Source organism: Artemia franciscana, chromosome 16 (assembly GCF_032884065.1).
Source record: "Artemia franciscana chromosome 16, ASM3288406v1, whole genome shotgun sequence".
Lineage (NCBI taxonomy): Eukaryota > Metazoa > Arthropoda > Branchiopoda > Anostraca > Artemiidae > Artemia > Artemia franciscana.
Window position 1 is genome coordinate 11,492,134 of NC_088878.1, and position 115,488 is coordinate 11,607,621.

The 115,488-nt window shown below is 34.6% G+C and overlaps 1 protein-coding gene across 4 annotated transcripts; it reads right to left on the bottom strand.

Moving 5' to 3' along the window:
* Window positions 1-7,279: 7,279 nt before the first annotated feature.
* Window positions 7,280-111,935, bottom strand: LOC136037074 (mediator of RNA polymerase II transcription subunit 15-like). 4 transcript variants are annotated; one of them, XM_065719520.1, is made up of 16 exons: window positions 111,806-111,935; window positions 102,129-102,263; window positions 99,765-99,904; window positions 87,511-87,585; window positions 82,546-82,649; window positions 70,892-71,081; window positions 60,679-60,758; window positions 58,733-58,846; window positions 46,069-46,199; window positions 39,565-39,742; window positions 36,015-36,156; window positions 34,208-34,329; window positions 28,657-28,767; window positions 25,531-25,746; window positions 15,132-15,291; window positions 7,280-7,687 (listed from the first exon to the last, which is right to left on the bottom strand). In XM_065719520.1, exons 2-16 carry the CDS (start codon window positions 102,179-102,181, stop codon window positions 7,506-7,508), a joined length of 1,998 nt encoding a protein of 665 aa, XP_065575592.1. In that variant the 5' UTR covers window positions 102,182-102,263; window positions 111,806-111,935; the 3' UTR covers window positions 7,280-7,505. The 4 variants fall into 4 exon arrangements, with proteins under 4 accessions (XP_065575592.1, XP_065575593.1, XP_065575589.1 ...); XM_065719521.1 differs by having other exon boundaries at window positions 111,826-111,844; XM_065719517.1 differs by having other exon boundaries at window positions 111,763-111,836.
* Between the last annotated feature and the right edge of the window lie 3,553 nt (window positions 111,936-115,488).

Sequence of the window (115,488 nt, forward strand, 5' to 3'; positions counted from 1 at the left end):
CGATTGGGGACAGCCATCACCCCCAGGTCATATTTTCCCCAAATACATCCGATAGAAATTTTGAGATGGCCATATGTTCAAAAATAGTCCAGAGATCATATAACAAGGCCTTTGGGGTTGACAAATCCCTCAGAGTCGAGGAATAAGGGTTGTAAGTTATATCCCACGGGGCATGTAAGGTTTTATGGAAGGGGTGGTCGTGTGAACTTTACAAGAGGCTCATTTGATTGAAAATGTAAAGTTCTAGTTCCCTTTTAAGAGTCAAACATGATGGAGAGCAACTAACCTCCGCCCCCCGACATCCACTTTTCCCGAAACGCATTCAATTGAAATTGTGAGATAGCCATTTTGTTACCAAGATTCCAAAAATTATATGATAATGTCTTTAGGGTGGACACAATCCCCAGAGCCCATGGGCAAAGGTTGTAAGTTATGCCCCGGGGCATATAAGGTTCTTATGGAACGGCTGGTCGCATAAACTTTGGATCCGATGGAGCTCAATCGATTGTAAGTCGGAAGTTTTAGTGCCCTTCTTAAGAGCCAAGTCAATGAAGGGTAGTCAGCCCCCTCCGAAGCCTATCATTCCCCAAAACACACCCGATCAAAATTTGAAGAGAGCTATTTTGTTTAGCGTTGTTGAAAAGTAGGTAATTATGTCTTTGACGATGTCAACCTCCCCACAGTCATCAGGACAAGGGAGACAGGACAAGTCATCAAGGGAGTCTTTCAGAGAATGTTGAGGGGAGTATTGAACTAAATCAAAACACTTTATGTACATACGGATTGTCAAAAGGGTGTAACATAGGAATAACTAAGTATATTAATTTAGAAAATTAAAGAAATGATAAGGGAGATGATCAAAAAGGCAATATTTGCATGCTCACAATAATCCAATTATAGTATTGAGGAGAAATTGGAACTAAATCAAAAGACGCTATGTGCATGCATATTGTCAAAATAGCGTATCTCAAGAATCGATTTGGGTATTAAGTTGGAACTTTCAGATACTGCTTAAAGGGGAAGATCATCTCACCAAAAGGCAATAAGTGCAAACTACTATTAATAATACTGTTACTGCTATAGTTACTACTACTACTGCTACTACTACTACTGCTACTACTACTACTACTAATACTACTACTAATACTAATTCTGTTGCAACTACTTGTAAGGCAAAGAGCATTGAGATAACAATTTCAAGAAGTATATGGACATACAGGTTATCAAAACGATATATCAGCAATGTCATTTCAATGGCTAATCATGTTAGGTTGAAACTTCCAGGACTTGATGAGAGGAATGTTCTACTGACCAAAAGGCAATACATTAACACTAGTAAAAACAGTAGTACTGTCGCTATTTAATACTATCACTATCAATATCAACACTACTACTGTGACAATTATTACAACTAAGCCTAAGGGTATAAAGGTGAAATTTTCAAAGAATTCTGAGGGAGGAAGGTGAACTGAATGACAAAATGCCGTCTGTATGCATTCTCAAGAATATAATTTGCGCTTTACTGATAACAAAGTACGTTTTAAGTGTTATCCCTATTTTTACTTTCATAAATAAAAAAAAATAAAAACTTTAAGGAATACTGCTACTACTAACTACTAACAGCTCACAACAGCATCAAGCCGCCAGAGGCCAACATAGCTACGCACGTGCCTCCCCCATCCCAATCTATTGAAGCTTTCCTTTTTAAACACTCCCAGGAAGTTCCCATTTCCTTTAAATGTTACTTTATGATGTCCTCCCACCCCAGACGAGGACGACCCAATTTCCGTTTAGCCCCAGACGGTTGGCCGAAAAGGACAATCTTCTACAATCTGTCATCCTTCCAGCGAACAACATACCCTAGCCATCTCAATCTTTCATTCATTATAGCCATAGAAAGCGGGATTGAACCACATTTTTCGTACAGCCTACTGTTTGAAATACGGTCAGTCAGCCGGTTACCCAGAACAATCCGTAGGAAAATCCGTCTGGAAAACATCAAGCAAGTCTTCATCCGCTTTTCGGAACACCCATACTTCACAGCCACATTTGATCACTGTAGCTTCTAATATTCTAATCTTGGTTTGCTGACTTGTCTTTCTATTCTTCCAAACTTTTTTTTTAACTGTAAAAAGCACCCTGGGCCTTGGTTTTTCTACTTTAACATCTTTACTGCTCCCATCGTCTTTACTAATAATACTACCAAGGTTAGTGAAGCTGCCCACATGATCAATAGTTTCGTTACCCAGCGTCACCTTTTCAGCTTCACTTCTTCCTAGCCTTAGTGACTTAGTCTTCTTAGCATTAATTTCCAAGCCTATTCTAGCCCACTGAACTCGCAAAACCTCTAAAAGCTCCTTCATTTTGCTCACACTTTCATCTAGGATGCTTAAATCATCAGCATAATACAAATCCAGATGAGTTTTTCCTTCCCATTCGATTCTGTGGTCTCCCATTGCCTTTCCTGCACTCCTTAAGAACAAAATTTATCAAAATGGTCGATATAAAGGGGGATAGAACGCAACCCTGCTGAAGGCCTGATTTAATAAAATAATAAAAAAAAACAGCTGCTAACCCCATTTCCTACCTTAACCGCAGCAGTATTATTCTCGTACAGAGCCCTAATCACTTTAATGTATTTGTCTGGTATACCATACATGGATAAGGCCCTTGCTAAAGGTCTTCTATAAACAGAATCAAACACTTGAAAACACGAACAGAAGAAAACACGCTGACAATCTGTAAAACTGAGTAACTAAGGCACTTCTCAATTATTAACCTAAAAGTGAAAATTTGGTCGACACATTCTCTATCTTTTCTAAAGACCACACTGTTCGTCTCTTAAAACTTTGTCTACAGCAGTTCTTAGGCTAAAAAGCATCGTTTTCCTAAGAAATTTGCTATCTACAGAGACCAGACTAATGCCTCGATAATTACCACACTCACTCTTATTACCTTTCTTATTCAGTGGTTTAATTAAGGTAATCCTAAAATCGTTAGTTACTTCCCCTTTTTCAAAACTCATATTCATCCCAGTAACTTACTTCTAACCCCAGAGCCACCATATTTAAGAAACTCGTTTACCACACAATCAGCGCCAGGAGCCTTCTTATTTTTTAATCCTTTTAATACTGTCGCTAATTCTTCCTCAGAAAACAGATATTCCTTCACATCCAAGGTATCAGAAACTCTTTCGTTTTCCTCTATATGCTGTCCTGCAACTCTATCTCCATTGCAAGTAGTCACAGTTGCTGTTGAAAGTAGTCAGAGTTGCACTCACAAGTAGCAATAGTTGCAAGCAGTCACAGTCACACTTGCAGTTGCAAGTTGTCACAGTCACAAGTAGTTGCAATTCCAAGTAGTCTTGAAAATGAGCAGTCACTCTCATTCAGTCTCTTGACCTGTTAAGGCCGTTTGTACCAGGGGTTGCAAAAGGAATTTCTCTGAAGTTGGATACTTGGAAGTTTCTCATGGATCCCGCTATACGCAATGGAAGTAGACCCTTTATCTAAGTAGGACCTGTTTCTCTGACTAATCCTAATGAAGCATCATAAAATATAATACTTTTAACACAAATCTGGACTATATATGTACACATTAGGGGGAGGGGTAAACTATAGCGGGTCCGCATGCAAAATGTGTTAGGTAAAATTATTATGCATATTATGAAGTAAGAATTGTTTTCTAACACACTGACCAAATACTTTACCTCGCCCCCCTAATGTGCAAATATATAGCCCAAATTGTTTATTTCCCATCTACTCTGTCACTTGCCTTTTTTTGTTTCACGCTAAGCTAAAAGAAACTAACGAAGAAACCGGTTCTAGAGTACGTCAATGGATGAAGAACTTAACATAGGCACTACAACATCTAAGTACAGGAACTAATTAGGTTCTAAGGTAGCATAAAATAAACCAAGTTTGAATTTTGCTTGCTCCTTCCCTACTACCGGCGATTTTTGTACCCTCCTTTCAAGTCTAAGGATTTTAATATGATCTAGTATAAGTTAAAAACCGGAACGATTTTACTGAACGCTGACCTTTTTAAATGGGGAATCTACCCCACCCCACTATGTAGAAAATGCTGTCAGACAGTGGAAACAGACGCTCAACATGTGCTATATAATTGCATCCCAGGAGATAATGATTCCAGGAGACTCAGGAATCACTGCCATCAATTATAGATCCCCTTAACTTTTGATGCTCTAATCAATTGCTCCCTGTCACATGAATTAGAAGCTATTATTTATAGTTTGATGATATCAATCCTCAAAAGACACCATTATTACTAGCAGCACGTTGCTTGTTTGTCAACCGGCAGTTTTTTTCTAGGAATATTGCCAGAAGCTTTCAATAATCAGTGAAGTTTTTCGTGTAATATTTAAGAAGTGAATGGTCGTCATACTGATCCACAGACCTCATAAACATAAGAAGAAGAAAACTACCATTATCGGACAAAATGGAAGTAGGGAATCCAAAAATGTGGCAGTAATTTTAAACTAAAGCACGCAAAACTGTCTGGGTTTTGGCATCAACTATGGCATCTTTTGCTCCCTGTCACATGAATTAGAAGCCATTATTTATAGGCTGATGATATCAATCCTGAAAAGACGCCATTATTACTAGCAGCACGTTGCTTGTTGTCAATCGGCAGATTTTTTTTCTAGGAATATTGCCAGAAGTTTTCAATAATCAGTGAAGGTATTCCTGTAATGTCTAAGAGGTGAATGGACATCATACTGATCCACAGACCTCATAAACATAAGAAGAAGAAGTACTACCAGCTTTAAAAAAAAAGAACGAAAAGTTGATCATGTTTAAAGCACAAACATTGATTTCTAGTATGGATGATTGAACCTACAACAGGGACTTCTGTCCCTTCCAACACCCAACTTCTTAACGTCTACCTTTAGCAGAAAATTAGTCAAGTTGCAATCTATGTAGCTGAGTCACGCAAAAACTTTTAATTTGTATTATTGGCGACGAGATTCGCCCATTTCGTTGTTTCAACATCCCACTCCTCCGAGCACCAACTGTTACCGTAAATTTGGGTATGTTGCATATATTAAGATCAAAATCAGGGAAGGGCTGTTATTCTACTTGGCAAAGGATCCGAAGTACGTCAGTGGCCCTTCCAACACATCCCCAAATACTCTAGTTCACAGTGTGAACACCATTAAGTAAAAGGTTATATGACTAATACCTAAACTCCTTCTCAAGCCTTAACATGGTTGGTTTGATCCACTAATAGTGTAAGGAAAGTGTTTTTGGCAGATCATGGAGGGGTTGGAGCTCCAGAAACTTATACTTAACCACCTAAAGCTGATGAGATAATGATTTAATAGTTATTGTAGTTCTTGAGCTAGCAGGCTTCAACGCTTGTAAGCCGCTTGTAGGACTTCCGTACTGTGAAACTTCTGAGGCTTTCTAGTTTTTAAACCGCATTGAGGAGCGTCTTAAAAAACGTCTCCTGAGCAATTGCCACTGTCAACCAAATACCATATGGTTCAAAAGATAACCTAGGAAGCGGCTTATTCCTCTGAAGCAATACACCCCCTTGGCACACAAAACTTCTCTCATAGACTTAAAGTTCATCTTCGAGATTTCTTGAAAAGGTATGAGAAAAGGAGAAATGAACTCAAGTCCCTCTAGAAAATGTGCATGTCCTAACTTAGTACAGATACCTTGACATTTTCAAACGCCCTAGCATCATAATTTCAACGAAGTTCAACTAGGACAACCAGTCAACCAGTCCTGGTTAAACTTCGCTGAAATTAGGATACTAGGGCTGTTTTAAAGTCTTTTAAAAATATTTTTAGTTTCAAAGTTCGTATTTTAATGTAAGTTTCTTCTTTATATTGTCATTTGTGTTGTGCCGAGGACGGCCCTTGAACGGCCCGGGCCCAAATATTAATTCCCTATTGTCCTACTTGCATTTTGTTGTTTACGATGAAAATCCAGTGTGGTCTTCGTCACTATTTGCCTGAGCGAAGCATTTTCCCGTATTGGTCTTTAACTGAGACAAATGCGAGTACTTTTCCTTCGGATCTTCTCCTTCTTTTTCCTCTTCCCTTCCCTTTTCTCTTTCTTTTTCCAACTTTAGGTTGATTGTTAAGATTAGTGTCTTAAAAATTACTGGCACTAGAGCATAATATAACTTTAAAGCTCTGTATAAGCTATTTTCTTCTTTTTGTGACCGTTCAGATTTCTATCCTTCTGTGTTTTACACACTTTCAAAAATCACAGATTTTCCTTCTATTCACATTCAGCATTTCCCTTTCAGTAAATTTCTTCTTTTTTTACGTAGCTGTCGTATTAGGAGGATATTACGAAAAATTTCAATAGATACGGTCTCGGCAATGCTGTTGTGACGAGAAAAAAGCTGTCAGATATTGCTGTAAATCAATTTCCACCTTTCACAATAATTAATCTTTACCTCTTTCATAAATATTTTTTTCTCTCACTTTTGTATTCCATTGTTTATATTATTATATAAGTTGGCTCGAAGTAAATTATTCTTATTATTCCAGCGAGGATTATTGGAGCCCATTTTTAACGCTCTAGGAAATATTTGTCTAGGTGAAATATAAAAACTGTTAAAATAAAGTAGTTGGGATAAGCATATCGAAGGTTAAAAAATATTTTTGTTTTGTTTTCTTTCTTTTTAAATATAGTGTAAAGACCACAAAACTCAGAAATCAAAAACTATCAAAATCAAACTATCTTCCTCAGAAGTATGAGGCACTCCTCAGTTTAGTTAGGAAGAATTTTAAAAGCAAAACAATAAGAGAAGGATTTTTCATACATTTTAGAGGGGTTAACTGCAACAGAAGATCGCATTTTAAAATTAATCATTTATCTTGCGTAACTTCTTAACAAAATATATAAAAAAATGCAAGAAAGCATTTTCTTTCTTTTTCTCTTATTTTCTTAGGTATCAAGTATAAATTTACTAAATATATAAACATGCTATATCAACTAAGTATATCATTTAAAATAGATACTAAATGGAAAAAATAAAACAAATATGCTGCATATATTTTTTTTGCTATTTCATATATATATATATATATATATATATATATATATATATATATATATATATATATATATATATATATATATATATATATATATATATATATATATATATATATATATATATTTAACATACATACATATCTCGGACGGAGGGAACGTCCACATCAAAACATTTCCTCGGTTTCGTGTCACTGCAGTTTTTCGTACTTACAACTAGTAAAATTGAGCAACTACTCAAATAAGCTGTTAAAGAGTATATTTCACATTAACAAGGTTGACCAGAGAAAAACAACACTTGAAAAATAATTACGACTTGAAAATAAAGGAAAATAAAAATAAAATAAAAATTAAATTAAAAACAAAAATAAAATTCTGGAAAAAAATGGAAGAAACCTATGTTCTACATTAAGGTAAATTGTTACTTTGCAAAGTACGTTTATACACCCTATTCCATGCTTAATGCAATTACATCCCAGCGAGTAGGCTCAGCGTCGACGAAATGTGATCTCCGAGATTTGACATGTTGCAAGCTTGTCTAACAGCCGACTCCCAAATGCCTAAGAATTGTGACAATGAAAAGTTGTACTGAATTCGCGATATTCGGGCCTCCATGTTTTGAAGCACTCGTTTTTGAAAAAGATTTGGCTCTGAAAAAGAAGAACAGAATAAAAAGTTGTTTCTTCTTTTCATTTTAAGGTGTAAAAACACACATATATTAACACACTAGAATGTTATATAAATAAATGTTATAATAAAAGGTTAAATATTTGGTTGAATGGTATATATATATTATAATTTTTATATATTATATAAATAAATGTTATAATAAAAGGTTAAATATTTGGTTAAATGGTATATATATATATATATATATATATATATATATATATATATATATATATATATATATATATATATATATATATATATATATATATTATTTTTGCCCGCTCACAAAAAAAAAGAAAAGCGGAATAATACAATAAAAGAAAAGGAAAAAACAAGAATACTCAGCATCAAAGAACAAGATTAAGTAATAACTTCTCCATTGGCAGTTGTGTCCCTGTGTCCCACCTGTGAATAGAGATAGATATAAATATATGTTTTTAACTACGTAAAACATGCGAATATACAACATTCTTCGCTGTCCCATTGTCTGTGCTTATAAATAGATTGTCAGGTTTACTGACTCTTGAACATGCAACATATAATTGTCCATGGGAAAAACAATCCGTATTCAGATCTATACCTCATTATTCTAATGATGTGTCCCTGTGTCCCGGTCGTCATTTATATTTCCTGTGTCCCGGTCGTCATTTGTGTCCCGGTGTCCCAGTTTGTAATTTCTCCTTTGAGTGTCCCGGTCGTCATTTATATTCCCTGTGTCCCGGTCGTCATTTTTGTCCCGGTGTCCCGGTCTGTAATTTCTATTCGAACAATCCCTGTGTCCCGGTCGTCATTTATATATCCCGCCTGTGCCCCCGGCGTCCCCGTTGTAGTTGTGTCCCTGTGTCCCGGTCATCATTTATATTCCCTGTGTCCCGGTCGTGATTTGTGTCTGGGTGTCCCAGTCTGTAATTTCTCTTTGAGGTTCCCGGTCGTCACTTATATTCCCTCTGTCTCGGTCGTCATTTGTGTCCCGGTCTGTAATTTCTTTTTGAGTGTTTTTTCTTTTTAGTTTTTTTTTAGTTTTTTACCTTTTTTCTTTTTTCAGTTTTCTTTTTCTTCTTTATTTTTCAGCGTCACTATGAAGTACATATCGACGAACCTTTGTTTTTTTAACTTAAATCTGGTAGGCATTGATGACCTTATCCAAGTCAAAATCCCAAACCCAATCATCATCGCTATCATTTTCAGTTTTGATATGTTTTGACTCTCGCTGTCCAGGTGGATTTTCATCTAACTGCGCGGTTTTGCGTTCTTTAGCCGCCAGCCTATTTTCTTGCTGTTCTTGTGATTCCCCGGCACGCTTTCTTTTCTTACTTTCTCTATCAGCTGCAAGCCTGTTTTCTTGCTGTTCTTGTGATTCCTCGGAACGCTTTCTTTTCTTACTTTCTCTATCAGCAGCAAGTTTTTTGGCATAAACTCTTTGAGCAGCTTCCTCAGCTGTTGCCATTGTAGGTTCTTCAGTCATTTTACAATTAAACATTTTTCCGTGAACAGATTTCTTAAATACCGTTAATGACGTCACCGTCATAGCAAAAATGACGACAACTAACTTCCTGACTTCAGCAAGCCTGATTTCTTGCTGTTCTTGTAATTCCTCGGCACGCCTTCTTTTTTCACTTTCTCTTTTAGCAGCAAGTCTGCTTCCGCGTTGCTCTGGTAGTTCCTCGGCACGCTTTCTGTTCTTTCTTTCTCTATCAGCCTCAAGCCTGTTTCCTTGCTGTTCTTTTGATTCCTCGGCACGCTTTCTGTTCTTTCTTTCTCTATCAGCCTCAAGCCTGTTTCCTTGCTGTTCTTTTGATTCCTCGGCACGCTTTCTTTTCTGACTTTCTCTATCAGCAGCAAGTTTTTTGGCATAGACTCTTTGAGCATCTTCATCGGCTTTTGCCAAAGTAAGTTCATCAGTCATTTTAAACTTAAACATTAATAGATTTCTACGTGAACATATGTCTTAAATATCTTGAATGACGTCACCGTCGTAGCAAAAATGACGACAACTAACTTGATGACGTCAGTCAACACAGAAACATGACGTCACCTGACAGACAGACAGACACACAGACAGACAACTTATTTTTATATATATAGATATATATATATATATATATATATATATATATATATATATATATATAAATAAGTTGTATGTATTTTTGTGTTGAGAGTTTGCATATGACATCTGAAAAATAAAGAAGAAAAAGAAAACTGAAACTAAAAATGTAAAAACTGGGAATTGCATAAATATTTCAATATATTTTGACAATAGATTAAACTAATTGAAAACCTTAAAACAGATACTTAAAATTCTGAGGTTTATTATAAATTGTTGAGCTTTAGCATGCTTGGCACATGAAGATTTTTCCAACTATCAACGTTAGAATGAACATTGACATGCCAAAAAGCTTGCGGCTAAAGAACGCAAAACCGCGCAGTTAGATGATAATCAAGCTGGACAGCAAGAATCAAAACGAATCAAAACTGAAAATGATAGTGATGATGATTGGGTGTGGGATTTTGACTTGGATAAGGTCATCAATGCCTACCAAATTTTAGTTAAAAAAACAAAGGTTCAGCGGTATGTATTTCATAGTGACGAAAGACAAGCCAAGGTAAAACAAACCAAACAACTTGAAAGTGATACCGATGATTAAAAAAACAACGGTGAAAGGACTATCAAAATGGCAAAAGAAACAGCTGAGGAAATTTTAGTATAACATACAATGGCAGTAGAAACAGCCGAGGAAGCGACTCAAAGAGTTAATGCCAAAAGAATAAAAGAATAAAAGAATAAAAAAGCTTGCTTTTAGCTTGCGGCTAAAAGAGAAAGTAAGAAAAGAAAGCGTGCCGATGAAGACAGGCTTGAGGCTCAAAGAGAAATTACCAAAAAAAATCATGCCGAGGAATCACAAGAACAACGTGAAAACAGGATTGCGGCTCAAAGAGATAATGCCAAAAGAAAGCGTGCCGAGGAATCACCGCCAGAACCATTGAAGACTCTAAGACGTTACAGACCGGGACACCGGGACACAAGGAATATAAATGACGACCGGGACACTCAAAGAGAAATTACAGACCGGGACACAAATGACGACCGGGACACAGGGAATATAAGTGACGACCGGAACACAGGGACACAACTACAACGGGGACGCCGGAAGGGAACAGGGGGGATATATAAATGACGACGGGGACGCAGGGAACAATCGATTAGCAATCACCATCAACAAAGCTCAAGGGCAATCATTAGAAAAATGCGGTATAGATCTGAATACAGATTTTTTTCCCATGGACAATTATATGTTGCATGTTCAAGAGTCGGTACACCTGACAATCTATTTATATGCACAGACAATGGGACACACAAGAATGTTGTATATTCACAAGTTTTACGTAGTTAAAAACATATATATATATCTATCTATATTCACAGGTGGGACACAGGGACACAACTACAATGGCACGTAACTAATATGGCGCGTAAAGACTTACGCGCACGGGGGGCTTGGGTGGGGCGCGAAGCGCCCCCACCAGCTGGGTGTTGGGGTGGCAAGAAGCACCACCCCAACAGCTAGTATATATATAAATATATATATATATATATATATATATATATATATATATATATATATATATATATATATATATATATATATATATATATATATATATATATATATATATATATATATATATATATATATATATATACTAGCTGTTGGGGTGGCGCTTCGCGCCACCCCAACACCTAGTTTGTGGAGGCGCTTCGCCCTGCCCCACAAGCCCCCCCGCGCGCGTAAGTCGTTACGCGCCATATTAGTTACGCGCCAGTGTAGTAGTGTCCCTGTGTCCCACCTGTGAATATAGATAAATATATATATATATATATATATATATATATAAATATATATATATATATATATATATATATATATATATGTTTTTAACTACGTAAAACTTGCGAATATACAACATTCTTTGCTGTCCCATTGTCTGTGCATATAAATAGATTTTCAGGTTTACCGACTCTTGAACATGCAACATATAATGGTCCATGGGAAAACAATCCGTATTCAGATCTATACCTCATGATTCTAATGATTGCCCTTGAGCTTTGTTGATGGTGATTACTAATCGACTATTCCCTGAGTCGCCATCGTCATTTATATATCCCCCTGTGCACCCCGGCGTCCCCTTTGTAGTTATGTCCCTGTGTCGCGGTCGTCATTTATATTCCCTGTGTCCCGGTCGTCATTTGTGTCCCGGTGTTCCAGTCTGTGATTTCTCTTTGAGTGTCCCGGGCGTCATTTATATTCCTTGTGTCCCGGTGTCCCAGTCGTCATTTATATCCCCCTGTGCCCCCCGGCGTCCCCATTGTAGTTGTGTCCCTGTGTCCCGGTCGTCATTTATATTCCCTGTGTCCCGGTCGTCATTTGTATCCCGGTGTCCCGGTCTGTATATACATTCGTTTTATAGTTTTGTTTTTCTCCTTTATCGTTTTCCTTTTTTCTTTTTTTTCTTTTTTAGTTTATTTAGATTTTTAGATTTTTTAGTTTTTTTATTAGTTTTTAGTTTTTTTGTAGTTTTTACCATTTTTTTAGTTTTTTTAGTTTTTTTTTTTACTTATGTCCTGGTCGTCATTTATACTCCCTGTGTCCCGGTCGTCATTTGTGTCTCGGTGCTTTGTTGATTGCTAATTTATATTATATTTATATTTATATTTTTTATATTTATTAATATTTTTTTAGTTTTCTTTTTCTCTTATTTTTCAGTTTTTTCCTTTTTTTTAGTTTTTTCTTGTTTAGTTTTTTGTTTTTTTTTGTTTTTTACCTTTTTTTAGTTTTTTTAGTTTTTTAGCTTTTTTAGTTTTTTTATTAGTTTTTAGTTTTTTTTTAGTTTTTGCCTTTTTTTAGTTTTTTCAGTTTTTTTTAGTTTTTAGTTTTTTACCTTTTTTTAGTTTTTTTTAGTTTTTTAGCTTTTTTAGTTTTTTTTCTTTTTAGTTTTTTTTTGTAGTTTTTACCTTTTTTAGTTTTTTTTCTTCTTTTGTATTAGTGTGAAATAATTCAGACGTCATATGCGGACAAACACGACGTCACTCGACAGACAGACAGACAGACATAACCCACAAACAACTTATTTTTATATATATTTATTCATATTTTTTTCGTTTTCTTTTTCTCTTTTATTTTTCAGTTTTTTCCTTTTTTTTAGTTTTTTTCTTTTTAGTTTTTAGTTTTTTTTAGTTTTTTACCTTTTTTTAGTTTTTTTTTAGTTTTTTTAGTTTTTTAGCTTTTTTAGTTTTTTTATTAGTTTTTATTTTTTTTGTAGTTTTTGCCTTTTTTTATTTTTTTCATTTTTTTTTTAGTTATTAGATTTTTACCTTTTTTTTAGTTTTTTTTAGTTTTTTAGCTTTTTTAGTTTTTTTTTTCTTTTTAGTTTTTTTTGTAGTTTTTACCTTTTTTAGTTTTTTTCTTCTTTTGTATTAGTGTGAAATAATTTAGTGTGACGTCACCTGATCCACAGATCCACAGATCCACACACAGACAACTTATTTTTATATATATAAATATATGTATATATATATATATATATATATTTCGGGGAAATTGGTATCCCCAGATATTCTCGCATAAAAAATGATCTGGATAGGTCAGAAGTCTCAGAAAATTCGTTATGAGCCTTAATTTTAGTTTTTGGCAAATGAGGTCATATATTATGTTAGTACATCATATAAGCATGTCTTATGACATCATATAAGCATTTTACTATATGATGTCATGCATAGTATAAATTAGATCGTTGATTTTCCAACGCACCAGTTATTTATATAATATAATGTCTGTTGAAAGGCCCAAAAAACGAAAATTTGCAGTTGCAGTTACTATAAATGATGATTCTTCGGAACCAACACCTAAACTATCAAACGTGATAAAATGTAAAAATTGATAATCTGGACCACCAATTGCGACAACGCCAATACAAGCAGCTAAAGCAAAGGCCATTGTTAAATTGTCTGAAGAAATCAAAATCCAAAAACGTGTCAAAATGAAAGTGAAGAGAAAAGACAGAGAAAACAAAATTAGAGCGTGTCAAAAATGAAAATGAACAGACACAGGACACAGACACAGAACAACACAGGAAACAGATAAAATACAGTTCAGTACAACAACACACCCTAAGACAGTACCCTAACACCGTCACCCAATTAGTATTTTAGCCCATTTCAAAGTTATCATTTCATTTATCTGAGGCTTAAGCTGTTCAATTTCTTGAGTAATAGGAGAGGAGATGCTACAAAAATGAATTAGCCAAGCCTCCAGAGTGAAGGAAACTTAAGAGTCGTACGGTACAGACAAAGAGGACGGCCATATTATAGGCTGGCGCAAATGAGACTGAAGGGTTAAAAAGTCCGTGGCTTTTTTCTTATTTAAAATTGCTACTACTACTACTACTAACAACTCACTGCAACAACAAGCCGCCTGAGGCCGGCAGAGCTACAAACGCTCCTACTCTATATCAATCTAATGCAAATGCTGTGTGATTTACTAGACTATAATTTAGTATCAATTTTAAAAATACTTTCACTTAATTTGATCAATTTATTTTGATCATTTTCATTAAATATTGCTTTAATATTATAAATTACTATAAGGGAAAAAGAAACAAAAAAAAAATCATTATTTTTTTAATGCTACGGCAGCATTCGGGCAAGCTTTACTTGCAGACAGAGATATCCGCTGCAGCATTTTTCAGTCCTTTTATGTCCAGGTAATAGAATTCACTGGTTTTTCCAAAATTTTACATCCGAATTTTGATTAATTCGGTTACTTCATTATTATTATTTTTTTGCTTCAAATATTAAAGATTAATTACCACAATTAAAGTGACAAAATGTAAACTACAGATGAGTCTTTTCGCAATGAAAATACCAATTTATTTATTTGTTTATTTGACAATAAATGTCAAATAAACAAACTGCAAAAAAATTTACGACATCTCGTCCTCTAGATTTAAGCCTCCTTCTCTCAAGTTCTCCTTCTCACGTAAAGAGTTAGTTTATTTCTTGAACGATAAAAATAATGAAAAAAAAAGTATTCAGCCACCACCCATTTCTTCCACCAAAAAGGTGGAACTGATACGACAAGGGCGGCTGGGGGGTTTGTCCAATGTTGAAAAAGGAGTAGAGCAGAATGCTGAAGGTAACTGCTTGTAATAACGATGGATTAATAGCACTCTCAAGGTCTCTGAAATCGACTTCACTGTAATTAATTCTAATGAAAAATATACTTTTGATGTCCAAAAATCGATGTCCAGACAAACACTTCTCGTTAAAATGTCACTTATGATGCCAAAAAATGTTCCAGGTAAGCATTAAAAGTTACGAAAAAATATTTAAAAATTGGGGGATATAACCACTGAAAATCTTACCATTACTCGGGTCTGCCAGTTCAAAAGTAGGAGATGAAAATGGGTAGTTCTCTGGTATTAAAACTTCAATATCGGGTAGGCGTGGTAAACATTTATCAACCAATTTGCAAACCACAGGTATCCCTTTTCTACCAATAGATGGCTCATCGAGTAATTCAACCTTATTGAAAAAAATACTCTATAAACTATCTGAATTAAATGAATAATATATGAAAAGTTTACAGTTTATCCAGGAATATTTCAGAAATGAAAATACCTCAATGATTCCTACAGAAATTCTTAAATGTTAAAAATTAAGTAAGGTAAATAGAAAGGCTATACAACGTTTGAAAAAAAAGAAAAATGTTGTTTTAGATGGCAATAGCTGGGTTTTAATCTTATTGCGTTTTAATAAGACCCACCCATTACGTCTATTTGATTTATGCTACTGTAAAGACAAGGGAGCAAAAAAAAATTACCGTCAAAATAGTTGAAAAACTATTAAATAAACTACATAAAACAAATAAACTATCAAATATATTTTAAGTTAAAGTCCAGCAATTTTTTTCTGTTATATCTAAAAAAAAGTTACAGGTGATCCTCTTGATCGAAGTTACAAGTGAACGGCTTTTGTGCTCTTTCTCATGACCACTGTCCGTCAATTGTTCCTTCGAATGTGATTTTTGGGAAACAGTCGAGGACCATTTTTTTAAACAAGATCAAGCCAAAATAGTTGCTGTCATTTGATTTTATCAGGTAGTTTTGATTTATGGCTATAAATATGTTAAAAATAACTCTTAAGTATTTAAAGCGGAATTAGCTTGACTATCAGTCTTCATTTTAAATATTACTTATGTCCTGTCCATCCTTATGGGACATCTTGGGGTCACTCCTTTTGACGAAGCATGGTCGAAGTTACAAGTGGTCCTTTTGATCGAAGTTACAAATGAACGGCTTTTGTGCTCTTTCTCGCGACCACGGTCCGTCAATTGTTCCTGCGAATGTGATTTTTTGGAAACAGTCGAGGGCCTTTTTTTTTTTCTTAACAAGATCAAACCACTTTAGTTGCTGTAGTTTGATTTTAAAAGTTAGTTTTGATTTATAGCTATAAATTTCTTAAAATAAATTCAACTATCCAACCCGAGGAATTAGACTCAGAGTCATAATTGTGTGTGTTCCTTTCCTTCATAAGTTTTGTCAGTATAAGTTGATTGCCAATTGATTAGATTTCTATGTTGATTTTCCCCCATCCTTGCCACGGTCTGATGTTGATTAAGTTCTTGAACATTCCTTAATTTTTCTATATATTTTATATTTTTTCTCCTTTATATGTAGTTGTCATTACAAGTTGATTGCCGCTTGCTTACATTTTTCTGTCTAAAATGTGTATTTCAGTGCTTTTTTTTTATCCATGTTATTCCATTTTCTTTGTTTTGTTTTTCTCTTTCAGAGTTCAAAAAAAGTTCCTACGGGTGTGTGTATTTCTCATGGCTTTTGCTTCACTTCGAGATATGGCCTTGTCCCCTGGAAACTACTAGGTAAGTAATGAGTTCCTATCCTTCATCCCGGGGGCTAATCACTTCGTCGTTGCCAAAAAATTATAACCGGTTAAAAAAGTTAGAGAATTCTTTTTGGATTTAGAGAAAATTTTTGATGAAAAAATAAGTAATGAAGATGATTTGCCGTTATTTAGTGAAAGTAATTATCCTAGAAGTAAATATGTTGATTTAATAGATTTAACCAAGCGGCACTCTGAATCTCAGTTCTCTGTGCTTCAACTTAACTGTCAAGGATTATGTTCGTCGTTTATGGAAATAACTTCAATGTGCCACCAACTGCAACCCAACATAATTGGATTATGTGAGACATTCCTTACAGGACAAACGGATAGCCTCCTAGATATCCCAGGCTATAAATCAAATTTTCTACATAGAAAAGAGGCTCGCAGAGGAGGATTGGCTATTTATGCGAGGAATGAGTATGCTGTGCATATTAACAATCAACTGAGCCGGAATGTTGAAGGCATTTTTGAATCACTTTTCCTTGAGCTATGTGGGCCTTCTAAGAAAAAGATATTGATTGGAGAAATATATCGCTCACCCTCTGGTTCTGTTTCTGCTTTTATGGATATACTAACTCAGATTTTATAGCTGATAGGAAACCAGAGCCAAGATGTGATCATCATGGGTGATTTTAACATTAATCTAGCCTTTCCTCTAAGAAATAGCTCAGTGGATCTTCTCACTATTATATCAGGGTCTAATCTTTTCCCTTCAATTACAATTCCAACCAGAGTAACAGAAAGTACACACTCACTGATTGACAACATTTTTTCTACATTATGTCCGGCGAAGGTATCAGTCATCACCAGCGACACATCTGATCATTATCCTATACACATTGTCTTCAACACGGCGAGGATGCCAACTCCACTCGTAAAAACTAACCAGGGTCTACAAGTAATTAATCTTAAAGAGGAGAATCTTAAACTGTTAAATGATGAGTTAAAAAAATTTTCTTGGGACAGTGTCCTAGCAAATGAAGATGTGAACGAAGGTTTTGAAATTTTCCACAATGCGTTTGTAGCTGCATATAGAGCATGCTGTTTTAAAGAGAAACCAAGAAACCGTGGAAGAAAAAATACCCCAATATGTCCATGGGTTACCGAAAGCTTACTCATATGCATAAATAAGAAAAATAAGTTTTGGGCAAATTACAGAAACCACCCAAACCGAGAAAACCTAGAGAGATATGAGACGTATAAGAAATGCCTTCATTCAGTTCTGAGGAAAGCAAAAATAATTTATGTGAATAATAAAATATCTGAAAGTGGGAAGGATGGACGAAAAGTCTGGAAGGTCATTAATTCGGTTTTGCGACCAAATGATAAGAAAGCAGAATTGCCTTCCAGACTTTTTGTCAACGGGGAGGCTGTTACGGAACCCACTCAGGTTGCAAAAGAACTCAGTACATTTTTTGCAAGGATAGGAGGAATTACATCTAATTCTGCGAAAAATCCCCGCAAACCCTACAAGCATTACCTTGGCTCAGCATGCACCAAATCAATGGCAATAATTCCTGTGACATCAACTGAAGTAGAGCTAATTGTGAAGACCTTGAAAGGCACATCAGCATCTGGATTTGACCGGATACACACGAAAGCCCTGAAAGCAGTCCTCCCTTCTATCCTAGAGCCATTAACTTATTTGACAAACCTGTCTCTAAGAAGTGGTGTTTTTCCTTCGATATTAAAAAAAAGCAAGAATAATCCCTTTGCATAAAGGTGGCCCTCGTGACGATCCATCAAACATCCGACCCATATCCATATTATCTGTTTTTTCAAAAGTTTTTGAAAAACCCTTACAAGATTTTTTAATAGTCGTCAGTTTGGCGTCAGACCTGGTCATTCAACAGAAGATGCTCTGGCATCCTTAAGCTTATTCATCAACAGAGCACTTGATTCAGGTTTCTGCCAGCTGCTATATTGATTGACATCAAGAAAGCATTTGACAGCATGGATCATACAATCTTACTGGGAAAGCTACAACATATTGGAGTGAGAGGGATAGCCCTTCAATGGTTTGAATCTTACCTTCAAAATAGGTGCATCTACATTGGTGACGACCCAAGAAACGACACTACTGTGAAATTTGGTGTGCCCCAAGGATCAATCCTCGGTCCTCTTTTGTTTTTAATCCATGTAAATGACCTAACTCGTATCCTTAATCCGAATCATGACGACCAAAAATGCTGTAACCTATGCTTTGCTCAAACATCTGAGGACATTACTAACGAGCAAGATGAACTTATAGCATTCGCTGACGACACTACAATTACCTGCTGCGGACTTGATATGCCTTCACTCCAGCGGAAGCTTGAAAACATCATAGAAGAGACCTATCTGTGGATGGATGCCAACAAACTTGTCATCAATGTAGAAAAATCTTGCATCCTACTATTTTCTAGGGTAGGAACCCTTCACCCAGAAATAACAGAAATTGTGACGTCTCGTGGAAAGGTTCAACGACCAGTAAATAGATGTGCAAAATATTTAGGAGTAATAGTAGATGAAAACCTTTCTTTCCTTCCTCACATCCATGCTGTAGAATTAAAGCTTTCAAGGAATCTGGGTATCATGAAGAAACTGAAGCAAACATTCCCACGTAAAACCCTTACCCTTCTCTACAATGCACTCATTAGACCCCACTTACAATATTGCGCAATGGTATGGCAATCAACATTCAAATCCCATCTGAAAAAACTGGATTCCATCCACAAGAATGCCTTGAAGATCATCAAACACACAGAAGATTATCTCTCGCTGAAATCGCTGTTTGAGCTTTCCTGCTTGGTTTTTGCTTTCAGATTCCTCTCCGGCTTGCTTCCACCGCCTTTTAGGAATCTATTCAGTTTGGTATCCGAACAGCGTCTTCCAATTACAAGACTATCTGCACAGATCCATATTCGAAATACGCCAACAGTGAGGTCGGATTTTTCGCCTGACATCGTCTGTGCTAAGGCTTACAATACCCTACCGCTTGAACTGAGAGATAGGAGCTCCCTTGGTTCTTTCAAAAAGAGAATAAAAAATTATCTTGTTTTGAATTAGTTTAATTTGAATAAAGAATCTAATTAGAAAAGTGATTTTAGCTATTATTGAGTTTTTTTGTGGGGGTTGGAGTGGTTTGCTCCTGGATGAAGAGGTGGGGACTTGTAAGGATATTTTTTTGGTAGGGGCCATGGTTGTATCGAGAAGTGGAGGGAGAGCCATAGTGCGTATTTATTTTTGAGGTGATATGGGACTCAGCATGCAGTTTTTGCATAGAGATGAGAGATTAAGTATGTTATGACTGTTATAAATTTTTTTTTAATTAACCCGAATGAACTGAACTGATTAATATCTTCATTTTAGATCTTACTTATGTCCTGTTCATCCTTGTGGGACATCTCGGGGCAACTACTTTTGACGGGGCATGATCGAAGTTACAAGTAATCCTTTTGATCGAAGTTAGAAGTGAACCGCAATTGTGCTCTTTCTCGTGACCACTGTCTGTCATTCGTCCCTTCGAATGTGACTATTGGGAAACGATTGGGGGTCATTTTTTAATATGATCAAACCACCATAGTTGCTGCCGTTTGGCTTTGTCGAGTAGTTTCTATTTATAGCTATAAATTTCTTAAAAATTAAATTATTAAGTATTTTAAAGCGGAATTAACTTGATCATTAATGTCTTCATTTTAAATCTTACTTATGGCCTGTCCATCCTTGTTGGACATCTTTGGGTCACTCCTTTTGACGGGCATGAACCAGTGAATGATATGAAGATGTGTCTTGGGTTGTTCTTGGGAGTTGTACAATTTGCAAAAAATGAAAACAATTCTGAGCTGTCATTGGCGGATATTAACAAATAAAATTGCTCACAACAACATTTAGTTGTTCATTTGTATCCGCCGATGGCAGTTCATAATTGTTTGGATTTTGTGCGAAGCGCGGATAGTGGCAAATGACTCACTTTATTGTTGTTAGAGGTTTGGTTTTGATTCTTATAATTTTTTATTTTTTGTTGAATTTTATTTATCTTTAATTTTTTGGCTGTTTTTTCATTGGTTTTTAATCGGTTTTGTTGACTTTCCGCGTTTTTTTTTTGTCTTTGGCATTTTCCATGATTATATTATTTTTTTTCGTACAGTTCTCTTGAAATATTCGCTTTCTGTATGTCTTCAGTATTTTTGTTTCGCCTTTAAAAAACCCAATTTTTGATTGTTATCTTTCTTTATGTTATGGCAGGCCAATGTGGTTTAAAAAATTATCTTCTGAAGTTAGAACTTGCTGGAACTAGGTGATATTTGAAATTGATGGCATGGCAATTTTGAGTAGTTTGGAGGTTCCCAGGTTGATAGAGTGGTCGACTTTCTTTTTGCTATCTAGCCGTCAATGGCTACGGCGAGAAGGTTTTCTAGCTAATTACGAGACATAACCATGACTTTGGTTTTGTTGGCGTTTATATGTATGCCGAACGGTCTCGTTACTTATATGAGGTAGCCCGCCTGTCATTGGAGTTCTGATGACGTTTTAGCCATGTCATTGGTATCATAAGCATATCCAACCTTGTCAATGAGGGTTCACCCATTTCGCTTTGTATTTGGCCCTTACTATCGACCGTATGGCGTGTTGAACAAGATTGAGTATGAGTGGTGACAGAACACATTTGACAGAAGGTGACATAAGGAACAATTGACAGACAGTGGTCACGAGAAAGAGCACTAAAGCCGTTCACTTGTAACTTCGATCAAAAGGATCACTTGTAACTTGACAGGACATAGGTAAGACATTAATGGTCAAGCTTATTCCGCTGTAAAATACTTAAGAATTGATGTTTTCAGAAATGTATTGCTATAAATGTTCATTTTCCCAGAAACTGAACTACTACTACTACTACTACTAATAACTCACTTCAGAAGCAAGCCACCTGAGGCCAACACAGCTACGCACGCTCTTTCTCCAACCTAATCTATTCAAGGCATCCCTCTTTACGCCCTCCCAGGAAGTTCCTATTTCCTTTAAATCTTTATTTGTGAAAGTCTCCCAACCCAGACGAGGACGACCTGCTTTCCGTGTAGCCCCAGACGGTTGGCCAAAAAGGACAATCTTCGGCAATCTGTCATCCTTCATCCGCGAAACGTGGCCCAGCCATCTCAACCTTTCTTTCATTATAGGCCTAGAAAGCGGAATTGAACTACATTTTTCGTACAACCTACTGTTTGAAATACGGTCAGTCAGCCGGGTACCCAGAACAATCCGTAGGCAATTTCTCTGGAAAACATCTAGTAAATTTTCATCTGCTTTTCGGAGCACCCATGCTTCAGAGCCATGTTTACCACTGATCACTGTAGCTTCCAATTTTCTAATCTTGGTTTGCAGACTTATCTTTCTATTCTTCCAAACTTTTTTTAACTGTAAAAAAACACCCTGAACCTTAGCTATTCTACGTTTAACATCTTCACTGCTCCCACCTTCTTTACTAATAATACTACCAAGGTAAGTGAAGCTGCCAACCTGATCAATCTTTTCGTTACCCAACGTCACCTTTTCATCTTCACTTATTCCTAGCCTTAGTGACTTGGTCTTCTTAACATTAATTTTCAAGCCTATTCTAGCACCCTGAACTCGCAAAAACTCTAAAAATTCATTCATTTTGCTCACACTTTCATCTAATATGCTTAAATTATCAGCATTATCTAAGTCCAGGAGCGTTTTCCCTCCCCATTTGATTCCGTGGTCTCCAATTGCCTTTCCTGTGCTCCTTAAGACGAAGTCCATCAAAATGATCCATATAAACGGGGATAGAACACAACCCTGCTTAGCTCCTGATTTAATACAAAACCACCTGCTAACCTCATTTCCTACCTTAACCGCAACAGTATTATTCTCGTACATAGCACAAATCAATTTGATGTATTTTTCTGGTATACCATATAAGGATAAGATTTTTGCTAATGCTCTTCTATCAACAGAATCGAAAGCTTGCTCATAACCGATAAAACTGAGGACCAAAGGTGTTTGACAGCGAAGAGCCTTCTCAATTATTAACCTAAGAGTGAACACTTGGTCGACACATCCTCTACCTTTTCTAAAACCGCACTGTTCTTCCCTTAAAACTTTGTCTACATCATCTCTCAGTCTAAAAAGTATCATATTACTAAGTAATTTGCTACCTACAGAGACCAGACTAATGCCTCGAGAATTACGACACTCACTCTTGTCACCTTTCTTATACAGTGGTTTAGTTCAATTTTCCTAAAATCATAAGGTACTTCCCCTTTTTCAAAAATCATATTCATAATCTTCAGTAGCTTATTTCTAACCTCCGAGCGACCACATTTAAGAAACTCATTTATCACACTATCAGCATCTTAAGCCTTATTATTTTTTAATCTTTTTAATACTGTCGCTAATTCTTCCTCACTAAACAAATCTTCCTTCACATCCAAGGTATTACAAACTTTTTTATTTTCATCTATATCTTTTCCTGCAAGTGTATCTCGGTTTAGCACATTCTCAAAGTATTCCACCCATCTCTCTTTAACTCTTTCCTTATCACTAATTGCGGCCCCATTCCTATCTTTAACTGGGACTAGTCCGGATTGACTACTCCCTTTCAATTTATTAACATGCCAGTATAATATTGTACTATTATACCGTCTAGCTGCATCTTCCAGATCCTGAGCAATTTCATCCATGGCCTCCACTTCACATCTCCTTAGATCATATTTTAATGCTTTCTCCACTTTCTTTACATTCCTTCTGTTTTCATGCGATCTATCACTCAGATAATCCTTGTACAAACCCCTTCTACTCTCTATTAAACATAAAGCTTTTTCACTAATATTCCTAGTTGCTGTCTTAGCACTCTTCCCTAGAACACCATCAGCAACTTCACAAATTGTTTTTCTAAAATTATTCTGTCCATCTTCCACATTGTCAAATTTCGAAGGAACAATTGACGGACAGTGGTCACGAAAAAGAGAACAAAAGCGGTTCACTTGTGACTTCGATCAAAAGGATCACTTGTAACTTGACAGGACATAGGTAAGAAATTAATTAGTGGTCAGGCTTATCCCGCTTTAAAATACTTAAGAATTGATTTTTCAGAAATGCATTGCTATAAATGTTTATTTTCCAAGAAATTGAACTGTTATTCATTATTGGAAATATGAACAGTAAATTGGAAATAAAATCATTTGAAACGCATAACAGGACATAAGTAAGATTTAAAATGAAGACTGATAGTCAAGCTAATTCCTCTTTAAATACTTAAGAGTTATTTTTAAGATATTTATAGCCATAAATCAAAAATACCTGATAAAATCAAATGGCAGCAACTATTGTGGCTTGATCTTGTTTAAAAAAAAGGCCCTAGACCGTTTCCCAAAAATCACATTCGAAGGAACAATTGACGGACAGTGGTCACGAGATAGAGCACAAAAGCCGTTCACATGTAACTTCGATCAAAGGATCACCTAAAACTTCCACCATGCTTCGTCAATAGGAGTGGCCCCAAGATGTCCCATAAGGATGGACAGGACATAAGTAGGATTTAAAATGAAGACTAAGAGTCAAGCTAATTCCGCTTTAAAATACTTAAGCATTATTTTAAAGATATTTATAGCCATAAATCAAAAATACCTGATAAAATCAAATGGCAGCAACTATTGTGGCTTGATCTTGTAAAAAAAAGGCCCCTGACCGTTTCCCAAAAGTCACACTCGAAGGATCAATTGACGGACAGTGGTCACGAAAAAGAGAACAAAAGCGGTTCAATTGTAACTTCGATCAAAAGGATCACTTTTAACTTGACAGGACATAGGTAAGACATTAATGATCAAGCTTATTCCACTTTAAAATACTTTAGAATTGATTTTTTCAGAAATGTATTGCTATAAATGTTTATTTTCCCAGAAATTGAACTGTTATTCGTAATTGGAAATATAAACACTAAATTGGAAATAAAATCATTTGAAGGGCCAGGATGCTTTACTTAGCAGTCAGTTTTCTATCAGTTTTTCTTACTTAGCAGTCTAGTCAGGTTCCTTCTGTATTTTCATTATAAATTCACATACTTGTTATAAATAACAACTTGTTATAAATACTTGTTATAAATAACCGTCTGGAGCTACACGAAAAGCAGGTCGTCCTTGTCTGGGTTGGGAGGATGTCATAAATAAAGGTTTAAAGGAAATGGGAACTTCCTGAGAGGGTGTAAAGAGCGAGGCTTTAAATAGATTAGGTTGGAGGAGGAACGTGCGTAGCTGTGTATGTTTCGATTTGTGTTTATATGTTTCGATTATATGTTTCGATTTGATCGATTAAAGATAGGCAGAATAGACTGATGAGAAAAATAAATCCACATTAAGATAATTATTTGCTGACAAACCATATGTAGCAAACAGCAGACAAACTACGAGATGAATCAATTATAAAATCACTATTTCAATTATGAATCATTATGAATCAATTACAAATTCACTAATAGCTTTGTAAGACTTCTCAAGCATAACAGGTGATATGAAGACCTCTTTGCAAGGTCTTTTTCGCTAATTTTTATATTCCGTTAATTGCGTATTTTGCTTAGAAATATTACTTGAAACAGCTAATAATGTATCAAGCTTTTCAATTTTGGCACTTCCTTGGTTTTCATTAAAGTAGTTAATAAGTTAACCAATAATCTTACTATAAATTTCGGCAAGGGAAGGTATCCCAACCAACAGTTTACAAAGGAGCAATTTCGTAGAGTATAATTTTAAAGATAATAGTCATCAATACCAGTCTTGCAAGAAAGCGTCACCCAAAGAAGGGGAAGTGGGTCCAGGGTCAGATTGTGTAGCCTAAACAAAGATAAGGAACCAAATTAGGACTTACAACAAATTTCTTATCAAAGGTGCCAATTTCTTTAGCCAAAACACTCCGTGCAATTTCAATTGGCTCCTCATCTTCCTCTTCTTCTTCTTCAACATATCGCCTCTTCTTGGGCGCCAAAAAATCATACTCTAAGTCGATTTGTTCGGTGTTGGAGAGTGTTGCCACTACTGGTCCAAAAGTTCTTTTTAAAGTGTGGTGAATATAAGGGGATTTGATCTACACACAGAAATATAGACATGAAAAAATTGTAGATTACGTTATTGCCAAAAAGCAAAAAAAAAACAAACAAACAATGCTATTAATTGCTTTACTGAGAATCAGCTCAAAATACTTCCGAAAATTACACAACAAGAATACGACAATACAAAACAAGCAGCAATTAAAAACAGTTCAGAAATTACAATGAAATGAATAAATTAAACATTGAACCAAAGCAAAATTACAATTCAAACTTAATGCAAATATAAGTTAAAGAGATAAGAGTGATGTTGTCCAGCCGCTGAAACTCCTTAAAGGCTCGATCGCCATTAGAGCTTTGCAGACACAAGTTTTATTGTTTCAAATATTAACATATAAGTCTAGCTTCCCTTATCTAAAAAGAGGGAAAGGGAGGAAACAATGATAAAAAATAATGTAGTATTAAAAAAGAAAAAACGAGGAAACGATTTATCAGAAACATGTTAAATCTTACAAGATAAAGATTTTCCTAAAAGTTGCATTGTCTTTCGAGCTTTAACAAAATTAAATAAAATTAAATATATTTTGACAAATTATATTTATTATATTTTATTTGTATTTATTTATATTTTTATTTTATTTTATATTTTTATTTAATTTATATTTTATTTTATTATATTATATTTTATTATATTATATTTTGACAAACAAAATTAAATATAGTTTGACATTTTTGATCGTTTTTTAACTAGCTATCAATTTTCTGTATATTTCGACAGAATCGATTTCAAAGTAAAAATCAATAAAACTTTTGTTTTTTTAAATAGCAAGAATAAATTGGTTGTCAAAAATACTATAAAAATATTAGTTAAACCAGAAAAATAATGTCTCTTCTCAAAGTTTGACTAGCATTTAGAAATTTTTGAAACTTTCTATAATCCTTCTCAGTTAAGCACACATGATACTTGAACCTTTGGCGGAATATGAAGGGGAGGGGGTATGCTACAGACATCCTACGAGTTTGAAGTTCAGTTCCTTTAAAGTTTGCTCGTATTATTCACTGGAATTTGCTTTGTTCGTTTCTGCATGTGTTTTTCGTACCCTCCGATTATGTTCAACCATAACCGCAAAAAAAGTGTTTCACACTGAAAATAGAAATGGAAAATGGCAATCATGTTCGACTCCAACCCCCAAAAAAGTGTTTCACACTGAAAATAGAAATGGAAAATGGCAATCATGTTCGACCCCAACCCCAAAAAAAGTGTTTCACACTGAAAATAGAAATAGTCCATGGTAATTATGTTCGACCCCAACCCCAAAAAAAAAGTATTTCACACTGAAAATAGAGAAGGAAAATGGCAATCATGTTCGACCCCAACCCCAAAAAAGTTTTTCAGAGAACACTGAAAATAGAAATAGAAAATGGCAATCATGTTCGACCCTAACCCCCAAAAAAAGTGTTTCAGAGAACACTCAAAATAGAAATGAAAAATGGCAATCAGGTTCGACCCCAATCCCCAAAAAGTGTTTCACACTGAAAATAGAAATTGAAAATGGCAACCATGTTCGATCCCAATCCCCAACCCCAAAAAAGTGTCTGGTCAATCTCCATAAGCCACTCATAAGAAAAAAATTGCCTTTTGGTATTGTACCAAGGAACGTGCTGGATATATTGAGCATTGGCAAGTTCTATACAACATCATCACCATTTGATTTTTAATTTACCCTAAGCAAATTTCCCATTTAAAGTCCTATACGCCAGTTCTAAGAAAAAACGGTAAGTCAAGGTTGCCAGAATAAGGTAAAAAAATCAAAAGAGAAAACAACAGAAGAAGAGAAATCAACACAACAAAAAAGGAGAGAAAAAAAACATAGAAGAAAAAAACAACAAAAGGTCAATTCATTTGATAAATCGCTCACTTTGTTCAAAGTGAGTAAGACTACCTACTTCCCCTATTTCCCTCATTCTACTTCTTACCCTCTTTCTTTCTGTTTCTTTTTTCGCATCTCTACCCTTTTTAGCATCTCTATATGCCCCTCTTATCGAAATATTTCTCCCTTTTTTGTTTCCCTTGTGTTTCCTTTTGGTACTGCACCAAGGAACGTGCTGGATATAATGAACATTGGAAAGTTCTATACGCCAACATCACCATTTAATTTTTAATTTACCCAAAGTAGATTTCCTCAGTGAACAACCAGCTGGCATCCATTAAAGACCTAAGAAATTTATAGAAATCTTATGATAAAAAGCGCCAATTTGATACTGCTGGCGAAATATCGGCTTTCCAACAGAACGTATATTAGCTTATAAGGTCTTCAACCAAAGAGTATGGGTAGCTTATGACCTCTATGGAAATAGTTCTATGGAAATCAGTGTTAATCACTCCAAGTAGTGTTATACTAATGAAGGCGGTAAGTCTAAATTGTTGTTGCCTTGATTGAGTGATAATTTAAAAGAGATTAATTGGTCATTGAAAGAGAAACAATGCTCATTTCAATTAGTACGAGGTCACACGTGCCAAATTTGACCTTGAAATCAAAAGGACCAATGTCCCTTTGACTTGAAACCATAATCTAAATCATAATTTCAGTCATATTTGTTGAAAATACAGTATGTACTATTTTTATATGAAGAAAACATTGGCTTAAGAGAATTCTGCAATTAAAACGTTCAGAATTTCAACTCTAACACATGACTTCAAAGCATAACAGAGGAATGGCATTAAACTTTATTTAAGGTCTTTTGCAACCTGACTTTGGCATCAAGTATCAGGTACTAACGCAAGAAAATGAAGCGCAATCGAGATCTGCGGCTAAAAAAACGATTACAAAGCTTATGTCAAGTGTTGCACTAGATGACACTGATAGTCTTTTTTTTTATCAACTTTAGCACCAGTTTCCATTTTTATCAGTCACCCGTACTCTCTGGTCTCTAGCGTTAAAACTTACATTGGCAGCGACTGCTTCCAAAAGTGATTGAAACTGAGTCTCTTTCATTGGTATCGGAACAGCAAATGAAACACTTGGGGGCTGTACAGAGCCGGGTCCAGCTATTTCTGTCTGCAACAAATAATAAGTAATGTTAACAAAGAGATTGAGGTTTTCGAGACTACATGTTGTGGTGATGAAGTTTACGCATCCAAGGGTGTATACAATTCTATTAAATATTTGCCCATTTGCATGTGTGATAAGTATGTTTAGCTAGTCAGGAGATGTCAATGATGTTTAAGAAATTGACTGAAATTAAAAATTGCATTTACTTTCTTCTTTCCGAGCAAATCACTGAAGAATTTTTCGTTTCTATTGATTTATGAAGCTCAAACTCCTATTTCAAAATACACTTTTTTTTGTTTTGTCGTAAACTAACTGAAAATGAACGTAATATATTTGGGGCAAAATATCTTAGATAAACAGTACAGTTACAGTTACATAATATAGTAAAATACAGTTAATTTTAATACAAATACAGTTAATATAAAAATAAATCTAAACTACAGTTAACTTTAGAAGCCATGTAAACTAACAAGGCCACTGAATTTAAAGAAGTGGAAAGCAAAAAATTCTATGATTTAGTGTTTTAATTAATAACCGTTTAGTAAGTTTTAATTTGTTATTTAACGTTTTAGCTAGTTTTGAAATTGATGAGCTCAGATTAGTGTAAGTCAAGAATGTAGCGATCAAAAATGTTCTAATACTTGGTAAAAACAACTTAAATCTCAGTGAAAAAATTTCAACAGTTTCTTCAAAAGTTGATCTAAAATAACGTTTTACCTTATTCGGCAAGTAAGGGCTTAAGCAGAAATTTTACCTATAAGGAAAAATGTTAGGGAAATTGGAACTTCATTAGAGAGGCAACAGCTGAAACTCTGAATAAATTGGGACAGGGAGAAGCATGCGCAGCTCTATCAGCCTCAAACGAATTGGTGCTGCAGTGACTTTTTCGCAGTAAAAGTTTAGCATGATTTCTCGATTTTCTTTTTTTATCTCTTAGTTTTTTTTATGTAACTTAAAAGAAGAAACAGATACAGAATATTTCAAGTTTGAATAACGTTACTTTTAAAGCCAAAGTGCATTATATCCACAACTAATTTTGAAGAAAAGACACTATTATCCCTGACAGGTAAATTATTTTCTGCTTCATTTTCATTCCATAATATCATTCAATGTCAAGAAAGACATTATGTAACCCAAGTGAAGATGCAGATTAAAAAATTAAAAAAAAAGATATTTTAAGTTCAAATAAAGTTACTTTTAAAAACAACGTATATCATACTCACAACTAGTTTTAAAGAAAAGACATTATTATCTGTGATAGATGAATTACTTTCTACTATATTTTCATTTCATTCAATGTCAAGTGAGACATAATTAGACAAAGTGAACTATTATTTATTTTTTTAAATATTTTTCAACTATTTTTAAATCCAACGTTTAGCATACCCACAATTAATTTTAAAGAATATAATTTATTTTCCCTGATAGACAAAATATTCTCTATAGTATTTTCATATCAAAACATCATGCAATGTCAAGATAGACATACTCAGGATAGTTTTAAACCTCAACTCTTCTACAATATTTAAAGTAGCTTAGTCACGTCGACTTAAATTATATGCCATTTCACAAAACTTTCACATATGATGTAGCCTTACAGATGTAAATTCAATCTACAAAAAAACGTCATATTGAAGGGCTTGTAGGGCTCAGAATCATCCCCTCTTTGTTTATATTATAGTCATTAAAACCTGCCAACAGTACATACTATATAATTTCGATAACACTTATCAGCCAGTAGCAAACTTAAAAACTATGAAATGGTCTACTATGTTACATGAGATACTTCTCTAAAAACTGCGAACATGAGAACTGGTTTGTTTGGGTTGGTACTGTTTGAAAAAAATTTCAAACAATAAGTTGATTTTTCTTATTTCATGATTTGACTGATACTGTTCTTGTTTCATTTTCTCAATCGTACAGACTACTTTTAGACTACTTTTTATCTCAAACACCTTTAGACTACTTCAAAATAGAATTTGTTTCTTTTCTATAATAGCTGTAGGCTTACATTAGCACACAAGCATTAAAACAAAATTATTAAAATCAAATTGAAAGTAACTAGTAAACTAGTATTTAGAAATGACTGAATAATAAACAAAATTAATAATCAACAAATATAAAGTAATAAGTACTTATCAAAACCGTCATAGCGAACTGTACAGTCGCTCTGGTTGGCATTACTATTAAGGGATTCTGCTGGCAAAATACTGGGAAAGGCTTGCTATCTGTCCTTGTGAAAAGGACTAAAAACCTAAAATATCAACAGTAACCTGTGGACGCTCTATGCCTCAATGGCTGGAGGAACTTTGCCCTAAAAGTACTATTCAAGGTAGTAAAGACTTACTATATGCAGCAAAAGCAATTTAAAAAATGCCAGCAATTATATTTGAAAAAGGTTCTTCGATTAATTAATTTATTGATTAATAGGTAGACTTTGAAGATAAAGCGTTAAGCTATTTCTCTGATTTTTTTCTCTCGTTTTTCAAAAGTAACCTAACCGAAAATGAAAAATAGTGAAATTTTGTAGTCTGGATAATTTTATTTTAAAAATACCATGTAACTAAGCCATAATTTATTTTCTAAAAAATAGAAATAATTTTCCTTAAAATAAACATTCTCATTTTAAAAGTCCATTCAGTGTTCATAAAGCCCTATACTTCTGATGGTTACATAAATCTTCATTATTTTACATTACTGACGCCTACTCAAAGCACATATTGCTTCAATAGCCTTTCTAATATGGTAGATTAACATAACTTCGAACAGTTAACCATAAATTTCTGGCCTGTAGCACTTATGCTGAGGAATATAATTTTAATTTGCTTAGTGTTTGTGAGTTAAATAGACGCATTTCATTTTATTTTCGCTTTTTAATATCTTGCACAAAGTGTGTAGATTAAAAAAAAGATAATAATATAAGATGCAAAAATGGTGCAGGTCTTGAAATCTTGAGGGACACCTCCACCACTACACAATTTTGCAATTTCACGAAGGTAGAATTCATGCTCCATAAAACTACTCAGTTGAAAGGCTTGTGCGGCTAAAGTTAGGCTCCAGTTGTTAATACTGTAATTTTTGCAAGGTATCCACCATGTACCATATATGATAAGTAAGGTGATCGGACCGGTAAGGTTAGGTAATACGTCGGTATATGAAGGTAATATCGATAACATGTATCAGCTAATTAGTCTAAGAACTATTAAGTGATGCTGACCAGTGTTGCCAGCGTTTTGAAATAAACTGTGCCAGCTTTCTGGTTAAAAATATATTTCAAGATATAAACTTGTACCATCTGAACAGAATATTAAAAATTTTGGTAAGATGAAGAAAATTTTCAATAAACTAAAACTGGAACAGATATCCCAGTCAGAGAGGAAAAACAAATCCATGTACCACATTGTGCCAAGACCTTTAAATTGTACCAAAAATGGTACAATTGTAGCGCGTTGACTATACTGACACTGATTTGAGAATATGAGAAAGGGTAATAATTTCCACTGAAAGAATTTTGCAATCACATAAGTCAGCTGATTTTTGGATACTCACCAAGAGACCATGTGTTTTTCACCGAAGGCATGGATCAAATCTCTATATTTTGTTATAAGGATTTTCCACAGTCAGGGAAATCCTTGACAAAAGGGAAAAAAAATTTAAGTATTCTGGTAAGTGTAGCTTGTTTCGTCTCACTTCTAGGGTGAAAATTTTCAAGAAATAACTTTCCTTTCAAACGGAGGGCGCGGTAGAGGATATGCTTTTTAGGGATGGGGAAATCTGTTTTTTATATGAATCTCACATAAACAGTATACACCAGAGTTTTTTTCATAACTGTTGCTCTGCAAAGTGTATGATGCTTCTTCAGCTGGGAACACTTTGATTTCAGAAACTTAGGTAGTTCCCGAAACCATTGTTTCATCAGTATCATCACCCAGTGTCAGTAGTGCTTTTTTAGCAACTTCGAATCTAGTAAAGTGATTTACCAGAAATTTAGAACATTGCCTTGACATATGTGTCACTGCCTGTATGTCTCTTTTCCTTATTTTGTCCCCACGTTTGCTCCTTCATTCCTGTGGTTCTTTCTTCTCATGCTTCAACGTTTTTTACTGTTTTTGTTCCCGTGTTTGATTAATCTTTTCTAAGTTTCAATAGCTTTTGACAGAGGTGTGATGTCGTACCAACTTGTAGCTGCTTTTTTTTTAATGAAAACTGCAGTTGATGTTTAGTTACATCACTTCCTAATCTGGAAATCTCTGCAGCATCAATGTCATGATCATATTATGATTTGTGAAAGAACACCAAACTCACTGTGTTATTCAAGTCTTGCTGTAGAATTTAAAAACGTTAAACCTGCGCCCCCTCCATTGAAAGTCTCCTCCCCTATGAGAAGTTCCTCCATGGAAAGATCCTCCTCGGTAACCCTCCCCCCTCAAATATCCCCCCAAACCCAAAAAATCCCCCTGAAAACGTCTGTACACTTCCCAGTAACCATTGCTATATGTAAACACAGGTCAAAGTTTGTAACTTGCAGCCCCTCCCACGGGGACTGCGGGGGAGTAAGTCGTCCCCAAAGACATAGTTATTGGGTTTTTCGACTATGGTGAATAAAATGGCTATCTCAGAATTTTGATCCGGTGACTTTAGGGAAAAAATGAGTGTGGGAGGGGGCCTAGGTGCCCTCCAATTTTTTTGGTCACTTAAAAAGGGCACGAGAACTTTTAATTTCCGTTAGAATGAGCCCTTTCGCGACATTCTAGGACCACTCAGTCGATACGATTACCCCTGGGAAAAAAAACATAACAAAAAAACAAATAAACACGCATCCGTGATTTGTCTTCTGGCAAAAAATGCAAAATTCCACATTTTTGTAGATAGGGGCGTGAAACTTCTACAATAAGGTTCTTTGATACGCTGAATCTGATGGTGTGATTTTCGTTGACTTTTAGGGGGTTGACTTTTAGGGGTTGACTTGATTATCGTATGACTTTTATGGGGTGTTTCCCCCTATTTTCTAAAATGAGGCAAATTTTCTCAGGCTCGTAACTTTTGATGAGTAAGACTAATCTTGATGAAACTTATATATTTAAAATCAGCATTAAAATGCCATTCTTTTGATGTAACTATTGATATCACCAACAGTTTGATACGATCCGAAAGTTTTAACTTCGAAATTTTTGACAAATCAAAGGAAGCGTTTTTACTAATAACGTTTTTTACTGTTTTAAAATATAGAGTTGAGAAAAAGAGTCAAACTTTAGCGTAAAGAGCGGGGCGTTGAGGAGGAAAAGCCCCTTTCAAATACGGAGTAATTTCTGTTCGTTTTAAGTTGTAATGTCGCTCCTTACTTTCATTTAAAAACACTTTTTTTTGTTTAATACTAAAAAGAGCAGAAATAGAAAGGATAGATTATCATTAAATTACTCTTAAAGAGAAAGAAAATTGATTTTACCTTTTTGAAGTCCATTTTTTCGAGAACAGATTCACATTTAAGGAGCGTGTCCATTGGAACACGTTTCTGAGGATTCTCCAAAAGATTAAGCAGGTTTCTCATTTTGCTCAGCTTCTCTGTATCTATGAAAAATTAAGAGAGTAAATATTTATGAAACTCTTAAAAATCAACATAAGCTAACTAAAGACGAATATGGTAACTACAAGAAGAGCCAAGATTAGACTACTAGTATAAACTGACAGCACTCCAGGGGCACGAATGGGAGGAGGGAAAAGGGACAAGGTGGGAAATAACCCCCTAAAATCTTATTTTTGTGTCTTAGTTATTTAAAAATTCTTGTCAGCCCCCCTTTCCCCCAGAGGGACAGGACTGCTGGTACTCTCATTTTAGTTGTTTACTTTTTTGTTGCTTTCCTAAAATAGGTTTCAATGAGTCAGAAGGTGATAAAATTTGTTTCCCACCTTGTTATATTTAAAATAGATATCCCTCCATAAATAAAAGTTGATCTTAATGGCAGGAAATAGGATTTGTACACATGTTAAGGAGGCCTATCAACAAGACCGTGCGTACAAAAGAAGTGCAGAACGTGCGTACACAAGAACGTGCGTACAAAAGACTGAACTATCGTTTCCTTCATACTCAGATATTCTGTGTTTTTCTTGGGGACGGGGGAGGGGGGGGGGGGGTTGAACCTACTTAAGCAGTCATTGTTTAAAAAAAAATCGTGTAAAAAAAAATCGTAAAAAGACACAGACTCAATGTAAAAATAATGCATTCTTTTGCAATACGTTCCAAAAGCTTTGATCGCTTTGTGGCAATATACTTTTTTCTTGCTTAAAACAAGAATCTTTACAACTTATTTTACTATTAATGTTTTCCGTCCATCTATAAAACGTTTTCAGCGTGACTTTGATCAGTCGGTGAATTTTCCCTTGAACTTCATTGTTTTCCAGTCTAACTTATTTTTAGCAGCTGGAGATATTGGCGGCTTAATGTCCAATGTTAAAATTTGTCTTCTGTTTAAATTGTGTTTACGTAACAGACCTTTATGTCGAAGTAATTCAACGACTACTTTGGGCAATATGACAAACCGTCAAACCCTCAGGTCGTCAAATTCGTCAAACCAGCAGGATTCTCACAATGCTATCGCAGGGATTTCAGCCGCTATTCTGATTGACTTGTCCTTTGCCCAGAATACAGGTATTTTTCAGAACGCAATTACAATATAGTTAGATTGTATTCCATGTCTCCATGCCTAGAGTTACCCATTGGCACACTAGGCCCAGGCCTATGGGCACACAATGCCCGGGGGCACAATAAATTATCACTGAGTGATTTTTTTCTTAACAATAGCTGGACTTATGCGATCTATCATCAAGGTCTCAGCTATATTCGGCCGCCGCACTGCCTATTCACAGAAAAGTAATTTTAAAACAACACAGGAATAAGAAAAAACTCATGGCCCTTATAACTGCCAGATGTCTCCCAAGAATGGCAGATGAAAGTTCAGTATCACCTCTCTCTTTCATTACTTTCGGCCCATCAGTTGCGTTCTGTTTATTGCTTCAACTATTCCTGAATTTTCGGGAGCAATCCCGACAATCTCACAAAGACGGAGCGACAAAAACGCTTTGCCTAAAAGCGTCAAAGCTTTAAATCCGGGCCCACCATGTTTCATAAAGAAAACTATACCAAGTGAATTTTTTATTTTAGTCAGGACAAAGCAAAAATTAATAATGAATATTCTATGAAAGTCTATTAAAAAAAAAAAGCTGTTGTTAAGAAATACAAAAAAAAAAAATCAAACCCTCATTTCCAATCTTCTCAATCATTCGTCGTAATGGCTCAATGTACTTTCGCCCCAGCTCGCGAACCTTTTCAATATACATTTGCTCTTCTGCCAAAGAGGGGTCCATTTGTCCACCGCCAACATTTCCCGTTGACAAATGCTACAAAATAGAAACAAAAATGCAGTAGCTGCTTACCTTTTAGGGTAAGTTCTCAAGTAATTCTTTTCACATTTTGTAGGCTGATTTTTTTTATACATATTTTTTAATTCCATTCCTAAACACAAAAAATGGTGCTGTTCCTGTCTCATAGAATAACAGTGCAATTTTATTATAGAGGTAATTTTACTGTTATTTACCATTAATAACTTAATTCGTTTAAAATTAAATACACTTAACTTGTAATTTATATTAGTATGTTTATATTCTACTATTTAATGAACACGTAAAACTCAGTCTAATCTGATCTATATATTGACATTAAAAATGGATATGAAGTGACGACAAATATGTCATGGTTATAATTACACGTTGTAACTATAATTATGAAATTTATAGTTCCAACATAAGAATTTAATTATTTTTCAACAAAAATTATAGTAACTTTATGTTTTTAATAATTTATTTCTCCTTTCTTCGTAAACGAAGTAGAACTACCGTTGTGAATATCCCGATGCCTTTTTATTAATACCTAAGATATAATTTTTGTTGATATTTTCTATTCAGAGAACTGACACTAAGCAATGAGATTCCTAACCAAATAAAAAAAAAAACCTAAAAAAAAATACATTAATAAAATAACAAAAAACCTTTCCAGTTTTTTCTCATCGATGTTTTCTTTGTTATTAACAAAGGGACTGCTATACCACCACCTAGTTTAAAACGTAATGTTAACCTTTATTTACCAATGAGCGAAAAAAGGACAGGATATTTTCCAGGGGATATAAAATACAGGCACCTTAAAACTCACATTTTTATGCTCAAGGTAATAAGGACAGGATATTTTCCCGGGGATAAAATATACGGACACATTAAAACTCAAGTTCTTATGCTCACGGTAATAAGGACAGGATATTTTCAAGGGGATATAATATACGGGCACCTTAAAAATCACTTTATTATGCTCACGATAATGACAGGACATTTTCCAGGAAATATAATATACGGGCAACGTTATTATGCTCATAGTAATAAGGACATCATATTTTCCAGGGGATATAGTATACGGGCACCTTAAGACTCGCGTTATTATGCTCACGGTAATAAGGACAGGATATTTTCCAGGGGATATAATTTACGGACACACAAGATAGTATGGTAGAGGGATTGGTAGTTTCTATCAAAATATCACCAATTCTCAATTATTAAGAATGTCCATAAAAAAATAAAAGATGAAGCTTGTTCCATGTATAACACTATGATTAAACCTCGACTGGAATTATTTAAAAATAGAGCGACTGAATATGGAAAAGATTGGGTAGATTATAATTAAAGAGAGATAAATGATGTGAGATGTCTAAAAGATATACTTTCAAATAACAAGAGATATTTCAATAAACATCTAAATGAACAGAGAAAAAGCTTATTGGATGCAATGATTTTAGGGGAGGGACTTAACCTACATCCCTGGTGATGTTCTTGTTGACACCGCCAGTGACAATCGAAAATCCGCCTCTACTATTTGAAAATCTTTTAAAGTTTATTTAGTAAGTTTTTTGGCTAAATAAATGGCAGTGAATCAAGTTGTTGCTCCTTATTGAGAAATATTTTAAAAGCCTATTGTTGATGATTCTACAACCAAATATGAATATACAGAAATTAGAGAAGGGACAATACAGAAATTAGAGAAGAATAATTAAATTATAATTTCATTTTAAAAGATATGGAATCTTGGATTCTTCCAAGTGATAGTTACCTTTATGCAAAAGTGAAAATAACACGATTAGATGGAACAAATGTGCGAAATAATGATAAAGCTAGTTTAACAAATAATGGATTTAATATGACCAGAAGTACTGAACATATTATCAATGGAAAATGTATGTGAAGAGAAGATTTAGACATTGGAATGGAATACACAATTAAAGCAATGAAATGTGTTACAACTAAAATGGAAAGAAAATGGTTATTATTATTGATTTTAAAGATGAAATGGTTGATCTATTTACACCTAAGCGTTTTGATTCCAAGGCAGCTGATCTTGAAAATAAATTTTAAAAATTAGATAAAGCGATGATTTTAAAGGTTGTAGAAAGAAAAGGGAGAGATACTAACAATTATTTAGATATTGATATCGAACTATCAACTAAATTTTAAATCATATTAAATTATTACAGTTTACCAGTAGCATAGGAAATAGAAAATAGTTAAACTCTTATTTCACAACTTCATCCAATTCGTATTTCACAAGACCTGTTTTTATCTTAAAGCTCATGATAGGAAATTGTAAAAATGTTGGAAATTTTCATTTAAAATAATGTGAATTGAAAATGGGGTAAATTGATCGGGTGATCTGGGTGGGGCCGAGAACCCGTGTTCACATTGTGAAAAAGTGTAAAATGAGACAAAACCTTGATTTCCAAAGACATGTTTTCATGCTGAATGTCGGGATGGAAAATATTTGATGTTCAAATGATGTAAAATGGACTAAAAATGATGAAAGTTTATGGAGTGATCTAGGTGGTCCAGAATCAGCTATTACTATATTAGTTATATAATTCCAAATCCGGGGATGAGGGGAGGTGAAAGAAAAAATGTACAATCAAGCTGAGATGAAAATAAATTGCGGGTAATAATAAAAATAAAAATAATAAAAATATAAAAATAATATAAAATATAAAATAATATAAATATGTATATAATAAAAAACATAAAATATAATAATAAAATAAAAATAATAAAATACAATAATAAAATATAAAATATAAAAATAATAATAAAAATAATAAATAATAAAAATAAATTGCGGGTAATAATAAAAATAAAAATAATAAAAATATAAAAATAATATAAAATATAAAATAATATAAATATGTATATAATAAAAAAATATAAAATATAATAATAAAATATAAATAATAAATAATAATAATAAATAATAAAATACATTAATACAATATAAAATATAAAAATAATAATAAAAATAATAAAAATAATAAATAATAAAAATAAAAATAATAAAAATAAATTGCGGGTAATAATAACCTAAGCTGAGATAAAAATAAATTGCGGATAATAATAGAATTACTTCAGGATTATTCATGCCTTTGCTGATGACAGGATCTGGATAGAATCCAGATCCTGACTCAAACCTTGCACCTTCTTCTTTGGGGTTGGATAAAGCAGCATGCTCGATACTACGTGTTTTCTTTTCATATTCGTCATTCTGCGAATATAATTGTTCATAAATACACAAAGACTTTAAAATAAGGACTTCATTCTAATCTCCCCTGTATGAAGAAAAAATCGTATCCGTACATCAAACAGAGAAGAAAACAAAGGAATAATTAGACAAAAGGAGCAAAATGGGTATTAAAAGATTTATTAAGTAGGATTTAGGAATTAAAATACCTGCGGTGTGTTGACAGCGCCCATGCTAGGAGATGGAACTCCGAGATTGGGACCAGAACGAATTTGACCTTGTTGACCAGGCTGAAGACGCTGCATTCCTTGAACAGAGCCTGGAGATGGAGCAATTCCTTGGGCCCCACCAGGCGAGTTCGCAAAATGGGGCGACGGAGCCATTTGCCTAAACAAAATTTGGACTAGAAATCAACACAAGAACAAACAATATAATAAAACTGCCCATAATTTAATCTGGCACACCATCCTTAATGAAATGGACATAACGAGGACTGATCATTTTTGTATATTTTTATTTACGTTTATTTTCGTGATATAGACTTTTTTGTTTTACTGAATTACGGGGAGTCATGTCCCGCAGATCTGTCACCCTTAGGGCGATACAAAAATGCAGCCAAAATGTCAGTGGTTAACCTAACCGAGCATAGAGGCAAGCTTTTACATGAAAGGGAATCTGGCAAACCATACCCGAAGATACTAAGCTTAAAATCGATAGCAGTAATGAAATAAAACAAAGAGGTCACGCATCGACTATCATTAATAATTTAGACCAAGTAAATCCAAGCAAAACATAGCTCATAGCAATGGAAGATATGGATTTAATTTACGATTTAAGCTACAAGACAGATTTAAAAGTATAGAAAAAATAGTTTGAACAATGGCGAGAAAGAAGAAAAACAGATCCTCATACAGAGGAATAAATAAAAAATGGATACTCGATTCAAACTTAAAACACCAGAAATTACTAAAAACAGGAGGTTGACTGCTACGCACCCAACCATAATAGTAAACCTTCTCAATTCTATAGTATCATCTGTCTTTTATTAGCAAATTAATCTTAAAAACTTTTTTCCACAAGACAAATTTTTTCAAAGAAAATTTAGGAACTCCATTAAGCCAAGAATGAGCAAAAATAAAGTCAAATAATCTTCCAAGCGTAAGACTACCATGAATCATTATCACATTAAAATTACCACAAATCACCATCAATAAATAAATAAAACTCAAAACCAACTGAAATCACAATAGATAGCCGAAACAAACTCAAAACAAGCAAAAATTAACATAAGTAGGGGTGAAAACCCCTATGCCTTCTCAAGAACAGAACGCAATTTGCGCTTTACTTAAAAAAAACAACAAATGATCGTGGATTGTCAGTTAAATCGGCTTATACTGACATTTTTTCGTTAAGGGTTTGATAATTTTTCATTTATGAAAGTAAGAAAGGTGAAATTAGTAAAGCGCAGATTGTGTTCTGATGTTGAGAAGGCATAGGGGTTATCAGCTTTACTAATATTAATTTTTGCTAGTTTTGACTTTGATTCAGCTATCGATTGTAATATATGTTCGTTTTGAGTTTCATTTATTTACCTTTATTTACTATTGTTTACCTTGCTTTGAAATACTTGTCTTATGGAAAAAAGTTTTTTACATTTATTTCTGTACGGTTTTTAATGACATAGTCTTTTTCACGGAAAAAAAATACTGTAAATCTTTTCAGTCTTCTTCTATAAGAATCAATAGTATGGGTTGCTATTTGTATTTTGGAGAAACTTCTTCAACTATTTTTAATCCTGACACAAATAGTATTTTTAAATTAATTTTATAGCATCTGAAGTTGACTTGAAAAATAAAACTTAATATCATTCCCAAAGGATTCAATCTATGCTCTTTGACAACCTGGACATACTTAGACTCTTTTGATTTATTTAAATTGTAAGTATAGAAGCAGTAGTAGTAGTATCCCCAAAAGCTTCAACTTAATACCCCCAGTCGTTCTCGATATATTGATGAGGTGTCTTATTGGCAAACATTTAACACAATCCCTTTTGATTTATTTTTAAAGCAACATTTAATTTTAAAGCATAATGGACCAATTGCATAATTTTGGGGAGTTGACATGCCTATTATCTCTAAAGACATAGTTAATGGACCGTTCTACTATGCTAAACAAAATGGCTATCTCAAAATTTTGAACGGATGCGTTTGGAAAATGAATGGGCTTGAGAGAGGGGCTGCTTGCCCTCCAATCTCATATTACTCTTAAAAAGGGCAACAGACACTCGCACTGTAATTGGACTGTAAGGGGGAGGACTTCCCCATTTATGTGTCTAGTAGAAAATTTAAAACAAGTAAAAAAAAAAGAAAAAACGTTTTAACTATATTTTGTTTTCAGTAAAGTGCAAATTATGTTCTGGTCTTGAGAAGGAATGGGGGTCGTCAGCTCTACTCATGTTAATTTTTGCTCGTTTTGAGTTTAACTTGGTTATTTATTGTATGATTTAAATAAACTAAATAAGTTTAAAATGTTTTAATTTTTTTAACTTTAATAAATCAAAAATTATTAAATCTTTAAGGAATATATATCAGTATATGTATCCTAAACTGACAATCCACAGATATTTTTTTTTCAGTAAAGTGCAGACTATGTTCTGGTCTGGAGAAGGTAGGTATGGGGGTTGTCAAAGACATAATTTCCAGACCTTCCAACTACACTGAACAAAATGGCTATCTCAAAATTTTGATAAAATGTATTTTGGGGATTGATGGGCGTGAAGGAGGGGGCTTGTTGCCCTCCAATCACTTTTGACTGATAAAAAAGGCACTAGCTCTTTCGATTTCCAATCGAATGAGTCTTTTTTGAAGTTTCTACGACAACAAATGGCCGTCTCAAAATTTGTATCAGATGCATTACAAGAGAACACGAGGTTTTGAGGGGTAGGGGTTATTCACAGATTAATCTGAATTTTTAAAAGGGCACTAGAACTTCCAATTACCAATACAACGAGCTCCCTCCGAAGTTTATACGATCACCCTTTCTATATATACCGTATATGCCTCAGAGCATAGCTTACCTTTCCCTGAGGATGTGTGTGTGTGTGGGGAGGGGGAGAGTTGTCATCCTCAAAGACGTAATTTCCGGTCCTTTCAATTACGTTGAAAAAAATATATATCCCAAAATTTTGATTGGACGTGTTTGGGGAAATGGTGAGCGAGGGAAGGGGGTTAGTTGCCCTCCATTACCTTTTACTAATAACTAAGACCAGCCCTTTCAATTTCCAATCGAATGAGCAATTTTGGTTCTACGACAAAAAATGGCCATCTCAAAATTTCTATCAGATGCATTTCGGGAAAATACGAGGTGTGGTGGGGGGTATCCACCTTCCGATCACTCGAGTCTTAAAAGGGCACTAGAACCTCTAATTACGAATCCAATGACCCCCCCTATGAAGTTTATACGATCAACCTCTCTATATTTACCTTATATGACCCCAAAGCATAACTTACTACTCTTGCCCTTAGGGTTGTTGGGGGGGGGGCTGCCATCCTTACAGACATAATTTTCAGACTTTTCAATTGCATTGAACACAATGGTCATTTCAAAATTTTTATTAGATGTGTTTGGGGAAATGGTGGGCGTGGGAGGGGGTTAGTTACCCCCCAATCGCTTTCGACTATTAGGGCACTGGCCCTGAGGGGTTTCTTTCTTTTTTTTTGGGGGGGGGGGGTACCATCTTCAAAGACATAAATTCCGGGCCTTTCAATTGCATTGAACAAAATGGTTATCTCGAAAATTTTATTGGATGTTTTGGGGGAATGGTGAGCGTGGGAGGTGGATTAGTTACCCTGCAGTCACTTTCGACTATTAAAAAGGAAACTGACCCTTTCAATTTCCAATCAGATGAGCTGTTTTCCAAGTTTCTAGGACAACAAAATGGCCTTATCAAAAATTAAAATCAGATGCATTTCGGAAAAACACGAGGTGGGGAGGGTTCCATCCTTCGATTACTCTGAATCTTAAAAAGAGTACGAAAACTTTGATTACCAATCCAATATGCACCCCCCCAAAGGCTATACGATCACCCTTTCTAGACATACCTCATATGTCCCCAGGACATAACTTACAAACCTTGTCCTGAGAGCTGTGGGGGGTTCTCAGTCTCAAAGACCTAATTTCCAGACCTTTCAATTAAGTTGAACCAAATTGCTATTTCAATTTTTTTTTTTTTTATTCTGACTAATGGCAATCTCAAAATTTCTATCAGATGCATTTCGGGAAAATACGAGGTGGGGGACGGTTTATGCACCCTTTGATCTGTCTGAATCTTAAAAAGGGCACTAGAACTTCTGACTGGCAATCGAAATTTATACGATCTTTCTTTCTATATATACCTTATACGCCCCCAGGGCATAACTTACAAACCTCGCCCAGAGGGCTGGGGGTATTGGGTTGATGGGTGTTGTCACCCTCCAAGACATAATTTCCAGTCTTTCAATTACGTCGAACAAAATGACTATCTACAATTTTGGGATAGATGGGTTTGGAGAAATGGGGTTTCGGTGCATATATTACTTTCTGTTTGTTTTTTGCTGCCAAAGTTTTAATGTTGGTTGATACTGTGAATTTTTCTTCAGTTTATTGATTAAACTGAACCTATCTCTTTCAATTTCCCTTATTGATTATAAGAAATAAAATATCATATTCCCATTTAAATTCTCATATTGCAGAAAGTGATCTGAGCGCTATCTAAATTCCATACAATAGTTCCATACAATTTCATTCAATTTGAAATCAAAGTTTAAGAGATTATTTGAAATCAAAGTTTTCGAGAGATTATATACGAATGAAAACGGAAAAAAGGACAAATTACACATCAAAGGTGTCATTCAACTCCCTTTACAACTGATTCTTTAAACTGTTTTGTTTTTTTACTATGACGGAAACATTTGCTCCGTGTGTTGTGAAAAGCTGTCGTTCTAGCAACCTGGATACACATTATGTCTTTTGATTGGATTTAACATCCCTCTTAACATTCTTGGAAAGTTCAAACTTAATACTCTAGCCGGGCATAAGATATTTCACAGACGCCATTTTGACAATCTGGATGTCGATAATGTCTTTAGTTCAACATTCTCCTCAATGTTCCGTCAAAGTTTCAACTACATACCCTAAATCATTCCTGAGTAGCTTCATTTTAATACTCTTTGCCGTCACTGAGGTATTCCATGCCCCATTTTTGGAAACCTGGGTGTGCATGGCATCTTTTGATTCAGTTCAAGATCCTCCAAAGCATTCCCTGAAGCTTTCAAGTTAGTATCATAAGCCGTTTCCGAGATTTTGCTAGCATGCTCTTTCGACAATCTGGATGCTCAGAGAGTCTTTTGATTTATCTAAACATCCCAATCAAAATTTCCTGATAGTTTTGACTTGAGCCTCTGAACTTTTAAGAAAATATAGCAGATACACCTTTTTGAAAACCGGGACACACAAAGTATCTCTTCAATAAGTTCAACATCTCCTCAATATTCACTGAAAGTTTCACCTAAATACCCCTAGCTGTTCCAAAGACATTACAGATATGCCGTTTTTATAACATAGACGCATGTAAGTGTCTTTCGATTCACTACAACACCCACCTCAACATTCCCTGAAAGTTTCAACTGAATACCATTAGCTGTCCTGGTGATGGTTGATACATTCTCTTGAGACAACTTAAATTTACGCAGTCCCTTTGATTTAGTTCAACGCCCCTAAACATTATCAGATAGTTTCAACTGAATTCATTTAGCAGTTTCTTAAATATTGCAGATACGCAATTTTGAGCGCCTGAACACACATAGATTGTTTTTAATTTACTTCAACATCCTCCTCTAACATTCCTTGCAACATTCAACCTAACAACCTAAGCCATTCCTGACACATAGCAGATACACTCTTTTGACAACCTGGAGGCCCTTAAACGGTTCTGATTAAGTTCATTAACAGTAATAATAGCAGTAGCAATTAGAGTTGACGTTGGTTCATGGCGAAGAAAAGGTTCTGGATATGTACACAGCAATGATTCAGAAGTTACAGCAATATTATTGCTTTTGCACATAGAAAAGGTTCCTTCTGAATTCCACGGAGTCATGAATCCATGGAAGGGGAGTTATGACTCCCCTTCCAAAGAAGGGGAGTCATGACTCCCCCTTCCTTTTTTATGTTAGCATAAGTCTTTTTAGGCTACATGGGCCTATGAAAATAACTACTGACTAAATTTGAATAAGCTCTACAAAGCCTTGTGCAGGAATCAGAGGCTGCGTATTCTCCTCCTCTACCCCAACCTGTTCAAAGCTTCCCCATACACTCTATTCAAACAAAAAACGTAAGGACAGTCAGTTTCTATAATCTCTGATCAGTGAAAAAAAAGGAACACAGTGGCATTTTGTAAGGGCTGTACTTAGGTCAAAAAATTTTCTCAGCAAAAAAAAGATAGTTTATCTACAATCTAGGTTAAAAAAAAAAGCTTACAGAATTGTTCTTTTTGCTATAGCTTTTCGAATAACTACCCAGTTTTTGCAAGTAAACATTCACAACAAAGAAACGAATCGAAATTCCAAATTAGCAAAATCAAGAAAAGAGAAGAAAAATGAAAGAAACAATTGAGGCACTTTAGAAAAAAAAAAGGGAACAAGAAAAGAAACTGAGAGAAGACAAGCGAGTTGACTTACTGGACCATGCCCCCACCACTTAAGGCTGGAGACGGAACAGACTGAATTCCCTGACCAACAGGACTAAGTCCTACATACTGAGATCCCTGTCTTGATCCCATCGTTCCACCAGGACCACCCTGGAGCTCCATCTGTAAATTGAGAGAACAGGCATTTAGAAATCCTTTCATAACTTAAAGACAGAGAAACATATGAATTTGTTTGATCAAACAGACCCATTTTTTTGGAACTATTGCTCAAACCCAAAATTTTAGCTACAAATTTTATTTTTCAACTAAAGAACATAACCATTCTTGTGTGTGTGGAAACGCTATCTAAACATAAAATTTTCACTCGGGGTTTCAAATTAAAATAAAATGGTTGAATCTACTTTGTTGCAATATATAATGTTGCAATTATTTGATTACCAGTTATCTTTTTCGTTTTAAGACAAGAGCAGTGGGCTTAATTTTAATAATCCAAAAACAAAATCTGGTTTGCTGGCAATGACCCTCATGATAATCAAAAAAAATTTCAGTTTAAGGTTTTGAAATAGAACTAACAGTGATCACAACAAGTTCAGCATTTCATATGCAACTTGAGGTAGTCAAACCATGCCAAATTAACCCATATTCACTTGCGCAGAAACTGGCAAGTGGAAGGCAAACTGGCAGACACTGGCTTTTTTTCCATCTCAAAATAGAAAATTAAAAGTTACAAAAAAATTTAAAAAAAATTCTACTTTTAGAGTCAAACTACAACTCGGATTTTGGACACTTCAAGGCGTCCAAAAGCACAATTTTATTTGATGAAACAGACATTTTTTATGGAAAGTTATACAAAACATAAATTTTAACTCAGATTTTTACTTAATGAAAAAATCTCTACTTTGTGACATTTGAAATGCTGTAATAATTTTGATCACCAGTATTTTAAAACAATAGCAATGTGTCTAGTTTAACTTTATCTTATAACAATAAAACGAACAATGACTAGAAATAACTGAGGCATTTATAGTACAAAAACTTGGGATTGTCAAATAATTTGAAATTTGTAATAACAACGTATACTTGAAATGTATAATAATAACTATTTTATAGGGCACCAGGGAGTACATATATAATAATTTACACATATTTGAAATATGTAAAAATAATAAATTAGAAATAATTGAAGCATTTATAGTACAAAAACCCGGGGTTGTCGAATAATATTAATTAAATACATTTTAAATGTGGAATAATAATTATTACACTTTACATATATATTTACAGTTAGGATCTATCATGAAAAACGGGACGAGGTGTAGGTTTAAGCTTCAGTGTCCAGTTTCTCAAAATTTTCAATGACCGTTCTTTGTGCCAAATAATCGCATTTCTTGTTGTAGGAAGAGGCATAGAGGGAAAGAGAACAGGTCATAAAAACTATTTATCCCTGATTGGTTTGAAATTTACAGTCATAAGTCATTTTACCAAGTGCTACCTAATGTAGAAAAATTTTATGGGGCACCAGGGAGTACACATATAATAATTTACACATATTTGAAATATGTAAAAAAAAATAATAAATTAGAAATAACCGAGGCATTTTTAGCTCAAAAACTTGGGGTTGTAGAGTATTTTCAAATTTAAACATATTTACTTAAACAGATACTAACTTATTTTTGCTTGAAAAAGAAAATTCTGAAAAACAGGACATTGAAATTGAAAATATTTTTTTAACAATGTAAGTCAGGGATTTATTTAAAATAAAAGTTTTTTCCTTTTAGTGTTAAAATTTTATCTTAAACTTAGCAAATTCAAAGGCAGTTAAAAACATGATTTTGCTTGACAAAACTGATATTTTTGCAGAAACGTTGTTCAAACATAGAATTTACACTTGTATTAACTTTTCAGCAACGCCCTTAGAAATTAACAAAAATTATTAGGAACACTTATCCCCAACAAGCCTACATTGCTACGTTGATGTTAGGCTGGGTGGTGCTACTGTTCGGCTTACCGAACACATAGTTTATTTGGGGATCCAAATTTATTATTATATTTATTATATTTATTTATATTTATTAGTTTATTAGTCGATCTATGCTTGAAAGGCGACACCTTTTCCAGAATCATCTGCAGAAACGGATCTCTTTAACGTATAGCCGTGTTGTAGTTTATAAGCGTCAGTTTGATCGGCCGATTTTGACCCATCTGTATAATGCAATGGCACAACCCCATTATCTGTATTGAAGTCCCTTTTGGAGGATATTCCAAAAGGAAGATAATAAAGAATTGCGGTCTGCATATTATAAATATGCGAAGCAACTCTTACGGCTTTACCAAGGACAAGTAACCGTACTGTGACAAGTCGGTATGGGATTATCGACCCTAATGAAGCGATCATAGCCCAGATTGCCAGACATAACTCTAATATTGTTACTCATCCTTGGACAATTATTTTGAGGCAATAGGTTTTGTTTTTGTAGTTAAATATCCATTTGTTCTTTATTTTTCTTGTGTTTGTGTATTCTTTTGTAGTGTGTTTTTTGCTTTTTTTTTATTTTACACTACATTTGTTTCTTTTGATAGGAAATAAATATTTACATACATACACAGCTACAAACATGTATTATTAAGCATCTAATGCAAAAGATTTTATTGGAGAGAACTATCTGTAGATTTAACGATTTGACGATTGTCCAAACCATAAAATAACAAAATAATTTATAAGCAGAAAGTAGAAATGATTGTCAGAAAATTGATTGAGTAAAATTATGTCTTTATTTAGTTTGGCCTCTACTAGTTGCATAGTGAAGATTTCTCAAGAAAACAATAACTGGTTTAAATTCAAAGCAAGCACGTTAAAATAGAGCCACCGATTACTTATTTGATAAAAGCAAACTATATTGCAGTCCAAAATAAAAATATATTCTTTTAAATATATTTTTAAAAATATATTCTTGGACAAAAAGTATTGCATTTTAAGCACTATGAAGAGGCCATCCAAGCTGTGGTACTCTCACTTCGCAGCATTATGATCTTAAGACATTCCAATAATAATGCATCTAAAACCAGGGAGATATACAGTTAATGCTTAAGGTGGATCTCCGAGGTTTGAAGCCAATGCTATTTTCCTATAGCAGTGAAATGCGTATTAACAGCAGACACGAGCAGATTCTTTGATGAAAAAATTATTGTGGCTTCGTTGAAAGCTTTAACATGAATAGGCCGAACAAATTCGCATTCTTATTCTTTAGAGCTTCATAAAAAATTAATTAGTGGGGACACCTCTAATTTTTAAAAGTAGTAATAAAATTACTTTTAGAAGATGTAAAGAATTGTAAAGTAGCCTCTCGATTTGCCACAAGATTTCAAAATTTTTGGCCGTGAATTTTTTTTTTTATTATCATCAGTTTCCTTTAAAATTTGCTATTTAAGATATCCTTCCATTACTATTTAAAAGAGTTGTACTAATTATACAGCCTTGATTTTTGTGTCATTTTGTAGATCTTATACTGATTAATAATCCCAAAGATTCTTAAGTTTGTAGTTATAAGAGATGATTTTTAGCAATAATTCTTAGTATTCAAGATTTTCTCCTTTCTCATTGGCTTAAGCACTCCTTAAGGGGTTTGCCAGAATATCATTAAGAATGTTGACATCTCCTTATTATTACGACCAGATTTAAAAGGAAGTTGAAAACATGTATAATTGGCAACAACACCTTGAGGCAATATCATTTTTAACACCTCATACGAATGGGAATTTGTTGGGTTACACAGCTGTTACAAAGCAGATAAAATTATTGGCCTTTAAAAGTAAAGAAACACCGATTGTAGGCCTATAAAATGTATGAACATTATTTTTAAAAAGAACATCATTCTTAAAAACATATCATTTTAAACATTATTGGCCTTAAAAAGTAAAGAAACACCGATTGTAGACCTATAAAATGTATGAACATTATTTTTAAAAAGAACATTATTCTTAAAAACAAATCATTTTAAACATTATTGGCCTTTAAAAGTAAAGAAACACCGATTGTAGACCTATAAAATGTATGAACGTTATTTTTAAAAAGAACATTATTCTTAAAAACACATCATTTTAAACATTATTGGCCTTTAAAAGTAAAGAAACACCGATTGTACGCCTATAAAGTGTATAAACTTTATTTTTAAAAAGAACAATATTCTTAAAGACACATTTTTTTAAACATTATTGGCCTTTAAAAGTAAAGAAACACTGATTGTAGGCCTTTAAAATGTATGAACATTATTTTTAAAAAGAAAGTTATTCTTAAAAAGAACATTATTCTTAAAAACACATTATTTTAAACATTATCGGCCTTTAAAGGTAAAGAAATAGCGATTTTAGGCCTATAAAATGTATGAATATTATTTTAAAAAAAGAACGTTATTCTTTAAAACACATTATTTTAAACATTATTGGCTCTTAAAAGTAAAGAAACGCCGATTGTAGGCCTATAAAATATACGAACATTATTTTTTTCATCTAAAGTTGTAAGATATTCGTCCATTTTAGTTCCACGGGATCTCATTTTATTCCCAATAGTGCCGTATCTTAGAATATTTTGGTTTTTCCCCAACATCTCATATAGTTGACGATTTATAGGCTCGTTCATAAATGACTGATTACCCCGGTTTGGAACCGCGGTAATCATATACTTTGCTTTACGGAGTTAAAGTCATATGTTCCTGAAGGTACATAATAAACATTGGGCAATCTTGCCCTGGGGTCATAAATACAGGTAAGGGAGGAAGGAAACCTCTTAGGGGTATTTAGTAAATTTTTGAATCTACTTATATTTATATACTATTCGTCAAAAACAAGAGCTAAGAGCTCATATGGCACTTGTGACGAGCTCAAGAGGAGCCAAGAGCCAAGAGCTCATGTGATATGAGCTCTATTAAAATTCTAAGAATCAATAGCTTGCTTTAAGAGAAAAATCAAAGGCTTAATGCCGGTCGGGATTTAAAACAAGAGCTCTGAGACACGAGGTCCTTCTAACTATCAAAATTCATTAAGATCCGATCGCCCACTTGTAAGTTAAAAATACCTCAATTTTTCTAATTTTTCCTCTCCCTTCAGCCCCCAAGATGGTCAAATCGGGGAAAACAACTGTAAAGACTCAATTAGTGCAGCTCTCTGACATGCCTACCAATTTTCATCGTCCTAGCACGTCCGGAAGCGCCAAAATCACCAAAGCACTGAACCACACCACCTAAGTCCCCCAAGGAAAGCGGATCCAGTCCGGTTACGTCAATTACGTATCTACGGCGTTTATAAGCGTTTTCCAAGTTTTCTGGTTTCCCCCTCCAACTCCCCCCCAATGTCAATAGATCTGGTCGGTATTTAAAAGAAGAGCTTTGAGACATGAGTTTTTTTTAATTATCAGATTTTATTAAGATCCGGTCACCCATTCTTAAGTTAAAAACACTTCAATTTTTCTAATTTTTCCAAATTAACAACTTCCAGCTCCCCCAAAGAGAACGGATCCATACCAATAATGTCAATCGTATCTAAAGCTTGTGCTTATTCTTCCCATCAAGTTTCATTCCAATCTCTCCACTCTAAGCGTTTTCCAAGATTTCCGGTTTCCAAGGTTTCTGTTTTTCCCTCCAACCCTCTATATCCTTGGATCCAATTCGAATTTAAAATGGATTATCTGAGACATAAGATTCTTCTATATATTAAGTTTCATTAAGATCCTATCACCCATTTGTAAGATACCTCGATTTTCACGTTTTCCAAGAATTCCGGTTTCCCCCTCCAGCTCCCTTCAATGTCATCGGATCTGGTCGGGATTTAAAATGAGAGTTTTAAAGCACAAGATCCTTCTAGATATCAAATTTCATTAAGATCTGAACACCCATTCGGAAGTTACAAATACCTCATTTTTTATAATTTTACCGAATTACTCCCCCCCCACTCCACCAAAGAGAGCAGATCCGAGCCGGTTATGTCAGTCACCTATCTTGGACGTGTGCTTATTCGTTCCACCAAGTTTCATCCTGATCTCTCCGCTTTAAGCGTTTTCCAATATTTCCCCCCCCCCCTAATGACACTGGATCTGGTAGGGATTTAAAATGGGAGATCTTGGTTTCGAGCTCCTTCTAAATATGAAATTTCATTAAGGTACGATCGCTCTTTCATAAGTTAAAACACCTAATTTTGTGTATTTTTTTTAGAATTAACCCTCCCCCTCCCCCCAACTCCCCTAAAGAGAGCAGATCCGTTCCGGCTATGTCAATCCCGTTTCTAGGACTTGTGCTTATTTTTACCATCAAGTTTCATCACGACCCCTATACTCTAAGCGTTTTCTGAGACATGCTATCCTTGGAAATATCAAATTTCAATAAGGTCCAATCTCTCCTTCGTAAGTTGAAAATACCTTATTTTTTTATTTTTCAGAATTAACCCTCCTCTTCCCAACTCTCCCGAAGAGAGCAGATCCGTTCCAGTTGCGTCAATCTCATATCTAGGACTTACGATGGTTTTTACCACCAAGTTTCATTCCGATCCCCCCACTCTATGCGTTTCCCATAATTTTTGGTTCCCCCTTCCAGTTTTCCCCCAATATCACCGGATCCGTTCGGAATTTAAAATAAGAGCTATGAGACACGATATCCTTCCAAACATCAAATTTCATTGATATCTGATGACTCTTTCCTAAGTTAAAAATACCTCATTTTTTCTAATTTGTCGGAATTAACCCTCCCCCCCAACTCCACCAAAGAGAGTGGATCCGTCCAGTTACGTCAATCATGTATCTACGATATTTGCTTATTCTACCCACCAAGTTTTATCCCGATATCTTCACTCTAATCATTTTCCAAGATTTTTGGTTTCCCCCTCCGCCTCTGGCTACTGTCACCAGATCTTGCCAGGGTTTGTAACAAGAGTGCTGAAGCACAAGATCCTTCTAAATATAAAGTTTCATTAAGATCTTATCACCCGTCCATAAATTACAAATACCTCATTTTTCTAATTTTTCCAAGTTACCCTCCCCCCAACTCTCCGAAAGAGTGCGGATCTGGTCCAGTTACGACGGTTACGTATCTTGGATGTGTGCTTATTCTTCCCACCAAATTTCATCCTGACCTCTTCACTCTGAGTGTTTTCCAAGATTTCTGGTCCCGCCCCCACAACTCCCCCCCAATGAAACTGGATTCAGTCAGATCTAAAATAAAAGATCTGAGTTGCAAGATCCTTCTAAATATGAGATTTCATTAAGATTCGATCACTCCTTCGTAACTTAAAAATACCTCATTTTTTCGAATTAACCGTCCCTCCACTCCCCCCTACAGACGGCCGAGTCGGATAAATGATTATTTCTAATTTAATCTTGTCAGGTACTGATTTTTCTCATTTTTCACAATTAACCCCCCTCCCTACTTCTCCAAAGAGAGCGGACCCATTCCGAATGTCAATCACGTATCTAGGATTTGTTCTCATTTTTTCCACCAAGTTTCAAACCGGTCTTTTTTTCTGAATTAACCGTCTCCCCACTCCCCACAGATGATCGAATTGGGAAAACGACTATTTCTAATTTAATCTAGTCTGGTTCCTGATACGCCTGCCAAATTTCATCGTCCTAGCTTATCTGGAAGTGACTAAACTAGCAAAACAGGGAAAGACAGACAGACAGACTGACAGAATTTACGATCACTATATGTTACTTTGTAAATACAAAGTGCCACAAAAACTTACTAATACCACAGAAATTTACGAAACTTTTTCTAAGACCTTTTAAGCCCTGGAAGCAAGAGATAAATTAGGGTCTAACTCGGTGTCTTCAAGTATCGCCCTGATTTACGAACAATTAGCTACAACTGAAGCCCAGCTGGAGAAAATAAGAAGTCATCTGCTGGAAAATATAACCAATCAAACAGTTCGTGGTAACGAACTGTAGTAAGGAGCGACCCGGCTTAATAGTAACCGAAACTCTAAAAAATGGAATTTTGATACCAATAGTTACATCGAAAGAATCGCATTTTAATGCTGATTTTAAATATATAAGTTTCATCAAGACCAGTTATACCCATCGAAAGTTACAAGCCTGAGAAAATTTGCCTCATTTTAGAAAATAGGGGGAAACACCCCCTAAAAGTCATACAATCTTAACACCATCAGATTCAGCGTATCAAAGAACCATAGAGTAGAAGTTTCAAGCTCCTATCTACAAAAATGTGAAATTTCGCTTTTTTTTACCAGAAGACAGATCACGGATGCGTGTTTATTTGTTTTTTGTTTTTTTGTTTTTTTTCCTTTTTTTGGGGGGTGATCTTATCGACTGAGTGGTCCTAGAATGTCGCAAGAAGGCTAATTCTTATGGAAATTAAAAGTTCTAGTGCCCTTTTTAAGTGACCAAAAAAACTGGAGGGCACCTACTCCCCCTCCCACACTCATTTTTTCCCAAAAGTCACCGGATCAAAATTCTGCGATAGCCATTCTATTCACCATCGTCGAAAAACCTAATAACTATGTCTTTAGGGACGTCTCACTCCCCCGCAGTCCCCGTGGGAGGGGCTGCAAGTCACAAACTTTGACCTGTGTTTACATATAGCAATGGTTACTGGGAAGTGTACAGACGTTTTCAGGGGGATTTTTTTGGTTTAGGGGGGGATTTGAGGGGGGAGGGTTACATGGGAGGATATTTCCATGGAGAAACCTCTCATGGGGGAAGTGAATTTCAATTAAGGTGGCGCAAGATTTTCGAGCATTATTTGAAAAAACAATGAAAAAATAAATATGAAAAGTTTGTTTCTACTGAAAGTAAGGAGCAACATTAAAACTTAAAACGAACAAAAATTATTATGCATATCAGGGGTTTACCTTCTCGTTATACCTCACTCTTTACGCTAAAGTATTTTTAGTAATTTCAACTATTTATTCTACGGTCTTTGTGATTCAGAGGTCATTCTTAAGGAATTGGGACAAAATCTAAGCTTTAATGTAAAGAGCGAGGTATCGACGAGGGTTGAACCCCCTCATATACGCAATAAAAACATACGGATATAGAAGTTCGTTACGTAAGTTCATTCGTAAGTACGTATATTTTTTGCCAATGAAAACGTTTGTAAAAAATTAAAAGTTCTAGTTGCTTTTTTAAGTGATCAAAAACTTGGAGTGCAACAAGGCCTCCTCCCTCGCTCCTTTTTCTCAAAATATTCCGATTAATTGCAATTAATTCATATGCAAATATCGCTTTAATTATTATGTGCGGAGAGCCAAGATCAAAACATGCATTAATTCAAAAACGTCCAGAAATTAAATAAAAAACAAGCTTTTTTAAATGAAAGTAAGGAGCAACATTAAAGCTTAAAACGAACAGAAATTACTCCGCATATGAAAGGGACTTTTCCTCCTCAACGCCCCACTCGTTACGCTAAAGTTTCTTACTGTTTTAAAAATAAAGTTAATAGAAAGAGTCAAACTTTAGCGTAAAGAGCGGGGCGTTAGGAGGAAAAGCCCCTATCATATACGGAGTAATTTCTGTTCGTTTTAAGTTTTAATGTTGCTCCTTACTTTCATTTACTTTCAGTTACTGAAAAGTTCAATGATCCAAATTCACTGAAAAAAGAAGGTACTGAACTGATAATCAGCCAGGTTTATGATTCAACCACGCTCGAGTTTAATCCATAGTTTGCAAAAATTGAGCAGGCTCTACTGGGTAGTCTGAGATTTCAAACTGAAAATTTGTAGGAGAGAATTGGTCGAATAGAAAAAAAGCTTGATAATTATGATCAAGAGTCCATGATTGATAGCCTTGTATTTCATGGGTTAAAGTAGTTACCTGGTGTAGACACTCATACGACGATATCTAATATTATAAATAGCAAAATGTCTGTGATGGGCTCTTTACTTTATTTAGTTTACGTGAACATGATGCACGTTTATCTAAAGGATACATATATTACTAACATTATTGCTAACAAAATTTGCAAAATCTGCAGATAATTTAATAGCTAAAGCTCATATTACTCTCAAAAGATTAGAGATGTTTACAAGTTTAAGTTTGCTGTGTGTGAATGTAAAGAAAAATTTTTACTGACATTCTGTGGAGTGGGTGATTCTGTTGATGTATTCAGTAAAGTTCTATTTGGTGAAAAACCTATTTTACAAGCTATATCACTGCGGTACTTCGGCTTCCATATTGATTCTAATCTATCGTAGAAGCATCATAGCGACATTATCTCCACCAAAGTTGCACTTGGAGTTGGCATCCTCAAAAGATTGAAGCATATTCTGCCGGAACATAGTCTTCGCACGATATATTTTGCAATAATCTACCCATATATCATACGGATGTTTAGTCTGGAGAAGCAATTTTTATGTTAATTACAAGCTAAATGGTTTTCTCATAGTTTTGATCGGACGATTTCGCTTAAAAAAGGGGGTGGGAGAGGAGGCCTAGTTACCTCCCAATTTTTGGTTACTTAAAAATACAACTAGATTTGTTTTATTTTTTTACAAACGTTTTTGTTAGTAATATACATTCGTACCTTACGAATTAGCTTATGCAACGAACTTATATAATTGTATATTTTTATTGTGAGGGGGTTTACCCCCTCGTCAATACCTCGTTCTTTACAATAAAGCTTGAATTTTGTCCCAAATCTTTCAGAATGACCCTTGAATAACAAAGGCCGTAGAATAACTAGTTAGAGTTATATAAAATACTTTAGCGTAAAGAGCAAGGTATTGTGGAAGAGATGAACCCCCTTGCATAAGTAATATTTTATGTTCGTTTTAAGTTTTAATGTTGATCATTACTTCCAGTTGAAAAAAAAAAAAATTTTCTCATTGTCTTTTTGTAAATGATGCTAGAAAATCCTACGACCCCTTCATGGAAATTCTCTTCCCTCATGAAAAATTCCTGCATGGAAAGATCCTCCCACTCAACTTGCCCCCCCCCAACCCACCCTAAACCCAACACAAAATAAGTCCCCTCCGAAACGTCTGTACACTTCATAGTTAACAACTATTATGTGTTAACAATGGTCAAAGTTTATAAGTTGCCGCCCCTCCCCCGGGAACTGTGGTGGATTTAGTCATCCCCAAAAACATAGTTATTAGGTTTTTGACTAAGTTAAACACAATGGCTATCTCAAAATTTTGATCCGGTGACCTTGGAGAAAAATGTGTATTGGAGGGGGTCTCGGTGCCCTCCAATTTTTTGGTCACTTAAAAGGGACACTATAACTTAATTTAAGTTAGAATGAACCCTCTTGTGACATTCTAGGACAACTAAGTCGATACGATCACCCCTGAGGAAAAAAAACAAAAAAATACGCACCCGTTATCAAAAATACAAAATTCCACCATTTTTATGATAGGGGCTTGAAACTTCTACAGTAGGTTCCTCGGATATACTGACTCTGATGGTGTGATTTTTTTAAGATTCTGTGACTTTTAGAGGGTATTTCCGCCTATTTTCTAAAATAAGGCACATTTTCTCAGGCTCATAACTTTTGACCGGTAAGACTACACTTGATGAAACTTATATATTTAAAATTAGCATTAAAATGCAATTCTTTTGATGTAACTATTTGTATCAAAACTTTGTTTTTTAGAGTTTTGGTCACTATTGAGCCTAGTCGCTTCTTACTACAGTTTGTTACCACGAACTGTTTGAAATAGTAACTTGTAAATGAATAAAGTAATACATTCTACTATAACGTTGAGATAGAACTTACTAATGTCCCGGGTTTTCCCGTCCCTTTTTTGTTTTTGTATTTTTTTTTCTGCCCATCGTGAAAATTCAAATGCTAAACTGTTATCTGACTTGTAATCAACCAAATTCAAATGGTCAGCTGTTACCAATTAGACATGTGAAAAATCTAAATTCCCTTTAAATCCGGTCTTAATGTTCAGGGAAAGTCAACAGTCTTTAGATATTCTGGTACAACCCTCAAGGAGCAATTAAGCCAATGAGAAAGGAGGAAATCTCGTAACGTATTTCAATGTTATTGGAAATAGAATTTGCTTTCAACCTAGGAGATTGACCTTAAAGCAGTATATTTTCTCATAATATCGAAGTCAACCATTTTGTTAAATGTTTGAAAAAAAACTATCGCAGGCCAAAATATTTTCCAGGCTGCTGATCTCACCATCGACGGCATACATGATTCTGACTATATGGAGTCAAAATTGCATGAAAATGACATCTTGAGGGTTAATGGCTACTCTTTTAGTCAGAATATTACACTTTTGTTCCACTTTTACATTTTGGCAGTAAGTGCAATTCATTTCTACACATTTCTCATCATGGTTAATTTTTTTTATTTATTTATTTTTTTTTTTATTTTTTTTTATTTTTTTTATCAAAAACGTGTCTTTAAATCATTCTCTTTGCCACAAAGATTCTATATAAAAACTTTAAATCAAAGATAAATTTAAAGAATAATCGAACTATAAAAAGGTGGATTTTCATTCAGGAAACCATATTAAACTGCTATGTGCTTAACAGCTTTTGGTTTCTCCATTTTTTTTATACATTATAAAATAAAATATAATATAAATTAATTTCCATTATATACTTTGTTATAATGTTCTCCATTTTGTTGTTATAAATAATATAATAGCCATTTTGTTTTAACTTATAACAAACCATTTTGTTCTCCGATTATTCCTCTTAGAAAATTTCATAAAAACTGTAAAAGTAAATCATTATTCACCTTACGTTGTTGCAACATTTGTTGGGTTTGTAGAATCTGATTTTGCTGTTGTTGCATCATTTGCGATGGCTGTTGCTGCAAAAATTGTGACTGTTGAGGTAACATACCATTAAGCTAAAATAAAAAGGAGCCATGAAAACTAATAAAAACATATTCAAATTATATTATTCGATTTATATGTGGATGAACATCCTTTTAACTTGTAGAAAGCTGCTTGCTGCTTGCATTTGAGAAGAGTCTAAGTAATGAGATATATACATAACACCCCGTAATTATCCGTAATGTGGTAATTTATGCATTAATTATAGATAATATATGGGTAATTATGTATTATATGTTCGCTTTATGTATTTAAGAGGAGTCTAAGTAGTGAGATATATACATAATATTCCGTAATTATCCGTAATCTCATAATTCATGAATTTATTATGGATAATTTATGGATAATTATGTATTATGTATAGGCTTTAAGTATTTGAGAAGAGTCTAAGTAGTGAGATAAATACATAACATTCCGTAATTATCCGTAACCTGAGTCCGCAATTCGTAATATGAGCGTCTTCGAATAAAATTATTTAGACGTGCTATACCTCTTACATTCCCAGGCACAATAAAATTCAGTCAAAACACTTGAACACCGTCTGAGAAAGCAGGAGCTAAAAACTGCCAACTATATTAAGTAGAACAAGCAAAGGGAGGTGACAAGAAGCCAGTAAATCGAGCTTTTCACTAGAAAAAAGCAAGAGGCCGGTTTATATGATCCTCAAAATGTCCTGTCCATCTTTCCCTAAGATTATTTTTATGACTTTTTGAGAAGTTACTCCTTTCTTCAACTGAGTGTAGTCCAAACTGACTACTCCATTTCAATATATTAACAAGTCATTACAATATCTTGCATATTTGCCGCAAGTTCCATCACTCAAAAATTCTTCTGTAAAATCTTTTTCCCTTTTGCCCGACACAAAGCGCTTTTGATAACATTTCCAACATCATTTCAAACTTTATTCAGCAAGTTATTTTGCGCTATATAAAAAAGAAAAAAAAAATCTTCAACTTTATTAGATTCGAAACCTTGACATTTCATATCCAACTGCTCTTGTAATTTTCATCTCAAAGTTTTATACGGAAGTTAAACAGTGCCATACCTACCAGATAATCACCAACTTCAAGTTACATAGCCCTAGGAGATGAAATTTTCCAATCTCAGCCTAACAAGTAGGCTCTACATCAAACCGTCCCATATAGTTAGTAAAAATACTGAATCAGCTGATGTCTGTCTACAATTAAAATTTCTATATAACAATTTTCTTACCATCAGGCTCACCAAAAATATTAGAACCACAAATCAAAATTAAGAGTCCCAAAGTTGCAGCTCAAGTAATTATGTGTAAATCAGGGTTCATCTTATTCACAAAATGACTTTCAGCACTTGACAATGCACTCTTATTAGCAAGAGTAAACGTCCCACAGACACATTTACCTCCAACTCATTATGTATCCATACACAAAATTATGATACTACGATAAAAGGTTTCACATTGTAAAACAAGGCAACCAGGGTACGAAAGGGCTCCCTTCACCCATCCACCCACAAAAAACATAGCATTAGAGAGCTATGTAACGCAAACAACAGTGCAATGTTCTAGCATTTACTAAGCTATAAGGTTCTTCAGCGGTGCAAATCCCCTGGTCACTCTTCAACAATATTCGCCGTCATGGCTGATGTTAAGAAAAGGAAAAAACAGTTCACTCTAAAACCTCTATGATGCGGTACTAACAAGATTTTCCTCACGGATATAAAAACTGCGAAAGAAACTTACAGAAGATGGAGACCAATATTACCAAAACATACCCAGCTATTTATATCCTGCCTCGTCAGGGCATTTTGCCCTTAGCGACAATAGATGAAAAAATACAAGGATAAAAAAGCTAAGAAATCTGAGTACCTGCTGCTGCATAACTCCTTGTCCACCAGGTCCCATTTTGACAATCGGCATACGAGGTCTTGTCCCCATCATTGCAGGCCCTATTAAAAGAATTTAACATGAGGAAACAAGAAAATTTTCCTACAATCAAATAAAGTTAAAGAGACTGAAGACAGGGATACTATTTACTAGCTTACTTACTTAGACTTTGGTCTTCCAGCGCCAGCTGGCACATAAGGCGACAACGGAGCACCTCCACGATTACCTCTCGAGTGCTGCCGACCAACGATATTCCCTACTGTTTACAAAAAGGATTTGGAGGGGGCAACGCTTATGCTTATACCAGAAGCTTTCGAAAAAAAAAATGTCGGTGCCTTTCCAGCTGTATTTGAAACATAGAGTGTTAATTTTAGAGCTTTTAATTGTTTTAAAAAGTAGAATTGTGGCAAAGAGTCAAACTTTAGCGTAAAGAGCGAGGGATTGCGGAGGGGACAACCCATTTCATATACGGAGTAATTTCCGTTCGTTTTAAGTTTTAATGTCGCTCCTTACTTTCAGCTAAAAAAAAAATAGTTTTTTTTCATTTAATTTCTGAACGTTTTTGAATTAATGCATGTTTGGTTTTGGCTCTCCGCACATAAATTATTAAAATGAAATTTGTATATTAATTCTTTTTTTGGCTAAATGGCTTTCTCTTAGTTTTGATCAGACGATTTTGAGAAATAAGGGGTGGATAAGGAGGCCTAGTTGCCCTCCAATTTTTCGGTTACTTAAAAAGGCAACTAGAACTTTTAATTTTTAACGAACGTTTTTATTAGTAAAAAATATTCGTAACTTAAGAATTAACTTACGCAACAAACTTTCATAACCTTATATTTTTATTATGTATACGAGGGGATTTATACCCTCGTTAATACCTCGATCTTTACACTAAATCTTAAGTTTTGTCCCAATTCTTTAAGAATGACCCCTGAATCAGAAAGGCCGTAGAATAAATAGTTGAAATTACTAAAAATACTTTAGCATAAAGAGGAAGGTATTTATCTCCTCCTAAATACCTCGCTCTTTATGCTAAATTATTTTTAGAACCCCTCATATGCGTAATAATCTCTGTTGGTTTTAAGTTTCAATGCTACTTTTTCCTTTCATTTGAAAAAACGTTTTCATGTTTATTTTTCATTGTTTTCTTATAGTAATGCTAGAGAATCCTGCGCCCTTTTCACTGAATTTTTCTTCCCCCATAACAGATTCCTCCAAGGAAAGATCCTCCAACATAGCCCCCTCTCCTCAGCCCCATCCCCAAACAAAATAAAATCCCCCTGAAAACTTCTGTACACTTCCCAATAACCATTACTATATGTAAACACTGGTCAAAGTTTGTAACTTGCAGCCCCTCCCCCAGGGATTGTGGGGGAGTAAGTCATCCCCAAAGACATATTTATTATGGTTTTCGACTATGCTGAACAAAATGGCTATCTCAAAATTTTGATCCGTTGACTTTGGAAAAAAAATGAGCGTGGGAGGGGGCCTAGATGCCCTCCAATTTTTGGTCACTTAAAAAGGGCACTAGAACTTTTCATTTCCGTTAGAATGAGCCCTCTTGCGACATTCTAGGACCACTTGGTCGATACGATGACCCCTGGGAAAAAAAAACGAATAAACACGCACCCGTGATTTGTCTTATGGCAAAAAATACAAAATTCCACATTTTTGTAGATAGGAGCTTAGAACTTCTACAGTAGGGTTCTCTGATACGCTGAATCTGATGGTGTCATTTTCGTTAAGATCCTACGACTTTTAGGGGGTGTTTCCGCTATTTTCCTAAATAAGGCAAATTTTCTCAGGCTCGTAACTTTTGATGGTAAGACTAAACTTGATGAAACTTATATATTTAAAATCAGCATTAAAATGCGATTCTTTTGATGTAGCTATTGATATCAAAATTCAATTTTTTAGAGTTTTGGTTACTATTGAGCCGGGTCGCTCCTTACTACAGTTCGTTACCACGAACTGTTTGATTTAACATGAGGAAACAAGAAAATTTTCCTACAATCAAATAAAGTTAAAGAGACTGAAGACAGGGATACTATTTACTAACTTGCTTACTTAGACTTTGGTCTTCCAGCGCCAGCTGGCACATAAGGCGACAACGGAGCACCTCTACGATTACCTCTCGAGTGCTGCCGACCAACGATATTCCCTACTATTTACAAAAAGGATTTGGAGGGGGCAACGCTTATGCTTATACCACAAGCTTTCGAAAAAAAAATGTCGGTGCCTTTCCAGATCTATTTGAAACATAGAGTGTCATGAAGAAGAAGCAGTATATAAAGAGAGTGTGGTATTTAAAAGATCCCTCATGGGAGGACATACAATGACGATTCTGATAAAATTGACATTGATTGGTGGGTAAAGATACTAAATTCATTAAAATATAGCTCAAACTACATTTTAAGCATGAATTAAATGGACAAGAAAAAATATTCAAGTCTATGACGCATGTATTCGATTCAAATCACCGGCCAAATCCTGGAGTAAATGAAATGTATAACTGAACTTAAATACAGCTACTATTTGTAACCCCTTATTGGCATTGTCCATGAGTCAATAATATTAAATTAGAAAGTAACCATGTAATTTAAGAACAGGAAGCAAAATAAGAGAGGTTTTCAGTCTCTTTAAAACGCTCCAAAATTCACAATTAAAAAAATGTTAGAAATACTTTTCTTTGTAACTTAAAGAAACTATGACTTTCAAATCGTTTCTTTTAATATATCTAGATGGTACATCAGTGTAAGAAAGTCAGAAGCAAAGCTTTTTTATTAGCATTAAGCAGTAGTGATTCTGAGAATATATTGCTCAGAATCCCCCCCCCAAGGAATATTTTTATACAAATAAGTATCCTTCATGTGCAGACTTGGAGAAAAGAAGGGAGGACTTAGTTTGTATGTCTTACTTAAGTCTAAGAAACCCTACAGCTTCCCTTTAATTTTCCGATCTTCCGTTTAAGCCCCTCCTCGGCTAAATAAGTCTTGACTAGTCCAATCTTGGCTTTGTCCAAGATTGAGGAATAAATAATAAAACAGTGAGAAAAAAAAGGAATATTCACTTTCTGGTTTTATCTTAATGAATCAAAGTGAGCAAAAAAAAAAATCTATGCATGTAGTATTAAAAGCCTAAGTATTCAGGCTTTAAATACGGGAGTCTTTATAAAAAAAAAAATAAAAAAAGGTACATTTCTGCGGGTCATGAAATATAGCATTTCGTTTGCGCTTGGTCATTCGAGGGGAAACTTATAGGGGAACAATCGGATACGCATATAAATTATATATCTAAGAATTAATTATACACTAATTGCATAGTCTTGCTCTTAAGCTTTAAGAATAATCTTAAGAATGCATTTTAAGTTCTTAAGAACGTAAGTTCTGATGTTCTTAAAACTGTACCAGACTTAACTCGGTCCCAATAGCTTCTGTAAAATTATTTGCTACTGGACAAAAAGGCTTAAAGCACAATTTTTTATTGATTTTTATTTCTAGGAAAAAGACCCATGAATATCATGGGCAGCGTAATAGCGCTGCCTAAGGGAAGAGCGGTGAGGTTTCAACCTATTATTTATTTTCAGTCATCCCCAGGCCAAATCACAAGGAAGTAATTGTCATAAAAAACTTCAGAGGAGGTTCATTCAAATGGACATTGAAAGTTCCAGTGAATCTTTTAAGCGTCAAATATGATTAGAGCGCAAACAGCCCCCTCGCCGAAAAAAAAAACTTAAAACTACCCTTTCTCGAAAGACTTCATATCAAAACATTGATATAGCCAAATTGTTCAAAATTGTTGAAAGGACCGATAACTATGACATTAGGGATAACACAACCCCCCAGAGCCATTCGAGCAAACCTTACAAGTTAAGTAAGCTACCCCTTGGTTACATACAGGCTTAGTTATTGAAAAAAAGAGAGTATGATTGATCCTGCAACTCTGAAAAGATTGAAAGTGTCCAGATGAAACTTTTAGAGAATATTTATGAGAACATTGAACTAAACCAAACACTATGAACATGCATGTTGTCAGATAGACATAACCATAACACTTCAGAAACGGTTTCGGGTATTAACTTGAAACTTTCAGGGCATGTCAATGGAGGTTTTTAATTAATCGAAGGACATTATGTGGCTCCTACTACTACTGCTACTACTACTACGACGACGACGACGACTGCTACAACTACTACTACGCCGACTAGTGCTACTACTATAACTACTACAACGCCTACAAGTGCTACTAATACTACTGCAACGACGACGGCTATTACTACGATTACGATTACACCTACTAGTGCTACTACTTCTACTACATCTGCTACGTCTATTATGACTACTACTGCTACTTTTACAACTATACTATTACGATTATATATACTATGACAACTTCTACAACAGCTATTACGGCTATGACAACTACTACTGCGACTACTACTACAATTACAACTACAGCTACTTCCAGTATTACAACAACTACTACTACAACTGTCACGATCATTGCGACTAGTATTACAAATATAGTAGTAAAACAATATATATTAGCATAAAGGATAATAGTATCCCTGAAAGAATTGCACCACGTAAGTCCCCCGGAAAGTTAATCACCGAAAATTAATATTCAAATTTCTATTTTACTTTTTTTTGGTGTTTCTGAAAAATCCCAGATCAATATGAAACTTACAACCGCTAGTCCTTATGCAAAATGAACTAACGTACAAAACATTGTTCAAAGAATTGGTCCCAATGAAATTGGTCCGTCTTCTAACAAAGGAGGCCCCAAAAGAGGGCCGAGTTTTTAATTGACTTGAAGCTTATATGAAAACTTGGGCTAAGAGAACCCCAATACAGGTGGAAAATATATACAAACATTGCTTTCCCTCAAAACACAGCCAAAAGAACGGCCATAAAAGTACTAAAAAACTTTTTTACATCCGCTTCGAATATAAAGGACAAACTTAGAAACACGGGAGGGGGCTAATTCGACTGAAAATTGAAGTTTATAATCTAACTTTTAAACACCGAGAGCTACTGGAGGGCAGTATTCTGAAATTCCGTATTTTCTTTACTTGTCATATTTCTCTGTGGATTTACTTTGTTACAGTTTCTCTGTGGCTGCTCAATTTTGCCTATAGGGGAGGATTCGCCAGGGGGATTTTTCCCAGGAGGGAGGTAAATTTCCAGGAGGAAAGCTTCCAGGGGGATCTAATGGAGGAATTTTTTTGGATGGAATAAGTCTAGAACAACTCCTACTACCACGACTGCTTGTGGCTGCTACCACATGCATCTGTGAGTACTTCTGACTGAAACTAATTGAGACTGACACTACTTGCAACTGTGACTGCAACTGCGACTGCTAGCAATTCTGATTCCATACTGCTACTACAACTGCCACAACTACGAATGCTTCATCTACTACTACAACTACAACTAATACAATAAGACAACTACTACTATTACTACTGCAACTTCTTCCAACTGCAACTACTTGTGATCTTGACTACTTGCAGCTGCCACATTGACCTCTTTGCAATAAGGAATACATCTACTTGCGACTACGACTAAGTCGACTTGCAACTGATACTACTTGCGACTGCAAAACTGTGATTTCAACTGCAACTACTACTACTACTGTTATTACCATCATTGAACGAAATCAAAATGAGTTTAAGAACAACCGGGTCGTCAAAACGGCAGAGATGCGATATCCCATGAACAAAATATGGTAATAATATGCAAGTCTCAGAGAAATCTAGAGAGTGAGAAACTAAAACAGAAGACACTATGTGCATCCAGATTATCACAAAGGCATTTGTACAATGGACGAGGAAGGTCATTACATTGGAGCTTACAGAGTAGGTTGCTGGCACTTTCCAGCTCAATCAAAAACATTATGTTCATGGACGATTGTCAAAAGAGTGTACCTGCGGTATCTAATTAGCAGCTAAGTTTATCAACTTGAAATTTTCAGGATACGTTGAGGGGTGCTAATCAACTAGGTGCATCAAGGTTGTCAAAAGGATACAGCTGCAAATTACGATTTAAAGAGGGTGGTAACATACACAGTAACAGAGCAACCGAGTCTGAGTGATAAATATTTCCTAATTGTCACTGATTTGAAAACAGTCTGTTTTGGTTATTTTCGAGAGAAAAGTAGCTTTTTATGATGAAAACAATATTTCAAATTTATAAAAAGGATCCAATACTCATCAACCCTCATATCAAATCAAAATAAATAAGACATGATTAAAATCACCATTCACGAAAACCTTGAACGGTAGGCTTACAGTCACCTTGTATATAACTTTATAGGCTACAGTTGTACTTATTTTATTTGTGTTTGTTTTTAGTTTTCCTCAGGGCTGATCGTGTTAAACTAGTAATCCTACAAGATTGAGAGAGGGCTCATTTTACTGGATATCAGAATTCTAGTACCCTGTTTCAGGGGCCAAAAAGATCAAATGGTAATTTGATCTTTAAATCGTAAATCGTAATTTGTACCTTTCAACTCACAACAAAAATATGATAAAATATTATAATATTTAGCATACAATATTTATGCTGTGCTTTCAACTATATAAAGCAAAATGGCTATCTCAAAATCTGATCAGACAACTTTTGGGAAAAAAGGTGTGGAAGAGGGGCTATTTGCCCTTCCCCAATATCAAAAAGGTGTGGAAGAGGGGTGCTAATCAACTAGGTGCATCAAGGTTGTCAAAAGGATACAGCTGCAAATTACGATTTAAAGAGGATGTTATCCTACATCAGAACACACTTTGTGAATCCAGCTTGTCAAAAGGCCATATCGTCACTACCTCAGAAATGGCTAAGGGTAATAAGTAAAAACTTTCAAGACATTTCGATTTAGTTGTTAGACTAAATTAAGAGAAGCTCAAGATCAAGTAACACTTAGTTCAGTGTAACAAGTGACACTTAAGGTTTAATTGACGTTTCGCTCGATTTATGTTCTTAAATTCCATTCATGAAACATATAGCATTTGTATTCGAAATATGAAAGGAAAATACGAAACTAAAAAAACGAAAGGATAGAGAATTGGATATAAAGAAAAAAACAGGGATATTGGTTAAATATTAGAAGTTAGCAAGATAAAGAAGATTGCAAATGCAACAAAACGAAATAACTTTATAAAAAGATAGAGAAAGTGACTAACTTTGCCAACAATTAGTATCAAAATACTCAATGCACCTAACGTCGAAACATCAAGAGTTAAAATATATCAAATTCTCGAAGAAGAGCAAAGCATATCGAAGGATGGAAGGATGGAAATTTCGATCGTTATTTCTGTCTTTTACCTTTATCAATATTTCCTACAATTTTCTAAATAGCTTAATTGAGGTTACAATTACGAATTACTTTTTAACAATTACTTTTTCCAGTTTTTGTGAAAAATCAAAGGATAAAGTTTTTTCAATTTTGAAAAGGAACATACAGATGAAGATCTAGAACTCCGTCAATAGTTTCTCCGAATACAATTTTCTTTCCGTTTTTTTTCGTTTTCGGCTGATACTAGCTTTCCTAATTCCTTAGCGAAAACCTGTTTTTATCGCTTCAAGTACTAGGTCGTAAATACGAAATATAGCGGATAGACGCACTCTTAGTTTACCATTTAACTAACCCGTAGATGTAAGGTTCAGGCCCTACAACTGAAGATATATTGCTTGATTTTACTAAAACATAAGTTCACCAGTCTTATCCTGGTAGACTTATATCCTTTCAAATGTGAACTTAAATATATTTATAGGTTATACTTATAGGCGGGTTTAATTCTAGACTAATCAGAAGCTTCCAATTTTGTTTAATAAAAAAGTAAATTGATGACTTTAGAATTATCTAGTTGACTTAAAACAGTGAAAATACCAATATTGCTAGCAAAAAAAGCTTCAAGAGTAAAATCAACATGGTAAAGAGAGCTTTGAATTAATCCTAGGAAACACTAAATGGCAGTGATTGTTTTTCTTTAGACAAATTTTAGTTTCCTATATTTTTTGGCCCACCTTCTTCAGCTTGTGAAGACACAAACTGATAAAGACGCTTGATGACACGCTTGTGAAGACGCAGGTTATGACCTTAGTGTTAAGAGCCGAGTGGTAATGAGTCGTTGAGGTGCTGGATTCCTTGTGAAGAATGGGTTGAATCATAATGAAAGGGATAATCTTAGCATATGGATAGAAGGTAAGGTTGATGTTTTTTCGATTGAAATTGAACTTGATGGGAGAAGGAACATAATTAGTATGGTGTATAAGCCGATCAGTGCCCGCCTGGATGATTTTGTGGGAGGTATGAGTCAGTTGATTTCGAAGGTAATCAGAAACAGTCTAGAGCTAGTCATATTGTTATGGGTGATTCTAATTTTAACCTGCTTGACTTGTCTAATCATAATGTTGATTTTTTAAACTTTATCATGTCGAATGATCTATACCCACATGTCAGTGTGCCCACAAGGATTACTGGACAGAATGCAACTCTAATTGATAATATTTTCATTAATTCTGCTAATTTGGAGCTTTGTTATGGTGAATGATGACTTTTATGCATTGTCAGTATCACAGACCAAAGAAAAAGAAAATAACGACAAGGTTAATGAAAAAAAGGAATCTTCAAAAGTTTGTGGAGGAAGTTAGTATTATCGATTGGACCCCCGTGTTTTCTGAAGAAAACTCCCCTACGAGAGCACCTGATAATCCTACGACAGCACTTGATAAAGCTACATATTTTCAGAAGAAAAAGACAAAAATACATTGGTGCAATTGTTATGATCCTTGTCCCGTTCCCATCTACTTTTAAGACATTACATTTTGGACAGAAAAATTCTAAAAGAGATTTTCTGCTCTTACCTGTTTGACTGACTACAGACTTCGCCAACAGACATTGTAATTGATAACAGTTACTGCATCTGTTACTGATTACTATAATTACTAATGTGTTACTGTTGCTGATAACTGTTATTGTTACTCAGAAAAAATTATAACTATTTATTTTTTAGAAAAAGCTACATTTTTCCAGTTTGAAGTCACATTTAACCAGCATATTTTAACTAAATATTCAAAAAAAAGTTAAGATATTAAAACTAAACAAATTTCAAGAGTGGTACAATGGGATCTCTAGTAAAAAATTTAAAACTAACGCAGCCTTTAACAGCTTCAAATTTTGTTCTTTTGATTTGGAGAAAAAACTCTTTTTTTTCCTAATCCTAACCTCGCGTATAGCCTTTCATATCTCAACTTGATATTTAAAAAGTTACATCTAATGAATATTAATTAAGAAGAAACTTTTTTCAAGAGTAGTGAAACTGGCTAAACGATTCAAAAACAGAAAAATTAATACAGAAAACTTTTTAACAGAAAAATTGTTCTCCTCTCTGAATAGCCAGATTCAGTCATTAGAGCTTAGGAAGACTATTACTGAGGTAAAGCTGGACGATTACGGATAGGAACGTTTACTTGATTCTTCGGTGTTTTTGAAGTGGGAACAGGATCTAGGAACTGACCCAAGTGCTTCTGTAGTAAATATTGAAAAAAGAATGGGTATAAATCTTTATAAAGCACAGTCGTTATCTGTGAACCTTTTTAGACTCCCCAACACTAAGGGGAATTAAAATGGAATAGTTGTGGGCATCAAGCCATGTCTAATTGTAGAAAAAGCCAAGACAGATAGTCCAATTGAGTGAGAAGCAAACCTGGCATTGATTCCCCCCTGATTAGAATTGTATAAAAATGTTGTTAGTTCCTTTGTTAATTGATATGTCTATCTATTATCCGTCTATGCGTCATTGCTAGGGCAGTAGGACCAAGGTAGATAGTCAAAGAGCTAAGATAGTGATAGAACCTATAGTTTTCCAAGTATTTGGTTAGTTTGGCACGGGTAGAGCTACAGCTCTTGCGCCTATTTTTCTCAGATTCGCGACAAAAGATACAGCGTATACTGTTTTCAAAGTGAAATCAAAGTTGATGACTGATAAAGATTTTATTGCTTTATATTTTTAACTTTTTTGTCTGGAGGAATGGTTGTTTTTAAGAAGTCTGGGCTCATATTCAGCCAACTGTACGACCTACCAAACATTTTAATAGACCCAGTTCTATTGAAAATTAATTTAGAAGATGTCACTTTGCAGAGTAGTCACATAGACAACCTAGGTAAATCCCATATATCGAGAAGAAAAAGAAGAAATTACCTTGCTGCAACTGTTGTGGTCCTTGTCCCATTCCCATCAACTGTTGAGACATAACATTTTGGTTGACCATACCCTGACTTACTTGTTGATTTGGGTTGAAATTCTGAGATGGTAAGTTCAGCTGCTGCTGCTGCAAAATTTGATTTTGCTGCATCATTTCCCAGTTGTCGTGGCTTTGTTGTTGTGGACCCTGAATGACAAACCTCTATGAAATTCAAGTGAATGTTCATAAATGCGTCATAAACACGTGAATAAAGCAATATTTAACACACGGTCAATTTCTTGATGTTAAGCTGTTAAGCGAAAAGCTTGGGTAGGTATGCAAAATGATAGATAAAGAATTTTCACAGACTTCCCTGATTTGAAGGAGTAGAATAATTTCTAAAGCGACATTCAAACACTAGCTCACAATACTTGTCACATTCTTAAGCATCTTGTACATTAAATAGGAGTTTGCTGGGAATTAGTTCTGGAAGGGAAGCTGAATAACAGAGGACAGAATTACAAAGGACAGAATAACAGAGGACAGAATAACATCCTGAATGTTATTCAGAGCTGAATAACAGAATTTTCAACGAATTTACAACTCCCCATTTTGCATAATTGTTTCAAGAAAAGTACATAAATTCCGGATAACATTTTGAATCTCCTTAAACTCTCTCAATAACCACAAAACTGGAAGATAAAAGAATATGTTTCTGCAGTTTCTTAACTTGCACCTGATCACGATTTTACAGCAAAATAATGCTCCCGCTTTTTTCCTCCAGGGGTGCGACCAAAACTTTTAAAATTTGGGATATATATTTGCACATTAGGGGGGGAGGTAAAGTACAGCGAGTCAGCATACAAAATGTGTTAGCTACAATTATTCTGCATATTATGAAGTAAAGAATTGTTTTCTAACTTCACAATGTCCAAATACTTTAGCTCCCGCTTTTTTCCTTTGGGGGTGTGACAACAAAAAGAAACTACAAGACTTGTTTTTACAACCTTTTACGCTAAATAATTTTATTTCATATTATGGGGCAATTTTTTTATAATTTAGCATTGCATTTCAGTCACATTTCATTCTTTTGTTGTTTTTCTTTTACATGCTTCTCAAATTTATGTCTTTCAAATCTTTATTGGTGATTAATCCAAGGAAATAAATTTAAAAAAAAGAAGTTTTTCAAAGGAAATACAAAATTTAGGTTACATTAAGCCATAAATTAAGCTAAAAAAGAGAAGAAATAAAATAAATAACTAAGTTAAACTCAAAACAAGAAGAAACCACCACAAAGGTCAGGCTGACGCCCCCTGTGCCTTCTAAAGACTTTGGGATCTTTATACTCAGTACGGTGAAAACATAATTTTCACTGTACTGAAAATTAAAACTTTTTTTTTCATAACTTGAATAAATCGAGATTTATTAAGAATGTATGTTAATATATATCAAATCGTAAATTCTCATTCATTTATTCTTGTTGTTAATCTTGGTTATGATGGTGATTTTCCTACTACTGAAAGTTTCCTGAAATTCTATTTCACCCAAATTTCACGCTTCCTACAATTGAGACATAAGTTTTCAAAACCCCTAACTAGTCCAGTTCAAAGGCTCTGAATCCGTCAGTCAAAATATGTATAAGATAGTTGTAATATTCTATGTTACAATCTTGGCACAAGTTTTAAATCACTAATGTCTAGATATCATTCAGACATATTACAACCACTATCAGTGTGTAATGTCCATAAGGGACTTTAACATATTGTGACACACTCCCTAGATAAATAGGTGAATCTCCAACCATTTAAGGCAAAAAGTTCACGCCCCTTTGTATTATGAATACAGAAAATATTAATGTCGGGTTCACATTGCCACTTTATATTGGCTTACGCCACGGAGCTTAAGTAAATTCCTTTCACACTGAAATTTTGTTTATCACACTAAAACTTCGATTAGCTGCTTAAAGTAAGCTTTGGTATGCATTATTTAACTCTAAAAAGTAAAGCCGAAACTTTTCTATAAAATATATTCAACAAGCAAAATGGGAGAGTCTGGAGAATGGATCGGGATCTGTCTTTTTATTAAACTCAAGCAGTGATGAATATATTTGTCTGTCGGCGGGTTTCCTGTGTATTCGAAGGTTCAAAAATTGAAAAATGGAGTAGCATACGCTGTTACTAGTCGAAGTAGACTAGGCTGGGTGAGCAATTCCTTCACACAGTCTATCATCAAGTTATCTAAATTATCCATTTTCAATTCAAATAATTCAAATCACTTCCAATTTTTTTAATTTCTTGCGTTACGGATCTAATTTTTTTTAACTTTGCAATCGGCTTACGTTAAGACACTTAAGTGGCTTATGCTACGGAGCATATACGGCTTACGGACCTAAAGAGAAACAGTTAGAAAGGCGTAACACTTAAAGAAAAACTCGGAAGAATAGAGAGAGGTGTAAGGGGATTACATTAAAACTACTTTCGCAAAAATAATTCATGAATTTAGTCAACAGCTCTTCGCTGCATTTTGTAACTTTGACTAGTTTAACCCTTCCATTGGATAAAACTATAAAATAAACTACTTGCAAAATACAATAGCACCGTTATCTATCCTGCTCCTTCAAACTTGTCACTTGAAAAACTTTTCACTTTAAACTAAAAATAATAAAAAATTGACATTTAATGACGGTGACTTTCTAGTGCCTGATCACTAATACTGATTCAGAAAGTTTTCTATTGGCATTTCAGCCAGTAAAAATGTGTTTTCGTCAGCACAAACCAACAAAAAATATTCCTTTTTTGGAGTCAGCGAAATTCATACTATGGATCTCCACTTTCGTCCTCGCAACCCAAAGGTATCATATAACGCTTAGAAAAAGGATACATAACATTACGCAAAAAACACAATACTAGAGAGAAGGTAATCAACTTCAGGCATTTTTGATGCATATCATAAACCTCAAACTGTAACAAATTTGAGAGGATAGACATTTCCATAAATATTTTTTATACAACAAGGAAGGTTGTATCCAGCGGGGTTAAGGGGTTTAAACCTCGAGTTTGTCCTCGAGGACAATCACGGACAAAAATGAGCATATAACAAATTTTTGGTGTATTTGTTAAATATTTTGTAAAGCCCTCTTTGGAAAAAAATCCTTTTGTACCCCCCCCCCCACCAAAAAATAAGTCCTGGATACGAACCGGTAGAAAATCATACAATATTTTATCTTGTTGTCAACAAGATATCATTTTATCTTTTTTAACGGCTATCACAAGCAATCATTACTAAAATTACATTGTTCCCTTTCTAAAACAAAAAAAAAGTGAAAAAAAAGAAAAATCAACTTCCTCTTATACAAGTTTTCCTATTTTAATGCAAAAACGCTATACATGGCAAGAATTGATCAAAGCCTATTTTGAAAGCCTTACGGAATACGGACTAGGAATTGTTGGCTATCTCAAATTAGCTTACCAGGGGTTGACTGGACTATAGTGAAAAAATGGCACGCAGCACATATTCATTATTTATCCATAATTGGGTATTGGGTGACTATTTAAATCTTAGTACATAAAAAGCAGAAGTTGACAATAGTTTCACATATGAGCGTAGTGTTATTATTTTCTTATTTTTATATTTAACACAATATTTTATTCTCCTACGCAATTCCACAGAAAAAGAAGTATTTTTTAGCATCCCAAGCGTGCGTAGCGGTGTCGGCCTAAAGCGTGCGTAGCCTCTGGTGGCTTGGTGCTGCGGTGAGTTGTTAGTAGTCGTAGCATTCCAATATTACCCGACAAGTCCAAATAATTATGCTAAGCTTTTCACAAGACGTAAACAATGTCTTAGGTTAGGAGGGTGCTCGGAACGGTCTGGATTTATATGTTACAGCTATTAACCCCAAAAAATGTAGGATACGCGATGATAAGAGACGTCATATATTAACAGAAATTCAATCTGTTCACAAAATAGAAAAAAATACCATTGCGCGCAGAAAAAAAAATAAATAAAAGACAGCAATTGCAAAGTGTAGCTCGCCTTGTAACATTTGTAAATAAGCTATGTTTACTGCGGATTACATGTGTGACTATCCACTTAGTTGTCAGTAGCTTTTCAGTTTACAAGTTGCTGGATAAGTAATCGTTGCTATATATTAAAGATTATATCCCGGGAAGTTAGTATTAAGTATTAATTTAATAAGGAAAATAAAAGATACTTGACCGTACCCTATAAAATTAACGGAAAAACAGAAAAACAATATTTTCTAGGGTAAGCGATAAATCATATTTTCGGCAGATCAAAGATTTGTGAGGAGAGGGTGTCTCAGTTAATGCAATATTTCCAAAGTTGATTTAGAATTTCAATATAATATTGCATCTTAGAAGAGACATTCACCCAATCAGTGCTAAACAAACTATTATGGGATTTTGCACCTTTTCAGTATTGATATATTTCGTAACCCCAGAAACAGAGACTTATGAGGTATACTGGGAAGTTTAATAGACACTCAATTTATTTACCAATTTAATAAATTAAAAAAAGCACGAAGGAGAAGTCTTCGTGAGATAAAATTTCTAGCAGAAATACTAGAAATTATGCACCTATTACTAAGGCGGGTATGCCTGCAAGTAAGGGGGGAGGTTTCGGGTCCCCTCTGAAATCTCAGAATTTGTTATATGTTTATGTATTATTCCAACGTTCGATATATTTTTTTAGCACCAGAATTAGACTAAGAAGTTAGATTTGGGAGGTTAGTAGTTACTCAATTCGTTTCCAACTTTGATACAGCAAAAATGAATTAATGAAAAAAGTCTTCACGACACAAGAAATTATGTACCTATTACCCGAGGTGGGCATGTCTGTAAGAAAGGGGGAGGGGTAGGCTTCGCTCTAGCCCCCAAAAATAACCCAAACTTTACCCACTGTTTCTTCCAATTTCCATTTTTCCCAAACATTTGCTAGTTCTGTGTTGCCTCTTTATTTTCTCCTTGAAACGCTGAGCCCCCTGGAAAAAGGGTTCCTTCTGTAGATGCATGAATTTGAGGTCCTCTGAATTTCTTATCAGCACGGTTCCACCAGCCCTCGTAGCCCTAGTATGTGATGGTGTAGAGAAGGGAAGAGGATAGTCCTTCAATCATACAGGACTACGTCAACTCTCAATTTTCAACTGAAATTGTTAAAAGTACCCACTTTTCTCCTGAAATTTGTCAATCAGACTTCAAGATCTTGGATATGGATTTCGTATAAAAACTATCCTTGGGATGCTGAAATTATTTTAGATAAAATGTCTGTACAACACAAATCCAACAAACTGTAACACTCTCACCTTTCTACTAGCATACAATTCACAAATAAATTTTCTTACTCAAAAACCCTCGGATTAGCTCTCAAGAAAGCCGATTGATAACCCCAACGTCTCCTTGGTCAGAATATCCGTAAGATTTAACATCCGATTGCATCAAGTTACAACACGCCTACCTCTCTTCAACAATTTATGCGTGAATGCTTCTATACAAAATGAATTGTTCTTGGACCCTAAAGACTGGGGTGAGACGGACTTACGTCATCAGATTCAGACATTCACATACTTTGATCATCAAAACAGCTATCTTGAAAGATTAAAATGATGTAATACTTGACCATTATTGGACCTGGGGCTGACAAACGAAGGGAGCGCTGGTGGAACTCTAATCATTTTAGCTCTTAAGAGGGCAGAGTAATTCACAATTACCATTCGAAGAAGGTCTTTTCTGAAATTCTAATAATTCAGTATAAAATAATAATAATGATGATTTCCCCTTGTCCGAAAGCACACACAACAACAAAAATCTAAATTTCACATTTTCGCAGCTATTTACAAGAACATTCAATTAGAAGACAGCAGGATTTCAAGATAAAGACACCAAGAATTTGATGGTAAATTCTTCCTCAGGACCAGGTAACTATTGGGGTATTTCCTCTTGTCTAAGATTATGCAAATTTGCTGTTCCTTATTTTCCAACTACGCTAATAGCCCATGATCTGGGCCTTTTAATTCAATTTTTTACAAATTTTACCAGCATGAAGTGGAGATTTTTTTGTGCATATTCTGTTACTAAACTTCCAATTTTTATACTTTGTTACTATTGTATCAGGCACTTTTTACACTTTTGTCATGTAGCTGGAGAATCAAGTTAGAACTTTCAGAGCTTTTAGAAATTCTAAGAAGACCTAGAATTTCAGGGAGATGGGTTAAATCACTTTCCTCTAGTCTTTAAAAATAGCATAGGCTACGGGTTTTTTTCTCATTTTTTATGACAGCTGGCTAGCTTTTGGCTTTAACTGTTTGGCTTTAGTTTCCTATTTTTGCAAATATTTAAAATTTACCCATTATGCTCGTGGTTAAGGAAGCATCTCCAGGGATAACTCCAGGTAACTATTGGGATATTTCCTCTTTTCTAAGATTATGCAAATTTGCTCTTCCTTATTCTCAAACTACGTTAATAGCTCTTGATCTGGGCCTTTTGGCTTTAACTTTTTGTATATTTGGTTTTAGTTTCCTATTTTTTCAAATAGTCTATTCATTATTTTTATCTTCACTTCAATACACACAAAATTCGACCTATCCAAAATTCAAACCGCGAAAATTCAATCCAGACAAAGTTCTACCCGAGAAAACAAGAGCTAAGAGCTCATATGGCACTTGTGACGAGGTCGGAAGAGCCAACAGCTCATATGGCATGAGCTCTAGCAAAATTCTAAGAATCCTTCAGCCCCCCAGATGGTCGAATCAGGGAAAACGTCTTTATCAAGTCAATTTGTGCAGCTCCCTGACACACCTACCAGCTTTAATCGTCCTAGCACGTCCAGAAGCACCAAACTCGCCAAAGCACTGAATCCCACACGCCTAACTCCCCCAAAGAGAGTGGATCCAGTCCGGTTACGTCAATCACGAATCTACGACATTTATAAGCGTTTTCCAAGTTTTCCGGTTTCCCCCTCCAACTTCCCCCAATCTCAACAGATCTGGTCGGTATTTTAAATAAGAACTTTGAGACATGAGTTCCTTCTAAATATCAAATTTCATTAAGATCCAATCACCCGTTCTTAAGTTAAAAATACCTCAATTTTTCCAATTTTTCCAAATTAACAACCCGCAGCTCCCCCATAGAGAACGGATCCGTTCCAATTATGTCAAGCACGTATCTATAGCTTGTGCTTATTCTTCCCATCAAGGTTCATCCCGAATTCTCCACTCTAAGCTTTTTCCAAGATTTCCGGTTTCCCCCTCCAACTCCCCCCAATGTCACTGGATCTGGTCGGGATTTAAAATGAGAGTTCTGAAGCACAAGATTTCATTAAGATATGATCACCTGTTGGTAAGTTACAAATACCTCATTTTTTTAATGGGGTATTAATTAAAAAATTAACATTAATTTTGTAATGTTTCCGAATCACTCCCCTCCCCCCCCAACTCCACCACAGAGAGCGGATACGGTCCGGTTATGTCAGTCACTTATCTTGGACTTGTGCGTATTCTTCCCACCAAGTTTCATCCTCATCTCTCCGCTTTCAGCGTTATCCAAGATTCCCCCCCCCCCCCCATTGACACTGGATCCGGTCGAGATTTAAAATAAGAGATCTGAGTTACGAGGTCCTCCTAAATATAAATTTCATAAAGATCCGATCAGTTCTTCGTAATTTAAAAATACCTCATTTTTTATATTTTAGAATTAACCCTTCCCCCCCCCCTCTGCCTACTTAGAGTTAAGTTAAAAGTCGTATATTTTTTTTCAAGGTTGTGCAAGGTCAACCTTAAGGGCGTTCAAGAAGGAAGAATAAGGAAAAAACACTTAATAATGAGTCAACTACATATCACTTTTTTGTATAAGAAAATATATATATATATATATATATATATATATATATATATATATATATATATATATATATATATATATATATATATATATATATATATATATATATATATATATATAAAATATACATAAATAAAACAGGATGAGGTTATGGTGTCATTGGTTTTGTCTCTGCAAGCAAAGACATTATGGTTTGAGTTTGGCCAAATGAATTTTTAATCTATCAAAATTTATATGTGTTGAGTTCTTCTAAACCGAAATAAGACTCCGTCTTGAACAATATCCCAACGACAGGATTTATTTAGGGAGGGAGATGGGTAATGTCCAGAAAATTCCTAAAAGAAAAATTAAAGACACTAAAAAAGGGGTTGATTGTGAAATTTTAAGATATTGGAGAGAACTCAGGCTTAATATTAGTATCCCTCAGGGGGAGGGAGTCAAGCATCAATTTTACGCACATTAAATTCATGCTAGGCTAAATTTTCCGTTTAGTGCACTTTGCTTGGATGGAAATTCGCCATGTACTTTCTTCAACTCCAAGGGATCCTCTTGAAGCAACACAGAGGAATTAATAGAGTATTTTAACTCAGAGATCCTTGCACGGCTTTTTAGAGCATTTGATCCCTCATAATGCGTCTTTGATAGTGTTTCAACTCTGAGATGGCTACATGGGCTGTTTACCACTGGCAAAGTGATGCAGAGGACTGGCCAAGTGGCTCTTGCTCATGTCATCGGTTTATGGATGGAAAAGATGTGAACTTTGGGAATCCCCAACCAGGAACAGATTCATAAAACAATTATTGATGAAACTTAAACCCACATCACATGGCCAACCTCATATTCCTTATGAGCTGAACTTCTTTAAAAGGCTTAACTTTGGACCTGTTAATGACGTAGAACAAAAAAAGAAAAAAAAATAGAATCTGAACCGAAATGTAAAGTGGCACGGCAGTTTCTGAAAATTGATTTTTTTTTTTTTTTTCTCTATTATAGCAACCCTAACTTACCTTACGCATACACGAATGCAAGTGAATTTAGGCTCAAAACATCAACAACCTTCTTTTCGAAAAAGATTCTCATGAACAACCAAAGCTAAAGATGGTGTAATACATTACCCAGCCTAAGCAGTCTGTGCCTTTTCGTAACATAATTCTCCTTGTAGGAGCTGTTTATGCAAGTTCGACTTTTTCTCACAACTCTACTTTCGGAGGGGATAGCCACTTTCATATACGGAATAATTTCTGTTCGTTTTAAGTTTTAATGTCGCTCCTTACTTCTTGTAGGAACTGTTTACGCATCGAAATTCCCTTTCATTGAATTTGAAATCTTTTTATAAAAATAGAAAAAAAACATAATTATTTTCTGCTTATCCTTGAAAATCACCAACAATTTCAACTTTAAATGTGAATTAGTAGATAGGTCTATTGAAGATAGGTGTAGCCTATTTCAAGCTAAGTTATCTGTTATGGGCTGCCTCTCCATAGTAGTATAATATTTGTAGGTATGAATATATAATGAGTGTGAGGCAATAGGCTTGAGAATACTTGCGCAGGATTTCGACTCTTTGTTGATAGTGTGGAAAGTGCGCAAAGTGTAGAAAACCATGTTGTGACTAAGACAGGCTCAGGATTGTGCAAAATATCCATTCATCCTGGAGGTACTAGGTGTAGACTCGAAAAAATGCATTAGTCCCTGTCCTGTACTGGTTTAGAGGTCAAGTTTTTCCTGAGGCCATAATAACTTCAATGATTCATATAATTTGAAAATGGCAACTTGGAATGTTACAACGTTAAAAACAATTATTGTGTATACATTTTGACTAAGGAATTCAGACATTCTCAACTGGAATTATTAGAAATTTAAGAGATATCTACCCCAAGAAATGAAGTAAGGTAATGTGAAGTTTATTTACTCAATTAGGAAGGATAGGGTGGATAGGCCGAGAGTAGGTCACAAGATGAATAAATAAGCTGCTAAATCTTCATTATGGTGCAATAGTATTAACAATAGACTGTCTGCTGTTCGTTTTACGACTAAAATATGCAAGGTATTACTCACAGTAGTGTATTCACCTGTAGGATTGACTAATGGAGCTTTTAGTGTCTCAGATCACTTTTACTTACAGCTACAGGAAAAAATAGCAGGATCTCAGGTAGAAATAGGGTATGTTTATCAGAGGATTTTAATTTCTATATTGGTGAAAATATGAATAGATGGCATCCTAGTCTAGGTAAATATGGTCTAGAAAAAGAAAATAGTAACGGTAAAAGACTGCTGTAACATCGTAAGGTACAATGAACCCAATAATATCAATGATGAAATGCGTGATGCGATTGTAGCTGAAACCATGTTAAAACTCGTGTATGACTCCAAAATGGAATAAGTGCCATGTCTAGAGAAAACATAACGAAGTATTTTATGGAATGGATTCAATGCATTCATTTTTTTATGATGATATTCTATATGCCATTATTTCAATAAAAATATTTAATTTTATTGCATTACTTTGTTATGCGCTGTAACTTTAGATGAGTAACAATCTAGTACAGCGTTTACTAATAAAATAGTACAGTACTAAAATAGGCCACGCCGTACTAATAGTACAGTGTGGCCCATAAATGGCAGGATCGACACAAGATATTAGGATACGTAGTTAATCTAAACCTGATATGTAGCTAATCTAAACCTGAATGTTATGAAGGATACCACCATACAGGAAGTTATGACGTTGGTAGACTCAGGAGTTACAATTTGACAGAAGCATTCCCTCGATAATTTTAGGAAAAGAGTTTGAGAAGCAACAGATGGTGTCTTAGGGCGGAAGGGGGTAGTTAGAAACGCAGCTGAGAATATTAGGGAAAATGCTTTAAGATGGGTAAAAAAGAAGGGGAGTTGATTGTACAAGAAATATATGAGTGATAGATCCTATGAATATAAGAGGAATTTAAAGACAGTGAAGAAAGTATTAAAATATGAAGTGAGGAGATGTGAAGTGGAGATCATGAATAAAATTGCTGAAGAAATCCATATAAAATTACTGATTGATGAAGAAATAAAAATTGTTAGATGTTTTCGAGAAAAATTGTGTACAAACTGTTTTGGGTACAAACAAAGTGTTTTGGGTACCCGTCTGACTGATCGTGTCTCAAACAGTAAGCTATACGAAAATGTAGCTCTATCCCATTTTGTAAGATTATAATGAGAGAAAAGTTTAGATGGCTAGGACACGCTGTACCAATGAAGGATGACAGATTGCCGAAAACCGTCAACCATCAAGGGCAAAACGAAAAGCAGGCCATCCCCAAAAAGGGTAGGAGAAAGCCGCAAGGAAAGAGTTGAGGGAAACTGGAAATTATTTAGAAGGTATAAATGAGGAGACTTTGAACAGATTGTGGTGGAGGAGGATCTTTCATGGCTGTATTGGCCTCCAGCGGCTTGGTGCGGCAGTCAGTTGTCAGTAGTAGCAGTAGTATTATATCGTTAAATGGCCACACAGGTTCCGAATTGTAAATGGAATTCGAAAGCGTTTGATAAACATGAGCAGCTTCGAAAAAGTGGGGTACTCTCATTTTCTCAAAATTTTTTGTTGCTCTTAATTTTTATCTCTTAAAATTATGAAAAATCTCAAGTTATCTTTCTTAAACTAAGTCTCATTTATCCAAAATATTCCAAAATTAAAACAAGTGTTCAACTACTGTTCATAGCTACAAGACTATAAAGTAAAAACATACTCAAATAGTATTCATAGTTAGGCTATAAGACTATAAAGTAAAATTAAAAATTTCGAGAAGAAAATGACAAAGTTATAAAAGACTTACAGAAGATCCCATTTGACCTTGTCCTGAATTCATCTGTCGCTGATTCAATTGTGCAATTAAGGCACTTGGTTGAGAAGGACCTCCCATTTGAACCATACCATGTCCTGCAGATACACGAAACATCAAATAATTTCGACAAAATTACAATGAATACGGCCAAACCAAGATTTACACCAAAACTAAAACAGATTCAATCCTTGACGTTCCGAGAAAATCGGAAAAGTAAATTTAACATTGCATTAATGCCCCTTGAGCTAAAAAACAATTATGTTTATTTAGCTTCTTCTTCTTCAGTCAAAGTATTCAGAAGCTTGTTTTGAAAAATGTAAAGTTGCATGAGCATCATTATTTTATTTCATAGAAGTTTGAAGGATACCAGTTTTCTAGACGGGATAAAACTCAAGAGAAGTAAGACTTAAAAATTCATATTAAAATTTGATCATCTTCCAATTAGTTGGAATTTTAAACTATAGATGGATTTATAATTTGCATAACAGGGAGCAAAGTTGATACTCTGCTCTGCGAATCCCCTATCTCAACCAAAAATAAGCACAGAAAGATTATGTAATTTCAATAAATTAGGCTTGATCTAATTTCAATTATTTTGCATTAATCAATTGATTATTCTCAATCAATTTCTGTTTTAGCTCTTAAACCAATAGGCAAAATATTTTACATCAATAAGCAATGTAATAAACTTCAATAGTTTTTTCACTGCATCATAACTTTTACAACCCGTTGAAATAAAATATCTTACAAGGATTGATAGTTCTTATATCGGGACGGAGAGATAATTCCCCCTTGCCGGTCTTACAATTATTAATTTACTAAAAGTAGACTTTTAAAAGTAGACTTTTTAAAAGGTAGACTTTTTAAACACAAGAAACATTTATTTTGTAGGAGAATCTTTAGGGGCAAGCCTCCCTGTCCCAGCAGATAGATCGTTTGGAAATTGAAAAGTGGCCCAATGCCTGGATGGTCAAAGTGCCACACATACACCCCAATTTCATCTTCTGACTTCATGACTAAGCTATAAAGAAAGTCGGCGAACTTCGTTTCCTCGGAATCCATTTATCCACAGATCTCTCATGCAAAAACCCACCTCGATCTCACCACCTCGGTGAGAGCCTCCTGCGCAAGAAAAATGGGAATTATCTTTAGCTGCAAAACTCTTCAAACACTCAGCTCAACATCCCTCTTTACAAGTCTGACATCGAACCCACTGCCAAGTAGGCATGCCCACTGTAAAATGGTTCTCCAAGAGCACTGTTGGCACAAATCCAAATGATCCAGAATAGGGCCAGTTCAATCGTGCCTCACGAAACTCTCCAGTCTGTTAGTGAGAGGCTTGAAGCAGCATTTGTTCTATAGGTGCATAAATTCTCTAGAGGTTTATCGTATTGTACCTCTATTGCTGAACCGACAGGACAGACACGATGGCACACAGCTCGGTCCAATTATCTTGAGGTTACCACGCCAAAAACAGTAATTGAAGAACAGCAACGTCATTCGACGTTGCACTTCAATTCGGAATGATCTTCCTCAGGATGTTATCCCTATACGTTTCTCTGTTACTTCTTTCAAAAGAAGGGGCAACAGCCACCTGAAACCTCGATAAAAGACAAGCGCCAAATCAGATATTTAATTATGCCTAATACCGTATATATAGGAGTAAAAAAAGAATAGCAGCGTAGGCTGGATTACCTTTAAAAAATTAGCTGTCACAAAAAATAAACTAAATTACGTTAAAAAAATATTATAATACTTCATCGAAAAACAGTAGTGAGGCTCCTCATCTGATTTCATGAAATAATTTTTTCTCACTTACATTGACCGTCTAGGCTTCTAAGCAGAGAAGTTAGTAAAAACGCAAAATAGTTCATTTTGATCAATTTAATACTATTTGCGCACAGAAATTATGGATAAATATACTTTAAATGCTATTACTACTACCACTGAATACTACTACAAAATACGAAATGGTGTGCATTTTTCCTGCAAAGAAATTCGACACATAGGTTACTTATGATTTCTCTTTCTGTTTTCCAATTTTGTTTTCATCAAGTTTATTCCACAAGGTTTATTTTAATTCTGCATTTTACATTTTTAGTATCTATCCTAGGCCAATTCATTGGTGAAAAGCATCTATTTAGGTTTTTTCAGAAACCTCTGGAGAAATTAGAAAACACTATTCCCATTCTCAGCATAAATAAAACTTACTATTAGAGTGAGAGAATGAGAAAATTTTATTTTAGAAACGATTTTCACAGCGCGCGGCACGAATTAGCGCTTTACGTCAGGTATTACAGTCAGATAAGACTTGTCAAATAAAAAAGGGAAAAACACAGAGTGAGTGTCAGTGACAGACAGTGTCAGACTGACACTTGTCAGATTAAAGAAACCGATCATCAACTAAAAAACTGAGTCAATACAACAAATTCACTGATTAATAATGTTTGAATGAATGAAATTTGAATAAAGAAATGAAACTCTTCCTGTATCTCTCGTGGATTGGTGGGAGAGGTTGAAAGGTGGGGACTTTCTGGGAGTTGGGTCTTTGAGGTCGGGATCTTGAAGGTTGAAAGGGCGGGGGGAATAAATCTTCGAAACGGGGATTTGTCATGGCTTTATTGCCAAACCGGGTACACAGGAGGGTTCTTCTCTCTGATAGGGTTGTGAGCTGGAAATACTTAAGAAGAAAGTCATATGGGAGTTTACCTCGACCATAGGTGATTCTTAATGCTCACTTCTGGACTGATTCTATTGAATAAGATTGGGAAGTAGTTAAGCCAAAACGCCAAACTAGAAAAGAATATTCAAGAACACAGCGAATGAAATTTGTATAAATTCTTAAAAGGTGGTCTTGAAAGGCAAAGGTGTATAAATTCTTAAAAATAAATTTTTAAAAGGTGGGATGCAGGACAAGAAAACTTGAACAAAAATTTAAGCGTAGAAAGTGTCGAATAAGCTTGCTTTATGATGTTAGTAACGTGGACCTCCCACTTCAGATCGCTCGCGATAGTGATACCGAGGAGTTTGCTAGACGGAAATCTCCAGAGGGGCTGGTTGCTTAAACGAAGGTGTACTCTTCAAGAAGCTGATACTCATGATATTTGACTTTTTGGTATTCACAGTCATGTCGGCCTGTGTAGTGTCACTGGAAATATCTTTCATGATTTCCATGACTGAGTTCTAAAAATTTTTTCCAGTAAGGACATGTCGACAAATTTCCAGCGGTCAGGGTGTTCAGTAGCAAGTCCATTTATCATAATCAGAAACAGGACCGGGCCAAGGAGGGTATCCTGGGGCACACCACAGTAAACTGGAAGGAGACCTGAATAGACATTTTTATAATTTACACATTAAATTCTACTGGAAAGAAAAGACGCTATTATTGTAACAAGGTTTGGGTTAACATGAAATTCTTTTAGGAGTTTTTAAACTAAAACATTATGGTTAATCAGACCAAAAGCTTTTTGAATGTCTATTAGAAGTAGATTTAGCGAAACATCAGGGTTTTCCAAATTTGTATATGTTGTATCCAGTAAGCTTGCTAGATAATGAGTAGTAGAAAGGCCACGTTGATTACCAAATTACTTTGGGTCAATAAGTTCTTCAATTGTTGATTTGAGCCAATAAGTCAGAAAGCTATCATATAACTTCGAAAAAACTGAGGTGAGCTTAATTGGTTGAACCCCTTTGACACCTTCTTCAGCGCCCTTCTTTCGAATTGGCGTCATGAATCCCTGCTTCCAGGTGTCAGGGTAGCATCCACTTTCAGTGATCGTGCAGAAAATATCTGCCAGTGGTAAGGACAGCTTGTCAGTGAAGGCTTTGACATGTACGATCGGAATGCTGATGGGCATGTACTTTGTACTTTTTATTTATCTTCTTCTCGATAACCTTTGGTGATATATGGGGAAGGTTTTCATCCTGACCATGAGGAATAGATCCAAGAGTCTGTGAAAAGTGGAGATAATGCCTGGACAATCTTGGCAAGGTGTTTGCTGACATCATTAACAGTTCTAATAATAGGCTTATCAAGCTGGAAATCAATATTACTAATTTGCTTGTCTGAAAATTTTAACTAGATTATACTACTTCTTGGGGTTATAATTAAAAATATTCTTCATAGCATTTTTATAGTACCTGGCTTCATCGTTTTTACCATTACGAAATAAACGAATTTTTTCTTTGATCTTGTCTTTTAGAGGTTCATTAACGTAGGGTTTATTATTTGAACACTTCTTAGTTTTCTTTTCGGGAAACGATTTTCCATAATTATCAGATAGCTTCCTTTGAAAGAATTGAACTTTAGAATTAACATGAGTAGCTAGGACATCAGTATTAAAGACATCAGTTCCGTAAATATTTCTATTTCACTTCTTTGCTTATATCAATACATTGCTTTCGCTTAGGACTTCGCCCGATATTTTTTTAGTATATCGACCTTCCTTTTATTTACAATATTGTTCTCTCTCCTTTAGTTCTGTCCTCCTTTAGTTGCACACTTTCGTAAGCTCAGATTTTAAAGCGCTGGGCATTGATATTTGCATTTGAAACAAATTCTTGTTTCAAAACTACAATAATGTTGACTACTTAAAAAAATAAAGGAATGTACCAGCTTCCAGAGGGTAAAAAAAGCAGTTTTTAACTCAACAAATTTTAACCTATAATCATTTAAATCCAAAATTATTAACAGTTGTTAAAATTACTCAATGACAAAAATTCAAAAATTAATTTATAACAACATCGCCCCTTGATTTCTAATAGCCCTACTTATAGATTACATTTGCTAACAACACATCCACACTTGCAATTAAATTATGCATACCGGTTAAAAATATGACGAAAAACTAGTATTAAGGTATAAGAACAACGCCGATAAGATAATGCTTATAATTAAGTAGCATGTCGGTAACATATAAATTACCATTCACAAAATAAAGCTTTTTAACGTTATACCTTGTCCAGGTCCCATAGAATCCGGCATACCTGGGCCTCCCATTTGCATTGGACCTTGCTGAGCATTCTTCTTATCTATAAGAAAAAATATTTGAAATTTTTCCAGAATTTAAAAATATTTAGAAAACAAATTCTAACAATCTTGCAATTACCGTACTGTAACTCTTAATTTGCATTCTGGTCTTGCTCTGTGCCTGCATTTGGTTAAATAGTCGTCTTGCTTACCTATTCAACAACAGGCGTTTTTGAAACGTTATATTCTGGGAAGGAATATAAATTTGTTTCTATTCGGCAATTTAATTGACACTTAACTGGGGGAAAAATTAAATAGGGGAAATTAAGTGTTTACATTCCCTCGCCCTCTCATGCACAGGAAAAATACAAAAACAGCACTTTTAGAAAGGACAACCATCACTACTTAGCTTAGATTTTTTTTTTAAATATCCTTTCTTCTAAATCTGAGTTTACCAGCAATGACGAACTCCGAGAATCAAAAAACTTACTGGAAAAAATATTTTAAAAAATCACCTTGAAATAGATTCCCAATTGCATATACAGCTCAGTTTTAGTACATTTAATGAATGAATACTTTGTTATGTTTTAAATAAAAAATAATTAAAGAAGCAGAACAGGATGGCCCCTGGTCTAGTAAAAGAAGTAATGAAAGCCCAGAACTAGGAAAATAAACTTAACCCAAAATTATTCAAGTCACATTAACATTCAATTTTTTTTTTTTGTCAAAAACATCACACTGGTCTTTCGTATTTCATATCATTTGCAAGGCAGACAGATATTTTTGTGATTTTAAACAGAACTTATTCTGTTTCCAAGCCTAAAAGACCGCCTAGACACATACACAAGACATTTCAATAAAGTTCAAGCTATGATGAATTTTTTTTTTTTAGTCAGAAAAACTGAACGAGCAGAAAAATTGAAGGAAAGTTACTATGGCTAGAACAAGATTTTAACTATTCATATGTACCTAGGAAAGACAATCGTGGCAGAATCGCCATAATTTTTTTACGACTATTAACGCAATTTTTTAATTAATCTTTTATTAAATAAAATTAATTAATAAATAAATAATAACTAATAAAAATTAACAATTAATAATTGTAATTAATTTATTTAAAATCTAATATTTTAATTTTAATCTTAAAATAACCTTTTAATTAACATAATTCTTAATTAATCTATGAATTCAAATTCCTATCGTACTTCACTGAAAATGACTATTAGTCAAATAGCCAAAATACCCTGTTTTTCTTTATAAAATGCTTATTTTGCGGTTAAGGTAGGAAATGAGGCTAGTAGCTGGTTCCTAATTAAATCAGGAGTTAAGCAGGGTTGTGTTCTATCCCAATTTATATGGATCATTTTGATAGGCTTTGTCTTAAGCAGTACAGGAAAGACAATGGGAAAACACGGAATCAAATAGGGAAGAAAAACTTTCCTGGACTTAAATTATGCTTATGATTTAAGCATCTTAGATGAAAGTGTGAGCAACATGAACGGACTTCTATAGAGGTTTTGCAAGTTCAGGGTGCTAGAATAGGTTTGAAAGTTAATGTTAAGAAGACTAAGCTGCTATGGCTCGGAATAAGTGAAGATAAGAGGGTGGCGTTGGGTAATAAAAAGATCGATCGAGTGGACAGCTTCACTTACTTTGGTAGCATTAATAGTAAAGACGGAGGGTCTCGTGAAGATTTTAAACTTAGAATAGCTCAGGCCCATAGTGTTTTTCCAGTTAGAAAACATTTGGAAGAAAGGGAAGATAAGCCGGCGAACCGATACTAAAATATTGGAAGCTACAGTGATGAAAGTGGTCAAATATGGTTCTGAAGCATGGGCGCTCCGAAAAAAGGAGGAATATTTTCCAGATGTGTTCCAGAGAAATTGCCTGAAATGGAAAGCAGGTCGTCCACAGTCAGGGTGGAAGGATGTCGTAAAGAAAGATTTAAAAGAAATGGAAACTTCCTAGGGGGAACATGGAGGCTTTGAATAGATTGGGATGAAGGCAGATTGTGCGTAACTGTGCTGGCCTCAGACGGCTTGGTGTTGCAATGAGTTCTTAGTAGTAGTAGTAGTAGTAGTAACTACTTTGATCATTGCTAGTTTTATTTTTCATAAGATAAGAGCAAAAATTGTATATCTATAAGAATAATACCCATATTTGTGGAATCGAATTTTATTTTGCAATATGAACATTAGGCACATTCCTTTTCAAACAGTTCGTGGTAACGAACTGTAGTAAGGAGCGACCCGGCTCAATAGTAAACGAAACTATAAAAAACGGAATTTTGATGCTAAAACATACATCAAAAGAATCGGATTTTCATGTTGATTTTAAATATATAAGTTTTATCAAATTTAGTCTTTGTCATCAAAAGTTACGAGCCTGAGAAAATTTGCCTTATTTTGGAAAATAGGGGGAAACACCCCCTAAAAGTCATAGAATCTTAACGAAAATCACACCATCAGATTCAGCGTATCAGAGAACCCTGTAGTAGAAGTTTCAAGCTCCTATCTACAAAAATGTGGAATTTCGTATTTTTTGCCAGAAGACAAATCACGGGTGCGTGTTTATTTGTTTTTTTTGTTTTTTTTTCCCCAGGGGTCATCGTATCGACCAAGTGGTCCTGGAATGTCGCAAGAGGGCTCATTCTAACGGAAATGAAAAGTTCTAGTGCCCTTTTTAAGTGACCCAAAAAATTGGAGGGCACCTAGGCCCCCTCCCACGCTCATTTTTTCTCCAAAGTCAACGGATCAAAATTTTGAGATAGCCATTTTGTTCCGCATAGTCGAAAACCATAATAACTATGTCTTTGGGAATGACTTACTCCCCCACAGTCCCTGGGGGAGGGGCTGCAAGTTACAAACTTCGACCAGTGTTTACATATAATAATGGTTATTGGGAAGTGTACAGACGTTTTCAGGGGATTTTTTTGGTTTTGGGGGTAGGGTTGAGGGGAGGGGGCTATGTGGGAGGATCTTTCCTTGGAGAAATATGTCATGGGGGAACAGAAATTCAATGAAAAGGGCAAAAGATTTTCTAAAACTACTATAAAAAAAAACAATGAAAAAATAAACATGGAAAAGTTTTTTCAATTGAAAGTAAGAAGTAGCATTGAAACTTAAAACAAACAGAGATTATTACGCATATGAGGGGTTCTAAAAATACTTTAGCATAAAGAGCTTTACACTAAAATACTTTAGTGTAAAGAGCGAGGTATTAACGAGGGTACAAACCCCCTCATATACATAGTAAAAATTCAAGAATATAAAAGTTTGTTACGTAAGTTAATTCTTAAGTTACGTATATTTTTTACTAATAAAAACATTCGTTAAAAATTAAAATTTATAGTTGCCTTTTTATGTAACGGAAAAATTGCAGGGCAACTAGGCCTCCTTCCCCACCCCTATTTCTCAAAATCGTCTGATCAAAACTAAGAGAAAGCCATTTAGCCAAAAAAGGAATTAATATGCAAATTTCATTTTAATAATTTATGTGTGGAGAGAATTTCAAAATCAAACATGCATTAATTCAAAAAAGTTCAGAAATTACATTAAAAAAAAACTAGTTTTTTTAACTGAAAGTAAGGACATTAAAACTTAAAACGAACAGAAATTACTCCGTATATGAAATGGGTTGTCCCCTCCGCAATCCTTCGCTCTTCACGCTAAAGTTTGACTCTTTGCCACAATTCTGCTTTTTAAAACAATTAAAAGCTTTAGCGTAAAGAGCGAAGGATTGCGGAGGGGACAACCCATTTCATATACGGAGTAATTTCAGTTCGTTTTAAGTTTTAATGTCGCTCCTTACTTTCAGTTAAAAAGACTAGTTTTTTTATGTAATATTTTTCAGGACTGGTGATAATAACGATTGCAGCATTCTACATTGCAACAAAGTACAGCTTTAAGTTTGTTTTAATGAAGTTAAAATCTGAGTTAAATTTATATTTTAAGACGTTTCCATAAAAAAATATCCGTTTCACCAAGCGAAATTGAGTAAAGTTTTCAAGGAGTGTTTTAGTGGATGTTGAACTAAGTCAAAACGAACTATGAGCATGTAGATCTTCAAAAGGGTGTAACGGAAATATCTCAGGAACGGCTTACATAATTAAGTTGGAACTTTCAGGACATATTGTGGCTGATTTTGTAACCTAATCTTGGTTATGATGTCTTTGTTTTTTTTTTGTTTTTTTTTTTACATAAAGAAGAATAAAATATTCCTCTGAATGCTACATGGCAAAAAAGCACAATAGCTAGCTATTGCAGTATGTCAGATACTGTAACAAGGTGATGGCAAAATATTCACAAAAATAATTAATTTTGTTTTGTTTTCGTTTTTTCATTATGAGAAATAGTAATATTCAGCTCGAAAAAAGGGTTGTTTTTAGTAGAGTGTATATTATGTCTCCAGTTTCATAAAGAGGAAGAAAATGTCCTCTGAATCCAGCCCCATGGCGAAATAGTCAGATACTGTAAATTTTAAACAAGGCGAAGGCAAAAATTTCGCAAAATTTTCCTTTTAATCAAACAGTTCGTGGTAACGAGAAAATTTGCCTCATTTAGGAAAATAGGGGAAAACACCCCCTAAAAGTCGTAGGATCTTAACGAAAATGACACCATCAGATTCAGCGTATCAAAGAACCCTACTGTAGAAGTTTCAAGCTAAAAGCTTGACCACAGTCCCTGGGGGAGCGGCTGCAAGTTACAAACTTCGACCAGTGTTTACATATAGTAATGGTTATTGGGAAGTGTAAAGACGTTTTCAGGGGGATTTTATTTTGTTTGGGGGTGGGACTGAGGAGAGGGGGCTATGTTGGAGGATCTTTCCTTGGAGGAATCTGTCATGGGGGAAGAAAAATTCAATGAAAAGGGCGCAGAATTTTCTAGCATTACTATAAGAAAACAACGAAAAATAAACATGAAAATGTTTTTTTCAAATGAAAGGAAGAAGTAGCATTGAAACTTAAAACGAACAGAGATTATTACGCATATGAGGGGTTCTAAAAATACTTTAGCATAAAGAGCGAGGTATTTAGGAGGAGATAAATACCTTGCTCTTTATGCAAAAGTATTTTTAGTAATTTCAACTATTTATTCTACGGCCTTTCTGATTCAGGGGTCATTCTTAAAGAATTGGGACAAAACTTACGATTTAGTGTAAAGAGCGAGGTATTAACGAGGGTATAAACCCCCTCGTATACATAATAAAAATATAAGGTTATGAAAGTTTGTTACGTAAGTTAATTCTTAAGTTACGTATATTTTTTACTAATAAAAACGTTCGTTAAAAATTAAAAGTTCTAGTTGCCTTTATAAGTAACCGAAAAATTGGAGGGCAACTAGGCCTCCTTCTCCACCCCTTATTTCTCAAAATCGTCTGATCAAAACTAAGAGAAAGCCATTTAGCCAAAAAAAGAATTAATATACAAATTTCATTTTAATAATTTATGTGCGGAGAGCCAAAACCAAACATGCATTAATTCAAAAACGTTCAGAAATTAAATATAAAAAAAACTAATTTTTTTAGCTGAAAGTAAGGAGCGACATTAAAACTTAAAACGAACAGAAATTACTCCGTATATGAAATGGGTTGTCCCCTCCGCAATCCCTCGCTCTTTACGCTAAAGTTTGACTCTTTGCCACAATTATACTTTTTAAAACAATTAAAAGCTTTAGCGTAAAGAGCGAGGGATTGCGGAGGGGACAACCCATTTCATATAGGGAGTAATTTCTGTTCGTTTTAAGTTTTAATGTCGCTCCTTACTTTCAGCTAAAAAAATTGGTTTTTTTTTATTTAATAGTAGACAAGAGTCTGCTTTCCAGCTTCGACAGAGTCCAATCATTAACCTTTTTTTACCAGCATTATTTCTATAACTTTCGATAACTTAGACCTAAAAAAATAACATTTGCAATAGACAAGTAAAGAGCGAGACACTCATCTTTTTTTCGGCGGGTATTTACGAAATCCGCACCGATTTGCAATGAAAACGGCACAGAATTTAATTCAAAAATTTTCTAGTTTTCGGTGCCGATATACAAAAACATCAATGAATTTCAACGTAATTATAAGAAAAAGAAATCCTCAATTGCTTCCTTTTTTTCAACTGGAAAATCAAAATAACCAAATAATAATAGTAGTAAATGAATATTTACTAATAAAATAACTTAATAATTTTATAATGAAAAAAATTAAAATTTAATTTAAATTTTTTTAATGAAACAAAATTTAAGAATTTTGATAATAAAAGAACTAAATAATAAGTTGAGATTATTCATGGAATTATTCATAACCTATAGTTGACTAAAGATGCACATGATGTTTAGTTTTGAAAATCTCACGCAAATGGCATTGTTCTCCTACTGCTACCGTTTGCCCGTTGGGATGCTGAAATCGGTGCCCAAAAAAGCAGCGTGTGTCCAGCCCTTGAGATGAGATATAATTTCAACCATATTTTATTTGTAAGTTTTCCTCGTTTACAAGATTAAAAACCCATAAACTCAAGAGATTTAAGCTCTTTCCCATTAGTTTAAACACTTAAGACAAGTTAAGCGTCGTGTTATATCTAGTAGCCAAATCGAAAAATGAATTTCTTTGCTTCAAAAAAACTACCCCCGCTATTCCAAAAAGGAGTTTTAAAATAGATTTAAAAAGAAACAAAGCCATTGCTATAATTCTGGAAGACATTTTAGTTTCTGAATTTTGTTCTGTCTTATTTCTTTCAACTTCTTATAATTAACAAACAGCCTCTCAATGAAACTTTGTACGTTCAGTCACATTTTCAAATATGAACCGGGCTAATGCCAGAAGAGGTCATCTAGCTGAACCAAAAAAAGTACATTCTCAAGTGGAGTGGAAAGAGCAGTAAAAACTTTAACTCTCTTGAAACACCTTGGGCAGGATCTCACTAAAATTGCTTATTGTGGTGCACACCTACTTTGAAATGAAGCAAACATCTTCAGATTCAAAGCAGATCGAACAATTAGGGTACCAGAATTTAACAACTTTAAAAGTGATCCTTAAATTTATTATTTGATCTACGAGCAAATAAACCTTGTTAGTAAGATGACCTTCAAATTTCTTCCAAATATAGCAGAATTTTGTACCTCCTATGGTAAACCTTTAAAAATGGAAAGAGGAGTCCTTAGCATGACCATATTGGTTCTATTCTGATCACATCCCTCCACACCACCGCGGAGGATTCCCCTTTGGGAAGCTCCCGTCCCCAAAAATTCCCTCCAACAAATGTATCCCCCTTCTCCTCCAGAAAATTACTCATCTGAATCACTATAACAGGCAAAATAATTGTGAAAAAACTAAAATAATAAACTGTATATTTAAAATATAATGATGTTAATTCTTGGAAATCTCAGCAATTAAAAATTTTTTTTTGCAAGAGTTTTTATCTTTATCAATATTTACAATCCTTATGTTTGATATGATCTTAAATTTTAGTTCCTGTTCGTTTTGGGTTAAATTTATTCTTTAATAGTAATTTCTGATCGTTTTGAGCATAAATTATTATAGGACTTTATTTCTGCTGGCCTTAGGTATAATGAAGCTGTTTACTATTCCTTGAAAAACTTTTTTTTTTTGGAAATTTTTTTTATTAGTTTCTGTACGTTTTTCAAAGCCAATGTTCTAATATAGACAAATATAATATAGACAAATAAATATTTCTCCAGTTTTTTTAAGTAATATACTCTCTGAGGCCAACCTGACTTTTATACATAATAATGATAGATGGTAATAAGCTTACCTAAGCTATGGATTGCACAATTGCACACTGAGCTTAGGTAACCATAGCTTAGGTTTTTTTTAGGGTTTCGGATTCAGAATTAAAATATTCGATTCCAGATTATTAGTTCTAACTAGTGTCTTTCGATTCATTTCCACATTCCCTGAAATTTTTACCTAAATATCATTATCCGTTCCTGAGATACTGCAGATACGCTTTTTTGACAGCCTGGACGCATTCAGTTTCTTTTGATTAGATTCAACATCCCCCTCAACATTTTCAGGAAGTGCCAACTTTATAACCTTATATGTTCCTGAATTATTGCACACACCATATTAACAAGCTCGATGTACAAATATTTTTCATTGATTTCAAAAAACCCTGACTAGTTTCAGGTAAAAACAATTAGCTGATCCTGAAATATTTCACATACACCCTATTGACAACCGGAATGCACATACTTGTATTTTGATTAAGTGCAACATCCCCCTCAACGTTATCTAAAAGTTTCAACTTACTGCACAAAAACATCCTTGGGACATTGCAGAAATGCGATTTTGATAATCAGAATACATGTGGTGTCTTTTAATTCAGTTTAACGTTCCAATCAACATTTCCTAAAAGTTCTAATTTAATAATCTTCGCCGTTTCTGAGATACTACAGCTATACCCATCAAAAAATAGGACGCACACAGTGTCTTTAAGTCCAACATTCCCCTCAACATGCTTGTTATGTTTCAACTTGATACCCTTCCCCAACTATTCTTAAGATATTTAAGATATCCCATTTTGACAATCTGACTGAATGTACCATCTTTAAATTTTTTTTAAATCTCAATCAGAGCCGTTTGGCCGTTCACAAGATATTGTACATAAGCCCTTTGGAAAACCTGGATGGACTATGCCATTTTGACAAAATGGATGCTGTTATACTCTTTTAATTTAGTTCGATAGTTCTAGATGTATTAGCAGAAGTTGCAATAGTATTTGCAGTCATAGCCGTAGTAGCAACAGGCCTACTAATAGTAAGAGTCACGGTCACAAGTAGTAGCAGTTGTAGTCCCGTATTTTCGTAATTGTAGTCGCAAGTTATTGCACTCGCAGCTGAAACCAAAGCGTAGTTGCAAGTAATCCTAGTCGCAAGAAGCTGTCGAGATCTATTCGTATTTGCAGTCACAAGTAGTATCAGTCGCAGTCGCAAGCACTCACAGTTTTAAGTAGTCTTGGTTGCAAGAAGACGCAGTCTCAGCCACAAGTAGCCGTAGTCGAAGTTGCAAGTAGTCACACTTGCGAACTGTCTCAAGTAATCATTTTCGCAGTGGCAAGTAGCTACAGTCACAATAGTAGTCCTGAAAGTTTCAAATTAACACCCTTAGCAACTCCTAAGATATTGTAGATGCGTCCTTGACAGCCTGGATGTATATAGTGTTTTTTATTTAGTTCAACATCTCCTCAGTATTTTCTAAAGGGAAAAGAACTCACAATAAAATACAATCTTTAAATTTAAATATTTTCAAAACAGCCCTGGTATCATTACTTCAAGGAAGTTCAACCAAGACTGGTAGATCAATCGAAATACTACTATTATTTCTATTATATTAATATTACAAGCGATATCAAATTAAATAGTAATACTTCTTTAAATAGGGATTTGGGGGAATATTCACTTAATGCCTTAGATACAAATTTAATTAAGAATTATTTAACTAATTATATTAAAAAACCAGGACATAATTACATTCAACCTGTTATGGATAGACCTTCTAGGCTGGATGTCAAAAAGGCAAGATTAGTTTTAAGAGTTTGTTTGTAAATGTTTTTTATTCCATCTGAATGTGTTGTCTTTTTTCATCTCGCTTGATCTACCAGTCCTAGTTGAACTTCCTCGAAGTAAGTATGCTATGGTTGTTTCGAAAATATTTTAGTTTTAAAGATTGTATTTTAATGTGAGTTCATAAATATTTGTTTTGTTTTTTTTATTAGTTTTGCTGAGGACTGCCCATGGATATAGGGTCGAAATATTCATTTAAAGTTGCCTTCCACTGTCTTATATAAAAAATTGCCCAATTGTTCTACTTGTTGTTTATGACGGAAAGGCAGTGTGGTCTTCGTCGCTATTTACGATCAGGGGCTGTGGGTGGCGTGACATCCCCAGAGGCAAAATTACTAAACTTCTTGACTATTTAAAAAAGCAGAAACTTCATAATCTTGATCAGTGTTGCGGTGGGAATGGGCATCTAAAATGACAACGAGGGTCCTTTCCCACCAAGCACGGGTCAAGATACAGAGCTTGGTGGGAAAGTGCCCGGTTTACAAAGACAGAACAGTCGTTCCTGGGATATTACTTATGTGCCCTTTTGAAAATCAGCATGCACATAGTACGTTTGATGTTGTTCAAAATCTCCCCTCAACATTTCCCGAAAGTAGTCAAAATTTAGAAATAGTCACAAGTAGTCGCAGTCACAGTCGCAAGTGACCCTGAAGGTTCCAAGTTAATACCATTAGCTGTTCCTAACATACGGCAGATTCCCCTAATGCTACCCTTGATGCACATAGTGTCTTTTGCTTTAGTTCATCATCCCCCTCAATATTGGCTGGAGTTTCACCTTAACACCCATAAATTTTTCGGATAGACCCAAGATCAAAACTTTCTTCGTTCCCAATGATAAATCCGGTACGTAAACAATCAGTAAATTACATTAATAACAACCCTTACCCTCGGGGTTGTGGAGGGGGGCTTGGCAATACTAGACGCCAAGTTATTAGACCTTTTGACTATTTTAAATAAATATTTTTCTAAATTTCAATCAGTGTTGGAAAGGAAGAGCTAAATTGGACAAGTGAGGAGGAGCTGGCTGCCCTCTGACCACTTACGAATATTCCATAAAACATACTCAAAAAGTTTCAGCTTACTACCCTCAGTCATGCTATTCCTGAGATTCAGCCAAAACATTCCTGAGACACCCTTTTGACGACCACCATGCACATAGTGTATTTTGATTTTGTTCAATATTCCCCTCTAAATTTCAGGAGTAACAACAAGTAAAATTGATTGGGGTCGTAAATAGTTGCACTCACAGTCGCAAGTAGTCACAGTCTCGGGAAGTAGCGGTCACAAGTAGTAGTAGTTGAAGTCACCGTTGCAAGTAATCTTAGTCTCAGTCACAGGACAAGTTGCATTGGTAGTAGCCCTTAAAATTTCAAGTTAATACCCTTACCCGATATTATAATATTACTGATACATCTTTTTGATATCCTAGATGCACATAATGTCTTTTGATTTTGACGAACAATCCTTAATATTCTGCGAAGTTCCACCTCAATACACTTAGCCTTTTCGGAATCACCCAGGAACAAACATTCCTCCCTTTTCAAATAATAAAACCTGCATGTAAAAATGAACCAATTGCATAATTTATATTCCTTGCCCCTGGGATTGAGGGGGGAAGGGATATGGCATATACAGATGCATAGTTATTAGGTCTTTTGACTATTTTGAAAAAAAATGGCTTTCAAAAATTCTTATCAGTATTCAGGGGAGGGTGTATCTAAAAGAGCAAATGCGGGGGGGGGCGGTAGATTGTCCACTAATAATCTTCAGCATCTTCTTCAAAATACCCTGGAATTTTCAACTTAATATCTTTAGCCGTTCCTTAGGTATTGCAGATACGTCTTTTCGACAACCATCCTGCATTTAGCGTTCTGATTTTGTTCGAGGTTCCCCTCAACATTTCTTGAAAGTTTCACAATAACACTCTAAGCTTTTTTGGAGATAAAGGATCAGACATGCCCCCGTTTCTCAATAACCAAGCTTAAACATAAATAATGGGCAACTGTCATAACTTACAACTCTTGACCCTAGGGCTGTGAGGTGTATATCATCCCCAGAGGCACCTTTTAGACTTTTTTGTACAAGATGGCTAATTCAAATCTTTGATAAGAAGTCTTAGGGGAAATTTCAGCCAAAGAGGACATGTGAAAGGGAGCTGGTTGCCTTCCACCAGCCTTTTAATATGCCTCCCAGCCTTCTCTGACAAAAGGATAAAAACCTTCCATAGCCATTACTGTCACACAGGACGGCAAACTGACGTTGCAGTTGCTGTGAAATAACCTGAAAGTTTCAATTTCATACCCTCAGTCGTCCTTAAGATATTGCAGATACGCCTTTTTGACAAACTGGATAAATATAGTGTCTTTTCATTCAGTTTAAGATACCCCTCAACATTTTCCAAAGTTTCACCTTAAAGCCTTAGCCTTCTCAGACATTCCCAGGATTGTCCACAGGGGCGGGAATTATCAACGGGATAAATTGTTCGCAGGGGCTTAATTTTCTGGCAGGATAGGGGTGCTAATCACCTGGACACCGACCATATTCACAAACCAAAAGCAATTACGGAAGTTGCTTAAACCATTTACTTAATTCACTTGAAGAATTCACTTTAAAGAACTGAAAAAATCACTTAAATTATTTGCGGCGCATGAATTACTTTAGGAACTTAGACTTACTTAAATCGCTAACATGCAGAAGTAGTCTAGCTAAAAATCCAAGATAGTCTTCTCTAGTCTTGGCTTTTTGATAAAAGTGGCTTTCCATTTCGATAGCACTCTTTGTTGTCGGATTTCCTGAATTTCGTATGGCTTCCTCTCTACAAACAAAGAAGGGTTAACATATTTTTTTTTCATACACATGCTAATATTCACAACACCAACTCATAGATAATCATCAGCTCTATGACAACCTGATCAATGAAAGAAGCGGGAAAAAAATTGGTCGGGGGAAGGGGGGCAATTGGCCTTTGTCTCCTAGAACTTGTAACCCCTTTGTTATAAGCCTAGAATTGGGGTCCACCCAATTCTAGGTTTAAGCATGCCTAAGCCTACATAAGCTACTACATGGTTATTTTATATTATGCAGAACTTGACATATTTTGAAGTTACTTCCACTATACTTTACCCCCAAAACCCCTTATAAAAAAATATATAGCCCAGAATAATAATTCCCATGCATGTTTTTCATGTGTCACTCTTGTTTAAACCCGTGTACCCATAAATTGAAGCAACACTGACGAGATCAAGAACGGGAACACATGACAAATATTAAATTTGGGCTATATATTTGCACATTAGGTGGGGCTGGATTCAATACATTTTTCTGCATATTACAAAGTAAAAACTGTTTCCTTATCGTGTTTCCTAATCAATAGCCCCAAAATCTAGGCTTCTACCTTAGATTTTGAAAAATACATTTTTGCGGGTATTTTTAGTTAAACTGTCCTTTTTTGGTATTGTATTGAAAAAATGGCAAATATACCCTTTTCCCCCCTCTCCCTAAATCACCGTGAATTGACGCTACTGATCATGAATTCATTGAAGACATAATTGCTTGAAAAAAGAATTCAGAGGACAAATAAGAAGACAGAGACGGCTTCGTAGAAAGGAGGCAGCTCATCAGAAATGATATTAAAAGTTTTAGTGTCATTCTTAAGTAGCAAAAAGATTGAGCCAAGCAAAGTGGCAATTCCCGCCAAGTTTGTGGTGCAAAACAGCAACTATGGGCCAAAGGGTCCCAAAAAACAACAGAGTGAGAATCCATAAATAGCTCATAATTTAAAACTACCAAAAGCTATATATTCAGTTTGCTAGTTTCAGCAGCAGTAACGACTTAGAGTTCAACCCTAAGAATGCACGTAGTCCCGTCCACAATTAACGGTTAATGTAGCCATTCATTTTAAAGCTGCATTTTAACTAAGTTGACTCATTTGGGATATGATCAAAGTACATACAGTAGTGAATAGGTGCCCATCATCCGTCATGAAGGAAGGTTTGCTGATCTATGATTGGGGGGGGGGAGAATGAGCCATAAAATGAACCATAAAATTCGCACTTTTATACCCAAATTTCCTAACTCTCAATGGGCAACTAGATAAATATAGAAGAAGGTTTGGGGGAGCACAGATTAAAAAGGGATAGACATTATTAAAACTGATCAAGCTTTATACAAAAATGGAAGATGAGAATGATCTTGGCTCACGACATATCAAGTATAAATAGTATACAATCTAGTGTCTTGGAAGAGATCATACAAAAGACAAGATGAAATGGTCATGTTTCAAAAACATCTTGAGCCAGAAAAACCTTCAAAATTTCTACTGCTTGGCAGCAAAAAGCACTTTTGAAAATGCTGCTTTTAATATCTGATTGTTCATATTTTTCTACAGATAAAACACTGAGCTTGATTTCATTTAAGTAAACACAATATATATATATATATATATATATATATATATATATATATATATATATATATATATATATATATATATATATATATATATATATATATATATATATGTGTGTGTGTGTGTGTGTGTGTGTGTGTGTGTGTGTGTGTGTGTGTCATGCAAGATTTAACTGTTACAGCAGGATTTATGAGAAAGAATAACAGAAGTTCACTATAAAAATCTATATTTGAGTGAATTTCTGTGTGACAGTAGTTGTAGGCTTGTAAACTTGCTGTCAGATCTAGAACAGGGCGGATAAATCAAGGCACTGTAAGTATGAAAACTTGAAAGTACGTCCAATTCTAAAACATTTAAATATTACAAAACAAGGACAATTTTAAAAGAAAATAGTTTCTGTAGTAGTCCTCTCCATCAAATCTGCCTCTCTTTTATGAGAAAAGAGGGGATGGGAGGCAAATAGTTTAGAAAGTGGAAAATGAAATACCTGTGCAGATCTTGATTTGGAATGATTAAAAGTCAGATAGAGTCACCTATAGCATTCTATCATGTGCAATAATGATTAATGAAAAAAGAGAATAACCAGTAGAGAAACAATTTCTTAGGAAAAGAGAACAAAATAATTACTTACATTTTTGCAACAACACTCTGTCTGTACTGAGCACTTCTCCATTCATCTGCCATTTTGAGTGATTTTTATAACCAATAACGTAAAGAAATGAGCTTCTCAAACTTTATTTAATTGAAAATGAACTTCTTCTAGCAACTGTAAGATTAAAATAGATATTAGCTTTAAAAGATTTATATTCTATTGGGTGTTCATGCTTTTCATAGAAATTTGATGAGAGATGACTGAAGATAGCATACACAAAATCTGGGAAAAAGATGCAGCTATCCTATTTCCAAAATACTATTTTGAGGAAAACAGCTTAAATACCTGAAAATTAAGATTTCTCTTTTTTTAAATATATTAAATGTCATGTCCATCTAGTTTTTAGTTTATTGTCAGCATTGGAGGCTATTTTCAAAAAAAATGTATAAGCCCCCCTGCTCTTTAATTTCATTTTCAGCATAGATGCTACTTACAGATTTGACTCAAAGTAACTAAAATGATTATATGCTATATTTTACAAATAACATTTTGAATTTCTAAAGTTGCTTAAAGAGAAATGATGGTAGCCAGAAGTCTCTGCATAGCAGTTCCCAGTGTACCAACAATGCACCTCCAATTCCAAGTCACTTAACCATTTCCCAGCAGTTTTGCAAATATACCTTTCCTATTAAAAGCTTCTATGGTGCTATTCTCTTGACACCAAACTTACAGTTTATAAAGTTTGATTTTATTGTATTATTAAATTATTTTATTTGTATTTCTACAGCTGCTTAAAGAGAACTTATCGTAGCCAGAAGTTTCTACATAGCAGTTCCCAGTATACCAGCAATGCGCCTTCCATTCCAAGTCACTTAACCATTCCCCAGCAGTTTCACAAACATACCTTTCCCTTTACAGCAAACTTACAGTTTACAAAATTTGATTTACAACATTTATTACCCAACAGAATTTTAGATTTAAGGGATGTTCTTGTTGTTGTTTGGGGTTCAACCAATACGTCACACGCAATCGTATTGCTTAATCTATCCCAGCTTTATGCGCTCACTAGCGTGCTTGGGTATCACTTCAAATAACAGTCATTAAATTTATCTATATATCCCTTATCTTGCTTTTAAAAAAAAATTATCACATTTTAGAGACTGTTGGAATATTTTCTTTTATGTAGGATATACGATAAAATGACAGGTAAAAACAACTTTTGAAATAAATAGTCAAAAGCTTAGAATTTGATTTTGATCCAAACTATTTAGAAATGCAAAACAAGAATATGAGATAAAATTTTAATCAAAACTTTATTAGATTTTTACTTGGGCTAGACAAGAGTATAGTACATGATATGCTCATTCATATCAATCAATACCTGTTATAGTTGGAGTTAAAATAATAGTTACAGGCAAAGTATCAAACACATATGCTGGGATATTTTTGTGGAGGGACAGGGGCCTGTCATTAAAAGAAAAAAATATTTTTAGAGTATAAGACTACAAATACCAATTAGGAACTCGTGGTGATGTTAAGCATGAATTAAGATTCACTTAATTTTGACCAGCTTAAGGCAAAACCTAGATAAGACATATTAACAATGGTTTCACATAAATCATGAGAGTTCATCACACTGGCATAGGCTACTTGATATCCATAAGAAAATAATTTATTTCTGAGTGGTGAGTTATTTTTAGCTAGCCAATCATAGATCGTTTTACATTCTTTTATTAAGTAGCTTATTTTACAGAAAATGCAGTCAAACCACCAATACATAGAAATGAAATTTCAACTTTCATCAACTTGGACACCAAGGTATTTCTTTATGAGGCTGCTGAACATAGCTAGCTAGGATCCATCAGTTCTTTGAGTTGCAAATCAATGATTTAGATGAATTGAATATAATCCTGGTTTTCAATATGTGTGCCTGGTCACAAACAATCAATTGGAAATATCTTCAGTTTACAAATAATCTAATATGCAGTGAAAACTGATACCTAGCAATAAAACTGGAATTCTCTGACATAGCATCAAGAAATTATTTGAGAATTTGTCTTCAGAATACAATGAAGATACAACAAAAAAGGGTAGATCTTGAACAAATTGCAAAAAAAAAGACTTTCGTACTATTCGACTGCAAAAAACACAATTATTAACATATCCAAAGTCAGCATCTCTAACTCTAGGTGAAATGGGTCAAATCCACCCTTAAAGTGCAGATGGGAGGCAAAAAGATAAAATATCCCTATGCAAAAGCACATAGAAAAAGACACTTTCTATGGGGTTACTGGGGTTGTAGAAAAAGGAAATAAAGATAAAAATGGGTCATCACCATTACAGCAGGAATATTTTTGGAAATGTATCTTTAGTGTTTAAAGCGGAAAGGGTTATCTCCAAAAAACAACAACATATTGTATTTTAATGAATAAGGTGTCCTTTCTACAGTTTTCCTAGTCGTAGACCGCAAAGAAGGAAAAGAAAGGACTTGTAACCTAGAAAAATCGACACCTGTACTATTGAATGGCAAAAACAAAAAGAATAGAAATTGTAATTATAAAAAAAGCGCCTTTTCTGTGACTACTGGGATTGGTAACAGATTTTGTTGCCATAATTGTCAAGTCTACCCTAAACGTCTGGGGGGGGGGGGCACAAAAATATAAATAGTGAAAGAAATAGTGGGAAGAAATAACTTAGAGCTATTGGAGTCATAAGAAATGGAGCTATCTGCTACATAGAACATATCATTCAGGGATCAGGCCTGATAGAAATTCCAGAAATTGTTTATGCTGAACGAACAGTACCTTGTATATTGATGGGAAAAGCAGTAACTCACACTTTGCAAGGAAATATGATCATAGCTTGGGAGCTCCAAATTTGTCTACAAAAGGTTGTGGTGTTTATAGCAATATATCCATTGCAAGCTGTGTATGAAGAACTCACTGATGGTAGGTCAGGCTTGCAAGATGTTTGTAAAGATCAAGCACGAAAAGATCTTGAAGATGCATTTGCCAAGCACACTTTCATTTGATGGGAACAAAACATTCAAGCCTTGGATGCAGTACCTTGATATGGTTGCCATAATTCAGCAGCTCCTAAGGGCAGAGAGACTTGATCTATGGGAAGAACATCTACAGGTATGAAACAGGATGCTCACCTATCTTGCAGCAACTGGCTGTAACCAGTAGGCTATAAAAAGACTGCAAGAATTTAAATTCATAAAATAGCCAAGCTATCCATTTGTCACCCTGAAATTTGGAGATGTTTTTGCAATGATGGTCATCATCAAACAAAGTGCTCAGAAAGGAAGTGGGCTGGGTTGTCAGCTTACTTGGTTATTGAACTGGAATTCTTGAGGAGTGTTAAGATATTTAGAGGCCTTACCAGTGAATGCGAAATGTCAGAATTACAGAAAAATCTTTGGTTTATATTCCATTCTGCTTGCCTTGAAGTTCATACAGGAACTTACAGGAAAGAACTATTGGACTAGCAAACAACACAATGAGATGTGGCCCGCAAAGCAAAAAAAAACAACCACAAAGATACATTGCTTGTCACAGAAATGCTTGAAAAATTGAATTTATTTGAAGATTGTGAAAGACTGAGAAAATAAAGTGAACAGAACAATAGCTCCCTTGGAATCAAATGTAGAAGAAGCTCTAAAAGTGGGAACACTGATTCTTGATGGTATGGTTGGTAAGTCATTAGAGGATTATGTTTAAAGAAAGAAATCACAAGTAACCCTCATGACTACCAAGAGAGCTGGCTCACAAGACATCAGCACATAGATCCTAGCCTAATCGTCAAGTTCTTGGTTTTTGCAAAATGATAAATCATACCAAAAAGGGCAACTTTAAACATAAATTTCTTTGTCACTCTCTGCTAAAGCTTAACCTGATATTGTGAAAGCTTTATTTGAAGCTTTTAAAGACATAGATAACATGTGCTCAAATACAAAAGAACAGGGGGGACCCCACCTTCACGGTTTGGATAGTGGAGCTCTTCTTCATAGACTTCAGTGGAAGATTAGAAGTAGCTTTTCAATGATATTTGACTGGTATTTGGTGTTTATCAAAACGCAGTACCTGTACCCTTCTGGAGTATTTAATGGATATGATAAAGGCCTGCAACAAAAGACCACACACAGAGCAGACATGCAAAATTTATTAGAAGAGAGGTATTGTTTACTGCAGATACATAACTTCAAACACCAGGAAAAAATTTTCATAGCAAAGAAAATAGGACATTGTTCATCCACATGCTTGGTGAAAGCTTATATGAAAGGGAGATCAAAGTTATTCATGAAGAAGGCAATGCAGATGTGAAGATTATAAAAAATGTTGTTGAGAAGTCATATATTCTTCCTACTCCGCTAGTTGGTGATGGTGCTAACTTAATTGTTCTTTTGCTTTTTCACGTCAATTATGATTTCAACAAGATGCATTAATCTCCAGAAGCAAAACAAGGTGGCATAAGTGTTATGTGGGACATGCAAATGGTGAAAACTTGCTTGGGAATAGAACTCTGTAATTCTATACTTTTTATGTGCTACTTGGCTGCAATACCACTTAATGTATACATAGTGTTGAAAAGGCTATAGAAGGTAAGGTTATAAGCATATGTAAATAAAATATTGTCCATCTATGGACACAACAGTGATGAAGACCTTAACTCAACTCACTATCATATTTTCCAAAAGAAGGTCTCAACATCCTCAAAATTTGTCTATTGTCAAGACTTGCCACCCACACATGCATCTGGAAAATTTCAGTTGCTGCATATCTATCATCAGGTCCAAAATCAAATTAAAAATAGGATTCTCCACCTTTTCCAGTGGGGATTTAGGGGCAAAGAAACAGTCTTGGTTCCTATGATGACTGATTTATCCCTTGCTCTATTCTAGCTTCTGAAAGTTATAAAGTGCTCTTGTGAGCTGAATAGTTGTGGCTCAGAAAGATGTTCATGCAGGAAGTCAAGTCTAGATTGCTCTTTAGCTTGCAAATCATGCAGAGGGATCTCCAGTCAGAATGACATGGAAGCTGAGAACAATAACACTGCCTTTAATGCAAACAATTTTTGAAGGTTTTCCCTTATGATGTTTGACAAAGTAAAAATGCTTGAAACCAAAGTCATCTAGTTTATTCCTTAATACATATATTTATTAATTTGGCTACATTATTAAATGAGGCATACTTTGTATTTCTGGAAGCCTTGGACCTTTTTTTCTTTTGAGCAGGGTATTCAATTAAGATGTTTTCTATGCCCTATTTCCATCTATTGAATCTTAAAAAACTTTTCCTAACTTAGGGTTTCAGCAAAAGGTACCTGATTCTAAAGAAGACTATGTAATTTATATTCTGTAATTGCAAGTGTTTTACCTTAAATTACAACTAGGAGCAATCTAAGGATTTCTCCTTGTAGAGCTCCAGAATGATGACTTGAGTTGTATACAAAGTTCTTCAGATTTAGCAGTAGCTGTTTCTTTAGATAGTTTGTTCCAACTGTTGACAATTTGTGATGAAAAGAATTGAGTGTGGACTCTTGTTCTGGGCAATTTATTCAAGGTCTAACTGCATTTTGAAAACAATTTCAAAGAGGTAGGGGGGAGTTGGGTAGTATGGCATGTCAGGTAGTATGACACAGGCTCATAGCTACTGGTCTATAGGTTGTATTTATCTGTGGTAGCAAGAGCAGATGATATCTATAATACAAATGAGAAAACGAGTTTTCAAGAAGGAGAAATGACTCAATCAAAACTTATGACAATAAACACGTTTTTGAACCCTTGAGGCTAGGTTTTTTTTAGTCAGCTATGAGCTAAACTTAGGACAAGGTATAAGACATAGACAAACCAATTTTTCCTAGGATATAGGTTAGGTCATCATAAGCAGTTCAGAAATCATTAGATTGGAAAACCATCCAGGAGAAAATACATACCTCATAAAAAATGGTGAAGCATGTGTACCATGACACAGTTTGTGTTGGCTTCTATGACATGTGTCATAGCACCTCAGAGTTGACTTATGGTGCTAATGATTGAATTTTTTATATGAATGTTTCTATTAAGTACTAGTCTATATGATTACTTCCTAAGAATAGTAACATTAAATAAGCTTTAAAACGGATTTATGTTCAGTCTTACTAATGATTGTTGCATGCTTGGTAAAAAGGGGTTGAATTTTTCTTCTCACAGTTCTCTTGGTCTATCTCTCTCTCTCTCTGTGCCTGTGTGCTTGACTGCGGGTTTGCTTGTCTCAAACAAAAAGAAAATCCCATATGTTGACTTGAACATAAAAAGGCTGGTAAACACTGGTATTATGAGTTTATAAAGAGGAACCCTGAACTCCACTTGAAAAGATCTGAAGCTTGTAGTTTGGCATGAGCCACTAGCTTAAACAGGAAGAATGGAATCTCCTATAATAATCTTAGAAGAGTCCTTACAAAGCGCAAGTTTAGCCGAGAAAAAATAAATAATATTGAAAAGACAGGTTCAACAACAACCAATGTCCTGACAAATATTATTATAGAGAAGGGTATGAAACAAGTGGGCAAATTCTGTAGAGAGCATGGAATTCTTGTCACTCTAGTTGGCAATGTTAGTGCTTTAGGAACAGCTTTGCCACCATTCTTTGTCTTCCCAAGAGTTAACTTCAAGGACTATATGTTGGGAAATGCAAAACCATTAATTTGCTAGAGCTGCCAACCCAAGTTGCTAGAATACCACTGAAACATTCAGTTCTTGTTTCATACCACATTTTGTCAAGTAGGCCTAAGCCAAATGCAACAAGGAGATCAAGTGTCTGTTTATTTTAGATAATCATGAGAGTCACATGTCTCTTCAGACTCTCAACTTGGCAAATGATAATAGAATTGTAGCAGTGACTTTCCCACAACATTGCAGCCATAAATTTCAATCACTGGATATATCTGTCTATGAACCACTGAAGTGATATTACAATAATGCTATGGACTCATGGACAGTACATCATTCAGGAAAATCTGTGACAATATACAATACTGCAGTACTTGCTAAAAAAAAAAAAAAAAAAAAAAAAAAAAAAAAAAAAAAAAAAAAAAAAAAAAAAAAAAAACAGAAAGATTCTAGAGGAAACCTAGCATATTCTACCAAAACTTTGGTAAAATGCATATATATTTCAGGAGAATAAAACCAAACTAACAAAAATAGACAATATAAACAAAAATGTATATATATATATATATATATATATATATATATATATATATATATATATATATACATATATATATATATATATATATATATATATATATATATATATATACATATATATATATATATATATATATATATATATATATATATATATTGTCTGATAACCAATGTTTTTTCTGATATCTAATAATGACATTGATCCTCATGTTAGCCCAATAATATCAGTCAGGCCCTAGCCTGAAGACTGGTATCTGTAGTTTGATTCAACCAAGTGTAGTTTTCAGTGTTTGCCAAAATAACCTTTACCAATCATAAACCATTAGGTGCAGCCAACTTGAGGTGATAACTGAAGAACAAGATTTTGGCATTATTATTAACAGGGAGCTGAAGTTCCATAGCCATACACAAGCTCAAGCCTGAAAAGCAATCTAGGTCCTTGGGTTGACCAACAGAACTTACATCACCAGGAAGCTGTATATGGTAAGGAAACTCTACAAGCAGAAGGCATAATTTACAATGGGACAGGGGGCAATTGCCCCTGTGCCAGCTGAGATTTAGTTTCAGCAAAAAAAAACTTGTCAAAACTAAGATAACCCTGCATAATTCAAGTATCCAGAGAAACAGGTCAGTTTTCTTTAGTAGCCTATATCTTTGTCTTTATGGTAATATATACATCATTTTGTAGTTTTCACTTTGTTTGGGAAAATTGGCTCCAACTTTGTCCCCTCCCCCCAGGATTTTGACAAAATTATAGCCCTGTCTACAAGGTATAAGTCTGCCCTTATTTTGATTTTGATATGATATTAGTGTGTCCCCAGTATGAAATGGATGCTAAGGCAGTAATGTGGAATAATTAGTGCCTAGCCATCAAGCTTATATTACATCTGCAGAAAAACCTTATGAAGAGCATCTTAGATGTCTTAAACATACAATTTTGGTACATCGAGTAAAAAGGGGAGATGTTATCATGACTTGCAGGTTACATGAACAAGTAATCCTAAGTTCAATTTTCTCTCTACTTCTTTCTAGTATCAACAGGGGACAGTGACATAAATTACAGGTCCCCAGAAGCCAACAACAAGTGCTTCAGAACTTCTAAGCTGTTTACTCTGTGCCACTATGGAATGATCTTTCAGATGCTACTGTTCAATCCAAGACTGCTGAATCATTCAAGAAGGGTGTCAATCAGGACTAGAAAAATGTGAAATGGAAGCTAGCTTGGGATCCTGACAAACCTTGGTGAATTCCATACTCCTAGCATGATTCTCTACAGAAAGGTTCAACACCATCTTATCTAACTGGCCATGAGGTTTAGGGTATTACACATTTTCCATGAACTTTCTCACTTTTTGATTTAGTAGATAATATTTCTTCAAATAAATTGAACAGCAAACAATCCTCATCCATATGCTAGGCCTAACATCAACAAATAAGAAAATAGATAAAGAATAGCCTATATGGTTTGTGCTAGCCTATAGCCTATTATTGGCCATTAGAAGGGATGGTGGCAGAGAGAGGTATAACATATTTAAAAACATTACCCTATAGCCTAGATTTATTTTAGGATCTTTTATAGTAGGGTAATAGGCTATCAGAATTCTAAAGTGTTTCTAATAGAGAAGGGCAACCATAGCATTAGAACCATTTTGCTTGTTATTGACTTCTTTCAAGCCTAGCTGTATGCTTGTAACATGGCAAATGCAGATTTAAAACAAGCTTAGCCTATCAGAAGCCTTTTCACTTGATTTTAGGGACATTTTCTGTCACAGTGGGTTTAATGTTATAAAATTTTTCAAATGGTTCTAACTTTGGTAAAATTCTAGTCAATTGACTTCTTGCTATCTCAGAAAGGGGTCAGGCTAGGAAAATGAAACTTTCAGGGATAGGTCTACAAGCTAGAGTATGTCCTGGGAAGGTATTTTGAAGTACCCACCTCTACTCCTTCACCATCTAGAGGGCCCTGACCTTTGATGACCTTCAAAATATGTGTGTTATAAAAGTGAAATCTTACAAAATAGATTTTATGCTTGAATGAAGTACAACAAAATTGTTTTCAGCTTCACAACTTTGCTCAAACCAAATTTGTAAGGTTTTAAAGATATGCAAAAACATTTTCCAAATTTTGAAAAAAAAAAACATTGATATGACTCAGAATTCTACTCAAATAACAGGAATTGAATTTTCAGAACTAAAGGCAGAGGAAAAGCAACTGGTAACTGAAAATTAAGGTAAAATGTTGTTTTGCCAAATTTTCAATAGATGTAGGGGAATTTCAGGCCTCTCTAGAAGGAGAAGGAGTGAGGGTGGCACTTTAAAGTACCCTCCCGGGATATACTTTAGCCTGTAGACCCATCCCTGAAAGTTTCATTTTCCTAACCTAACCGCTTTCTGAGATAGCAAGAAGTCACTCAACTAGAATTTTACCCTAACTTGTTTTCACTACTGTAAAAATGCCAAATAGGCAAAACCTAAGGTTACACAGTTTTCCTTTAAATAGGTTTTGAATCAGGGGCAGACAAACCATGTACGGATATTACAAACTTATTTGCTGCTCTTTGAACCACGGCTGCCAGTTTTCAGGCAAAAATTTTCAAAATGGGATACTTTTAGCTTCCCTCCTAAAAAACTTGTTAATATAAAAAATGTTGCCGTTGACGCTACTTTTCTGTGATTGTTTTTTTCCCCGTACTATGGAAATAATATGTTTGAAAAATTAAGTATCCCCAAACGAGTATCATCACATAATTTTTGGCGTGCATTATCAGGAATTCCATATTTCTGCTTTTAAAAGCAGAGCGATCCTGTATTGATTCACAGCAGAGAAACAAAGTCCATACTTCGGTAATTGCAGCAGAAAATACTACTAAATTTTTGTCAAGAAGAAATGAATAATTTTTAATGTTGCTAAACATTTTTGCCAACAGAAGTTCATTTGCTAGATTAATAAAAGATCTTAAGCCGAACTGGCCAGCCATGAGAACAAAACGAAGAGAGAAAACTCAATATGAAGATTACAGACAAAACAAAACTTGTGCCAGTAGTGAAAACATAAAAAACCAAAACGAAGCGGATATTTCGCCAGTGTAAAAATGATCATCTTCCGGGTAAAAGAGACAAAAGATCAAAAAAAACTAAAATAAGCCAAAAACATATTAAACCACCACCAATATTAAACTACAATTGTCGCCACAGACCACTTTGGTTACTGCTACTAATAAAGTCACTTTGATGAAAACACCAAAGCAACTGGATAAAAATCATATAAAAAGGAAAATAAGTTTACTATTCTATTGTGAAATATTCCTTTTGCTTGGTATTACTGATGCAACTCCCCTTGGTCTTGTATTTAATATTATCCCTAGATGAATTTAGAAAGTTTTAATACCTTTGTTAACAACTGGTTTATTTTTTAGAAGGGCATTATAAATTTGACCAATATTTAAATTTCCTATGTCCCTTTTTTGAAACAGTAGCAAACATACATTTTTTTTTCAATAGCTTCCCTCGCTAATTATAGCCTCAGTCCTTAAAAATGGCCCTGACGTCATCAAATTTTACATGATGATCAGAGCTAAAGAAAATGTGTTCAGCCAACGCCAAAACAAAAGTTTCAGGAGGTTTGCATAATTTTAGACCTTTTTCTATTGAATAATGAGGTTCATTAAATCTTTAAGCAAATTGTTGGTGAGTTTTGCCGATGTTAAGACTTCCCACAGGAATAAGGAGTACTGTAAACCCCACTAACCCAATTCCCCCGTGTCATATCCTTTACAGAATTAAGGAAACTGCTTAAAGATCCTATTGACTGAAGACTTGTATCAAAGCTATATTTTTGTAAAATCCATTTAAGTTTTTCCCTCAAACCTTAAAAATATGGTAAAGAGATAAGACTTTTAGACAAATTGAATTCAGGAGACTCTGAAACTAAAGTTACTTTGATATTATATTTAATAGCTTTATCTTCTATTAATTCATTTATGAATTTGACTGGGTACCCACTAGAAAATAAAATATCCTTTAAGTACAATATTTTCGAATCTGGAAATTCCTGAGAACAGATTTTAAAGGCCATATCTACTAGATAAATTACAACCCCTCTTTTAACCGAAACAGGGTGACATAAATGAAAATTTGAATATCTATCGCTGTTTGAAGGCTTTCTGCAAATTGAAGAGAGCAAACTGAAATCTCTTTTGACTATTAAAATATCAAGGAATGGTAATTTATTATTCTCTTCAAACTCAACTGTAAATTTTGAATGTTTGTCACAACTATTTAAATGTTAACAGAAATTATCGGAGGGTTCAAAACCATGTTGGAAAATACAAACTACGTCATCCATGTATCTGGCCCAAAACAAGGAGACAACCTAAAACAAACTGTAGCAACCATTTGGACATAATATATGTTAAGGTTTACCAACAAGGGACTATGTGCCACTCCCATAGGCAAACCAAACACCTGCCAGTAAACGTAAAACAAACAGAAATTAATTCGGGAAATTCGATAAAAAAAAACGTTAACACTCCGGTAAAACTATTACCATTAAAGCTAAAACAAATATAATTAAATTTACAGAGAAGTTAATTACCTCAGCTGTGCAAAACTTTCCGCAATTACGAATGGGGGGCTATATTTTTTAACCCAATGCTGACTTGACAATTGTTCTTTATTGCACACTATGTTTTACACATAACTACAAAAATTGCTATAAAGATTACCAAGCAGCATTTAAAGCTTTGGTTTGAAAGTTTAAGCTGCTATTTATTATTCATTTATCCATTGAAGAAAATTCAAACGGGACTACAGACTTATATAGGAAATCAAAATCATCAGGAGTCGGCACATTTTTTTTAAGAAAAAGCGACAATAAATGAAAAATGAATGATTCGAAAAATACCAAAAGTGTTTTTTTTTAAGTAGCCTTTTCGACTTCAAAGTGTCTTGGTGCCACCGGAAGTGGAAAATTGTCTAAAATGTACTGAAAGTGTCTTTTTGGTTTCCTTGTGCTTTCTGCAGTATTGCCGAATATCTTCGGAACATTTCTGCTTACAACATTACGTGTAACTCGAGACTGTCTGTCTGTAATAAAAGTGAGTCTCAACCGTCAAGATTTTTCGGAATCTGGGCTTTGATATTTTGAAATTCTCATAACATGGCGGCCTTGATTTGGGAAATATTTAAAGGTTAATGCTAACTAATAGCCTAGCGTAAATTCATTTACGGTCAGAGCTCAGAATTTATTTATTCATCAACAAATTTATAAGAAACGTTTCAACTTAGTCTCCCCTGTCATGGTCTATGGCCAGGAAAAAAAGGGAGCAATATAAATGAAATCCAAATACATTCCAATAAACATTTTTAACATAAACCATTCACGTCAGGAACCAAAACAATCCAAAAAACCACAAGTTATACATAATTCAACTACCTCGAATAAACAGCAAAACCGATCTGGAGACATTAACTCAAAGAACTTTTCCAAAAAAAAAAACAATTTCAAAGAAAATGTAAAGCCATTCTAAACTTAATATCAGCAGCAATTAAAAACTATACCAATTCACACTAGAAACAATCCGAAATTATTATTCAAAAACAAATGAAACCCTAAACGAACAAAACTTAAGTAAACAATTATAGCAAACAAATACAAAGCAGGTGCTAATATAAATTGACAAATAAGTCTTAAACCAAGTAAAAATTAAATTGAACATACCAATCAAGCTAAAAAACAAAAAAATCTTTTGCTATTAAAGAATAGTTTAAACCGAAAACGAAGAGAAGTCAAACAAACATTCATAATTAATAAAAAGTACAGCATGTACTAAAATAAATGAATAGATAAATCTTAAAACGAGTAAAACTTAAACTGAATATGCAAATCAAGCTTAAAACGAACAAAATCACCACAGAAAAAAGTGGCTACTATCCTCTTCTCAATTGTAAAAGTTTAGAGCCTACTTTGTCATTGGCGCTGTACTGAAAACTATATGTGTCTTGAACCGACTCGGAAAAAAACTAATAAAATTAAACTAAATGTTTGATATATAATGATATTAATTGCTAAAAGATCATCATTTCAAGATTTTGTTTCAATATAATTTTCATTTTCAATATTGTAATGAGTACAGAAGAAAATATTCGCAACATAATTCTTTGCCAGTAAAATACCCACTGCGCAGTTAGACTTTTATAGTTAGGATG

Bases quoted from the DNA above. Each gene is read 5' to 3' on its own strand.
- LOC136037074 (XM_065719520.1), bottom strand. From the start codon at position 102,181: ATGGCAGATGAATGGAGAAGTGCTCAGTACAGACAGAGTGTTGTTGCA. The intron at 58,847-60,678 runs GTACTCAGATTT...TTTTTATTTTAG, and splicing joins AAGGAGTTATGCAGCAGCAG to CTTAATGGTATGTTACCTCA. The intron at 36,157-39,564 runs GTATTTTAATTC...TCTATTTTGTAG, and splicing joins GCGCTGTCAACACACCGCAG to CATTTGTCAACGGGAAATGT.